Genomic DNA, 140,937 nt, shown 5'->3' with positions numbered 1-140,937 from the left:
GTGTGTTTCTTGAGCAACTTGGGGTTTAAATTGAAGGCCGTGGTGTCCAGGGCCCGGCGCGGTTGCTCACGGCTGTAATCTCAGCTACGCGGGAGGCGGCGATCCGGAAGATCGCGGCTGGAGGCAGCCGGGGCAACGAGACCACATCTCAACAAAACAAGCCCAGCATGATGTAGGTTCCGTCTACAGGGGAGGCTGTAGGTGAGGTCGTGATCTGAGCCTCCCAGGCAAAAATACGACACTACCCAAAAAATAATAAAGCAAAAACGGGCAGGGGCTGAGGGAGTGAATTTGTTCAAAGTCCACTGTACGAAACTATGGAATTATAATGAACCCCCCTTATGCTACTAATAAATGCTAGTAAAAAATTAATTTTTACGAATTCTTCAAAGGGCTGATGCAGTAACTCAAGTGGTAAAACACCTGCCTAGCAAGCACTAAGCCCTAAGTTCAAACCTCTGTACTGCCACAAAAAAAAAAAAAAAAAAAGCCGTGGGATCCAGACATCTGTCATCCAGAGCGTCCAGCACGCTTTGGACCCTCTAGTCCCTTTTCCCTCTATCTCTTCCACTCCCTTCCTTCCATCCTGTTCCTCAGATGTGTGCTTTGGCCACTTGTTGAAATGGAGAGCTGATGCTTTTGTGCCTCTCCAGTTGTGTTCCTTAAGTTATCTATCTCAAACTCCAATTCGTATTTCTTGGAAATTATTAGGTCTTTCCCACTTTTCAGACATTTTCAAGCTGAATCTAATACTCTGAATTAATATCAGTATTTGTCCAAACTGTCTTGAGCAACCTTAGTGCTGATGGCAACCTCTCAGTACACTGAACTCCATCCATGGAGCAAACTAGATGCCCTCAGGCACTGCTTTGGTTTCTTAGCTCTTCCCATAACCATGAAGGTCATGACCTATGAGCAGAGCCAAGCTTCCAGCTACTACACACATTCTTGCTCTCCTCGCCAGGATCCCTGCCTTATTAGTGCTAAATATTTCAGCTGTCACCTGTTATCAGTGTGCATATGGCTTCTCTGCTAGCTGCACTTTTTCCCTGAGTCTACTGAAGCGTCACTGCAAGGCCTGTGATACAGGCTTGGATACCCTGGAGTTCTGGCCCTCACCATGGGACATGCTTTTGTGACTCTCTGTAAAGAACAGTTCACCACTGCCCCACCACACCAGAATGGCTAAAGTTTATGGAGGATGCCAAGACTGAAACTCCTGTACACTGCTCATGGAACTGGTACAGCAATATCGGCAAAGTGTCCTGCGGTCCTTAGAAAGCCTGAGCATAGGAGGCCCCTCACCCAAGATAAATGAGCTTATGTCCACCAGAACAGGAACAAAAACATGTACAGCAGCCCCCAAATGGAAATAACCCAAATATCTATCCATGGGAGAAAGGATTTTAAAAAGAAATAGTGTCCTCCTCCCCTTTTTTTGAGACAGGGTCTCACTATGTAGCCCCAGCTGGCTTTGAACTTGTCATCCTCTTGCTACTAACTCCTGAGTGCTGGGATTACACATGTGCCCCACCATGACCACCAATGGTAGCATGTTTGCAAAGAAACACTACACACAGTGGTGGGAAAGAACACAGGTGCAACCCCAGCAGCATGGATGAAGTATACAAAGAAGCCAGACCCCAAAATGTGGGTACAGTCCATGTGTGTGACATTCAAAACCAGAAGAGGAAATCCGTCATGACACAGGCTGAGATTCAAAGGATATTCCACCCTCCCTGCCTCCAGGGGTTCTGAGTATCAAGGGACTGGCTCCCCGTCCTCACTCTGCCTCTTATCAGGAACAGATGTCAAATGAGTTAGCCTAACTTCTGAGCCTCAGATTTATCTGTAAAACAGTGATAACCATAGAGCCAATCCAGGGGAGACTGAATCCAGGAGGCATGCTACCACTGAGCTATATATACCTCCCAACCCAAGGAAGTTTGAGAAGACCAAAAAGGCATAGAAAGTGTTTGAAAGAGAGCCAGGATGACCTGAGCATCAGCATACTTCAGCAAGGTAGTAAGTTCTCCCTACTGTGTTTCCCTGCTTCAGGCTGGACTTGGGAGAGGGAAGCAGTTTCTGTCTACCAAGATTCTCTTCCAAGCTTTTGTTTCCAATGCCCCTAGGTAGGGGGAAAAGAGATGTAGAAAGAGCTGTGAGTACAAGAACCAAACCGAGCCAACAGAAGCTGCTTGATCTCAGAAAAATCAGTTGCAGGTGCTCCCCAGGACAGCTCCCCAGGTAGCCTATGCCTGAACAGGGGCAGGACTGTTGGTCCCAGTTCTGCAGTTTGTTCACCCACTGTGGGTTCCCAGCTAAGAGCTGGGACTTGCCACATGCACACTCTGACCCTGATATGAACTCAGGCCCACACCTGCTCTGAGGAACCACCATACGTGGATTTGCACAGGAGCCAGTGGTTACCCTGCAAGTGAGGCCTGATGCCTGAGCAGCAGAGCCTCCAGACCAGAGGGTACCCATCAATCTGGCTGGACAGGGTGAGCAAAGCAAAGCATCCAGCTGGTACCTGCCCATCTCCAACACCCAGTTCTATACACCAACAGCTGCTGACACTTGTTACTGCTTGGTGGCTCCTTCTAGCCACCTGGCCCACATCAGGGTTAGCCCTTAGCAGCTTCTCCCCACTGCAGCCCAGACAACTCCAGGATGCATCCTACACCGTCTCCCAGCATCCGCTGCGGGACCAGGCCCCAGCTGCCCACACTGCTGCCCCCTTGCTGATGCCTTTGTGTTGGGCTCTTCCCCATCTCACCTGTCTACTTCCTGGATCACCTTCCCAAAAAACTAGTTTTACAGACCCTCATCTCAAGGTCTGCCTCTAAGGGAACCAACCAAGCAGCCCCTTCCCCCTCCCTCTGACATTCTCTCCTGCACAGAAGCTCCTTCTGATTGCCATGAAGCCCTCCCTGTGCTGCTGGCATCTGTGCCCCAGCCCAGCAAGAACCCAGAGCTGGGCTGGTTCACCCAGAGGCCAGAGCAGTGGCCCTTGGAGACCTTGGGCAGAGGTGGGCTTGCACCAGTCACTGTTGCACATGGTGACACTGGTAGATTGTGGCAGCAGAGGCTAAGTGATGGCTAATGAACTCATTAGAAATAGCCTTCAGAGATGCAGGGAGAAGAGCAGTAAGGAGGGCAGCCAGCCTCATGTTGAGTTTCAGCATTCAGGAAGGGAAGGCATATTTCTCTCCAGACCCTTGTTTCAGATTAGATGTGTCCCAAGAATGTGAAGCTCCCCATGAGAAGGGCAAGGGCCTGCCTTGCACTGCAAATGAGGATTCAATCCCACAGGAAGGAGCTGGAGGTGACCCTCTGAGGGCAACTGAGGAGTCTGGATGGGAGCAGAGTGGGACGCCCCTGTGTGGACTCCATAGAGCTGGTTACCAACACACAAGGTCACCTCAGCCCCTAAGGCCCTGGAGGTGGACAAACGGGGAAAAAAGACCCATCCTCCAGGAAGGACGCTGTCCTCAGTGCTGTCCCCAGCAACCACCCAAGGCACCAGCATCCAGTATGCAAAGCAGGGGCCTGGACACAGGTTCCAGACCTTCTTGGAGCCTCCCCAAGGATGGCCATGTGCTGCACTTGCCGTTTGCTGTGTGCTTTGGAGAACGTGAGTGACCAAAGAATGAAAACTTGTGGCTTGGTTTTGAAGCTGACTCGTTACTCCAGGACACCTGGTCTACCTGGCCTTGTCTGCCCCAAAACATGCATACCAAATCCCCATCTCAGAAAGCACAGATATGATTGTCGAAGTAAGAATTTTTGGGTTTTGGCGGGGAGCAGTACTGGGGTTTGAGCTCAGGGACTTCACACTTGCTAGGAAGTGAGCCACTCTACCAGGCCTAAAGTAAGTAATTTTTAAGCCCTCTTTCTCTTGCTGGGGACATCTGGGTCTCTTGAGGTCACCCAGTGCCTCTGGCACCTCAGTTTGCATTTCTATCAAGTGCACTCTTGACTACAGTAGTGTTATGTAACAGAATGACACGGGTAGGTATCACTCTGGCTCAGCCCTTACCTCTTGGGGTTATTGGTGTCATCGTCACCCCTTTTCTTGCTGTCGCCAACAGTGATCCTGCAGCTCTCTCTTCTGATGGCCCTAGAACACACGCACCTCGTCTTCCTTCACTTCATCCCCCTGTACTCTGTGGGGATATGCTGTCATCACCTTCCTCACTGTCATCAGAGCAGTAAAAGGGCACAGCCACACAAGCTAGCTAGGCTCAAGAGTGTGCTACTTCCCAATGCCTCTGTCACCACTTTATCCCCACCCTACCCCATGGGCCTGAGGACCAGATTTTAGAGCTTTCAGTGAACTCTCCGAGAGAAGAGGCTGCCTACCCGCTGAGTCGGTGTCCCTCACACCCATAGCACCGAGGGAGCTTGCCTTCCGATGGAACTGCGGAACACTGGGAACAGAGGAGAAGCTCCATGGTGATAACGCCAGACACCCTGTTCAGGCAGCAGAGCCTGAGGAGTCCTGGGTCCACACTGGGGCTCAACAGTGACTTTCTCAGTGGCAGACTACAGAGTGACTATGTACCATAGGGCTCTAGGGGGATGCCCTCTGCCACCTGGGCATCCATGTGGGAACAACAGCATCCCTGAGTAGCAATCATTGAGTGTCCCGGTAGTTTCAGGGCTCAGCCACAGTCTAGTGGGACCTGAGATAGCACCCATGCCAATGGCCTGACGAGCCAAACCAGATCTGTCCCCAGTCTCTTCCTCTCATGCCCACTTCCTCACCCAGACTCTCACTTCCCAGTCAAAGCACCACGCCTCCAGATTACAGCAGCACCTCAGTGTTGTGGCCCACTTCTGCCATCCTCCCCAGCAGGCCATTTTCAACACAGCAGTCAGAGCCTCTTCTGAATCTGCTCAGAGCCCAGGATTTACCATGGGGCTCAGAACCAGGGTCCTCACATGGCCTGCAGGGCACTGGTTAATACGGGCACACAAATGTGTACACACATTCATACACCCACACAGTACATCACTGGCCAATTTCTAGCTGTGGCCTTGTTTCCTCCCACATTCCTCCTTACATGGTGCCTCATGCTGCCTTTGCACCTGCCATCCCCTCTGCCTGAATCACTCGTCCCCAGATGTCCCAGGCTGCCTCATACCCTAGGTCTTTACTTCTCACAGAGGTCGGCTGAGCCCTCTCTTCGATGTCCATGTAACAGGTGTCGCCAGAAGCACTTTGAACAAAGCAGGTGATGTGCCAAGTACCAGTATTTCATCTCACCCTCCACAGCAGCCTCTGGGGTTTACAGACAAGAACTGAGGCCTGCCTATCTTGGGCAGGTGAAACACATGGACTCTGCCAGTGCCCAGACTTGGCTCCATGGAACCCTTAAGAGGTGAGAAGTGTTGACTGGGCTGCTGAGGGTCTAGGGACAGGTTCCAGATTCTTTATGGAGCCACAGGACAGTCAGTTCCCAGCTCAGTCCAGCCACCTGCCTGTGTGGCTTGTCCCATGTCCAGCTGCCCTGTGTCCAGCTGCCCCGCCCTGTCCCTGCACTACTCACAGCTCTCCCCTCCTCCCTTCTCTGCTTTCCCACAGGAATATGTGAGGCTTTGCGCAGACACTGCTGCACGTGGACAGCAGGGGGTGAGCACAGGAAGCAGCTCAGCCGTTAGCCATTGGGGAGTGAGTTTCCATTGCCACCTGTCACAAGGCTGAAACAAAATGCCAAGTGCAGCACGAGATGCTGGTGAGGCTGTGAGACCATGGGGACTCTCATCCACTGCTGGTGGGAAAGCATAGTGGTGTGGCCACTCTGGGAACCTCATAGGTTCTTAGGTAAACATGCACTTTGCATGTGACCCAGCAGTGCAACTCCCAGCTATGTACTTGAAAGTAATGAAAAGCCATGGTTACATAAAAAATTATATAAACAGCTGGGTGCCTGTGGCTCCGCCTGTAATCCCAGCTACTTAAGAGGCACAGATCAGGAGGATCACAGTTCAAAGCCAGCCCGGGCAAATAGTTCTGCAAGACCCTATCTTGAAAAACCCTTCACAAAAATAGGGCTGGCAGAGTGGTTCAAGATGAAGGCCATGAGTTCAAACTCCAGTATCACAAAAAAATCATAAAAACCTTTATAGTGATTTTATTCACAAATGTCAAACTGGAAGCAACTGAATGCCCACTAACAGGAGGACAAACGGGTGTGTCCACACTGAAATATAAGTCAGCAACAGGAGTGCCACTGACTGGTGCCCACAGGGGTGGATGGAATGCAACACCCCCAGGAGACAAACAGCGGGGTGGGGAAAAGTTCTTTTGAAGTATAAAGCACATAGACATACTGCACATAAACAGTGTATGTCTAGAAAAAAACTTCATCGGGTGGGACAGGTGTGGTGGTGCACACCTGTAATCCCAGCACTGCAGAGGCAGAGGCAGGAGTTTGGGGCTTGCCTCAGCTACACAGCAAGACCCTGTCTCAAAAAAATAAAATATTCATGGGAGTGTTAGAAAGAAGTGCCTAAAAAGGCTCCTTGGAAGGATGATAAATGGGGGTGGGGAAGGCTAAGAAACATCCCCGGATAAAAGATGCCACACAGTGTGAGAACTCCCAACTGTGTGTGTCTGTGGACCAGCCACCCTAGAAAAAGCAAATCTGTGAGATAGAGATTAAGGAGGGGTCAACCATGAAGGTCAGCTCAAGAGGATTTTGAGGGATGTTGTGCTTGCTTACAACTGTAGGTGTTTGTCAACTCAAACTATGAAATGACCAACTCTTTAAAAGGCTCTCTGACTATGTGGCCTTGGGCAAGTTACTCATCCCTTCTGAGACTCTGTGCCCTCTCCTGGAAAGGGAGACCCTAGCCACACCTGCACTGCAGGTTGTTAGAGGATGAACGTCCAGCAGCTATCACAGGCCCTCCTCCGGCCACACTGGTCAAGGACAGAACTGCACGGATGCTTCCCAGGCCAGAAGGCCCTTCCAGGTAGCTGCCAGGCTTCATGGAGGCCATGCAGGTGGTGACAGCCTTAGTACAGGTTGAGACTTTCAGAGCCAGGTCAGGTGAAGCAGGAAAAAGGAGAAGAGGAAGAGGTGAAACGCATGCTCAGCAGACAGCAGCTTCCCAAGTCCTGGGGCACTGCCTCCTTTCTATCACCTGTAGACTTTCAAGTCACAACTAGGGGAAGACTTGAAAACCACCTTATGCTGGAGCTGGAAGTCGGTGCTAGGGCACTTTCCTGGCATGCCCAAGGCCCTGGGTTTAACCCCCACCACCGGAAAGAAAAGGGAGAGAGAGAAAAAAGAAAAATCCAAATGGCTTCTCTTTGTTCTTCTCATGTCACTGGCTAGGATCAGTGGCACTGTATGCAGTGACCCTGAGTCGCCACTAGAGGCCAAACTGCAGAGACTCCCCTAAAAAGGGAGACAAAGATGATTCTGGCCGCTTGGCCTCCTGCCCACACATCCAATGAGGTGCGATGGGGATATCCCCCACCCCCACCTGTCCAATGAGCACAGCACCCCACCTCCACAGCCATGGCCCCATATGGAAGAGGTCTGCAGTCTGAGCCTCAGCCCCAAGAGGGTTGGAAGCACGGCCCGGAAAGCAGCACCTCCTCACTGTCTTGTCTGCTGTCCCCATCAGGAGTGAAAGCTGATAGCAAAGAAGGCCAAGTTCAGACTCCCAGGCCACTGATGCTGAACAGACTGGGGAGCACATCAGGGACGGCCACTGCTGTCTGCTCAGCTGCAGCGAGAGCCACAACAGATAGCAGCCTGGTTACTTGATCACCTGCTGACTTCTTTAGTTTTAAAATATTTCAGAGTGGGGATGTAACCCAGCATACACAAGGTCCTGGCTTTCATCTGCAGCACCTAAATAAATAAATAAATTTCAGAGAACTGTACAGAAAATGCCACATTTCGCCTGCCATCAAATATACATTTCCCCATTCTGACACCATGGGGCCTCATAACAGAAGGCCTCGTGTTGCTGTGCCTCGTGGCTACAGCAGCCTCGTGGCTGGTGTAGGGCCCAGTGACCATCACACTGTTAGTACAACTCGTGCGGAGAAAAAGCAGAGCTAGGACTGTGGTCCAAGGCCAGCCCAAGCAAAAAGCTCAAGACCCTATCTGAAAAATGAAGCAAAATTGGATGGTGGTGTAGCTCAAGCGGTGGAGTGCTTGCATAGCCAGTGCAAGGCCCTGAGTTCAAACCCCAGTGCCACCAAAAAAAAACAAAAACCAAAACTTTTTAAATAAAGATGAACAGATGTATTTAAAGTTCTGCCTCTATCCCCCTCCCCTTATGTTTATATTCTCCTGCATGCTTTTACACTTTTACATGTAAAGTGATGAAAATTAAATGCTGTTTTGTTTTTACACTCAACATAAACGTCCTGCCATCTTTTACTTGGCATTTTGTGGCACACTGGTAACACAGGGACCTGCCTTCACTGTGTGTGGAGGGCCCACAGGCGTCAGCCCATGCACTTCTGGGCCTCAGATGCTGCAGCCTCCTCCCACAAAACACTGCAGCAGCCCCCAAACCCCTGCCTGGGCTCCCCAGGGTAGACAGGACACTCCCTGGAGCACCTGCATCTTCAGCCCCACAAGGTGGCACCAACTGTCCCCAAAATGTCCCTGTCCGTGCTCCTGCTTCCCTGCATCACAGCCAACCAGTTTCTGCCTACTGGGTGCAATTTGCCTGCATTTCCACAGAAAACTCCATGCTAACAGTTATTAGTCATTAGCAACAGAGACCCTGGGATGAGACCTGGATGGGAAGAGATATCTGGATTTGTTAAGATAAGGCAGTACTTCAGGGAACAAAGGAAAGCAGATCAACGAGGTCCACAGCTGTATGGGCCTATGAGCACACCCCTACTCTTAACTGTCCTGTTCTCAGAAAACGGCACTTGGGCTTACCCACCATGGCTCCCTGCCCTCGGGAACTAGGATGTAGGCCAACCATCACCTGGGCTGAGGAGTCACTTCAACACTCTACCTGCTCCAATAGGGGAAAACCAAAATCAAAACACTGCTGAATGAGGTGTGAGAAGCATCAACCCAGGCCACCCCCTCCCAGGGTCAACGACCAGTGCTCCCCAAGCTCCTGCCTCCATCTGAATTACACCCCAAAGAAAGAAGTCACAAGGCAAGGCTTCAGAAACTGATTTACTTAAAACTGAAAGGAGAAACACAACTGTGCATGCCCCAGGTAACAACGTCCCAGGTGAGAACACTAGGCACCAGGTGCCAGCAACTGCTTCCTAGGAGTCTGCCTAGCCTTTGGGCAAACCCAAGCTGCCCTCTGAATAAATGTTTTTTCTCCAAGCCAGCTATGTGATATTAAGTAACCAGCGAAAGCAAAAGGTTCTGACCCCTCACCTGCTCTGGTTGGTCTCCTGCAAACAGGATCCTGCAGTACCAACAATTCCCTGCCAGCGCCTGGAGCACCACTCCAGCCCATGGAAGACTGGCTATGTGAGCCACTGGGCTATAAGTGACACAGCACTCAATGATTTGGCACAATCTCGTTCCCAAAGCATCAGAATGAGATTGTCTGCTCCTTTTTTCTCTCATATGAACTTAAAACTACAATCCTGACCCCAAAGACAGAGGACAGGGTGTTAGCTCAGAGTTGAGGGTGGTCTGCGGAGTCTCCCTCCACCTGGGCATTACTGAGGACATTCTTCAAAGTTAGGCCAGGAGGAATACAGCAGAGAAAAATGGCCTCAAAAGCCCAGCTGCTGTGCTCAGTCACTGTGTTACAGACCAGGGTGCTTGGTGTCCTGTGTGTCTTGCTATCCTGAAGCAGGGCAACAGAAACCAGGACTCCATGAAATCACAACAGCTGACAGGGGTTCTTCTTCCCCACTGCTGCTTCTGAGCACTAAAAGTGACCGGCTGGCATTGTGCAGATCTCAAACAGGGCGCCCGTAGAGGATCAGAGGACAGAGCCAGCTGGCTAGGGAGAAGACCTGCTGCCCAGTCACTGGTGTGCAGTTCTCAGTACGGGAGGAAGTGTAGCAGACAGTATCACTATGACGCTCATGAAGCAGGCGAAGGAGTGACTGGCATGGTCATTGCTCAGCAACCCCTTGCCAGGTGGGGGCAGGGAGGACCCCAGAAGGATGGGCAGGGACACTGCCGAGCTGACAGCCCTGGACGGCAGCTCAGGACCTTAAGCATATGCCACAGGTGGCCAGCAAAAACCGTGAGCCAGGCATCAATGGGTGCCAAAGGGACCCTGATAAGGTCCAGAATGAGGAAAAAAGGAGCCTAAACTCCCACTGCAGGGCTCACAAAGCCACTCACTCCACAATGGACACTGGAGGTCTGAGCACAATAGGCTGACATATCCTCATGTGCTAACATCCCTGTGCAAACGTCCAGCCCCAACATGGAACACTTGCCAATGCCTGTGACTGAAATCCCAATCGCATCACTCTGTACAGAGCAGAGCAGGTTCAAATATGCAGGGACCCACGAAGTTCTTTTCTCTCCAAACTGCAGTCAACCGACTATTCCCAACCACAAAGAAGCAAACTGGTACACAAAGGCAGTCAGTCAGGTGCACAGCATCGTGGCCTAAACTGGGCTACTCAGGGACCAAGTGAACTACAGGAAGCCTGATGAGGGCTCCTGGGAGTCTCCAGGCACTGTAGTCTGTCTTCAGCAAGACCTCAGGCTGGGTCTCAGATGCAGGGGCTACTGCAGAATGGGGCACAGGGCCAGTGAAAACACAGGCACTTGGGGTCTTAACCTGGAGGGTCCCCAACAGGTCCTGTCCTCCCAAGTACAACACCACCTGTAGGTCTATCTAGAGTGCCACATGTAGGTATGACGACCTAGACACTGTGCTCTCACCTTCAAGGGGCTTCATAGGCAACTCATGTCACTACTACCAACACTTTAGCACTGCAAGAAAGGCACCCAAGTGCACCACGCAAATGAGAAAACCCAGCATCAGGACAGACTGTGGAGACATGTGCTCCCAACGGGGGATAGGCAGCTCTCCACAGCGTGTGTGCAGGGAGGGAGGGCAGGAGAGAGGGAGGGGCAGGTGCACAAAAAAATACCCTGCTTGGAACTGGCTGCTTGAGAACAGCAGGTGGCCTTGGTTCTAAGCTGGAGAGTATCTGGGACAGGCACACAAACCACTGGGACAGAGCTCTGTGTGTGCAGTGATATACCTAGTGACCGTATCCCTAATCCCATTTCACTGATAGGGACACAAGTCACAGTGAAGCGCCTAAGCAAGTCACTAGAGAAACTTGATATTCTGTGACTCCCGAGAGCTGCTTTCTGCACACGCCATCCCTGTCCATAGTGACTTCCGTCTCTTCCTCATCACCTCCCAGGGGCCCCTTCAGCCATGCCATGTCTGCTAGGCTAGTCCAGCAGGGCAGACATGAGATGTGGAACGGAACATCTCATCACGGCTGCAGCATGAGACCTCCCTGAAGGAGGGTCTTGTTTTCCCTGCAAGGCCACCGGCGCACCAAGGACACACACGAGTTCTCCACATAATTCTCTCTGCCCCACGGCCACTCGTCTACATCAGATTTATTCTGTTCATTCACTCTTTTGTTTTGTTTTGTTTTGTTTTGTTTTGTTTTCTCTGTTGACATGCTCACCTCTCTCCTTCAGGGCTACGGACAAATGTGCAGGAATATATTACACACTATACATAAAGTGTCCTGGGCTGGGCCAGGCCCCTGGTGAGAAGGTGCGTGTTCTGGTAAAAAGGCCGCATTTCCAAAGTGCATGCTGCTTCCATTCACGGTGGCAGGGCCATGCCCAAACCAGCCCGTGACACAGATGTGGCCATCAGGAGGTGAGGGACTGAATGTTCTTGAGCATCTCATCGAAGGCCTGTGGTGAAGGTGCATCTGCGTTCCGGAAGGCAGCCTGGACCCGGCTGTACAGGCTGAAAGACTTCAGCTCCAGCCAGAGGAAGCCAAAGCGGTCCTCATCAAACAGCACAAAGACACCAGGTGTGCGCTCAGGGCTGGTGAAGCCATGGCCAGCAATGAGGCCTGTGCCATAGAAACTAGAGAAACAAAAGGAAAGCGTAAGGGGGAGGGGCCCAGAGAGCACAAGCACCCACCATCCTGGTATCCAAAGCACCCTGCACATAGCAGCCACAGCCACAAATTGGCAGGCCAGCAGCACCCAGAGGGCCTGTCTCTGTAGGACAGTCTGGAGGCCCTGGCTGACCTCTACTGAAGACAAGTTTGGCAGGCACCCCAGATGCAAAGGGCCAGGACTCTGGGCCACTCAGGAAGCTTGGGGGGAAGAGCCTGGGATTCACTCAGTCCTGGGCCTTGCTGACTACTACATCCATCTACTCCCCCAACTGAGGCAGGAGTGCTAGGCAAGCACACCTGGGAAATCTGCTCCAAAGACATTCACAAAGCAGGCCCAGGGAAGCCAACCTTGATTTTTGGGACAGTGTGTTACCGTAGGAACCATTCAGATGTAACAGAAATGGAGCCTACAACCAACATTAACTAGAACTGGCAATGGCCCACATAGGCATCAGACTAGCATTACTACAGCTCTGTTCCTCCCAGTCCTCCCGGCAGATGAAGAGTTAGAGATCAGCACGGAACACCCCATGTATGCAGTGGTGCCAGGGCTTCCACCTGCACCCTGGCCACACGGAGGGTCCCCAGGTCAGCCCTGTGGAGTAGGGGCTGTGCCTCAGGGGCTGTGCCTCAGGGGCTCCTCAAGTCAAGGAGGAAATTCATGGCCCCTGGGCAAGTGAAACAATGTCCACTGTGCCTATAACTCAAGCCACAGGGATTTCCTGCTGTGTCAAGACACTAACCAGCCAGGAGGGGACACACACACGCCCCTCCTAGGCACAGGAGCCCAACATCCAGCACAGACTAAAGTGGAGAATTATGGGAGAGTTTAGCCTGGCAGGGACCTGGACCAGAACTGGCCATCCAGCCACAGCATGCACTGATGAGCTCTAAGCTGGCCGTGGGGAATGGGAGTTTAGAAACATGGCTGTTCAAAGCTTTACAGTGGCTGAAACAACACAGGGCTGCTATCTGCACCTCCCAGTGCAAACCACATCCGGCCGCACCGTCACTCTCATGCATGGAGATGCACCATGATGCCTTCCCACCAAACCCTCAGATGCCCAGGTCCTCTGGCAGCTCAGCAAGGGGTCCACACTCCACCCTACTGTGTTGGTTTTACTGAGAAATCCTGATAGACTATCATAGGCCTTGCACAGCAGCCACCCAAAAGCAGAAGGAACACAGCCAGAAAGGTGAAGAACTGACACCACGAGCCTGACAGACTATCAGCAAAGTCTTCCACCATGGTGCAGTGTTCTAGATCTGGACTGTCCAGTACAGTAGCCACCAGCCACAGGTGGCCATTCAGCAAGTGAAATGTGGCCCGTGAGACTGAGGAACTAGGTTTTTCATTTTGCTCAATTTTAGCAGGAGACTGTGCGGCATGAAGGGTGCACAGGGGTCACGTGTGCAGGGGCCCACAGGGGCGCACCCTTCCTCACCAGAGGTGGAGGCTGGCATGCACAGCAGTGGCACCAAGGGGCCAGCCACGAGCATAGGCAGTGAGCGGGGGAGGAGAGAGGTTACAGGCAAGCACTGCACTCATTAAGCAATGCTAGATGCCACCATGAGCCACCCAGGAGGACATGCAGGCAGGAGGGGTTGGGGGAGCCTCTGTGCTTCACTGCGTGTCAAAGCTGCAGGACACACTACCTCCTCTGTCTTACTTGGCCAACTAGAAGTAAATCACTTCAGAGGCCACTGGTGGAGTCACACGTGCACGTGAAGTATCTGGAGGAGGCCCCACATCCCAGTGGTCATCACCTCCGCCCTGGGGCAGCGATAGAAAGCCCAAGGAACAGCGCCAGAGGCTCAGATGCAGGGGACTGAGGCAAAGCCATGGGAGCTCCCCCAGGCCTCACCGGCCCTCCACCTCAGGGTCCTTACCACGTCCTGCAGGTGCGGGGGTAGTCCTCACTCCTCGAGCTCACGCCCACAGGCAACACGAAAGGCTGCCCCTGCCCAGACTGAGCTGGCTGCTCAACTGCGGCCACTCCACTCCCGGGCTCCCCGCTGTCCTCAGCAGCTGCCCCACTGGGCACCTGGGCAGATGGCTGTTCCTGGGGCAGGGCAGGGCCCTCACTGGCCTCCTGCTGCTCCTGCCGCACCTGTTCTCGGACTTCCAGGACAAGGCGCGACAGCTCATTGAAGTTGCGGAGGTTCTCCACATCTGGCAGCTGGATGCGGTGCCTCAGGTCGATCTCCACCGTCTGCTGCCCAGCGGGGATATTGGGGTCACCCTGCAGAGTGGGCGGACAGCAGTCAGTAGGGCTCAGAGACCACAGAAACACTTCCCAGCCTCCAGTCTAGATCCACTCTGGCTGGAGGAGCACACTCCTTAGGAAGGAAAAACTCGGATGCCCTTAATCAGCAGGACCCAGAGAGTGCGGCCATCTGTGACAGGGTCTCTGAAAACCAGGAACAGCAATGCCGTGAGTGACGGGAGAATGGTGACTGGACACCTGCCAACACACATATGCTCACCTGTGCTCAGAGAGACCCAGATAGGAACAAGCCCAGTTTATAGAGACATCCATGGACCTTCTAGGATCTGGCAGGGGTCAGCAGGCCCAAGGGGACACCTGTCCGCCTGGAACACCTCAGCCCTGAAGTTCCATGGGGGACAGGGACCCAAACCCCTACCCAGAGGAGCTCAGAGAGGGGAAGAGATGTGGCCCTGCTTGTCCCCGTTCCACAAAGAGCTTCCTCCAAAGCAGAGGGACCACCAGCCTAATAGGAGGATCAGGACATACTAGCGCAGTCGGTCACGCCCATCCCTGTAACTCAAATAATGACCTCGGCAAGGAGCATCAACAAGGCAGTATTCAGGTCAGGAGAGAGCTTTACTGTGAGGTTCCCAGTCCAGCCTGGCCCTGGAAGCTTCTTGCGAGCTGCATGCTAACTCAGAAGATTTCAACAAAGCTGCACCCTAGTGTCACCTGGACACCTTGGGTCCCCTTCCCAGCCCCTAACAAAATCAGGAACTGTGGGTTAGACCCTGGCACCACTATTCTTCAGCCTGCCCCACGCATTACTGGGTCAGACCAAGGCTGACCACTGGTGTAACAAAGCCACCTTGAACACACAAAATCCAAGACCTCATAAAAAATGTGGATTCTGGTTCATCAGGCCTGAAGGGGGCCCAAAAATGAGTGCTCCTGAGGGGCCAGGGCTGAGGGTCTTGGGTCCACTAGAGGCAGCCAGGGTACAGTGGGCCCTCATTTGCTCACACGGAGCCCACATGTGCTGGCCTCACCAGGTGGCCATGGCAGCTGGGCACTGCTCACCGTGATCTTGGTGCCCCTGGCACGCCAGCCATGGAAGCTGAGCATCACAATCTCCAGTCCATGGCTGCCATAGGTGCCCTTGAAGAGGCCGGGCTTGATGAGGTCATCGGGGTGACTGGGCGGGAGATAGATCCGACGGTAGGTCAAGCAGTTGCTGTGGGGGGAACAGCCAGAGGCTCAGCTTGGCCAGAGCAGGCATCCTCCAGACCTGGGGGTGGCACCGGGCTAAACCCTTCTTCCCACTCCCAGCCTGCAGGCACAGCACGCCTGGCCCCATTTGCAGAGTGTTTTCAGCAGGATAGAAAGGAAGCACCACTCCTGCTCCATTACCCTCAGGAAAGGAGCTCAAATCACTGTGAAGGGAACAGGCTCTGGGACCCCAGTAGAGGCCTGAAGACAGGCTGAGCCAGGCCTCTTAGGGCCCATCTAGCTCCAACACACACACTGGACACTGGTGTGCCTATGCTGGGGGTGACAGAGACAAATCAGGCAGACAGTAGTCACTGAGGTGGGAGCAGGGGATGGGGTTGCACTCACGACACCCAGAGTGAGAGGATACGCACCAAGACAGACTACACTCTGGGCAACCAAAGATCAAGGACTCACAGTATCCCCAGGAAAGGGGGACTATGCTCATAGCACCTGCAGAGGACTGTGCTCACAGTACCCAGCAATGGCCCACGCCCTGGAGGCCCTCACTCACTCGTACTGACTGGTGTAGATGAACTTCATCAGGATCAGCTCCTGCATATGCTCGTGGAAGATGTCCTCCAGCGTGCGGCCCCACTCCTCCCTCAGCCACGTCCGGAACTCCTTCCAAGAGAGCGCAGGGCGTGAGCAGCACCATCACCGTGAAGAGCTGGCTGACACAGTGACACACGTGTACAGGCAGATCCACTGTGTGTGCCACGGATCCCGGGCCAAAGGTGGGCAGGCTGGGGCAGGGGGCAGATTAAAAGCAGGAGCTGCCATGCACCAGGGGCCTCCTGCACCCAAGGTGGGTGTGCCGAAGAAAAGCAGCAGACTCTGGTCCTCAGGTGTCCCTTCAGGTGAGGCCACAGGCCCTGTCCAGGCTCCCAAGTAGCACCCTCAGGAGCCTCACTTCTGTGCCCACCAGTGGGACAGAGGGGTGTGTTCCTGATCCAGCTCCCCACTGCACAGTCTGCGCCTGCTCTCAGGATGCTGGGAAAACCTGGATGCAGTAAGACAGCTATCACTAACCCCATCACGTGAGTGACCAGGGCCATTTTCTGCAGCTGCCCATGAGGAGGTAGACTGAGGAAGGTTCTTTTTCCACAAGACTTCAAGGGTCTCGAGTGTCAGTTCACGTACACATGAGAAGGAACTTTTGTAAACACAGCAACCCCAAAGTGCCCTAATTCTGAATTCTGCAATCAAACATCCAATGGTGCTCAGGACACTCAGCGCCCAGAGTCTGATTCTACACAACTGACATAATTTATCTAAACCCTGAGGTGGACAGAGCCAGCTCCAAACACAGATGTAGATGGAGGGAAACAATCCCCACTCCACCCATGCACTCATGTGTCACTGTCCAGACTGAGGAAGGACAAGAGTTGCTGCAGAGACGAAAGGACAAGACACAGAGCAACTCCCTTTCATACACAAGCAGCACAGAGCAGTCTTCATGTGTTCTATTCCCTGCAGTACCACCAAAAAAACCCAAAAGGACACCAAATGGAACATGGAATGGACAAAGATGTCATCATCACCACACTGAGTGGATTTGAACGAAATACTCCAAGAGACCTGCGCAGAGCAGCAATCCCAACCGGTTAGTGGGCACAAGGTCTTCAAAGTACGTTATTACAAATCGTCTCGACGGCAAGCCACATGCGCACAGGACGCAGGGGCCTGGAACACAGAGGACGAGAGGAGCTTTCCGCCTGTCTAGGACCGCTCACTTAGCAAGCCCCTCCTATCTTCCCAGCAGCCCTCAACCCTGACAAGAGGGACAAGGGCCCCTGGCAGCCTGGCAGCACTCTCTCCCCATCTGCACTCCTCCCCCAGCCCCAGATCTCCAAAGGTCTCCTTCTGGGAGAGGGAGCCCCTGGGCAGGCAGGGGTGGGAAGAGGCCTCGCAGGGCTTCGGTGAAGAAAGAGCAGGCAGCGTTAACACCCAGGTCAGTCTCTAGTGGTCTGCATTTCTCACTAGGACCAGAGTCAAGGAAACCCACGAAGTCCTGAACACGAAGCACCGTTCCTGACCTTGCTCATCCTAGCCTCACTCACAGCGAGAGAGACATCAACAGTGTCAACCGCTGTCAAGATTCCCACTGCAGGCTCCGACATTTCTCTGGGTCCCACCAGGAGGTGCCTTCCACATTTACAATCAGGAGATTACTACTCAGGTTCAAAGCCAGCAAGCCCACAGAGAAGCTGTTCACAGGGGCCTTTTCTGATCCAGGATTGTGATCTACAGGCCTCAACACCTGATGAATGTCTGGGAAAATATGCTTACATTTTTCACTTAAATGTGGGCTACAATCATCACCTAATATAAATGCTATATTATGACTGTGTATAAAAATCAAACTGAAAATGACAGTGCTATAAATGATGATTGTCACCCTTCTTACTTGCCATGCACGCAGCAAATGGGCCTCATTTATCTTCAAAGGACTCAAGAAGGAATGCATAGCACTGTGTAATCTTAACTCTTCATGAAGTTCTCTGCTAAAGGAGAAGCCACCAAAAATGAGCTAAGAAATGCATACATAACAAAAAATATAGCTACAGTGAGCATCTTATACTTGACAAGTTCAACTTCCTAAACATGTTTTGAAATAAGCAAGGCACAGTGGCTCACACCTGTAATCCCAACAACTCAGGAGGCAGAGATCACAAGGATCCAGATGTGAGGCTAGCCTGGGCAAAAAGTTATCTACACCCCATCTCAATTAATAAGCTGGGCAAGGTAGTATACAGCTGTAATCCCAGCTGTGTGAGAGACATAAATAGAAGGACTGAGGTTCAGGCTGGTCTAGGCAAAAAAATAAGAGACCATATCTGAAAAATAAACCCAAAAGAGCTGGGAGTATGGCTCAAGTTGTAGAGCTCCTGCCTAGCAAGCAAGAGGATACCCTGAGTCCAAATCCCAGTACCACTCCCTAAAATTTTTTTTTTAAATCTCAAAAACTAAAACTCAAAGGCTACATAAAATTACTCAGACAACAGGAAGCCCCCCGCCACACACCCATTCTCCACTGCATTTCCTCAGTTCAGAAATCTCAGCTCCCAGAGAAGACGACGACAGGAGCCCCTGTGCTAACGAGCGCTGGCCAAGGCATGGGGGAAGCTGGTTAAGATCTGGCTACAGAGAGAGTGTGCTTGCCCACTTCGCCCTGAGGAGGCGGGGACAAAGCCGCATCCCCTCGCACACATCACACACGACGCGTGACCACAGCCTCACACGTCGCCTACTCTCTGCCCAGTGAGAATGAGGGGCCAGGCACAAGTGTCTCCACGTGCCCCTCCCCCTCCCTCCCAGAGGTCTGGGCTCACCTCCTGCCTCCCGCCTGACATCCTATGGTGGTCCGTCTGGTTGCACTTGGTGGAGAACTCGTCTTTCTTCACAATCTTCAGCGTTGCAATGGAAGGAGAGAGGATGAGGACAGGTCACCCCACCCGGCAGGGCAGCCACAACTGCCCTCCCGTCACAGATGCAGTCAAGTGGGCCGCCCAAAGGAGGACGCTCAGCACCCACCCCCAAGCTCACACCCTTCCAGACACCAGGTGGGCATGGCTTCTCCCAAGCAGGGCTCAGGGCAGAGAAGGAGCTGTGGCCAGTGCTGGGCAGCACAGCACACTCACAAAGCCAGCGTCAGAGAGCAAGCGCTTTATTCCAAGCTGATGCTCTTACAAACGGGAGGAAAAGAACAAAAGGCTGCACTGAATGCAGAAGTCTCAGGCACTCTGTCACACCAGGACACCACATGCACGGCAGGGCAGGCAGTCCCTTCCTCCTGTCCCTGCTGAGCTGTCCTGGCAGGGTCTGCAGTTCACACCTGGCCCCAGGACGGCACTGGGATGGGAAGGCCAGAGGAGTTCCTCTCCCACTTGCCTGCATGCCATGTCTAAGAGAGCCCAGCTCTCACCTACCTGGATGTGGCCATTGTGAGGCCCTTTGTGGCCGTACATGCACTCCACCGTGGCTGACTTCCTCTCCATCAGGTGGATTCTAAACAGAGGTTTGAACCTCATGGGGTCATCCACGTGAGGATCGTGGGGAGGCAGGTACATCCAGCCAATGATGAACAGACCATCCACCTGCAGGCGGAGAGGGAGCAGAAGCCACGCTGCTCACTCTTCAACTTCCTTCTGCTCAGATCTGGAGCAACAAACAACTGCATACCCAAAACTAGTGCCCCCCAGACATGGACATGATGCCTCATAGTCCAAAAGGGGAGGCCCCAAGCCACTGTATCCTGTCATCAGACAGCCCGAGAGCACACTGTGCTGCTTACAATGAATCTTTGCTCATCTGCAAAACAAAATCTAGCCCTCAAAGTGACCTGATGAGACGTTCTTACAAATCTCCTCTAACATCAGACACAGAGCAGGGCCAGGCCAGCCTGTGCCCTGCAGAAAAGGCACTGTTGCTCTGTCTCCAGCACGAAGCCCCACAGCCCCCACCTCCCACAGAACCCCTCTCGAGCCTGACTCACCACCACATTCAGCAGTCCTCCATACGGCCCGATATCTGGCTGCCACAGCCCCAAAATGTGTCTGTATCGGTGAAGCACTGCAGGAGAGAAGAGGTAAGTCTCACTTAGAAGGAACGGAAGCTGCTGCACACTGTGACCCTGCCACGGAGGCAACCGGACAGCCAGTGCTGGTAACCACGGCTATTACCTTTGCACAGATGATATTGAGTGAGTGAGTGAGCGAGCGAGCGACTGAGCTATCAGAAGAACAGGCTGGCTTACGTGGGCCCTGACTGCCAGGTGTGGAGCCTGGGGTCACTGCAGGTTGCAAGAGCGATAGGCAGTTTTTGAGTACTGACGGCAGTTGGAGGTCAATCATGCAGGGCCAAGAAAGGCCAGGGGCTGGGCAACAGCTGGAGGTCACCAATCTGGTGCCTAGTGTTTGGTGGTTGCAGGTGATCTTCCCCATCCAGCTCAGACCATCACTCAGGGTCTGTAACAACAGGACACTGGCCACCAACCTGCACCTTTAAACCGCTCCTGAGTCTGCTACGACACACAGTGACGCTGGTCTGCTTACGTGATGGCCACACCTTGATGGGTTTGTGTTTGTTGAACAAATACGAAGTAAGATCAGGACCAACAGCAAGTGCTGGACTCCAGAGAGATGCTCACACAGCCAGGCAGGAAACACACTCATGTCTGTACCTTACTCAGAAGTGATGGAAACTCAAGTCAATGAGGAGAGGGAGGAGGGCAGGATGGACAGATGGACAGCCGTGTGGTGGAGTGCAGCAGAGGGTCTACTGAAGAGCCCATATGGAATGGGCTTCACTGTAGAACTCTCAGCTTTTCTGTGTTTTCAAACTTCAGTAAGTATTGGAAAACATCAACAACACGATTTAGTGAGCACTTCTATCCTCCCCTCAGCTCCCCATCTAACTGCCAGCAGTATCTGCTTCTTTCCAAAAGCCAGCCCCAGGGAGCATGTTAGAACACTCAGCACTCTCAGTTCCAAAGTGGAGCGGGCTGCCTCTGTGCTGAAAAACAGCAGCTTAGAAATAAGAATGTAGCTTTCTGAGATGCCTGGCTAGCCACACAGATCTCCCTGGGTTCTCATGCTCCACTAGGGTATTAAGAGTCAGTCACAGGCAGCACAGGCATTCATCTATAACTCCAGCACTCAGGAGGCTGAGGGGGGAGGATCGGGAGTTTGAAGCCAGCCTGGCCTACACAATGAGACCCTGCCTCAAAGCCAAAACAAAAACCAAAACAAAGAAGAGTCAGTCTAGCCCTCTGTGTACCAGGGCCACCAATGGGAAGCTGGTTGGCTAGGCTAAGGTGACACCAGCACAGTGCACAGAGAGGAGATAAGGTAGCCCGAGCTGTGAACACACTGACCGCGAGGGAAGCACGTGCCCTACGTGTGACGCCTATGTCTCACGACACATGGGGAAGAATGATGTCACACCGGAAATGTGGCCTCACAGGCAAAGCTCTCACAAAAGCACCTACACTCATTAAAAAAAAGTGAGCCCGTGAACTTATCTGAAGGAAGCCGGCATCCAGCAAGTGCACACAAGGTTAGATGCACTAAGAAACCCTGACGACTTGCCTTGCCATTGTCAGAAACACTTTGCTAGTCTGTTTCAGAGGGCCTGGAGACAGTATGCGGTGTCTGAGTCTGGAGGAGTAGGTGACAGGGGCCCACCTCCCCAGACCACTTCTGAGGCTCACTCCACAGAGTAGCCACCAAGTCACCCCACAGGATAAGGATGGAGCAATCTTGTCAAGAGCATAAAAAGAGTAACCTTTTACCATCATTTATGTTGAAAAGTGGACAGAGTAAAGAAACTGCACTTCAGCACTGTTTCAGTAAATGCTATGACTCACACCCACTGGCACCTGCACGCAGTGACAGGGATTTTTTATAGATGGATCCATCTGGTGGCATATTAAATTACAAAATCCAGGGACAGGAAGCCTGCCTCCTTTACCTCCAACTCACATACTGAGCCATGAGTGCTGGAGCTGGAGGAAAAGTAGCCCATTTGTAAGAAATGAATTCTGTGGGCCCGAGGAGCAACTTTTCTCCAGCTGTGGGCCTACAGATGTTTTACGAAACCCTCAAACACAAAACCTGCCTCCAGGTGACTCATGTTCCATCCTGGGAGACACTCCAGAGCCCCAACGACTGGCCTCAGTCACCTAGGACAAGGTCTATGTGGTCCTGAAACAGCCAGAGACCCTGCCCCCCTCAACCCAAGAGCCAACAAAAACACTCTCCACCCTGGCCCCACTGTCTGCCCACAGCAAGATCACTGAGGAAAAGCAGGAAAGCCAGCACATTGGGCCCGGACCCCGCAGCGTGCAGAGTGCCCAGTGCTCTCCATCTGGATGATCACTGTCCCCATTGCAACTTCGTGCAACCACTCAGGCAGGTAGGTCTGTGCAGAATCGAGGCATTGAGTGGGGTGGCCCCATATGTCACTCTTGCCCTCAGGAAAGCAGAGCTGCAGTTAACTAGCCTCCTGCCCCTCAATGCAGCTGCCATAACTAGGACACAAGCAGAGATGTCACAGACAGTAAGAACCAGCAGGTGGCTCAGCCGCAAGTCTCCTAGGCACGGGCCCACAATGCCTGCACAGGGGCACCTTTCTGGTGTACACTTCCTGGTGACCTGTCACTCTCTCCATGCTAACATCCCAGTGTTAGCAGCTCTCACCGGATTCCGTTGTATGAGGCCACACCTCTCAGGATCAAAAAGGCTGTCCAGCTTCTCTGGACGGTGGGCAAGGCTACTTTCACATTCTACACAGCGTATTCTGGAGCACAGCCAGGAGGCCTAGAGCCCTGCACTATAACAGCTGACTTTTAGGTTCAATGCCTTGCAGTCACCATCAACATGCACAAGGAAAGGTGTCAGAGCTGCCACAAGGGCTGCTTCTCACCAACAGTCCAGGCAACAAGGCACACAATCAAGAGACAAAAAAGCAAAGGGACACCTCGAAGTGGCTGATCCGAGGTCACAAGACTCCACAGAGCTGGTGCTCAGCCCTCACGCACCAGCTTGCTTCTACCCGAGACAGTCCTGCATGCAGGCGGTGGCTCAGGCCCAAGAGCACAGGGTTCAGAGGATGTCACTGACTGGGAGCAAGAAGGACAAGGTCTCAGCTCAGGGAGCACTTCCAGTGGGCAATGAAAACGCAGGCAGCTGGAGAGCCCAAAAGCTCCACACACTATACAGGCTTGTAGACACGCCAAGACTCCACTGATACAGGAGAGTACCTGGACACCAAAAGTGTGGGTGCCACGGGCACCAGGCCTGGTGGTGGAAATGGTTTTCTTTCCCACTGCGTGAAGATTTTCACAGCATATACGGGCCATGAGCTAATGGGCCAGTCGTCTAAATGTGTGCAGAGAAACACAACCCATATTCACAACTGGAGATCCTCCTTGTATTTTCTGAATCATCCAAGGTGAATTTTCCAAGGTATTTTCCTAACTCCACTCAAACCTTGAGGAGCACTGGTTCTCTGATCCCACCAGCCTGCAGCAGCACTGCCACTGCAAGCAGTGGAGGCTGAAAAGCGCAGATGTTCTAGCCTGCTTCCTGGGAGCACAGACATCAGTGCAGGCCTCTTCCTGGGACATTACAGATCCCAACCCCAACTAGGGAAGAGCACCTGAAACAACTCGGGCTTCCTGGGCCAGGTGTGAGACTCCCCAGAGGTGGGCTGGAATTCCGTTCCAGGAGAATCGTGCAACAGAGAGAGGCAGAGGAAACCACCAAGAGCTGGACTATTTCCACCTAAGCCAGGCTGGTGTGGCAACACAGAGGGATTAATTGTTCTCACTGATTCTCGCCATGTCAACTGATCCCTCCCTTGGGGCTGGGGAGGACCTGCTGTTTGGCTGCCGAGCAGGGAGAGCTGGTGAGCCCAACGCAAAGTGTTCTGGAGAGGCTGTTTCCAACATGGTGTGGTACCGTACGTGAAGAACAGCACTCCCATGTTGAAAGTGTGCCCACCCCCTCGGCTCCTCTTCCCTTATCATCGACTGACCTCCCTCAGTGAGCTCACCTCTGAACATCTGTGCAAGCAAAGGGTCGTCAGTGGGTGCTCACACACCACCCGGGACCCGGGACCATGCTCAGCACATCCAGACATCTCTGCAGTGAGTGCAGAACTGTCCCCAAAGTGAGCAGGGACCCAGTTGTCAAACCACAGCTATCAGTCCAGAGCCAACAGGACATGAGGGAAAGCTGCTTCAGTAGGTGTTGTTAGAATGGACATCTTAAAAGCCAGCAGGGGGTCTGCTCCAAAGAGACCACACTGACACGCGTTACTGTGCACACTCCTGGCAACTTCAAAACAGCTTTCAGTGCAAGCGAGGTGGCGGCGGGGGGCTGGTTGGTTGGTTGGCTGTGTTTGGAGACAGGGATCTCCCAAGGCATCCCAGGCTGTCCTGGAACTCAGGATCCTCCTGCCTCAGCCTTCCAAGTGCTGGATCACAGGCATGTACCACCACGCCCAGCTGCAAGCAGGTATTTTTTAATCTCTTTTAACAACTGAAATTTAGAAAGTGGAGAGGGCATTAATTTCCTGCAACTCTGGCTCGGGAGGATGATCCAGAGCTCAATCAGATGCACTTGATTCCGAGGATCAGCTGCTGCTCGGGTGCCTGCCTTGGTGGGTACACGTGCACAGGGCATCTTTAATCCGTATCACTGTTCAAAAACGATTGGCTAGTAAAGCTTAGAAATTCAGCTTGTTTTTTTTTTTTTTTTCAGTTCTGGGGATAGAACCCAGAGCCATCTTTGCAATGCCAGACAAGTGTTGTGTTCTCAGTCCTTTTTTTTTTTTTTTTTTTCTTTTTTGCAGCACTGGGGTTTGAACTCAGGGCCTCATGCTTGCTAGGCAGGTGTTCTTATCACTTGAGCCACTCTGCCAGCCCTTTTTGTGTTGGTTATTTTTCGAGATAGGATCTCTTCAACTATTTGCCCAGGCTATCTTTGAACCGTGGTTCTCCTGATCTCTGTCTCCTAAGTAGCTAAGAATTCAGGCCTGAGCCACTGGCACTGGGCCCTGCATTTCATTTTCGATTGTTCAAGTTTAAAGCCCCTAACACTGTTCTCTTCCCTACGTGAATTTTTGCAGTAGCTTAAACAACAGATGCTGAAATGCACCCCCCACCCCGAGCCAGAGTGAGAGTGACCTGGATTAACGCTGTTGAAGACCCCAGATGCTTCTGCAGGAACTAACCCATGTGTACAGCTGTCCATGCCACCACTCAATGTGACCTGTCCTGGAAAGTCACAGAGCAACACCACAGCAAAGTGGGAGGGCAGTGGAAGCCAAGAGGCCAGCCTACTTCGGAGTCTCGCTGTCGGTCGGTGAGCCAGGGCCCTCCAAGCAGCTGTGCCAAGCTCACACGCAGAAGCAAAGCCAGTGGGAGTACGTACGGCAGGTGTAAACATCTCTGTACTCCATGTGCTCGTAATCGGGCAGAATTTTCATGAAGCGTCCCGACTTCACACGAGGATTTATACCTGAACGGACACAGCAGGGAAGGCTAAGGATGGCTCTGCTCTTCACAACCATGTGAGCAGTTTTCATCTGACGCAACACCCCCTTCCTCATCAAGACTCTATCCTCATGGACCCACCACCCAGCAGGCTGGGAGGCCAGCCGTGCCCAGAGGACACTCCATGCCATGCTCCGCCCTTCACCAGAGACCTCCCAGCAGCTCACAACAGCCTCAGGAGACCTCTCAGACTCACTCACTCACCTGACCCACCCACCGCAACCCAGTGGGGGTGGGCAGGAGCGGCTGATGGGAACCTGGGGTGACAAGTAGGGCCCAAAGCGGCTTTGCACTTCCTTTTGCTCTTGAGGTGTGTGCACTTGTTCCCAGCCTCTTCACTCACAGTCAGACCTGCCACTGCTCAGGCTGACCAGCTCAGCTACCTTGACTTCAGCCACCTGTCCCCAAAGCTCAGTAGTTTTCTCCCAGATAATTATGGCTTTCATAACATGTTCACAAAAACAGTTCCTACACTATTAAAATGGAAACCAAAATGTGCTTTGGCTTATGCAAAGTGAGCACTCCGGGTGCATCTGAGAGCATTTACAAGGAGTCAGGAACCAGCAGGGGAGGAACCCTCGCTCGTTCCACCCTGCGCACAGCCACTCAGTCTCTGAACCACCTGCACCCACAGCTTCTCCCAGGGGACAGTGGAACACAGCTAAGACAGGCTACCATGTGAGCCCTCCCCTGGGTGCCACAGGATAATGTGACACCTGGACAGGCACCCAACCTTTGTCCCTGCAGAAATGGGGCTGCTGGTGCCTACACCTCTTGAAAAGAAACCTGTCTCCTTGCTGCTCTGAAATGATGCAGGTCAGGTGGCCAAGACACATCTGCTGACACTTGTGGAAACCACAGAGCGGGAAATGGGAAGGCCACTGGCTTTGAGGGAGGGCAACTGGATAAAGAGTATGCTGGGGGGCTCTGAGCCCTTGGCAAAGGCCAAGGGGCCCTGGGAAGGTAAGACTTGAAGAAAGAAGACAGGGGCCGAGAACTCAACTTGCTTGCAGAAAGTGTGATGCCCAGTGTGAGGCAGCCTCTGAAAACTGCAGGAGTTGATAGAAGGCGCCATGCCTACTTCCCAATCTCTATGAGCTGTGTACACCCTTCAGGCTGCAGCCCAAAAACCTCAGGAGTTGTCTTGTACACAGCCACATTGCTCAGATCTCATGGTCTCTGGTAATGGATACAGGGGCCATAGGGCAGGAGTCACTTCTGTTCCACAACACAGGATAGCTACGGTTGACAGCAACTGTTCCTTTCCAACAGACAGAGGACAGAATTCTGAATGCTCCCAACACAAAGGAATAAATGTCTGAGGTGACAGATATGTCAATCCTGCTGATCTGATCAATACATTGGCGCAGACATGCAGCTCAGCTGCATTGTGCCCCTGTAAATATGCACGTTACAGATCACTTAGAAATTAAAGACATGGCTGGGGCTGTAGAATGCTTGCCTAGCAGGTGTGAGGCCCTGGATAAGATCCCCGGCACCACCAAAAAATAAATAAAATATATATTAAATAAATAAACAAAAATGCAGGCCCTGCTGCATCACAAAAAGAAACCTTCGGCCACAATGGACTGAAAAGTAAGGTCAGTGGCAAGTCCAGAACAGGAAGAATCAGAGTCCCAAACTTTAGAGTTATGGCTGCCAGTAACAACTGAAACTGGAGATGGTGTCAGAACATGGAACAGAGGCCCACATTACTTCTGTCATTTGTCACTGATGCTCACTGTCTGCTTCTGGCACAAAGTTAGTGATGGAGGAACAAGGAAATTAACTCACGCTTCGCATAGACGTCTCGACAAGACACGCCTGTGATCTCCAGCTTCCGCAGGTTCTCACAAACGCCATACTCTGCAAAAGAAACATTTGCTAGAACTTAAAACCAATAAACCACAAAGCAACAGAGACAGGTGGAAGACAGAGGGTGGCAGGAGAGGGGAGGTCAGGAGGGGCCTGGCCCTGGCTATCACCATCTGAATCTGCCCTTCCCTGTTGCGACTTTGTGTTTAGCTGCTGCCCAGCCACCAATGAAGCCACTGATTGCTCACCCCCAGGGCCACCCTCAGTGAGCAGCTGTCTTCAATACCTGTTCCATCCTGGCTTACGAGAAAAGCGTGACAGAAATTCAGCTGTCTCAAAATGGCACCATTCCCCATGAAAGCAAAGTCACTGGCATGTTAGGACTCACCATGCAATTATTTCTGTTCAACTCAGCCACAGGACCTGTCATCAAGAACCCCGTCGAGATGCTGGGAAGAGGAGTAGGACATTCCATGTCCCTTTTACATCAGACTGCCCTGGTCCTGAGCAGTAAATGAGCTCCTGATACATTCCCATCTCCTCCATTCTCACACCCTCACCCCACCAACAGAACCACCTGCTTCTTCCTCTCTAGTCCTTACTGACACTTACCACCTCACCACGTTCCACCAAAACCTCAGGCCTCTAGCTCAGGTCCTAGGGGCTTTGGGAACAGCACCATAACTGTACTAGTTCACGCAGCCACAGAACTGCCTGCTGGCCATTACCCTCACTGACAGCTGCGCCACACCAAGCCCAGCAGGGTACCACTATGCTCACTCCTGCCAGCATGCCCCAGGTCCCCTGACATCTCCATTTCAACACCGAGAAAACCGGTGCAAGAGGTGACACAGCCTGCATCAAAGGAACAAGAGCTTACAGTGGTCAGGGACCCAGACCTAGGCCAGATGGCAACACCTCCCCAGTGGTGTAAGGAGAGGGGTCCTGGCTCCACGATGACACCATCCTAGCTCGAACTTCCCATGTCACACAGTGTGCATGTCAGGTGGTATGTCATAGCACAACCTCCACGGTCAGGACTCTGGCCCCACGCAGGGAAGGAAAGCAGTCCTGTGGGCCAGGGACGCACTGCTCCTTCTCACATCACTCTAACAGCACTGAAGCTTGGCCTTTCCTCTCAATAAGACAGCGCTGTGAGCCCCAGTGCTGAGAAAGCAGGCAGGATCCCGCCAGCATTCCCGGGAAACTGAGTACCCAGGGCCAAGGCACTCTGGGCAAGAGCTCTTTGCTGGGGCCAACAGGGTTGACAGCAGCCACCTCACGCCAGACCCCAGGGCCCATGCAGAATTCCATGTTGCCGCTCAGTTGTGGCTGAGGGCCACACTAAGAGAGGATGCGGCAAGACCCCCAGCACCACTGGAGGGGATAGGTAAAATGACATTACGATACACCCAGCACAGACAAGCATGGCCACTGCAACTGTGGCCCTCGCTGAGGTCTTTCTTCTCAATCCCTCGGCTTAGGAACCTGCGGTGTGCACGCACTTTCGCACACCCCCACTGGACAGCCATGGTACACGTAAGCCACATGGGCTAGTGCTGTCACCCTCGGCAACACCAACCCAAACACCACCCAGGACATCAGCCATTTTCCCCATAGCTCCCTTAGTTCATGGTCCAGTCTACGTACATTTCCTTTCTTAATGAAAACAACTCCCAAAGAGGTGCGTATCACTGTATATATTTGTAATCCCAGCAATTTGGGAGGCAGCGATCTGGAGAACTAAAATTCAAGGCCAGCCTGAGTCCCAGCTACTGGGAAGTCTAGGTAGGAAGTTAGCAGTCCAAGGCAGGGCCTGGGCAAAAAAGTAAAATAAATCTGAGCCCCCATTTGAAACAACAGACAGACACGGTGCCTCACACTTGTAATCTCAGCTACTCAGGAGGCAGAGACAGGAGAATCGCAGTCCAAGGTCAGCCCCAGACAAAAGTACAACACTCTACCTGAAAAATAACTAAGGTAAAAAGAGCTGGGGCATGGCTCAAGGGGTAGAGCACCTGCCTAGCAAGAGCAAGGCACTGAGTTTAAGCCCCAGGACTGTCCAAAATAAACTAAGAAGCAAGCAAACTGTAACGCATAACGTGAGACCTGAAGCACCTCATGAGCCCCTAGGCTTCCACAGGAGCCCACTCTCCAGCTAACTGATGCAACATGAAAAGGAGCCTGTACATCTGTGCTTTGCCTCATTGCCTAGGGGCCTCCTGGGATGCGTGGGATGCCTGACACAGGCAAAGGAGTGGGAAGATTTGTTTTTGTGGGGGTGGAGGGAATGTCTGAAGTCTTGCTGTGCATCCCAGGCTGACCTCAATCTCCTGCCTCCACCTCCCAATGGCTGGGAATATAGGTGTCACCACACCCAGCTCTGGCAAGATTTCTTGAGTGAGATTGTTCTGAATGCTGGAAAAGTTCATAAAACTTTCTCTAAGGGTTTCACTGTTGTCCAGGAGAGCTCTCCACCTATCCAAGCTGAGAACAGCAGGAAAAAAGGAAGAAGCAGGTCTTAATGAAAATGTTTGTTTCGAGGAACTGGGGAACACAAGATGATGAGGGACAGTCACAGGGCGTTTCAATAAAACAACACCCCATGGATGGAGGAGGACAAAAGACCATCCATTCTGGAACTGTGAGATGGGCTACAAGCACCTAGAGTGGTAAGCTGTTTTCATTTTTTGTCTGAAAGGTAAAGGGCTAGGTTAGGCTAGATTATCTCTAACATTCAGCAGGTCTAGTTGGGGAAAAAAGAATATTCATCACTAAACATCTGCAAATGGAAACAGGACACAAGACCTTATGGTAGGAGGAGATCAGGAGACAGCAGGCAGGCTGGGGTCAGCTGGGGAGCCTGGGAGTTGGGAGCTGGCAGCCTCTGTGCAGCCCTATTAAAACCTGGTCTCAGCCATGTGGACACAGCACAGTCTGCACTTCCAGCTGATTGCTGGCGGCCAGTTATTTCTGCAAAGTCAGCTGGAGGAAGGGGCTGAGACAGAATGCAGCAATGTGGACCAGACCCAGCACCTTGGGACCAACCTTCAGGAAGAGGCTTATCACTCTGACACTGGAATGTTGTTTCCTGAGTTCAAGTCCTGTGCAGTCCATGACTGAAGATGATGGAGCAGGAGTTAAGAGTAAAGTAAGCCCAAAGCTTATTGAAAAGACAAAGCACCCTGGTGAGCGGAACGTGGTGAAAGAGTTAAGCAAAAGAAAGGCTTAAGTCTAGGAGATGATATAGGGCACTAACTAGCTTAGGTCCAACTATTCTACCTCAAAACTATACTTGTGATTGGTTGGCACCAAGACAGCTTCCCTGTCCGTCCCTCTCATTATGGACATTCCAGGAGGGTCTAGTCAGCTCGTCCTGGCCTTGGGCCCAGTGCCCACACTGTGCAGCTGCATCTTATACTTTGGTGGGAGGTTTCTTATTTCTCATGTTTAAAAACATGTCTGTTTTTAAAGTGCCTCTCTCATCCAAAATGGAGTCACCTCTGTCACTGCTCCCCTTACAACCCAATGCAAAACTCAAAGGGTCTCTTTACAGTGTGCAGCTCACTCTGCACAGACTGACTCCAAGAATCAGAACCATCACAAGCACAGACACTCAGTGTGACTCTGGACAAGCAGGGTGCACAGTGGGGAGCGCGAGGGTGGGGGAGTTCCTGTGAGCAGTTAAACCTGCACACCTTTGGCTCTGCTTCATCCCAAAGGTCTACAGGAACTTGTCAGTGTGAATTTGCTTGGTGGGAATACTCCAATGCCCAAACCACAATCCACCAGCTACTCGGGATGATCCAGAGGCTGGTGCATGTCCAAATGTACATCCACTGGACCCAGGGGTATACCATGCGAGCCTATAGCCCTCTATAACCAAGTGCCAGCTATCAGAGAGGATGTAGGAACTACAGCTAACTTCAGAGAGGAAATCCAACCACTGATATAATTCAGTTTAACTTTGCAAATTAGACATAAAAAAAATTCTTCCCAGTGTAGTGGCACATACCTATAACCCTAGCAGTCAGGAGTCTGAGACAGGAGGATCACAAGTCCAAGGTCAGCCTGGACCACATAGCAAGATCCTGTCTCAAAAAAAAAAAAAAAAAAAAAAAAAAAAAAGGTGGGGGAAGTAAATAAAAATTTCTTCTCACAGGCCAAGGATGTAGTTCAGTGGCACAGCACCTGCTCAGCCTGCATAAAGGCCCTGAATTTTATCCCCAACACCACCAAAAAAAAGTCATCAGGCAGATCACCCAGTAATCACAACCCATTAACAAGACTTCAGGCAAGATATGGACAGCGTCCACAGTGGCAGCCATTCCACGGAACTTGGCTCTCACCAAATAGCCTAGGACTGCAAGGTGTTCACACAGCACTTCCCAGCATGTCACCCTCTGGAAGTTGCATTACATGTCTACACTGCTGCCTCCCTGTCCCTGGCAAACAACGCTCAGACACAGCTGGAAATCACTACCAAGAGAAGGCTGCCACAAAGGTTTCACTTAAGTGTGACCTTCCATTGCTCTCAAACAGAATGAGGTTAAATTAATCAAGGTGAGAAAAGGGTCCCTATTCCATGACAGCTGTTTGTCATGAATGTAATCTCCTTGCCCTTGTGATGGAAAGGCCAAAGAACCAGGAGAGGGAGGCAAAGCAGAGGTAGAGGTCAGCCAGGCCAGGGGTGGTGAGGCCTGACTGTGAGAAGGAGGGGAGCCACAGAAGGCTCTGAGCAGGGGTGACAAGGGTGACAACCTGCTCAGTCACTGTTACCGTCTCAACTCCCCAAATCAATGGCCTCCGCTTCAAGCAAGTGTTTCCTAACACCCCCAAGAGTGCTGAAGTCAAAGTTAGGAAAACCACTTCACGCACATTATTTGCAAACCACAAGCAAGGCCCCAACTGGACTATGATGGAAAAAGTGCAACTCAAGTGCATGGGCGCACCTGCCCCAAACCTGAGGGTCCAGAGAAGCCCTGGGCACCCTCTGAAGTGCAGTGCAGTGTCTCAAGCCAACCACTCACACCTGCTGAGTCAGACTCTGCTCTGAAGGAGGAGAAACTGGAGAAGCTGTGCCAAGCCAGCACCGCCCACCATACCCAGTGTTGCCACAGTGACTGGCAAAGATCTGAGCAAAATATGGCTGTCTCCCAAGTCAGGCTCCAGGCAGAGGTGACCACAGGGAGGTCTTCCACATCCAGGAGAGGAAACTGCCTGGCCAGGGTGCCCGGTATTCCTGGCTTCCAGGGTCTTCCTTTAACAACCCATCACCCAGTATAAGCAGAGGAAGACAGCAGGCAGACCTGGCTGAGGGACCCCTACAGAGCACCTCAGCAGCTCTGCTAAAACTGTCAAGGTCATCATGGAGTCTAAGAAGCTGTCATGGCCCCTGGGCAGCCAAGATGATCGTCAGGGGTTCCTGGATGGGTACAGGGACAGAAAAGGACACGAGGGTGCTATGGCTCAGGTTGAAATTTAATCCCCATTATAAGATATTAAGGCAATTAGGGCTCTGCCCTTGTGAATGGATCAATCCATTTAGGATATTAATGGACCAAAGGCTATCTCCAGAGTGGGCCCGCTTGAAGAACCAGTTTGGCCAGGTCTGTTGCCAGGTGACACCCGGTGCCACATCAGGACATGGTCAGCAAGACCGCCACTGCCAGTTTCAGGCACCCAACCTTGGACCAGGACCATTAGTCAAAACAAACCTCTTTCTCTAACTTAGTATAACTTGATATTGTGTAATTCCAACAGGAAAGGACTAAACCAAGAGAAAAACAAAGGGAATCCAATTAAGACTGAACTGTAGCTAGCAATGTAACAAATGCACCCTGCTCCTGTCACGTGTTAGCAGGGGTAATGAGGGCATGGGAGCCCTTTGTAGTTTTTTTAAAATCTGAAGTTTTCTGAAAAAATACAGTTTATTTAGGAACAACAACAAAAAGGATCTAGATACAAGCAAGGGTGGGGACGCAGTCCCAGCACTGGGGCAGCAGACAGAGGCAGGAGGTGGGCTGGGACGCATCTTTGAGAGGGACAGGCACGAAGCCCTGCCCTCCAAAGCCTGTGGAGACGGCCTGCCACTGAGCACAGGGAGGGAGGCAGGTCAGCACCGCAGCTGCTGATGTGGTGGCTGGAACTCCAGGCCAATCTGTTTGGCTGTCATTATAAGATGTCAACCTGGAAAAAGGCTCCAGAACATCCACCACCGTAGAGGAGGGAGACACACTTTCAGACAGACGGAGTGCTCTTAGCAGACCTCTAAAACATCACGTGGAGAACTTAATAGAGGCAAAACACCTAAAAGCAGAGGTCCCAGCCAGGAGATGCCCATGACAGGAGGGGGAGCAGAGGGCTTTACCAACTGGACCCATTCATGACCTGAAAGGGCTGAAGCCTTCTCAATGAATCTTGCCAAGGAGGCAGCCTGGTCTCAGAAGCCCAGTGAGAAGACAGAGAAGGCCCAGGGGAAGGGGAGGGGAAGGGAAGGTGGGGCCAGAGGTGCAGACAGAGAATGCCAGTGCACCCCTTCTGTTAAAAGGGAAGAAATGAGTATGAACACACGTGACATCAGAGATTCCTAGCGACCCAAACCCATGCCTCACTGATCATCCAGCAAAAAACACCTGTTTTCTCTCCTGCCAAGATGAAGGTGGACTCCACTGGGAGGACTGTGCAAGTCATGAGGCAAAAAAAAAAAAAAAAGCTAAAAACTATCTGAAAAACAAGCTAAAACCCAAAAGGACTGGGGCGTGGCTCAAGAGGTAGAGAGCTTGTCCAGCAAGCAGGAGGCTCTGCGTTCACACTCCAGTACTGCCTCCCCGCCAAAACAAGTCAAGTGGGAAGTGAACTAGACAACTCAGTTAAGTGTGCACAAAAATCAACTCAGGAGACACACATACAAGGCCCTGGGTCCCATCCCCCGCAGCACAAGAAAAGCTTAGAAAGACAGCAGGGCAATGCTGCAGTGCTTGCTGGTGAAGGCATCCACATCGCTGGGATTTTCCTACCACTCCCAAACGTCATTCTGACCCTCTGAGAAATACTCCACACAGAACAATTCCCCATCCTTGCCTTGTTCTATAACCCTTCCCAAAAGTCAGCAAAGGAAATTGCCCTTAAAATAGCTCTCGGGCAGTGCTTGCCAGCAGTCATGTACCTTTCCTTCCAAAGGCTCAAGCAAGCATTCACTCTGTCCTTCTGGGTGGATAACAGCCAGGGGGCCTAAAACCTAAATTGCCAATTCTTGCTGCCTACCTCCCCAACCCCAGGGCTGGGGCTGGAAGTCAGGACCGAAGACCACAGGAAGCACTCTGCCACTGAGCTACAGCCTTTGGTTTTTTGAGACAGGGTCTCTCTATGAACTTGATATCCACCTGCCTCCACCTCTACAGCACTGGATCACAGCCACCCCCAAGGCCCACCCAATGCTGCTCTTTCAGCAATGGAGTCAGTGTTGCAGGGTGTCAATTCTAAAAGTTCCTTTTATTCCAATAAAATGGCTTATGAAATTCTTTTTGCGAAGTGTCTACTCCAAAGACCGCATGAAGTAATAAAAGCTGGGAGGGAGAAGGAGCTCACAGGTAGAACTGGAAGAAATTTACACGCCTGAGTGGTCACGCTGAGGAAAGCAGCATTGCAGCCTTCAGAAAACAAGAATCCCTGCAGAACCCAGCAATTCCACTCTAGGCTTACCCCGAGAAGAACTGAGGACAGGGCCTTAAGACGTGGTTACACAAGCATACCTACAACAGCCCAAAGGTGGGATCACCCCAAGTGTTCACGGATGGATGAACAAAATGTGGCACAAACAATCAACCTCAGAAAAGAAGGTAATTCTGACACATGCCACAGCATGAGTGAGCCTCGAAGACATTACGCTACGCTAAACAATCACAAAAGGACAAAATTACATGTGACTCCACTTATCTGAGGTCCCTAGAGTGAGTGGTCAAATTCACAAAGGCAGAAAGTGGAGTGGGCAGGGGCGAGGGGAAGGGACGGAGGAGCATGTGTTCAATGGGAACAGCATTTCAGGAGGTAGGAAAACAAAGTTCTGCACAGGGACAGAGGTCACAACACCATGACTGCACTTAAGGCCCCTGAACTTAGCACTCAAAAATGGGCAAAATGAGCCACAATGGGGGCTCACGCCTGTAATCCCAGCTACTCAGGAGGCTGAGATCAGGAGGATCACAGTTCAAGGCCAGCCGGGGCAAATGGCTCACAAGACCCTATCTCAAAAACACCCTTCACAAAAAAGGGCTGGTGGAGTGGCTCAAGATGTAGGTCCTGAGTTCAAGCCCCAGCATGGCCAAAAAAAGGATAAAATGGTAACTTTTATGTTTGTATATATTTGCCCCAATTAAAAAAAAAAAAACTTCCCCTTACACATTACAACCTCCCAACCCCTGATGAAAAAGATAAGCAACAAAAAAGGCAAATGGCCACGGGCGAGCGGTACAGCGCTTCCCTAGCATGCACAGGGCTCTGGGTCCCTAGCACCACAAAGTAAAAAAAAAATAAGGAAGAAAAGTATTCCAACCAGAAAATTTCCAAAAGCTGTTTTGAAAGAACTCAGGCAAGATGGACAAAACTGCACAGTAATTTGGCCTGAGCCAAGTAGTCACTGGCTCTGCCGCCTCACAGGACTCAACACAGGAGCCCAGCCTCTGGACACAAACTTCCTGTCCAGCCAGCCTGGTTCTGCAATCTGGTGGATCCATCCTGCAATCACTGGGGATTTAGCATCTCTGTCCCCAAAGCACCTGTACTTCCAGGACCCCCTAAGCAAGTGGGAGGGGCTGACACTGGGGACACTGGGAACATTAGTCTGCAGGTGGCATAAGCAATGAACCGGCAGGTGGCACTGCACCTGCAGGTGTACAGTGCACCCCAGGATCACGGAGGCAGACTCCCAGCCAAGTTGGTGACAGTGGGGGCACTCAGAGATCATCCTCCAGCCAGGGCACAGGCTTCAGATCCCAAGCCGTGTGCTCTGTGGCACCCCACTCTATCAGCCACCACTGTACCTACACGGAGCACTTGCTGTTTCTAAATAGCAAAGATCTGTGTAGCCAGCTTGCTGCAGGAGAGAAGGCCAAGACCCTCATGTGACATCAAACACCAGACAGCTAAACACACCCGCATAAGCAGTGTGGCGCATTCTCACCCAGCCCCTCTGCAAAGACAGTCTCCATGAGGACCCACCCCATCCTGCTCCCACAGCAGGCACCAGGCTGAGGAGACACACTCCTGCTGAGGCCCAGTCAGCCCAAAACTAGCCCCGGAGCAGGGCCTACTCTGCCAAGTCCTTTGCTGTGGCCTGACCCTGAATCCTCTTGCCCTGGATCTTCCAAGGCTCCTGACAAGCTCCTGTCCTGCCCCAGCCCAGGCCTAGAGAGTCCTCACTTGGCCTCCCTAAGTATGGGAGTCTGTCAAAGGCCACTGACTCATGAGGCCCAAACCCAGGCCATTTCCACAGACTGGGAGAAGCTATCACACACATGCTTTTGTAGGACACTCACTCCAATGTGTGTAAATACCCCTGTATTTACATGTCCTTCCTGCAGAAAGACACACCAAGGTTCTCAGTGCCCCACAGAAACCTTTCCTGTAAAGTCTGTGCTGGAAGAACAGCGGGGCCTGGACCTAGGACAGCCAGGCCACTCTTGGCAAGTCACCAGTGTGTCCACTGACTGTGATAAGGGGCACTGGCACTCAATGCCAGCTGGGTGCTGACTCACTTTCTAGCTCCTTTCTTAAAGTTAATACAAAAGAAGTCTTAAAGATGCCCTCCTGGCTGGGAGCTGGTGGCTCACACCTGTAAACCTAGCTACTTGGGAGGCAGTGATCCTAAGTCAGCCCAGACAAAGAGTTGCAAGACCCTGTCTCGACAAAACCCTTCACAAACAAGGGCTGGTGCAATGGCTCAAGGTGTTCAAACCCCAGTACTGGAAAAAAAAAAAAGTCACTGAGGCAAAGTCAGAAGAGTGGTTGGCATGAGCCCTCGGGGTTCTGGGAAGTGACGACTTATCCACAGCCAGCCAGGCCGCAGTCAAGGGAATGACCATCAGAACAGCCTTCACCCCTGGACTCTGCCCGCTGGGGCTGGTTCCTTCCTCTCCTCTGGGCAATATCCCCTACTGTGACTCTAGCCCAGGATCTGAACAGACCTGGCTTAACTCTTTCACCTGCCCAGAAAAAGAGAAACAGTTAATCCAATCTTAGCCTGAGTCACTCTGAATCCAAACTGGTGGGGCCCAGGTAGTGTGGAAATAACGGGCTCATTCTCGCTAATGGATGAGGGAGATTCTGAGCGTCTCACTGCGTCACAAACACCCAAAATAACCACTTCATCTTAATTTCTAGCATCTTCCCAGCCACAAATCATCCCATCATTTTAGAAAGACCTCTTAAATGCCATATGCCCGGTCCACACCCATAAAAGTTAACTGCAGCCCAAAATTCTCAGAAGCAATAAAACCCAGGCAGGAGTGCATTTCCCATTCCCAAGTAAACACACAAATCAGACTCACTCGTCCTCCTGAGACCCTACATGATGGAGCCACCTTACAGCACTGCCAGGAAACAGCAAGGGTGAGATCCTAGTCCTTTGCTCTCCTGGCTGGGGCCAGTGCTGTTTTTCACCTAAAACCATTTGACTTTGGCCTTGTTAGCTTCCACTATACCCAAAGATAGGGCTCAGAGAAATCAGACCAGGCCTACCTCACACACAGTTCTGCATCCACATGTACACAAGAGAACTGCTCCCCTCAGACACCAACAGTGCTGCATAGGGATCGCAACCTGGACAGAGGGAACTAAAACTGGAGGAAAGGGCAGCCTGGCCAACATAGCTAGAAGTTGTCTCAAAAGGAAAAAAAACAAAAAGGCTGCTAGAATGAAGGTGCTGAACTCTGAGAACCCAGCTGTGTGCTGTGCTCCTAACCTTGGGGTAAGTGTAACCACTTACACACAAATTTAAAATCTACAACTTTGGGCTGGTGCATAGCTCAAATGGTACAGCACCTAACAATCAATCACAAGGTCCTGAATTCAAACCATAGTACTACCAAAATAAAATAAAATAACACAATGTAAAATAAAGTCCCTAACTTTAGAGCTGCAAATTTTGCAATAAATGAAGCTCAAAAACAAAAGACTACAGACAAGGAAAGAAACATTTTGCAATATATTCAACAAATCTATTCAGATTAGGTGACTAAAACTCATAAATTGAAGGAAAACAGTAGGAGAAGGCAAGAGCTAAAGACATGCAGACAAGAGAAATCCACTGGCCCAGTGATACATTCTGGGGTTTTGTTTGTTTCTTTTCCTGTGGCAGAGACTGATCCAACAGCCCATGCATGCTAGGCGGGCACTATGCACTGAGCCACAGCCCAGCCTATAAAAACATTTTGCTCAACCAGTTGTTGGGCAAGTGAAATGAAATAACATGCCCAGATTACACAAGAAAACCTCAAGTTCTTGGGGCACAACAGTGGCAGTTCTGAAGTGATGCATGGTGGTCACTTCTACTCCTTTTCTGTGACCCCCGCTCCTGTCCCGAGACAGCTGCAGGTTGCCTGTCTGGCAATCTGCGACACAAGCTGGGCAGTCATCAAGTAGCTGTGGTCCCAGCTACCATTCTGTTAGATTTGCTGTAGCATACCTCTGACCACACAAAATAGGATAGATACCTTCCCTCTACTATTCTTAGAGTAGAGCTGGCTGAGGGCACGGCTCAAATGGTAGAGCCCCTGCCTCCTAGCAAGTGCAAGGCCCAGAGTTCAAACTCCAGTACCACCAGAAAAAAAAGGTGCTAAAAACAGATGGAAGAGAGCTGAGCTGGCCACCTTGCAGTTCCTGTGAGACAGCGCCCGCCCCCCCCCCCCCACTACAGGTTAGGGGCTGACGAAAAACTCCTCAAAGCAGAGTGATGTATTTCCCAGGACCTGGTGTTACACGTGTGCAAAGTGCAAAGCAAAGCTCACAGGGAAAGTATAACTACTTTCTTAGCCTTTTTGTGTGTGTGTGTGCGTGCGGGGGGGGGGGGGGCCTGTAGTTATTTTCTGGAACGTTCTACCATTTTTGGCCTGGGCCAGCCTGAACATTGATCCTCCCTCACAGCTGGGATAACAGGTGCACACCACTACACCCAACTTGTTTGTTGAGATGGGAGTCTCATTAACTTTCTTTTGTCAAGGCTCAAACTGAGATCCGCCCCCCGCCTTGCCTCCCAAGTAGCTGGGATTATAGATGTGAGCCACCTCACCCGACCTTTTTGCCACACTTTACTTGCCCGTATGTGACTAAAGGTCGATATTAAGTTCTTGCAAATTTGTAAGGCAAAAATAACCTAAAACAAAAACAAACAGGAAATCACAAAAGGCACAATAAAAATGGCCAAGCAGCTCCACTACCAAACAGCTAAAAGTTCAGGGGAGGATTTCACACACTTGCCTTCCTCAGCTCTCAATGCCACCCATGGTTCACTTCCCTCCAGTGCTTCCAGTCGGATCTGGAACAATGAAGCCACCTGCCCAGGATCTGACAGCAGGTAAATGGAGCCTGAGCCAGAACTCGAGGTAGCCTAAACCATTAGGTCACCTCAGGAAGTCAAGACAGCCAACCTTGTTGTTGGGGAAGCTGTGAGGAAATGGCCTTCTCATGCAGCCTACCTGGAGTGCAAATCCCAACATCGGACAATGGCAGCAAAGGTTTCATCAGCTACCCCACGACCCCTCTTTGGAAACGCGCCTTAAAAAGACATCTCAGAAGTGCTGAAGATCCGCGCAAAGCTCCCAAAGTTGTATAAAATGCACCAAGCAGTACTCAATAAGCAAAATGGAAGACTGCCAGGTAGGGAGGGATGGACCAGTCTGCGCTGCGCCAAGGCAGGACGCATCTGCCTAGGTGAACGCTCAGCAGACACCACTCAGGCCAGAGGATGTGCGGGACTGCATGTGTAAATGTATACCCGGAAATAGCGCTTTCCGGTTTTTAACCGTGCCGTATCTTTGCAAAACTCTGATGATTTTTACTTTCTTCCTTTTGCTCTTCTCCACCGTTTGAACTTTTTTTTTTAACCTACCCATTTACCAAACTATGAGATCTGACCGCACAACGGAGGTCCGCCAAGGCTGAAGCGCAGTCTTGAACTCATCAATGGTGCACGAAGTCACCTACAACAGCTACTCCCAGCCCTCACTTGTGCACCTAACCTCCCGGAGGGCGAGGCGGAACCCCAGTGTACAGACCTAGCGCCCTCGGGGACCCTCAGCTCCGCCCCCGAGTTCTGGGGTCCAGAAGGGGGCCGGCGCAGCTCAGTCCCTCCAACCTCTGGCGCGCGGTTCACAGGGACCCCAGCCCCAGCTCGCCATCGCTCACCTGCGTCCGCGGCCCGGGAGCACCCCCAACCTTCCCTGTGTCCCCAGCCTGAAATTTCAACGGGTCCTCCGTCATTTCCCAGGCTTGAGGCCGCCCCGAGGTCCAGGGGTTTCCCCCTCCCCCAGCCTCCGCGCTCACCCTCCCGGCAGCGCCGTCTCCAGATGGTGTCGGTGTGCAGGATGCGGCGGAATTTGGTGCAGACCTGTGCCAGACTGGGCAGGTCGGTGCCGGGCAGCGAGGCGAAGATCTCCACCAGCAGCTCGGGCGGCAGCTCCAGGAGCGAGCAGCGCGCGGGCGGCGGCGAGAGGCCCGCGCCAGGGCCGCCCCCGGGGCCGGCCGGCGCCGCCACGCCCGCCTCGATGCGCTCCTCCTCGGGGTCCGTGTCGGGCTCGCTGTCGGCCGCCGCAGTCTCCGCGGGGCCGCGGCGCTGCTGGCGACGCCGGCATCCGCGCGCCGGGCCCACGCCGCAGAGCCGAGCGCACACCGCCATGCCCACCAGGACAGACGGGCGGCGGGCACGCGCACGCACGCACGCACGCACACACTACGCTCTGCGCACGCGCGAAGCGCGCCACAGTCCCGCCCGGAACGCCCGACCACACCCCTGCTGTTGGGGCCACGCCCTCACGGCGAGGCCACGCCCCCAGTGGCCTAACCAGTTTTCCGGCAGACTGAACCGCTCGCCGGCCCGCCTCTGTAAATGACGAGACGCGGAGCCCCGCCTACTAAGGGCCCGCCCCCAGGTGGCACCGCCCAGGGGCGCGGGACACCGCCACCCCCACCCAGCCCCACCCCACCCCCGCCCCCGCGCTCCTCCCCGCGTGCGCTGTGAGCGGGGACCCCGCGCGCGCCCCTGGAGATCCGTGCGCAACACCGCTGGGGAAAAGAGAGTTGCTGCCGGGGGTGTTGGGAACAAAACGACGCGGATGCCCCGTGTGAGGGTCGAACTCACGACCTTCAGATTATGAGACTGACGCGCTACCTACTGCGCTAACGAGGCTCCCGGGCACACGCCCCGCGCTGCAGCATTTGCAGAGTCACCGCGGCCTGCGCCCGGTCCCGGGACGGCCCGGGAACACCTGCTGCGCTTCAGATGCACTGGGTCTCACCGGCTCGGGCCGGAACCGAGAACTGACCTGCAGTCATTGCCTATCGCAAAGGAAGCGTCCACCGTTGGAGCTTCTGGGGCTCCCGGGGGACTGGAGACGCCCGCCCGGCTCCGAGTTCGCGCTCTCACCTGTTCACCTGTCTACCTGTCTACCTGCTCACCGTGCTCCAGGCACCTGCCACCAAAGGCACCGGGTACGTAGAAACTTACAGCTGTCGCCATTCAGGAGGGTCCGCGGATTTCTCTGCGTGTCCTTCCACCTTTCGGTCTTTGCTAAATATATTCACCATGCGAACATATCATGCTATGCGAGTATAATATATTACTAATTATTGTAGTGTAATAATGTAATTTTGATTTTTTTGATACAGGGGGTCTCCTTATGTAGCCCAGGCTGGCCTTGAACACTCGATCCTCCTGCTTCCTTTTCCCGGAGGGCTGGGATCACAGGTGTGCACCAGCCCTGTTTTTTAAATTAAAATTAAGCCAGGCATGGTGACACACGCTGGTCATCCCAGCCCTCGGCAGGCTGAGGCAGAAGGATTGCAAGTTACAAGCCAGGTGGGGCCACATTGGGAGACCCTGTCTTAACAAATTAAACGTTATTTAACAAAATTAAGAGTGTAAGGGGTGTGGCTAAAGACACGCTCTGTGCGGGCTGCCTTTCATCATAGAGTGTAAGCCCATGGCAGCTAGGTGTGGGTAGGTGGTAGAGGTTGGCCTGCCAGGCTTGGGGTGCCAAGCTGTGTCCACTGGACACAGATTTCTGTACACCTGGCTGGTAATCAAAGCAGCAGTGCTGGCCCCATCAGCACCTTGGACCATGTCTCCACAAGCCTCTCTCTGCTGCCACCACCTCCAGATGTGAGGAGCAGGAGACAGGGAGACCACCTGGCCCTCAAAAGCCAATCTCAGTAAAGTCCACAGCACAGGTTTTCCTGTAGTCTAACCTTGAACATTTCCAGTCCACAGGACCGAAACAACACTCAATGCAGCTTTCTGCACTTGACACTGTTTTTCCAGCTCTCTGTGCGCACGTGTCAGACGCTCTTCACATAATAATAAACAAAATCAAAGCCGTGATGTTGCTTACTTATTTCAAAGGATTTAATGGCCCCGGGTGACTCCACCATCAACAAAGTTCCTTACAATCTGGGGGCATCTGGGGACCTGGCCTCACCCCTAGTCCCGCCCACCTCCCTGCTGGAGCCTGGCCACAGCAGGTACTGCTCAGTCCTGGGCCAGCTCAAGCCTTCTCCTGGAGGACCACCTGCCAGCCTGTGCCAGCCGACACCCTGCCTCAATGGCCTCAAAATGGCTCCTTCTGTGAAGCTTCCCCACATTGTCACCGGGGGGAACAATGGTCCCTTTATTACAGAGCAGTCAGTTTTCATGATATACAATTCTCCTCTTGGAGCTAGTGCATGCATGCATTCCCTGTCACGCCATGTGCCAACAAGCATCATGTAATCAAAGACTTACTAAATATTTCTTAGATGAGAGAAAAACTGGCTACAAGACTGAAGAATGAGGAACATTAAGGTGTACAGGAAGCTGGTGATGACCTACCAACCTCAGACATTCAAGCTAGGAAGTATGAGTGCACAGAAATGCACAGCTGATTTAATAAGCATTACTGACTGCCTGACTAGCCTTTGAGCTATTTTCCAGAGTATAATCTAGGTGTAATTCAGTTTATGAAACAACAAAACACACAAGCCGGCCATTTGTGGCTCACGCCTATCATCCTAGCTGCTCAGGAGGCAGAGATCAGGAGGACCGCATTTCAAAGCCAGCCCAAGCAAATAGTGAGACCCTATCTCAAAAAACACTTCACAAAAAAAAGGCTGGTGGAGTGGCTCAAGGTGTAGGCCCTGAGTTCAAACCCCAGTACTGCCAAAAAAAAAAAAAAATGACAAAACAGGAATTGTCACCAGTAAATGTACCCCCAGTACAATGATTTAACAAAAAAAAAAAAAAGAAACAGAAAACCTATCTACCCCCTCTAATGGCCCTACACCAGGTACTGGATCTTACAGTTTATTAAAACATATAAAATAATTTGTTAAGTTTTCATCTTTAGAAGAATGGTCATACTAGTCTATATTCATAATTTGAGGTATGGAACTCTGCAATTAGAAAGATACAGAGACACACAAACACACATATACAAAATGCATAATTCTGTAGACAAGTAGACACAGATGTTTATGCTCACGGGAAGACCAGGTTTACTTTGGGGGATCAGAGAGATTCTTCGAGGAAGTGTCATATGTGATTATAGGAAGAGCACAAGGGCCTGTTCAACACCACCACCACCACCACCAACAACAACAAAAATTGAAGGCAGCCAATAAAAAAAAAAACCCAAGGAAAGAATGTTCTACAAAGAAAAAAACAGCTGGTTGTTCCTGGCTAAGTCAGCAAGTCAGCCAAGAGCCTTTGCCAGGCGATGGCAGGCACCAAGGCAGAAAGGCAGACTGGCCAGGGGTCAGGGACTCGTGGGCACAAGATTGGGAAGCAGAAGGTGGAATATGAGCTGGAGCCAGGATGCAAACTCCTTGGAGACCAGGCTAGACACTCCCTGTTCCAGAATGGCACCAAGCGATGATGGCGCTGTTTTTGGGAAGCCAGCTCAGGCTCCCCGGGCAGCGAGCGATGCAGAATTGCATGCAGATGACCCTGAGGCGGAGCAGCTCAGGGTTGCAGGAGGCCTTAAGTCATCCTGGGCGCGGGAGGTGGGGACAAGGACGACTGGGGGTCCTTGTCTGCAGCTGGTGCCTGCAGACAGCTGTGCGCACCAGGCCCCTGGGGACACTTCCACAGGCCTTGTGCAGGAGCAGGAAGGAGGGGGCATTCGTTCCCAGAGGAGGAGGGGGACAGCACTTTGCAGCAGGGCCCTCCGGCAGTGACAGCTGATGACATCTAAGGAAGTTGAGTAGAATATCCCCGGCAGGGTGGATTTCCAACTGCTTGGTTCAGAAGTCGCTGCAACAGTATTTCTTGGCCACTCCTCAGAATCGAGGTGTGCTAAGGGACTTGTCCCCACGCAGGACATGGCCAGGAGATCGCCTTCGCAGCGTGCAGCCGGAGCCGCGCCACGACCGTTCGGCTCCCCAGCTCGGCACCTGCCGCAGCCACGCGGCCGCTGTCACCGCGCGGTGACACTGGTCACCTGCTCTAAGCACGCCAGCCTGGCTCCCGGAGCTGGCGACTGCCCTAAGCTGGCCTCTGAGGCCTCGCACGAGCCCTTCCGAGAACGCCAGGGCCGCTCTTGAGCAATCCTTGTTTGTTTACTTGTTCTAAAGAGCAGTGAAGGATGACGCCGCGACTAATTGCACACCTGGCCAATAGCCGCCCAGAAAACAAAGCCGGCGGACCGTCTCGTCCAATCAGGAAGAGGTGGGGGGCGGGACTAGCCGTCGCAGGCCGCAGGGCCCCACGAATCCTCGGGGCCACTCGTCCTCCATCTTGAGTGTGGCGGAGTGGCAGCTGCGGTCTGCACTGCGACCGGAAGTTGCTGCCTGGGTTCAGGTGCACAGATTCCTGGAGTCCTAGGCCAAGAGCTGAGTGTTCGAGGCCAGCCTGGCCTACTTGTCGCAAAAAGCCAAATAATAATAACATCATGAAATTCTCAAATTTTGAATTAATTAAAATGAAACGTGTTCTTGCTTTTCTATTCCATATGGGTTATTTATGGGAAAACTATTACGTATTTTTTAATGTTTTTATCCAATGAGTTACTTTTTTTTGGTCACAGTGAGAGTTGAACTCAGGAACTTGTGCTGGTAGGCGAGGGTTCTACCACTTCAGGCAGAAAAAAAAGTATTATTTATATGCTTAACGAAAAAATAAACCCCATGAGCTGGAGGTGTAGCTCAGAGGTAAAGTGCCTACCTAGCATGTTCTAGACCCTGGGTTTAATCTGCAGCACTGCAGGAAAAAAAAAAAAAAGCCACACAATGGCTTTATTGCTGTTAATCGGAAGTGATCCGGTTTGCTTTTTCCTGGGTATCAACTCAAGGCCTTGCACACGACACGCTAGGTAAGCGCGGTACCATGGAGCAGCCGCCCAGCCCTTGAGAGGAATACTAGTTTGCCATTCTGAATATCGTTCGCTGCATTAAATTTCTGTGAGCTGAGGGGTGGCCTGCGCCTGTATTCTGAGCACTACAGAGCACACCAAGTTCCAGGCCACCCTCGGCTACTTCGGGAGACCCTGCCTCAAAAATAAACAGAAACCTCCTGTTAAACTGGGCTCTTCAGTGTCCAAGGTTTGTTTTTGTTTGTTTTTGGTAGGACTGGGGTTTGAACTCAAGGCTCTTCAGTGTCTAAGACCTGCCTCACAGTTACTCAGGCACACTGCTGTCAGCAAATCTTTATGAAGCTGCTGTGGTATTAGACTGAAAAATGGCAGGGAAGGATAGGCAGAAGACAGCTCAACCTCAGCATAGGTTTTATTTGGGAGAAAAAAAAAAAACCTGTGCAGGGGTCTCCAGCAGATGCTAGAGCTCACCGCTGATTATGGACTGGGGGAGATAGAGGAGGCTGACGACAGGAGAAGTCCCACGAAGGGAGCTGAGTGGGAAATTCTTTTGTGGCTCAGGAAGAGAAGCGGGGTGAGGCTTTGTCATTCTTTGGAGCTGAGTAGAGAGTTTCCAGTAAGCTACCTGTGAAGTGGAGGGTGTCTGGTCCTAACCTGGCTGCCCTGTGTTCACTCCTATGGTGTTTACTTGTGGTGAATAAAAGTGAGCTGTGACTATGACCACACACTACTGCTGTGCCAGTCTTTTTTTTTTTTAGTGTAAGGATTTCACTTTTTTTTGGTTTGTTTTTTTTTTTGGTGGGACTGGGGTCTGAACTCAGAACTTTGCACTTGCAAAGCTCGTGCTCAAAAAAGCAGGCACCCTACCATTTGAGTCACACCTCCAGTCCATTTTGCTCTGTTTTGATTTGTTTTTTTTCCCCGGTACTGAGGTTTGAACTCAGGGCCTTCACCTTGAGCCACTCCACCAGCCCTTTTCTGTGATGGGTTTTTTCAAGCTAGGGTCTCACAAACTATTTGCCCCTAACTGGCTTCAAATGGTGATTCTCCTGATCTCTGCCTCCCGAGTAGCTAGGATTACAGGCGTGAGTCACTGGCACCCAGGTATGTCATTCTTGTGTGGAGTGACACCAACTGCTTTGGGGTTCTTTTGAGACCCATGTACCCTGTATGTGCATTTGGGCTGCAGAGACAAGTTGGGGTAGAATTAAAGTGTCTTTGCAAATGTGGACTTCAGTATGTCAAAATGACAAAGAGCAACCCTGACCTGTCAGTACTACAACACCCTGCCAATGAGTAACCCTGGGGTCATTTGGCAAAGCTTTGTGGGTACATCCTGACACAAGCCCTTCCTTCCCTTCCTCCCCCTCCTTATGCCAGGTATTGACGTTTTACCTCCCCTTACATTTGGAAGAGAAAGAAAATGCCATTTCTTACAAAGTAGCCCTTAAGCCAAGAAAGCACTCAGCAGGCTGATAGTTACCATCAGGGAAGAAACAGCAGCCCGCCTTGTTTTAAGACGTCAAAACTGGTGATTTTGTTTGGCAGAAGGTAGGCACATAGTCTCTGCTTACTGGAATCGTCACTCAATTTTTTTTTTAACTTTATTATTCATATGTGCATACAAGGCTTGGGTCATTTCTCCCCCCTGCCCCCACCCCCTCTCTTACCACCCAGTCCACCCCCTCCCTCTCCCCCCCACCCTCAATACCCAGCATGTCACTCAATTTTCACAGAATAAATACAAGCAGGAAAGCACAGACACATCACCGAAGAATGCTCCTAGAGCTCAGGTTGGTACCTGGAGCTGCTGAACTGTCCTTTGGAACTGTGAAAAACAGGATGTTAAAGTGTTCCTTCTTTATGGACTGTAAGCAGAGAGACAAGGGCTAGAGGAGCAACACGGGTAAAAACCTGGGTCACGAGTTCCTTGGCTCTCGGGTACAGTGTCTAAGATTAGAGCCACCAGCAGTGGGAAGAGAGTAAGAAGGGCCTTACTGCAAAGCAGAATCACACGCTCAGGGGGTGTGGCAGGCCGCTGCATAACAAAAGCACATGGGGGCTGGGGCCCTAGCCAAGAAAGTGGGGTGACTGCTTGCACAAAAGCAGGGCTCTCCCCTCCTCCAGTGGTTCGGCTACTGCTCAGAGGCTGCCTGCATGTTGGACTCGGTTCCGCCTTTGATGTGGGGGGTGGTCGCCACAGCTGACCCAGTGTGAGAGCTATCTGCGGCTTTAGAGTGGAGTCTGGGGTTTCCCTGTTCCTGCTCATGTCTACCTAGCTGCCTACACAGGACTAGTATCTCAACAGTGGCTGAATGAATAGCCACAGGTAAGGTCATGGGGTCAATGACAATGCTTGCGTTCTCTATTGGGGAAGAAACTGTTGCTGTACATCACACGGAGACACAAGTTTTAGTATTGTCAAAGGACAAAACCACAACGTGTGTGCGCGCATGTGTGCATGTGCACGGTACTAGGGTTGGAACCCAGGGCCAGGTGCTTGCTAGGCAAGCATTCTATCACTTGAGCCACATTTCCAGTCCCTTTTTGTTCTACTTATTTTCAGATAGGGTCTGAAGTTCAGGGTTGGCCTCAGACTGCACTCCTCCTATCTATCTATGCAATACCCATCTATTGGGTATTACAGACTTCTACCACTATGCCCAGCTTGTTGGCTGAAATGAACTCTTCCCATCCTAGGCTGGCCTCAAACTTCTATGCTCCCGAGTAGCTGAGATTACAGCGGTGCACCCGCAAGTCCAGTCCAGACCACTTTTTGAAAGGATGGAAGGTGCAGGGGACTTCATTTCAGGCTAACTCTAGCCTCTGGGGCAAACTTTTCTGTTTCTCCTGGTTTCTCAAAGATCAGATAAAAGAGCGTGGAGCTGGTGGCTGAGAGCAGGAGGATCGTAGTTCGAGGCCAGCCTGGGCAGAGTTCAGGACCTCCTCCCCTCCCCCCACCAGTCTCCAAAATAACCAGGGCAAAATGGACTGGGGTGTGACTCAAGCGGTAAAGCGGCTGCTTTGCAAAACCAATCCCATTTAAATAAATTAAATAAATAAAAAAAGTGGCGGCACAGGGCCAGACGTAATCTGATCTGGTCACACCCGGCCGGGGATCTCCAAATCTGAAGATTACTTAGCAAAAGGACGAGGTCAAAGCACACCCGCGAAGGAGCCTCGGGACAAGAACGGACAGTGGACGCCTGCCCACACCAGCGGGACTGCGGAACCCGGGGCCACAGCACCCGCCCGGGAGGGGACAGCAGGGGTCACCTGCTTCAGCCGCGTCTCAGGGCACGAGACGCACTCACTCGCGCATCCTCCGGGAGGTGGGGCTTAGCGGCACAAGGCGCATGCGCAGCGCGTTTTCTGCGTGCGCACACACGGCCCCGCCCCCCGCGCTGCGCACGGCCTGTGGGTTCCGCCACGCCCGTCATGGCGGCGGCCCCAGCCGGCCCTGGCCCCGCCCCCAGTGACGCGGCGTCCGTCACCTGACTCGGCTGCGGGCTGAGGAGAACACCAGGGAAGTCGCCGTCGCCACTGTCGGACCCGCAGCTACCGTCCCCGGGCCCTACACCATGCCGTCGGAGAAGACCTTCAAGCAGCGCCGCACGTTCGGTGGGCGTCGGCGCCGGGCCGGGGCGGCGGGGTGGCGGAGGCCGCGCTGTGGGGCTGGGGTCGGGGGGCCTAGGCGGAGGCGGGGGGGGCGTCGAGAGGGGGAACTGGGCCGGTGGCGACACCGGGACGACCCGAATCCCCGCCGGGACTGACCCGGCCAGAAGCCTGGTTCGGGGCCGCGCGCCGCCGCCTTCCGGGACTTGGGGCGCTGGCGTTCGGCCCCGGGTCGCGGTCGCGGTCCCCGTCCGGGCGGGGCCGAGATGCTTCGGGGTCCTCGGGTCCCCGGGTCCTGGCGTGTCCCTGGGCAAAGCGACGACATCACCCGTTGCTTCCTGGCCGTGTCCGCTGCGCAGGGCACTTGGGGTCCCCTAGCTTACCTGGGTCCTCCCCGCCCCGTAATGGTCACTTTGCAGGGGTGCCGGGGACCCGGCCTTGCAGCCGACCCCGGTGGCCCGGGCGCGACAGTTGTCACTAGGGGAGGGAAGCCAGGTCCCCTGGGACCCGAGCCAGCCCTTGTCCTCCCAGCCAGCGGGCTGGACGCTAAGGCGGACGGTTGCTGCGCCGATTTCCTCTGCTGCTCGCAGGCACCCTTAAAATCGGAGTGGACTTGGGGCTCGCCCCCCGCCACCCCCTTCCTTTGTAGCCGAAGAGCCAGGGTGGGGCCCGGGAGGTGACGCTCTTGGTCCGCCTAGTGGCGAGGCCAGCACGGTCCTTGTACTCCCCGCAGCGCCTTCACCTCCGGGGTGTGGAGGGGACCCAGGTGGAGGCAAAGGCGCTGCCCTTGCAGCAAACTTGAGAACTTGCAGCTTTGGATTGGGTCTTCTCAGATGTAATCCGCTCCATGCCCTCCCGCCACCCAGCTTATGTGACCACAGATCTGTTTCCCAGCCCAGCTCTTGAGGGTTGGACTGCCTGTGTGGAGCTGCAGCTGCTGTAGCAGCTAGTGTCAAACCCAGGTGGCACTGGGTGATGCCTGGATGTCACATCTGTGTCATCTAGACGGATACAGGAGATGGGATGGTCCTTACTTACCTTTCACTTTGCAGTGAATCCTAGGAAAGGTGTGTCAGATGGGGAAGTGCCCAAGGCCCTCCCAAAAGCAAGCTGCAAATGATGTTGGTAAACAGTGCGCACCTTAGTCTCCGCCCTCTGTTCATGTCCTCACCAGGGGCCTGAGAGGTGGGGCGGGGAGCAGGTTCTTCCAGGGGTCCCCCCTTCACTGTGCAACTTCACTGCTCCCTTGTCTCCTTTGTACCTCTGATCCCTACCGCTTTGGGCCTTGCTTTCAGGATAAATCAGACAGAAGATAACATTGTAGTACTGACATTGAAGTCTGCCATTTAGAGACTTTGTTTTTTAGAATAAAAATCTCTTCCCCTCTGCTTAAATGCTTAGATTTGCTGGGATAAGCATTTAAATGTGAAGTGGATTCCAGGACATGTAAAGAGCTGTTTATCTGTTGGAGTGACTCCACACACGCTGAAGTGATCCACACAGACTTCTTGGAAGTTGTCGCTGGGGAGGGCACTGCACGGTTGCCCGGTGGGATACATGGAGGGAGAGGTGGTGAAGGGAGGTCAGGGAGCCCTGCTGGGGACGGCTGAAGCGCCACATGAGGGTCACTGTGGACATAGTTGACTTTGCCCTTGTCCTCGCATTTGCTCAGTAGGAAGCGCTCCAGTGGAAGCCCTGGTGCTTGTATTCACAGCCGTCTGTGGCTAACATGTTGATGTTTAGTGATCTGTCTTTTTTTTTTTTTTCTTTTAATCATATGTGCATAAAATGTTTGGGTCATTTCTGCCCCCTCCCTTTCCCCCTAGCGATCTGTCTCAAGCCGATGTTATAATGTTGGTTGGGAAAATAGAAACAGCCCACATGACTACACCTGAGCACAGGGATTATTCAACAGCTTCCTATGCTAATTTTTTTTTTTTTAAGGTAGGACTGAGGTTTGAACTCAGGGTGTGGCATTTGGAGCCACACCTCCAGGCCATTTTGCTCTAGTTATTTTGGAAAGTGGTCATAGGAACTGTCTGCCCAGGCTGGCCTCAGTCCTCTTGATTTCAGCCTTCCAAATGGCTAGGATTGGGCTCAAGTGGTAAGGGCACCTGCCTGGCGAGTGCGCTTAAATTTGTATTCATTGAGGTTTTTTTTGGAGGGGGGGATTGTTTGTTTGTTTGAACTCAGGGCCTATACCTTGAGCCACTCCACCAGCCCCTTTTTGTGATGGATTTTTTTGAGATAGGGTCTCTCAAACTATTTGCCTAAGCCAGCTTCCAACTGCAATCCTCCTGACCTCTGCCTCCTGAGTAGCTGGGATTATAGGCCTGAGCCACCAGCGCCTAGAGAGGTGTTCTTTTGTGTTGTTTTGTTTTGTTTTACAGTGTCTCACTGTGAAGCCTAGGCTGGCCTTGAATTTGGTATCCTCCTGCCTCAGCCTCCTGAGTGCCAGGATTATATAGGTGTATACTGCCACACCCAGCCTTAAGCCATACCATCTTTTTTCTGGAGCCACCTGCCTGGGAAGTTAGTGACACTGATTATGTATTTGCGAGTACCCTGAGGGGGAATCCTGTCTAAATCCTGTTCCAAATGATGTGATTTTGTTGATTTTTCTCTGAAGGTTTTAAGTAATATCATCTCAACTCATGTTCATATAGTGATTTGTAAATGGCATGTCTCCAACTGTATTGTCAGTTACTGAGCTCATCTTTTTCCCAAATAGCGCAGAGAGCCAAGTTCAGTTGTTAGAATGTAAATTATTTTAAAAGGGAGACTAGGCTGGGGCTATTGCTCAGCTGTGAAGCCCTTTACCAAGTATTACATCCTCGGCTCCACAAAAATAAAAATTAAAAAAGGAGAATAGATAGTCTCAGAAAAGTGCTTAACAGACTTTGTGCTGTAAGTTTTGATTTCTTTTAGGCCCTGAGTAAAGCTATTTAAAACTCAAATAGAGCTGGGTGTGGTGAAGAACAACTGTAATCCCAGCATTCCAGAGGCTAAGGCAGGAGGATTGCAAGTTCAAGGCAGGCCATGCTGGGCTACACATTGAAACCTTGTCTTAAGAAAAATGGGGAAAAATGCAAATAGGGTATTCTTTTCTTTCTACATTCCTTCCCTTGAGCATTAAATTAAGTCCATTAAATCCCTGGAAGTGAGGAGAGGAAGTTACATGGAGTAGTCCTTGGTTTATGATGGATTCCTGTCCAAATTGGCATTATGGGTGGCAGGAGTCCTTGGGGGAGATTGGGAATCCCATGCAGTTAACCTGCTTAGGACATCTGGCCCCACAGCTGGGGTCCTAGCCCCTTGAGAGTGGGAATTCTGCAGTCTGGTGTCAGGTCACACCGCCTGATGGAGCTGTGCCTTTTGGTTTCCACATGCTCTACCTTTGGCCTTTTGTCAGTTGTGAATTGTAAGCCTTTGGGTTTTGTGGCCCGGGAAGGTGTCTTCCCTGCTGTGCTCCATGTGGTGAAGTGCAGCTGTGTTCACATGTGGGAGAGGCATGACAGCACTGCTGGGAAGCAGCTGGCTGACCCCAATGCTTGTGTCCTCCTTACCTTGCAGAGCAGAGAGTAGAAGATGTGCGTCTCATCCGGGAGCAGCACCCCACCAAGATCCCGGTAAGTGGCCACAGGTGCCAGCTCCCTCCTGTACCCAGTCCTCGGATACCCAGGCCCGCAAGGCTTTCCTCCCAGAATTCACATTGCTCAAGTTTTGTTATCTAATCATTCTTTCTCTTCCTAATCTGAACTTGCCGCCCTCATTACCCATTTCACAAGCCAGAAGGAATTATTTGCAGAGAAAGGGACAGGGCTGGAACTGTTGGTATGGTTTTTCTTTGTGGGACTAGGGGTGGACCCTGGGGCCTTGTGAGTGCTAGGTGCAGTCTACCCTGAGCTGCACGCCTGCACACTGTTCTGTTAGGCAGGACATGTCTTCCTACCTTTAACATGACTCCTGTGGAGGATGTCTCGTACGTGTGACTGCTTTGCAGGCTGTGGAAAAGGGACAGCACTGTTTTGTGTCTCCTGTGGGGCCTCAGACACTGAGTGTCTTCTTTTCTTTTTTCTTTCTTTTTTTTGGGGGGAGGGGTACTGGGGTTTGAACTCAGAGCCCCACACTTGCTAGACAGGCAGTCTACTAGTTGAGCCACTCTTCCAGCCCTAGTATCTTTTCTTTTTGGCTGTGCTGGGGTTTGAACTCAGAGCCTGCACCTTGAGCCACTCCACCAGCCATTTTTTGTGATGGGTTTTTTCCAGATAGGGTCTTGCAAACTATTTTCCTGGGATGCTTTGAACCGAGATCCTCTTGATCTCTGCCTCCTGAAGGAGTAGCTAGGATTACAAGTGTGAGCCACCAGCACCCAGTTCCCTGCGTGTCTTTTTGTTGATATCTCCTGTGTTGTCACCCCTGTGGTGGACCATAAATGAGTGGAGGGGTTGAGATCTGGAACAGACTGACCTGAAGGGACCTGCCTGCCTTTGCTCTCAGACGGGCTGAGTTCCAGACTAGGTTCATATTACTAAGTGGTCTTGGACAGGTTCCTAAAATTCTGGGAGGAGCTCCACCATCATGTTCTGTAAAGTAGGAAGAGGAGCCCACCCCACATGGTGGTTGCAGACTTTTGAGTCAGGGCTTATGGAAGCCGGTTAGTGTCTGGTGGCACCTTCCACTGTTTTGCAGGCCACTTAGAAGCTCTATTGCCAAGTATTGTACATGCTTTCATGTTTGCCTCTCTTACCATGTCACAGCAAATTGAGAGGGGATAGAAAGTGAGGATGGGGGGGCGGTGCTTAGCATTTTCACAGCTGCCTGACGCTGCAGCTCAGAACATGCTGTTCTGATTTCCCTGAGCCAGTTGGACATTGCACAGTCCTCACAAGGGTGAAGGTACAGCTGGAGTGAACTTTCTAGGCAGGGCCTCTGAACAGGATTTCCTGAGTTTTGAGCTTTTCTGTACTGTGGAGGACCCGCTGCCTCTGCTGGCTAGCACTTGCTCACAGTTGGAAACAGTGCCTGTCAGGATTTGTGCACAGCTTTCTTTTGAACAGTGTATGTGTTCTCACCAATGGCTGCCTCTTCTTTGTAGCTTCGTATTCTTCATGGAAACCCAACCTATTTGCCCTCCCACCTGCTCATGACACTGAGCAAGTGTGAAAGCTAGACTCACAGGTGCTGCACTGTTGAGGCTAGAGCAGCCAGAGAAGCCTGCAGAGTCTCCCAGGCAGTCCAGATGCCTGAAGGGAAAGGCCAACTGGGAAGTGAGCCACACAGGGGGCCTTTTGGACCCACCCCACATATTCCATGACTTCAGTGTCTTCTCTCTCAAATTAAGAGAGGAAATTAAGAAGTAGAAAGTAACTGGACATTCTTAGCCAATGGATGGCAACCTTCGTGGAGATTTCTAACCAATAGGCATGGCCTGCTAACAGCCCAGACTTCTGGCAGTGAGATCAGGAAGGTACCCAACGATGACCACCCAGCACTTCCCAGCTTGTGGGTGTTCCTTTCAGAGGGTTCTGAGGTCTTGAACTTGGCTTATTCTCTCATCTCTCTGAGCCCTCCTGGGCCAGGGTCTGAGAGTTGTGTGCTGCCTGTTAAACCCAGGCACTTGGTGGCTGTGTGCTGTTGTGTCCTTGTGGAGACCATGCTTCTGATAAAGCGCTCCATCCTACCAAGGACTGTGATGGCAGCTTGAGCTGGCCCTACCCAGAGCTGGAGGTCCTGGACAGGAGGGATGCAAATGAACATTTCCTTCCTGAAGAAGCCCAGGGCATGGGAAAGCCCCATCCCTCTCTGCAGGTCACTCCACAAATGATAAGGAGGCTCAAAGGCGCCACCTGTGTTTAGACTTCATCAAAATGAAAGGGCCAGCAAGTCTTTCTGCACCAAGTTTGTCTCTAGAACCAGCCAGTCATGGTACCTACTTGCCTTGTTAAATATTTGCTTAGGATTTTTTGCTTGTCAAGTAGAGAAAGAGCCTCTAGTATGGAAAAATACTGAGCTTGTTACCATAGTTACAAACTTAAAGCCCTAGCCGGGCGCCAGTGGCTCACACCTATAATCCCAGCTACTCAGGAGGCAGAGATCAGGATTGTGGTTCAAAGCCAACCCTGGGCAAATAGTTCATGAGACCCTATCTTGAAAAAACCCATCACAAAAGGGCTGGTGGAGTGACTCAAGGTGAAGGCCCTGCCTGAGATCAAACCCCAGTACTGCAAAAAAAAAAAAAAAAAAAAAAATTTACCAGCCAAGCATGGTGATTACCCTCCTGTAATCTCAGCACTGGGGAGGCTGAGACAAAAGGATCAAGAGTTCTAGGCTAGTCTGGGCTACATAGTGAGACCTTGTCTCAGTGTGGGTGCATGCGTACTCGAGCTCTCTCTCTCCCTCTCCCCCCGCCCCCCAGAGAACTTAGCCTTTTATTAAAAGACCTGCACCCGTGAACTTTCCAGGTGTCAGGAAATGGATGTTGGGTCTGATACAGCCATTGGAATCTCTGCACTCTGCTCCTGTGAGGCCTGGGGTCTTTCTCAGATTGGGTAGTAACTTCCATGCTTCCAAATTCAAAGGGAGTGAAAAGATGTGTAGCAAAAGTATCTGTTCCCACCTGTTTGCCTGGTGGCTGTTGTCTGTCCTGTGGTGCTGAGGTTTGAACTGAGGGCCTCGCACTTGCTGGGCAGGTGCTCTTACCACTTGACCCAGTCCACCAGCCCTTTTTGTAATGGTTTTTTTCAAGATAGGGGCTCACAAACTATTTGCTCAGGGTTGGTTTCGAACCTCAATCCTCCTGATCTCTGCTTCCTGAGTAGCTAGGATTACAGGTGTGAGCCACTGGTGCTTGGCTCTGTGCCACATTTTACCAGGCGCAGAGGCAAATCTAATGACTGTCCGCTGGTCCCAGGAGAGCCAAGAGGAGCCAGGAGTGCTGTGTGAATCCCATCTGGGTCTGTGCCAGCCACAGTCTTTAAGTCACTTTGGCTTCTCTAGGTGATAATAGAACGATACAAGGGTGAGAAGCAGCTGCCCGTCCTGGACAAGACCAAGTTCCTGGTGCCTGACCATGTCAACATGAGCGAGCTCATCAAGATCATCAGGTGCGTGGTTGTCTTCCTACTTCCTTGCTCCAGTGGCTTCTCTGTTCTCTGCCAGCCCAGTGAGCCTCCTGAGGTTTCTAGTTGCCATGGAGGTCCCTTCTAGCTGTTTTTTTACGGTTTCTTTAAAATATCACAACTTACTAAAGTTGTGTACACAAAATTAGTAAAAGAAAATGAAAACTCACATGGGCTTAGGTCTGAGACCAGTTTGTGCCTTGTATTTTGGACCCTTCCTTATGTGAGATTCTACTGGCTATTTAGACGTAACTAGTTTAAAACCGGCCTCAAGTGTAGTCAGTGATTGTAGCTAATACCGGTAATGTCACAGAAGACGCCACACACTTATGAGAAAATGCATTACGTTCCCCACTTTATCTTGCAGGAAGCAGCATTTACAAAGCCTTCCTGAAGTGTTTTGTGCATCGGGGTGGGGTAGATTCACGTGCTCCATGCTTGCTTATTGACATATTTCTTCACTTTGTTTTCTTCCTGTAGAAGGCGCTTGCAGCTCAACGCTAACCAAGCCTTCTTCCTCTTGGTGAATGGGCACAGCATGGTGAGTGTGTCCACACCCATCTCGGAGGTGTACGAGAGTGAGAAGGATGAAGATGGATTCCTGTACATGGTGTACGCTTCCCAGGAGACGTTCGGAGTAAAATTGTCCGTGTAAGACTAGAACGACAGGTCTGAAGTTTTTAAACCCTTACCAAGGAAAAAAAGGGATGTCGCCGAGGCTGGCCAGTTCATCTCCTCACAGGCCATCAGAACATCAGAACATAGGTGTTGGCCAAAGTTGCTTTTGTATTTCAGGCAGAAAAACTAAGCTCCACTTGAGCCCGCTCAGCTTCGGAGAACTATGTTATTTTATTTAACCTAGGCCATCTTGTTTCCAGATTTTAGAAATTTAAAAATAAAATACTTTGCATCCTAAGTTGCCAATAAAATAGGACTTCCAAGTTATTTTAATGCTGTTTTCTTCCCCAGTACTCACTTGTAATTCGGGCAGTGCTGAGGCATTTAGAGACACTCACTCTCTTCTCCAGGTTCACAGAACCTGTGCCTTCCCACATGGCTTCTGGTCAGCTGGAGAAGTCTCCCTAAGGGGGTCTCTGAGCCCAAGTTGTCAAGTAGAACTGCCCTCTCCCCCCCACCTCTGGCTTTGCGTAAAACAGGGTCAGGGGTGTGCAGGAGGCTGCTCCAGGCTCCCAATGCCTGAGAAGCAGGTGGACAGTTCGCTCAGGGCCTTCCAGGGGGCCCAGAGGAAAGCAGCACTGCTCAATGGGAAACTGGAACCCAGAGTAAGGTGTTTTGGTCCAGCTTCTTAAAAGGCTGTCAACGGAAATACATTTCTTCTGGCTTGGATTTTCTTGGTCTGGTCCTGTGTTGGTGAGGAAGCAAGCAGGTGTGTGGTATCATTTAGGACATGGTGGAAGTGACAAAGCAGAGCACTGACATTCAGGTGCGCTCCCCCTGCTGCTTGGCTTAAAGCCATAGATGATACTTTAACTGTGTGACTTAAGCATGTTATCAAAAGGTTCTCAGGTGTGCAAGGGTAGTTCAGACAGCCGTCAGGATTCTCCCATTTTCTGGAATGTCAGTGTGAAGAGAACAGCAAAAGGAGACATGCGGTCTTGACATTGATGTCCAGTTAAATATCTTCCATCCAGCTAGAACAAACCGCCAGTGCTTCCAGCATGCTCCACTGCAGACTATGTGCAGGTTAGGCAGCCTTGTGTTTGGGGGTCTAGGCAGGAACTCAGTAAGAGCCACCTCCAGTAATCGGGGGAAGCAACACGGCAGCCTCTGCCTCATCACTGGGATCCCCCATTACCTTTCCCCACTGTGCGCCTGTCCACATGGCTTAACTTTTAATGTGTGTATTTTACATTATGTAAGTTTTCAGTGTCTTGTTTAGATTGTATGCCTCAGTATAGCTCGGATTCTTGTATCTACAGTGTGACCAGTACGATTCCTATAATAACTGCTTTTTAAAACAAATACCATGCTAAGGGGCACCCTTTATTTATAGGATCTTTAACAAATACATCTTTAATGCACTGAGTGAATAAAGGCATAAGAAAACTGTCACAAAAGCTGTCTCATGGGGGTTGGCCCGGAGTCGGCCCTGCAGACTGGGGGGCAGGGAGGAGGGGAGGAGGGACGGTGGAGCAATACCGTTCTCTCCTAGATCAAGATCCTGCCCCAGGTCTTGCCTGCAACAAGCTAGTCTCCTGAGGTCTGGCAGTGAGCTAGGTCAGGAGTGGATGTGGATAGGCCTGGTGCTGTCAGAAAAGACACCCGACAGCCTTGTGCCACACTTTGGGCTGGGAGTTACGGCCACCATGTGGGCAGCTGCAGTTCTCAGACCAGACAAGGAGCAGCCAGGGCTAAATTGCACTGTTCGCTCCAGGCCACCCCATGCTGCATGTGGGTGCCTTCTCTGGAGAGCCTGCTGCCTGGTGCTGTGAAGGACCACCTCTGGGGGGAGGTGACCACTGGGAGCTGTCCTCATATACATTAAAAGGCTGGCCCCTCCCAGGGGCCTGGTGTCACTGGGCCACCTCTTCTCCTGGAAGTGCATGGACACAGCAGACCCCCCCCCGCCCCCAGTTCTGTGATCCTTACAGAACCTGGACCTGGAATGCCTTTAACCTAAGTGGAGTTTGTTTTTGTTTTTTTGTGGCCCTCAGGTTTAAACTCAGGGCCTCACGCTTGCTAGGCAGGCACTCTGGCACTTGAGCCACTCTTCCAGCCCTTTTTCTGTGGTGAGTATTTTCAAGATGGGGGGCTCTCTTGAACTATTTGCCTGATCTGCCTTCTGGGTACCTTGGATACAGGCAGGAGCCACCAGTGCCCACTTCTGAGTAGAGAGAGTTTTTATTACAATGTCCTTACTGACACTGTATTAAGAAGTAGGAACCTTGGTAGAAAGTGAATGGCTGGAAGGCCAGGTGTGTGCAGGAACCTGGGAGGCAGGCTGAAAGAGGAACCTCCAAGCCTGAAATCACAAACTGTTAGTTGAAAGGATGCAAACTTCATGTTCTATATGAGACCGTGACCTGATAAAATCAAACAGACTTTTTTAAAATTTTTATTTTCAGTACATTAAATTTACTCATAAAAACATTCTAAAAATGTACAATTTTTCCTTTTTAACAAAGTATAATAAAACATAAAAATCCCAAAAACAGAATACTTGACATTTACAATTCAAAATCAAATTAGCAGAATATTAAATATTTACAAAACTATATCTTTTAAAAATATTTATAAAGTTACATGCAATTTTGTAGAATTGACAAAAGAAGAATGGCTCAAAAATGGGGAGAATTTTCCTTCATTCCTAAAAAGAAAATATGCCCGATAGAAGCTGTGAAGGCTTTCAGTCTCAGTACCAACGCCTCAGCCATGTGCATATTAAGAACTGACCATGCCGAGGGCTCCCCATAGCCCATGAGAGGCCAGAGAGGGGACTGGGGCCACTGCCCCCTTGTTTGTCAGTGACCTGGACCTTTGGCCTCCACCAGCACAGTATATGGTTTTCTAGAATATTGCGAGTGTTGATTAAAGATGCCCACTTTCACTCAGACCTTGGGCCTGCTCAACAGTCCAGCCTCTTCCAGTGCCACCTGACCTGACCTTCGGGAGCTTGGAGAGGACAGCTGACCCTGCTCAGTTCCATGGGACCATCCTCGGGGACGAGGCTGGGCAGGGGGACAGTTTCCCTTACAACCTGTAAGGCTTCAGCAGGTAGAGCCGCCACTCACTAGGATGTAATCCTGGCAAGGCATCAGACCAAACATCAGGAAGCAGGAAGAGAGACCTGAAGGGACCGAGCGAGGGTGTGACCCAGTTCCCACTGGGTGCGAGTGTCACTGCGTGGGGGGGGTGGGGCGGAGTAGAAGCCTAAGCTGGCCAGTGCTCACAGGGAGCGTCACAGCGCAGGACGTTAGGCGAGGGTAATGAATGCCGCCTTGGCCACCTTGGCACTCAGCGTGTGGTACAGACTAGGCTGACTTAGAGTGAGGGACCTAGAACTAAACGGAATTGAGAGTACGGCGCCTACGGCCTACCAGTACAGACAAGCGCCCTCCCGTCACTTGGGGAGGTGAGGGAGATGCTGGTTTTTAACAGCCAATCGTAATGTGCATTCAAGAAAATAACGAGTCTTTATTGTCATTGTGAGTGCTAGCTCCCGTCTCCTCTTCAGCAGCAACTAGGAGCTTTATGTTAAACACTTTCCAATTTTCAGTATTACCGTGAAACAAAAATTAGAAAATAAGGTAGAAAATGAGTATTTTGCTTAAAAAACAAACAAAGGTAAAATAGTTGTTTTATCCCAACATTGTGTTCTACTTTGATCTGTACATTCCACCGTCCCCATTCCTGGAGATAAAAACACAGGGTTAGAAACTTGAACGCACGGCCGACTCCACGGAGCAAAGCCCTGGCCAGGGCCACCCCGCCTGGTTGCCACAGCACTGTGCACCTGCAGCAGTCTCAGGAAAATGGCCAGAACGGCCGGCCTGCTTGGTGGTGGTGACCACAGGAGTCGGCTGAAGTTCAAAGTGCTCTCCAGGCTTGCTGACTTTGGTTGCTTTTGAAGAGACCTTTTCATCAGAGATAATACTGCTGGCAAATATCCTCAAGTCCAAGTGTGGGATTCACTCAGAGACCGCGTGGACCGGTGGCATACCCACATTTAAGTCTCAGTTCCTGACAGCCTCATCAGAGATGTCACACGGCATAAGCACTTACTTCCCGGTGACTGGAACACAGCCGTAACAGTGTCAGGACATATTCACCTCAACTCTTGAATGGCATACTTCGAATGAAGTTTCTGTTTTAAACTTTCCTTGTGTTTATGGTTAACCTCTAATATTTATCAAAAGTTATAAGGGTAACAAAAGACACCTTCATTTCCCTATACTGACCACGAAAACAAAAACGTTAAGTATGATTTTTTTCTTTTGCTATGAGACAGTTTCCAACAATTTCACTGTGTTGAAATAGGATTTATTTAAAATATTTCTTTGTTTAAAAAAACCAAAAAATTTAAGTTTGGCTTTCAGCACATATCCGGGCCACTGTAAGGGCCTCGGAAATATTAAAATCGTAAACATCAGTGAACACTCCAGTCTTCCTTATTAGCATCGTGTGACCAATTCCAGTCTGGTGCTCTTTAAGGCAAGGTTGTGTCAGTTCTGTCATCTGACGTCTTGTAGTGTCTAAAACTAAGAGGTCAGCGTGACACCCTAACAGCTGTGCGTATATGCCGTCACTTCAGAGCTGCGAAACACTGGGCCGTCAAAGAGAAGAACACACGGGCCTGCCGAGCCTGCATTGCATAGAAATGAAACTACCCCAAAACTACCGAGCTCCCGAAGCCTCTCATAAAAAGTGACAACTGTCCGCTTGAGTTTCCGCACGTCAGGAAATTGCTCACAAAGTCTGAAGCCGTGTACACAACGCCTCCGGTTCTAGGGTATTCTTCTGATTTACACCAATTTTGCACAAGGCTGATTGTCTGTTTTAAGAATGGTCTCAATGTTGTGATTTTTTTCTTCATAAATATTCCAAAGGAAAATCCCTGGCAAGACCTTACCAAACAGTATTTGAACATTGAAGGCTTTAGTATTTTAGATAATGTTATTATTTGAGCAGAAAATTCCCTTTAACCTTGAAGACTGAAGTCCCTAAGTTTCTCACCAAAATGCTTTTGATCCAGTGGGTGAAATGCAGAGCGCCCCAGCCAAGGCTGATTTCCACCGAGGCCTGGCCCTGTCCGGGCCACATCTGCGGAGCGCCTCCTCCGAGCTGCCGCTTTCTCCTGACGCTCTCCAGGCACGTTTAAACGGAACTAGCGATCGATACACAGGCGCCACAAAACGCTGACAGGAGAGAGTTGCAATGTTTCGCTCATGAACTGCAGGGCTGTATTCTCGTTGAAATGTCGTCTCAAGTGTGGATCCGTCGGCAGTCAGCCCCGGCCAGGTCTGGGGTCCTTGGGGAGCCCGTGTGGGACACAACAACTTGCCAGCTTCCCTAAGGACGAGTCACATCAGTCACAGCCAACTCACGGAGCCGAGTCGGTCCGTGTCCTGCACGTGGGCAGAGCAGGCTCAAAGCCACCGGAGGGCAAGAGGAACGGTCAAGTCTTAGTGACTGGATTCCCTGGGACTTGGACCCTGGAAGTGAAGTTGTTGAGTGAACTATTCCTATTTATTAATGGAGTTTAAATTTATTTGCAGGAAAAAAATTAAAAACCTGGAACTGCTACAAGTGTCTGAAGGAGGGAAGGACACACAGTTGCAGCTGCTGGCGCCGCCTCTGGAGCCTCAGCTGCTCTCCGAGGAGCCCGACCCCCACTCTGCAGATGGACACCGGGTACCTTCTTCTGTAGTGCAAGCCTTAAAAGTCCCAGAGATGAGGGCCAAGTCACGTGAGGAATAACAAACAAAACACAGCACAGCTGGCATCTCCCTAGCCCGGGGCTGCAGAAATCTGCCTGGGACCTCCGACCATCGGTCTCCATTCAGATCGCACGTAGCTGCCTGGAATTATGTGTGAGCCTATAAGGACCAGCGAGGTGACGCTCTTCAGGAGGCGGAGGCCTCCACACTGCGACCTAGGTGTCAGCGGCCAGGCCACCAGCCGTGGAGAGGCCCCAAGCAGGTCCTGACAGCGCGCTCCAGTCTAGGATTTTGGCAATAAAATTGAGTTTGATGCACTTGTACGCTAGATTTTCTACCCAGTATAGGAAGTAAAGCACCTTTGGATTAAAACATTAAGCGCAACAGCAACCGGACTTCTCAGCTGTTTTAATTTTCCATGTCTCCATGGCTTAATAATGCTCTGTGCCAGAGAAAAATATCAGTCTGTGGAGTCCAGACTTTCTGCTGGAGGGGCATATTTCAACCTAAAAGTACCTAGAGAGAGGGAAAGAAAGAGGTCAAGTTTGAATCACCACAGAAATAACTCAAACCACTGACCGGCCCTGTCACTTCCAGAGTCGCCAGTCAGGACTCAGCTGCAATCTGGACCTCCCATCCTGACCGCCCTGTCCCACGACACTGGACGCTGTTCACAGGCTCACACAACCCGCCCAGGGCTGAAGTGGCTACAGAGGACACTGCTCATGCAGAGTCTTCATGCTCAGAGGTTCTTCCTCTGCACCTGTCACCTGAATGAGGGCAGATGAGGCTTGGCCAGTACCACGGGCCTTGGGAGATGCAGCCCAACTCTAGGAAGCTGTGGCCCTGAAGAAGCCCACAGCTTCCCAAACCCGTCTGGACTTCTTGAGTCACAGGCATCGGCTCTAACAGACGGCAGGTCTGTTTACACCCTTGAAAGAAGGTGGCCTCTCCGGGTGGCACCAGTTTCCCAAAACACAGACTAGACCTGGCATAGGCGCGGCAGGCGAGGAGGGACGAGGAAGGGCAGGGAACTCAGTACTGGTCAGCCACGGCGACTGACGGGTGGGCTCCGCAGGATCTGAAGTCACTGCCCCATCCTGAGCTGTCACATGGCTGCCAGGGGTGGCAGTAACCAATGTCACTGGCCACTGCAACACATGGCAAGTCTCAGAGCCCATGAAGCCCATCCACGGCCAGCTCGCCGCCTTCTAGAATGAGGAGTATCAAGTCATTTCTGAGAACCAGCAGTCACCCTTCTGGGGACTTCTTAGCTTACCATTAAGATTTTCAAAGAGCATTCAAAAAATTACTTTTGGCTTTAAAAAGAAGGAAGTTTACTACTAATTTCCTGAAACCAGGCACGTGTGGACCCAGTGCCGTGGGGGCAGGCAGTGAGCTGGGTTGGGCGGGTGTTTACCTTGCCGGTTGAAGTCCATGGATGGCTGCTTGCAGTCCTGAGCACGGTGACCAGTGGCCCCACAGTTGTAACAAGACAGATTCCCACTCTTTTTGTGGCTGGACCCGTTGCTACTGCTCACCACACCTTGGGTTTGGTACACCCCTGCTGTCCCAGCCATGAAATTCTGCATTGGTGGCACTGCAAATGTGGACTGCCCGCCCAGGACGGGGTCTGGAGTCACGCTGCCACCATAGGGGGCATGCACGACAGGGAAGGTGGAGCTGCCGCCATACTGCTGTGTGCTGACATAGCCGTTGCTGCACATGGGGCTAAAGGGAAGGAAGGGGAAGGTAAACATGGACGGCCCGGAGAAGGGGTGCTGGAAGTAGTTGGCGTAGCTGACAGTCAGGCCACTGGAGCCACAGCTGCCGCTGCACCCACAGGAAGCGCACACGATGCAGCCGGGCGGAGGCGGCGCGGGCTGTGGGGGCGCCGGGGGCTGCTGATGGTGGTGGTGGTGGTGGTGGCTTTGACTTGAGGCAGGAAGGTTTCCTGTGGAGCCACCGCCGCCACCACTGTAAAAACTGCTTTCGGGGACAGAGGAGAGTGCGGGGCTGCTACTGGGGGCCGGGCAGCTGGGCAGCGTGGCCATGCTTGCAAAGGATGTGGACGGATGGCTGCTGGGGGAGGCAGTGTTGCTGCTGGCGCAGAAGCTGCCCTGCAGGGGGCCCACGGGCACGCTGCTCACTGCGGAGAAGGCAACTTTGGTGTTGGTGTAGAGAGCCGCCCGGGGGCTGATCATCGCCGGAGCCACGCTGATCTGCGCGCTGCTGGGGCAGGTCTGCCCAGAGACCGCCGTGTCAGCAGGGACGGAGGATGACAGCAGCAGCTTGATGGGGGGCCGGGCCACGTGCAGAACAGTGCTCGGTGTCCCTGTGGCGGCCGAGCTGGTCTCCACTGCCAGAGTCGGCTGCTGTGCTGTCTTCAGCACCCTGTCCAGCGTGGTAGCATGCACAACTTTGGCCCGGGGACCAAAGGAGACTGTGGGCGACACAGAGCTGTTCTCCGTGAGTCCCGAGAGGACCTGCACAGGTGGGTGAGGTGCTGCCGAGGGCAGCGTGTCCAGCACAGCCCCACCGAAGCTCTTGTCCACTTTAGTGCTGCTCCTGGGGCCAGGCCCCTTGTTCCTTTCTTCCAGGGACAGAAGCGAGTGCACAGAAGATGAGAGGAGTTTCACATCCGTGCCACCTCTGTCCGGCTTGTGCACGGAGCTGAGCATCCGAACGGGTGCCAGGTGGGAGGCTGTGGGCATCAGTTGGGGGGGCAGGGGGTGGTGACCCACTGGGCTGGAGCCGGCCTCATTCTGCACAGGCAGAACCTGGGCCGTGGGTCTGGCGGAGCTCGAAGAGAAGTGACTCAGTAGCACCACAGGTTTCTCCTTGTCGGAGCCCTCTGTGTGCACATCCACACCTGTAGGCAGAAAAAAAGAGCGTCAGCACCGCGCATGCCGTGCCAGGCCCGGCAGGGGAGCAGCACCGCGGGCCCAGTGCCTTACGTCTGTCGTTCTCCTCCGCGCTGTCGGAGCTCTCCTCGCGCGCCTGTGCACCCATGGGGCTGGAGGAGGAGCTGGAGTACTCTGAGGAGCTGCCTTCCCGGGGCATCTGGCGAGGGGGCGGCTCCACCTCCACCCGCAGCTCTGCGGAGAGGGAGACACAGGTCAGCATCTGGGTGGCTTCTGGCCAGAGCTGACAGGAAGGCATCAGCAGTGCCCATGAGATCTCAGCCACCATTGCTGGTGCTCCCCTCTTGGGTACCCTGAGGAGCCAGGGATCCCTTCCACCACCAGCCTGGGCTACAAGTCTTTGCAACCATGCCAACTGCCCACGGCCCAGGGAAGCAGAGACAGCGCCTGACCCAGGCAACCACTGCACAGTGACTAGGCTCGGATGCCCCAAGAGCAGGGCATCTCCAGTTGTGAACAGCACTGTGAAGGTGCCATCACACACATCTTTCTGGTTAAACAGCCCTCACTGGCATTTGTTTCTTCTTGCTTTGCCATCACTCTGCTGTTTCTATTTGGTAAGAAACACCTATTCTGTGAGACAACACACAGCCATCAAAAGTGAGGGAGAGGGAGGATGAAGAGAAGCGCAGCTGAAAACCCAAGTCACTGACACCTCAAGGCCTGGAGCAGGAAGGCCAGGAGCCAAGGGACCTGGCACACTGGCCAGGAGTGGAGCTCTCTCAGAGCCCTTTTTCTCCGAGTCTATCTGTCCTGACTACTCCCCTGGGCTAAACTGTAAAAGTCACAGCCAAGAACAATAAGCACAAAGATTCAAACATGGAAAAGGACAAGTGCAACTGGTGGTCCCGCTCTCATACAGAGATGGCCCATGGTGCCCAGGCCATGTGTGCAAGTGGCAGCCCGTACGCACCGGCCGCATGGCTGCCGCGCCCAGGCTGAACAGGCCCCACGTGGCTGGTGGGGGGGACTCGGGCCACTCCACTGCTGGTGACCAAGGAAGGGGCTGAGTTCAGGCACCGTCTCTCTGACTTCTCCCTGTGAAATAAAGCATGGGAACAAATAAGCATTAACTTGTTTAAATCCATCTCCCAGCTGGTCTCAAATTTATGATCTGCCTACCTCGGTCTCCTGAGTGCTAGAATTACAGGCGTGTGCCACCACACCCCGCATGAATTCATATTTTGCCAACAGTTTCAAACTTACTTTTCCAGCTCCAGCTGAGTCTTGAGTTTCTTCTTTGCTCCCATGGTAAGGGACTCAAACTTATTCAGATCTTCTTCAGTAAGGCTCAAAAACTTGCAAGGGAGAAACAGGTTACAACATTACAAGCAGTGCTCCGGAGACAAAGGCCTTCCAGTTGAATATAACATACCTTTTCTAGCTCTGGATAGCTCAACAGAACAAACCTGCTAGTCAAGAAAGACCAGGGAACATAGCACGCTTTCCTTTCCTCGCTAATGACTTGTCAACAGTTCCACTACTCTGCGCTCACTCCAGCCAGCGTGCTGTGGCCTGTCTCCTCGGGGGCAGGTGCCGTGTGGTCAGTCACCGGCAAGCAAGGACGTGCTATGTGGGCAAGCGACTAGAAAGTCATGGTCTCCACTGCTACAGAGAGGCAACTGACAGCTATGTCCCTGTCCCCCTGCTCTGCAGCAAGCCATCAAGGCAGTTCTTTCCCCACAAAATCACCTTCGCTTTAGCAGGGACAGCAGCTTGGTCAGAAGCAACAGTCCAGGAAAGCAGACATCATCCACCCGGAGTGGGCAACTAAACTGCCGACCCAGGCGAGCACCTACACCCTGTGCCCACGGGTTCTCAGACTGCCCTGTGACTCGGACACAGAGCTCAGCCACCCATCAGAAAACTGAAACTGGCTGTGACCGAGACCAGTAAACCTCCATGAAGACATAGACCGTAAGCAGAGGGTGTCATAAACACACTAAGATTTGCTCTTTGTTAGTTTGTAAAGCCTTGATTTCTAGGTTCGATGGTGGTTTTGGACATGAAGTTTTTATGTAGATAACAGCCACCAAGCAGTCTTGTCTAGAGGGGGAGTTCAGGGTTCAAGATTTAGTTTAATCAGTGACATCTAGACTTTTAGTGACATCAGAATTTTAACACCTGTTCCTCTGGGTTTGGCCCTTCCCTGCAGCCAGGTCATTAGGTGAACTGGTCACACTGAAGCACGAGCTACGCAGGAGGACATCTGGACAGGAGCGCATCACACACTCTGCTCACCAGGGTACATTGGAGAGTACTGGATCCTCCTTTTGTGTGTACCCCAGTGACTGTCAAGACCTGACACCACCTAGAAAAGCTGCCTGATTGCTCACGACAAATCCCGCTTCTGTTAAGCTACAGGCTGCCCTCAAGGTCAAATTCAGAGTCCTTGTGAACACCAGGCTGTGTGAGCTCCACCTGAGCTCTGACATATCACACGTCTTAAAAGCCAAAGCCCCACCTGACCCCTCTAGGAACGAGGCCAGCAGACAGGCTGCTGGAGACACCAAGGCACATTCCATCGTACCTTCTCCATGGTGAGCTGTTTAAAGACAGGGTAATACTTGTGCAAACGCAGCTTCCGAAGCCAGTCCAAGATCCCATTTTGCTCCTGGGGCTGAGGGGCCTGCAGACTGGGGGCCATCAGGATGGCCGGCGAAGCATCCCCCTGGGTCCGGTAGGCCAGTGGTGAGCCTGCACCCCCGGCATGGGAGCAGTGAGGCAAGGCGGCCACACTGGCCGAGTGCTGGAGGTGGTGCTGGGTGCTGCTCTGGGAGGATGGGATACCAGCCACTCCACACACGGGTCTGCAGGGCACAGAAACAGCTTTCCAAGACTGCCGGCTCAGCCAAGGACCCAGCACAGGTGTTCTGCAGGCTAGGCATGCTCCCAGACAGCTGGCCTCCAGCCCCTCCACTACCCGCCCCCAGCTGAGTTCCTATAGGGTGCAGCTGTGTGCCCTCAATAACACCAGACATATGGCTGAGCTGCCTAGCTTGTCACTTCTTAATGACAAGACAATGCTGCTCAAGCCTGTGTGAAAACTGATGATTCAGCACTTTGAGGAAATCCAAAATTTGGGGAGCAAATTAATTGGATTATCTCTCCCCAATTCCTGTCTTCACCTGATCCAAGAACGACTTCACTCTAAAAGTAGCTGTTCACACACAACTGAGCAAATGCTGTGAACAAGCTTCTGTGACCCGTGCTGGCTGCAGAGGGACGCCTCACCTTCCAGACACACCCATCATGGCGCCTACTTTAGGAAGGGAGGGGTTGCCAGGATCTGTGAATCAGAAAGGAAATATCGTAAGAATTTCTAGGCAGTAACAATTTTTTTTTTCTTTTGGTGGGACTGGAGTTTGAGCTCTGGGCCTTTGCACTTGCAGAGCAGGCACTCTATTACTTGAGCCACACCTCCAGTCCATTTTGCTCTGGTTACTTTGGAGATGGGGTCTCAAGAACTATTTGCTGGGGCTGGCCTCAAACGTTGATCCTCCTGACCTCAGCCTCCCAAGTTCTAGGATTATAGGCGTGAGTCATGGCACCCAGCTAACAATTTTTTAAAATTTCATCATTTCGAAAACTTACTTGGACTCTGAAGCTGCGGGGTGGGAGATGAAGTGCTGAAGAACTTCTTGACATGGTCGTGTTTTAGTATGTGAGAAGGCAACGAAGCCAGGTATCTAAAATTAAGCAAGGTGGTTTTTATGAGCATTCAAATGACACTACATAGACTAAGTGGAGAGAATTTCTAAGCTTTGTTGAGGAAATACAGGAATTAGAGAAAAAGCAAATCAGTGTCATGGCCCAGTGGCCTTCCTGTTTCAACTTGACTTGTGTGGTCGGCACCCACCTGCCTCTCTTCTGTCACACCTAGAGCCTCGGCGCAGGGGGTCTTTGGCCCCAAGCCCAGGCAACAGCACTGTGGCTCCTTTAGCCTTACAGACCAGCGTACACAGTGTGTGTGCACCGTCTGTGCTGGACACACCACAAGGGCCGAGAGTCCATCAGGCCCTGTGTTTATCCCAAAGGACTTCAACTGCCAGCTCTCCAGCACCACACAGACCAGCATCACCTCACAAGAGCATCGAAGGCACAGGGCAGGCGGTGCAAGCTTCACTCCCTTCACTCAGCCCCTCAGCTCTCCCAAGGTGATTCGGATCCCTCCAATGCCTACGACTTAGGAAAGTTCTAGGGCTTGAAGCCCTAGGAGACCAGGCCTGGGAGAACCAGGTCTGCTGAGCAGCCTCACCTCAGGCCTGCTTCCAGATCCACGTGGTTTCGCTCCACATAGAAGGAGTCTGGGCCAGCCAAGCAAGGGATGAGCTTGTCCACATTGTCTTCGGGGCACAGCTGAGATAACTGAAAGAGAAGGCGAGGATGGGTCTGTCAGACCCTGGACACCAGCAGGGCTCCTCGCCCAGCAAAGGCTCAGGCAGGCACCAGATGGTGACAGTGGCGGTGGACAGCTGATACCTCACCAGATGTTTTGAGGTTCTAGCTACACTCAAAATGCAAAAGGCACAGAAGAAGAGCCACCACCTGAAGATGAAGCTTGGGAAGCGGCTCTGCCCTGACTCCCTCCAGCCCAGCAGAGGCTGAGCAGCAAGGCTAGCTCCTGAACAGAATTCACACCCTCCGAGAATGGCCAGGCCCCATGGCAGAGCATGAGGAAGAGGCAGCCACCGTATCAGCGGGCAGACAGCAGGTTCTCAGGCTCAGGAAGGCACTTCCATCCCTGAGCTCTCTTCCAGGGAGGCAGAGAGCCCCTCAGGGGCACAGGTGGTCCTGAGGCATAGGCATGAACTCTGATGCACTTCCCCAGGCTCCTCTGTCAATCCAAGGCAAAAGCCCCGTAGCCATGGGGGAAGGGGGACAGGAACTGCTGCTAGCCTAGTGGCTAAGCAAAGATGCCCAGTTTCCAGGCAAGAGCAATACCTCCCTGCCTCAGCCACCAGGCACTAGGAAGAGTCAGTGCTCTGGCAGAAGGGTGAAAGCTAACACCCTCTGGCCATGAGGGAGGGGCACAAGCCCTTGTGTGCCAGGACCCTGCCCCAGCACACAGCTATGATCAGCTGCTTCAGAGAAGGGACCCAAGTACCAAAAAAGCCCCAGCCTCAGCACCTAGGCACAAAGGCCCTGCATCTAGAACCCCTCACCCACTTCAAGTCCAGTGCCAGGTAATAAGGCAATAGTGGCCTACACTAGGGGTCAAGAGTACCACAGGCTTTCCAGGACACCAGGAGCTAGGTGTGAACAGGGCCACAGAGGGCACTCCAGCAACCTCAGGCAGCTTGGTGCAGGCAGCAGCAGCCCACTGCTAGGGTTGCCTGAGGATAACCATGGCAACGATGCATCCCTGAGCTGGCCATGTCTACCGAGACTGACTGGAGGACCCCACTGATGGCCTAGCAGGAGACAAATGTTTCTACTGCAGGCAGAAATGCTGCTCCTCAGGCTCTGTTGTATTCCAACATGATGTCTAACATTCAACCAAAATCCACAAAACACACACAAAATAGAGGGGCAGACTATCCTCAGGGTAAAATCATCACATCCAAATTCAGAAGAATCCAGATGGTCGAGCTATCAGACAGGGACTTCAACCAGGCACTGTGGCTGGGTGTAGTGCAGCATGCCTGGAATTCCAGCACATGGAGGGCTTAGGTGAGAGGATCATGAGTTTGAGGCCAGCTTGGGCTACACAGTAAGACCGGTCTCAAAAACACAAAGCAAAACAAATCCAAAATAAAATCAATAAATAATAAAATGAAACCGCCACAGTCAGCATTGCACAGGACCCAGCAGGAAGGTGGGCAGTGGGAAGGAGGGCAACCTCTGCCAGCCATAGAGACGGCACCGCAGTGGGGAATGGGGAAGCTGGAGGCAGCACAGCCACAGCAGAGGGATGGGGACGTCAGCACACGTCACGCAGGGCAACATGAGCAGAAGAGTGAGGTGGTCAGAGGGAACACCGGGAGCCCTGGGGCTGAAGACAGACCCGAGGAGAAATGCAGGACTATCCAGAACTGATGGGGACAGTGAACCAAAGACGCAAAGAAGTCAGTGAGTCTGAGCCGAGGAAGGTAAATGCTATCCGTCTGATGTAAACACCCAGACCAGACTGCGGGGGTCAAGGTTCTACAGGCCTAAATGAGTCCAGAGAAATTCTGGTCACACCACGAGGAGCTGGGCACAGCCCTGGTGATCCCCAGGCATGGAAGGCCACCCCCATCCAGGCTGGGAAGCCAGTCTCCTACACTGGGGTGCCTTATTTTTTTATTTTTTGAGTCAGGGCCTTGCTTTGCAGCCCAGGCTGGCCTCAAACCTGCAAGCCAAGTGCTGGGATTGCACCAGCATGCCCAGCTGTGCCTTGATTTTACAATGAAATGCAAGACCACTTTGGAGACGCCTTCAGTGGACGGCCTCTTACCAAAGGTGAGGGTTTAGATGCATGCCTTTGGCTGAGGCAGAGATCACTGCTGCGACCTGGACCAGTGCGCTTTACACATGTCTGAATCCATGTATGCACACGGAGGCAAAGAGGTGCTTCTTTAGTGAGACATTTGAACACAAACGTTACTCGTTGAACCAATTAAACGCGAAAGGAGGGTCCAGTATGTAAATACACGTCAGCAGGAAGAGTGGCCCTGCCAGTCCAGCCCCTGAGGGGAGCCTCGCCCGTGGCTACCGCCAAGATGCTGTGCGTGGAGGCTTCCCACCTCCTGTCTCAGTGCTGATGGAGGCCCAGGCCCAGCTCACTGCCCAATGCGTCTGGGAAGCAGAGCCCAGTGTCTCTGCAGCCGGCAGAGTTGGCTGCAGGACTGGGCAGTATGAGCAGCCGCTGGGGACCGTGAGGAGAGCCTCCATCACCTTACCTTTGAAATAAATTCAGTCACTTCTGAGGAAGGTTTGGTTACTGATGTTATTGAAGAATCAGACCACAAGACCTTAAAAAACAAATAAACAAACAAACCTTAAAAACAGACACCACATACTTAGGTCACAGCACATGCCGGGCTATTGCTGGCACTGGCTTAGTAGCACCTGGAGAGTGACATACCCTCCGCGCCCCCGATGTGCTAGGGAGAGCAGGAGTCACTCAGGTCCATTTGAGCACCACCCATCTTATGCAGTAGGTCAAATGCCACCAAGTCACTTGTGCATGGGGTCTGGCTCACTTCTGAGTCCTAGAAAACTGCCCACATCCCGACACACACACACACACACACACACACACACTTCCTCAAGGCACCTGCCCTTTGGGGCTGTCTGTGACGCTGGACACAGAAGCTCCCAGAGAGGCCTTCACAGAGGCGAGTGTCTGTGCGCTGAAGGTAGTAGGTACACGGGCAAGCGCTTCTGGGCTCGGCTCTGAGGCCATTGCAGGATGGTAGGGAAGGGGACCAGGTCAGGCTGTAGAGTTCAGGGAGATGAGTCGGGGCCAGTGAGCAGTGGTGAGCATGAGTCTTCAGCCTGTGGCACTGTGGCCATGGTCTCCTGACTTGGTAAAGTTCCTGAGTGCTGGCTCTGCTCTTCCAGCTTCTCCTAAGAACACAGTGCTTGCCCAGAAGATGCTGGTGCAGCCTGAGCGTCACAGGGGCCACTTCTGCACATCACAGAGACCTTCTGCATGGAGAGCAGCCTACACCAACTTGGAAGAACAAGGACGGGCCTCGTAACAGGACAGGGAGGTGGCCGATTGGGAGAAACATGAGGTACAAACTTTGTCTAAAATCCCAAAGCCGTTGGAGGGCCTCAAGGCAGGAAATAAAATGACCAAATGCCCCCGAAGAGTAGCCTGAGATGTCAGAACCCACAGAGCCCCTGCTCACGTGAGATTCACAAGCCTATTTCAGCAGCTGTCACACTGCTGGACAGTCACCAGTGGTCTGTCTCATCACTCTCTCGCCAAGGTCCAGTGTGTAGAAGGAAGGGCCTGCTGGCCTGCTTCTTCCATGACCTCAGGGCAGGGTGACTGCGCTCTACACAACCTGCCGCAAGGGGCAGAGCTCCCCGCAGCCCACCCACCCGAGTGATGGCGCCTGGCAGCTTTGCTGTCTGAAGGAAGCTGGGCTGTGAGCTAGACCCAATGTGTGCCCAGTGGTACCTCCAAGTGAAGGTGGAAGCTTAGCCCCAGAGCACTGCTGACTGCTGGCATTCTTCAGTCAGTTTTGTCTGGAAACCTCCTCCCAGCTCCCACACCTGTTTCCAGCTGAGTCTCTTCCACATCCACCCTCACGTGTCAAAGCACAGACATGGACTCCAACAACTAAAAGTGCTATGATGGCTGTCCTCAGGTCCTGCAGCAGACAGAGCAGGAGGCCTGGGAACTACAAGCCCAACACGTAGGGACATGGCAGCCTTACTCTTGCAGGCTGTGCTGTCACTTTCACACTGCCCAGCCTGGGCCGACTGCCCTGGCCCTCACCATCAGTCACCCCGCAGCGCTGGCGGGGGACGGTTGCAGGAGGGCGTGGACAGCCTCCATGTGATCTGGAAATTCGTGTCCACCCAGTACAAGGTGGCATCAACTGCAGCGACCATTACTTCCACCCAGGGCACTAGCAAGTGTCTCTTGTCACTTCCTCACAGAGCTGCTCAATCAATCGGGAGTGCTGCCAACACCTTAACTGCACAGCCTACACACACACTCAGGACACCCAACTCTTCGGGATCTTCACTTGCACTTGGCTCTCACCTGCATCTTTGTACCCAGCACCTCCCTTCAGAGCCCGAGTGGCACGGGCCTCACGTGCACCAGCCAGCAGCGGGCCAACAGCCCTAGGGAGTAGGCAGCCCAGGACCTGTGGCTATCACCAACCCCAGAGGAAACCAAAGCTACCTAAAGGAACAAAAGCAGCCTGGAGGAGGCACAGCCTGTCTTGTTAAAAGGACTAAGCACTGCATTTATACCCCAGTGAGCCAAGGGAAGCACTTCAGCCGGGAACCCAGTGCCAGGAGAGCAACAGCCAGGAATTAATCCTCTGCCCTGAGACAATCTTCCACCCACCTGCAGGCAGTCATCCAACCATGGGACCCACGTGGAGGACCACCTTGCAGATGGCAGGCATTCCAAACAAGAGAACAGAAACCTCAGACAAAACCCAACCAACAGCTAAAGGTCAAAGGTCTTGAAATCAGTTTGCACATGGGGCCTGAGTCTGCCATGGGGAAGGAAGAAGTGAGTCCTGGATCCGAGAGCACAGCCAGCACCAGGAGCCCCACGATTCGCTTCTCAACAGCAATCCCTCCAGGAAGACGGTGACGAACCCCGTGTCATTCCTAAGGAAAGCCATGTCCAGTCCAAGCTGGAGCTTTTCATCACACATCAGGGTGGACAGGTGCCTTTCGGAGACCCTGAAACTCAGGGTAACTCTTTGGGTGTGGTGGCACACGTCTAAGATCCTAGCACTTGGGAGGCAGAGGCAGGAGGAGCCTGAGCTACCAAAATGAAGCCAACCAAACCAAAACCCCACAGGAGGGAAGAGAAACAGTGGCAAGCGAGGCAGGACTTGGAGGTGACGGGTCAGTGAGGGAGGCCAGGGACGGGCAGGGTAGGACACTAGGTTCCTGTCACTCAGAGCCTTCGGTAAGAAAGCACATGGGCTAAGAGCACAGCACACTCCTCTGCAGGCCCCTCGGGCACGCGGAGTGCACCTCAAAACAAACGTCCTGTCACTTCAGGCCTTGCCTTGCAGGACGAGCAGCTCTTAACACGAACATGCCTGATAATAACAACGCTTAGCTAGAAGAGCGGCTGCTAAAATTCATCCTTTGCAAGGAGAATAAAACGTTAAGAAGGAAATGGCTGCTTATTTTTTTAAACAGGATCTTGCTACAGAGCCCATGCTGGCCTGGAACTCGTGATCCTCCCCCTTCCACTTCCCAGGTGTGCATCACCATACCTGGCTAGCTAGTAATACTTTCAGATAAAAAAGTAAACTTTCGGCTGGGTACAGTGGCTCCTACCTACAACCCGAGTTATTGAGGAGGCAGAGATCAGGGGGATTGCCAGTGGAGGCCAGCCTGGGCCAAACAAACAAAAAAGTTAGCAAGACCCCATCTCAACTAGGAAGCTGGGCATGGTTGTGCATGCCTATCATCCCAGCTACACAGGCATAAAATAGGAGGATCTCAGTCCAGGCCATTGGTTCAGGCCACCCAGTTAAAAACATGAGACCTTCCCTGAAAAACAACTAAGACAAAAATAGGTTGGGGATGTGACTCAAGTGGTAGAGCTCCTGCCTAAGATCAAGGCTCTGAATTCAAATCCTCATACCATACACAGACACACACACACATCTTTTAAAGCTAAGATGCAGTCATATAACAAATGTAAGGTTTGGGCAGTGTTAAGAAGGAGTTCAAGAGTGGTTTTTCATCACTAGTGTTGCTATGTGTTTCTTCTTAAGTCAGTACAGGTATACCAGTCACTGTAGGTGTTTCAGAAACGGGGACTTTCTGTGTGATTCCCTGTTGTTCACCACATGTAGTGAGTATAAGGTCTTTTCAAAGTCTTAAGTCAGGTTGGAAAAGCTGGTAAAATGCAGACATTCCCTGTACAAAGTCATCAGCTGGTTTTACGTTCAAAATGTTTGGTTTTTTTTTGCAGTACTGGGGCTTGACCTCAGGGCCTTCACCTTGAGCCACCTCACCAGTCCTGTTTTGCGAAGGGCTTTTTCAAGATAGGGTCTCACAAACTATCTGCCTAGGGCTGGCTTCAGACAGCAACCCTCCTAATCTCTGCCCCGAGTAGCTAGGATTGCAGGCGTGAGCCACCAGCGCCTGGCGCCATTTGCTTCCTGCATACTGCTCTGCCTCCTTAGTAACTAAGTGGCAATTAGCACTGCAGAAAACAAGCCCCACTCCATGAAAAGAACAGGAACTCAGTCCTGAGTTCAAGCCAACAGCCTTGCAATCATCCAGATCCAGTCACCTGCCATCTTCCCAGGGGGCTCCTTTCCTCTCAATCTTGGAAAACAATGACGTAAGCAAAGCTGCAGAGAAGCAAGGTGGTCAGTATACGGGGCTACTCCCTCGAGGGACAGCATGGCCCACTTCACTTGGCCACCTCCCTCAGCGGTCCAGTCCAGTTTGCAGAGTAAGGCTACTACCTTATTGAAAGGCCATCCACTTAGTTTCATGAGTGAGAATCTGGACGACAGGACAACTTTGATTCCTCGATTTTATTGTGGTTTTTTGGTGGGACTGAGGTTTGAACTCTGGGCCTTGCACGGGTGCTCTACTATGTGAACCACAACCTCAGCTGATGTCCCCCAGCCACCAACTGGTGATCAAAGCCAGGGCCTCATGCAGACTAGGCAAGCCCTCTGCTGATAGGTAGTTCATTCCTTTTTTTTTTTTTTTTTTTTTTTTTGGTGGGACTGAGGTTTGAACTCAGGGCTTCCCGCTTATAAAGCAGGCACTCTACTACTTGAGCCACACTCCTAGTCCATTTTGCTCTGGTTATTTTGGAGATGGAGATGCAAACTATTTGCCCAGGTTGGTCTAGAACTTCAATCCTCCAGCTTTCAGCCTCCCAAGTAGTTAGGATGACAGGCGTGAGCCACCAGCACCCAGCTAATTCTTTTTTTTTTGGACTTAACCACTCCACCAGCCCTGTTCTGTGATGAGGTTTTTTTGAGATAGGGTCCTGATCTCTGCCTCCTGAGTAGCTAGGATTACAGGCGTGATGTACAATTTTTCAAAGAGTAATGAAACCAGGCATGGTGGCTCATGCCTGTCACCCAAGCACTTGGGAAGCTGAGGCAGTGATGTGCAGGCCAGCCTGCAGGAGATCCTATCTCAAACCCAAAAAACATTTAGAGCTACAGTGACAGTGAACCATACACATAGCGCACCTGTGAAACCATCCTGGCCAAGACAGTGAGGCCTCTATGCCCTTTGCAGATCCCAGTCTTTCCCTGGGGAGCCTCTGACCTGCCTATATCCTGAGCTATAGTCTGGTTTTCTAGGTTTTTCTGCCAACTGACCTGTCAATAGCTCATGTGGCACCCAGACTTGGCAGAGGAGTCTATTTGCCTGGCTCACTGGAGCATGATCCACAGGTGCAGGAAGCTCAGTGTTGGCTCACCCATGCTCCCAGGGAGGGACAGTGTCCCAAACAAAGCTGTGATGATCACTGAGCACAGGCTGACGGCCCACACTGTCAGCACACCTTCACCTTCTGAAGATGCTCCGAAACCCTTCCCAGAGTGCCTGAGCAATTACCTCTCCCTCCCCCAAGCAGGGCCTCCAATTACTCCACACCCTGTCCAGGCTGCTGTGGCCAGTCTCTCATACCAGCCCTTCCCTGTGGTATGGTCCGCCCAGGTTTTAGTCACACTCCCCTAACAAATGGCACTCTCCACATCTTTCTGCACACACCCACCTGCCATCTGTGCATCGGCCTTCATCCACAGTCCAGGTCTTTTGCCTGTTTTTGTTGCGTTTTCTCATTACTGGGTTTTCAGAGCTCGCTCGCTCGTTCTCTCGCTCTGTGTGTGCGTGTGCGTGTGCGTGTGCGTGTGTGTGTATATTTGGTGTAACTGGGGTTTAAACTCTCTATTTTAGACGTATTTTTTCCTGTCCTGGGCCACCTCTGTGTGCTCTTCCTAGCACCTGTCGGAGAGTGAGCCCTAGAGCTGGATGGAGTCTCGCTCACCAGCTTCTCCCAGGCCTGGCTTCTGCCTGAAACCAGGAGACCTCCCGAGCCTGCCCAGAGCTCTCCTGTGCTCTCCTCTGAAGACCAGCCTGTCCCTGCCGAAAGTCTTCTTGACACAGGTCTCTGCGGGTGCAATGGGACCGGGTGGGGTGGGGCTCCTCCCTCCGCTCACACTTTCTTTCCTATGACTTGCCAACTTCTGAAACGCAAACACTACGCTAGGATGTGGTTGTTTTTTTTTTTTTTTTTTTTTTGGGGGAGGGGGGTCAGTCAGATGCCTGCTGTGAACCATGGTCTCTGACAGCTGGTGGCTCTGATGACCTGGAGAACACCAGCAGGTGCTCCACCTTTCCATGGTACCCGAATCACACCACCATTAGTGTCTTGCAAGCAGATTTTATAAGAGCAGAGGGTACAACCTGCCCCCCAGGACCAAAACAGGTGTGTGGAGGCTTGTGCAGATGTACAGTATGTTTGTCAACAATAAGACTTTTTATGGAGTGGCAAGCACTGGGGTTTGAACTCAGGGCCTTACACTTGCAAACCAAATACTCTACTACACCCAAGCCCCTTCTGCTTTCAGATAGGGCTCTTTACCCCGAACTGGCCTCAGACCATGATCCTCCTACCTCTTCCTCCTTTGTAGCTGGGATTACAGACATGAACCATTACACCTGGCTTGTTCTTTGACATGGGATCTCACTACCTTTTTGCCCAGGTTAGCCTTAAGCCATGATTCTCTCATCTCTCCTTTCAAGGTAGTTGGGATTACAGTTGTTAGCCACTGTGCCCAGCCTACACCGAATTTTAAAGTGTTGATGAAATGCCCTTCTGGGGGGGGTCTCAAATTCCCATCCAGCAAAATGTGGTTTGGGCTGTAGCTTCCTCAGGGAGCATGGAGTTAGCACCACTAAAAGACAGGCTAGACTTGAAAAAGTGACCAGCCTAAGAAACACTTCCCACAGTCACATCAGCAAAAGGAAGGCTCCAGATAACTGAGGTCCCAAAATGCTTCATTTAATCATCCTGGGCCAGCCACGGAACACTGTGAGTTCCTGGCTTGGGTACCAACCTCTACTCCAGTGCAGCCACACCAGGTCTCCTGGTGAGGCCTGGGGCCGAGCGGTGGCCCCTCCTCTGCCTGGTCAGAAGCCTCTTGTGGGGAGAGGCTGACAGGGCCACTTTGTGTGCTTGGCCAAAGCTCACCCCTCCCTGGACAAGCCCAGGCACTCTTGGTGGACAATGTCACCACAGAATTCTGCTGCACAGAGGACTTGTGAGTCCCAGGTCCTCTGCAACCAGACTGAGCAGAAGCGAGGCAGTTCCCTCAAGATGGCTCCATGCACAACTTGGATCAAGTAGATGTGAACACAAAATGAGACAGAGGTATGGTGCAGCCACGTGACCCCAGGGTTCCAGGCAGGCAGAGCCACCACGGAGCATCCAGGCCTCCTGCAGCCTGCCAGCCCACACAGCCTCAACACCTGGGACTTGAGGATCCTCCACTCTGAGGCTCTAGTGCTACCACCTCAAACCCAGGGCCCTCCCAACCCTGAGGTCTGTGGCACATGGGTTCCCACAACTTGGCACACACTCCTGAGAGGGCTCCCCAGCCTAAAGGGTCAGCATTCACGACCAGTGTGTGCTCAGTAATGCAGATGCAGAACCTAACCTGCCAAGCAGGGTGGGTGACGAGCTGGGGACATGTCACCAGAGTCCGTTTCCCAGTGTCCTCTGCAACTAAGTGGTCACAAAGTTAAACATAAGTGCCCAGCAGCTGCTTTCAGGACATTCCCTTAAAAGAAAGGCACAAAGTAACCTTCCTCCTCCTCTTCATCTTGCATCCTGCTACCAGGAACACCAGCTGCCATCTTGGACAATGAAGTAAGGGTGGCATTGTGTGGGAGGGAGCCGGGACCTGAGTTCTGCTGGAGGACAAGGGTGGCCTCCCTGAACGTTCTGACATGGAGACAGATGAGCTTCTGCTTGGAGTAACCCCATGATGGGGGGGCCTAGCTTTTCCAGACTTTTCATTTCACCCAACTTTGGTGACCCAGATCCAGCACCATGCAAGTGGGTGTAGAGCTCGCTCTCCACAGACCAAGGAACTGGCCACGCCGCAGGCCAGGGGCACAGCTCATGCCAGCACTCGCTCCCCCAGTCCAATGGCCAAACAGCTTCGCCCCAAATCCTCTCCAGAGCCCTAAGGTGTGTCCAGCAACGTCCTCCCTTTGCTGAGAGCGCGGGACTCAGACACTCAGCTACTGTCTTCATCACACGTGAGACAGAACTGAGCCTCTACAGAGCCCCAATGTCCCCTACCACCAGCCTTGGGGATACCTCCCTGGCCAGTGTCAGTGGCCAACTTGCTTGGTGCTGGCAGTACTTTGCACAAAGGCACAGCTTTCGCTTGGGGTAATAACAGTGTCTGTTAGTGGACAAGTCTCCTTCCCATGTCCCCGAGACGAGAGGAAATCTCAGCACCTTACCTCAAAGGCACACTCAGCGCTCCTGTCGTGTTTTGCGTGCGACAATCCCTTCAGGTCTATCTTTTCAACGCTTGCTGCAAGAGCAAACAGAAAGCAGAATTACAGCAGCAAAGCGCGACCAGGACTCGCACACACACACTGGCTCTCTGTAGCCACCTCAGCCCGAGTGCCTGCAGGGCCACTGCACCTCCAGGGCCACTCATGGGAGACAAGCGTGAGCCTCCCAACTGTGACTCTGAACATGTCCCCGGCACAGTCCTCAGAGGGCCTCTCCGTGTGTCTGCCTGGTTGCACACTCAGCCCCTGTGGCCAGAGTGGATGGAGGCTTTGACTGGCTGTTCTAGGTGGCACCGTGGCAGTTCCAAGTCCCTGGACAGAGTGTGCTAGTAGGCACTGCTGTTTCCACGGCAGTCACAACCATACTGTCCTCCTCCCTGGCTCCAAACAGGTTTCTCCTCAAAAATGTAGTGATGTCCATCAAAAAGATTATTCACCACGACCAAGTCGGCTTCATCCCAGGAATGCAGGGGTGGTTCAAGATATGAAAATCAATAAATGTAATAAACCACATTAACAGAAGCAAAGACAAAAACCACTTGATCATCTCAATAGATGCCGAAAAAGCCTTTGAGAAGATCCAACACCATTTCATGATAAAAGCTCTAAGAAAACTAGGAATAGAAGGAAAGTACCTCAACATCATAAAAGCTATATATGACAAACCTACAGCCAGCATTATACTTAACGGATTAAAACTGAAACCATTCCCTCTAAAATCAGGAACCAGACAAGGATGCCCACTGTCTTCACTCCTATTCAACATAGTACTGGAATTCCTAGCCAGAGCAATTAGGCAAGAAGAAGGAATAAAAGGAAGATAAATAGGTAAAGAAACTGTCAAAATATCCCTATTTGCAGACGACATAATCCTATACCTTAAAGACCCAAAAAACTCTACTCAGAAGCTCTTAGACATCATCAATAGCTACAGCAAGGTAGCAGGATATGAAATCAACATAGAAAAATCATTAGCATTTCTATACACTAACAATGAGCAAACGGAAAAAGAATGTATGAAAACAATTCCACTTACAACAGCCTCAAAAAAAATCAAATACCTAGATGCAAACCTAACAAAAGCTGTGAAAGATCTCTACAAGGAAAACTATAAACTTCTGAAGAAAGAGATTGAGGAAGACTATAGAAAGTGGAGAGATCTCCCATGCCCATGGATTGGTAGAATCAACATAGTAAAAATGTCTATACTCCCAAAAGTAATCTACATGTTTAATGCAATTCCCATCAAAATTCCAATGACATTCATTAAAGAGATTGAAAAATCTACCGTGAAATTTATATGGAAACACAAGAGGCCACAAATAGCCAAGGCAATACTCAGTCAAAAGAACAATGCTGGAGGTACCACAATACCTGACTTCAAACTATATTACAAAGCAATAACAATAAAAACAACATGATACTGGCACAAAAACAGACATGAAGACCAGTGGAACAGAATAGAGGACCCAGATATGAAGCCACACAACTATAACCAACTTGTCTTTGAAAAAGGCGCTAAAAATATACGATGGAGAAATAGCCTTTTCAACAAAAACTGCTGGGAAAACTAGTTAGCAGTCTGCAAAAAACTGAAACTAGATCCATGTATATCACCCTATACCAACATTAACTCAAAATGGATCAAGGATCTTAATATGAGACCACAAACTCTAAAGTTGATACAGGAAAGAGTAGGAAATACTCTGGAGTCAGTAGGTACAGGTAAGAACTTTCTCAATGAAACCCCAGCAGCACAGCAACTAAGAGACAGCATAGATAAATGGGACTTCGTAAAACTAAAAAGCTTCTGCTCATCAAAAGAAATGGTCTCTAAACTGAAGAGAACACCCACAGAGTGGGAGAAAATATTTGCCAGCTACACATCAGACAAAGGACTGATAACCAGAATATATAGGGAACTTAAAAAACTAAATTCTCCCAAAATTAATGAACCAATAAAGAAATGGGCAAGTGAACTAAACAGAACTTTCTCAAAAGAAGAAATTCAAATGGCCAAAAAAACACATGAAAAAATGCTCACCATCTCTAGCAATAAAGGAAATGCAAATTAAAACCACACTAAGATTCCACCTCACCCCTGTTAGAACAGCCATTATCAGCAACACCACCAACAGGTGTTGGCGAGGATGCGGGGAAAAAGGAACCCTCTTACACTGTTGGTGGGAATGTAAACTAGTACAACCGCTCCGGAAAAAAATTTGGAGGCTTCTTAAAAAGCTACACATAGATCTACCATATGACCCAGCAATACCACTCTTGGGGATATACCCAAAAGAATGTGACACAGGTTACTCCAGAGGCACCTGCACACCCATGTTTATTGCGGCACTATTCATAATAGCCAAGTTATGGAAACAGCCAAGATGCCCCACCACTGACGAATGGATTAAGAAAATGTGGTATCTATACACAATGGAATTTTATGCAGCCATAAAGAAGAACGAAATGTTATCATTCGCTGGTAAATGGATGGAATTGGAGAACATCATTCTGAGTGAGGTTAGCCTGGCTCAAAAGACCAAAAATCGTATGTTCTCCCTCATATGTGGACATTAGATCAAGGGCAAACACAACAATGGGATTGGACTATGAGCACATGATAGAAGCGAGAGCACACAAGGGAGGGGTGAGGATAGGTAAGACACCTAAAAAATTAGCTAGCATTTGTTGCCCTTAACGCAGAGAAACTAAAGCAGATACCATAAAAGCAACTGAGGCCAATAGGAGAAGGGGACCAGGAACTAGAGAAAAGGTTAGATCAAGAAGAATTAACCTAGAAGGTAACACCCACGCACAGGAAATCAATGTGAGTCAATGCCCTGTATAGCTATCCTTATCTCAACCAGCAAAAACCCTTGTTCCTTCCTATTATTGCTTATACTCTCTCTTCAACAAAATTAGAAATAAGGGCAAAATAGTTTCTGCTGGGTATTGAGGGGGTGGGGGGGAGACGGAGGGGGTGGAGTGGGTGGTAAGGGAGGGGGTGGGGCGGGGGGAGAAATGACCCAAGCATTGTATTCACATATGAATAATAAAAAAATAAAAATAAAAACCTGCGAAAACTAAAAAAAAAAAAAAAATGTAGTGATGTCATTGAGTCTCATGCACTGTTTCTAAGGGGCCCCAAACGTGCTGTCATCCCCACTGCCACTGGCCCACCATGTGGCACCCTCCTTCAGATGCAAGTAGAAGTGACCCACACAGCACCACAGCTGCTCTTTCCAGCCTGCAGCTTCCAACAGATGGAGAACCATTTGATCCACCACTCTGTACAACTAGGGAAGACCTCGGTGGAGGAGGAAGGCAGTCAGGGGACAGTGCACACTTCCTCTGTCACCATTCACCACTCCAGAGGCCACCTAGCAGTGTCTTGTGGGGACACCATAACCATCTACTGGGAAACATGCAGCTGGTCAGTGATGATATGACCCTTCGTGGAGGTGCACTCTCTCCTGCTCGTCCATGCCAATGCTTTCCAGAATCTTCTCCAAAGAACACCAGTTCCGTGAGACATTCAGACACCCCAGAAGTTAAATGGACAAAAGGGTTTGGGGAAAAAAATCTCAGAACCCCCCTTAAGGTACTGACAAGTCCTGCAGTCAAGAAGATTTTATTTTTTCAACAATGATTTCCAGAGCGCTGCCCCCATCATGAATGAACACTGGCATCTTGCTTTGGGATGTCTCTAGGCCTGTGCTCCCCAATGCTATAGCCACTAACCATGTGACTGCCTTCACTATTTTAAATGAAGTAAAACTAAACATTCAATTCCTCACAGGCACTTGCTGGGGGCAGCCACACTGGACAGTGCAGAATGAATGCATCTGGCATCGAGGGGTCCTGCCAGACAGTGTTGTGTGGCACCAGAGCTGGCCCACACAGGCCTCCGCCACCAGCTTTCTTGGCAGGTGGTTGCGACATTCATTCCCATGCACCAAGGGCCACTTTCTGCTCATCAAAGTAGAGCTGAACTCACGGTGGTGGACATGGTGTCTATGGCTGTGTGTTCAAGACTAGTCTGCACCCCTGCCTGAGCCATCTCCAGCCTCCACAGAGGTGCACGCAGGTCCTGTGGGATCCAGCCGCCAGCTCAGACTGGGGCAGCACAGCACCACAGACACCTGGGGGAGAAAAGCTCCCCACCCCACTCACTCACTGGCCAGGCCACTGAGGGATAGTACATGTCAGGGGAGACACTGGAACCCACTTGCCTAGGGTCTAAGCTTAGAACAGCCCTCATGGAGAGGCACTGCTCTAAAAATTACAAGTGCTTACTTCCTCTCACCACCTCAGACAGCATGCCTCTGTGTGTGGCCCCAACACCACCCACAGCTCCTGGCCAGAAAGAGCGCCCCGCCCCAAGGGATGAACGAAAAGACGGCACCAAGTGTGGGCTGTCTGTGCAGGGACAAGCAGCTGGCACAAAGGGATGCCAGGCCAGACAGGCATCCTCTCTCTTCTGAACTGAGGACAGCACAGCTTACCCCCACCACCTGTCCAGCTTCTACTCACTCCAACTTCTCACTCTTCCCTTCCAAGAGGCAGGACAGGAATTTCCCTCAACCCTTACATGTGGCCTTCAACAAAGCACCTGCTCTGACTCAGTCCCCCATTTAAAACCTAGCATGCTAATGCACCCGGCCGGGCAGTTCAGAGGTGAGTGCCTGCCCAGCAGGAGCGAGGCCCCGGTTCCACCCCCGCACCACAGAAATGAAACACAACTAACACAGCTGCATGGTGGAGGAGGGAAAGCTGGAGGCAACATGGTGACATCCAGCCCAAGCTTCCTGTCAGAGCAGCGTCCTGCTCCACAGCGCCACACAAAGACACAGCTCCTGGCATCGTCCAGTGTTTCATGGCCTCTGTAGTCTTGGTGAGTTTCCACCTGCCATTGTCTAGATGTGTCTGCCACCTTTGGGTAGAGGTGAGCCAGTGCCATTCTCACTCGGTGGGTCCCCACAGCAGGTTTTAAAGCCCATGCCAGCAATGAAGGTGTTCTTCCCGTAACTGAGAAGCAGGAAAGGAGCAATCTGGCAGCATTTTTAGTTTTTAGAGTACATCTGAACGTTTGATGACATCGGTAGTTAAGACCTGAACCAGAGGAAGATGGGATGCCTCGGGACACTTGACTTTGAATATTCATTCAACGGATACATGACACACTATCACACCTCCAGTGAATGTCGCCTCTATACCTGACTCTTCCCATGTTATGGGGCAGGAGTGGCTCTGATGAACCCAAAGTGAAAAGACACAAAGGGAAGGGCCCCATCTGCCTGCGCAGTGGGACTAAGCCCATCTTCTGCACTGCTCTCTCTAAAATTCGCGGATTCGCGAGGGGAGGGAAGAGCCCTGCCTCACTTCCACGAAGCAGCAAATGCATTCTTGTTTTGAGAAAGGGGCTTGCTATGTAGTTCAGGCTGGCCTTGAACTCTGGAAGGTTCGCTTTGCCCTCCCAGTGCTGGGACAAGGCCTGGCTCAGCAGTTTGTACTCTGTGGTGAATATGCACTTCTGAACCTGTAGAGGGCTCAACAACCTAGCAGCTGAGTGTCCCCTGTACTGCCTCCAGGCCAGCTGAGTCATGACATCCCCAGTAAGCATTCTCTGAAGTGACTCAGGCCTGGAACCTCTTTATAAAATCCCAATAGATTTTGGGGGAAGGCTACCTTCCTGTTCCCATCTCTTTTTCTGAGATGGGGTCTTCCTGTGCTACATGAGCTGGCCTCAACTTCTGGACTCAAGCCATCCTCCTGCCTTGAACTCCCGAGGAGTTGGAACGGCCTCTCTAGAGCTGTGTGGTGCCCCATGCCTAGCCTCACCTTACCCCTTTGGTGTCCTGCCTCAGTGGCTGAGTGGGGTCACCCCAATAAAGCAAAAAGGAGGGCAAGCACCCAATCCAAAATTAAACCCACACATGATCCCAACAAACTGGGAGAGGGGTGGTGGTGAAGAAGCCCGCAGCAGTCTGTGCAGTAGGAACAATGTACTGTGTGCACGCCCACCCAGCTCTCCAAGGCCCCAAGAGGTTCTTCAAAGTGAACCAACAGTCCCCATACAGCTTCACCTACTCACAGGACTTGATGGTCACTCCCTGGAGTGCACGTGACAGCAAGGTCACACAGGACAGTTAAGGCAGCCAGTGTTTCTGGCAGAAGACACTTTAGACAACTGGATCGGACCTTTTACAGAACAGGACTTGCAACAGGTTTGGGGAGGATCACCCCGGTGACACCCCACACCAGGCTCTTGGTTTCTAAGTGACAGTGAGAAGCAACTGAGGCCACACGTGGTCCTGTCACCTCCATGCATGTGCCAAAACATGGGACCCTCTTCCCTCACGGGCCTGGGGAGCTGTGATCCCAGGACGGAGCTGTGAGACCATGACATCGGCTTTCTCCTCTTCTACCAACACAGGCTCAGCTGCAGACGGGGCTAATGCACGCCTCAGTTTTCTGGCTCTAAGACAAAGGGGAGCTCCAGAAGTGGTGCAGCGAGAGCCTGAGGGAAGCCTACAGGACATAGCCCCACAGGGGGTCTGCCTGCTCCTGGGCTCAGGTGGGCCACCAGACCATGGAACATGGCACGGCTCAGAAAACCAGGCTAAAGCAGGAGACATGGCCTACGTTGAGGATGGCCAGGAGACAGACAGAACCCAACCAAGAAGACCACCTCCTGCAGGTCTCTCTCTGTCTCTGTGTCTCTCCCTTTTTCTTTACTGAGGGATTGAAACCAAAGCCTCCAAAGTGTTCCACCACTCAAGCCACACCCCTAACTAACCCTTTTGATTTTATTTTGTTTTTGAGATAGAGTCTGGCTAACTTTGCCTGGACTGGGCTCCAACTTAGATGCTCTTGTCTCTGCCTTCCAAGCAGCTGGTATTAGAGGTATGCGCTACCATGCATGGCCTCTGTAGGTCTTACAGAAGATTCAGTATCTCTCACCACTGTTCCAGCAATCCACAGAACCACCACCAAGATGGTCGGAGCTAACAGGCGAGGCCGTTAAGCAACTCCTATAAAAGAGCACCAGCATGTGGAACACTGGAAACCTCTCTCACAGCAGAAAGCCTGAAGAAATCAAGATGCAAAGAAACAGAGGAAGTCAGGTGTGGCGGTGCACATGCTGTGATCCCAGCATTTGGGAGGCTGAGGCAGGAGGAGCTACATAGCAAGACCCTGCCTCAAAAGGAGAGCGAGAATGAGAATCAGGAGAAACAGGAATTGGAAAAAACTGCTTTGACTGAGATGGGACATGCTGCTTGAAAAGCCTTCAAATGTGGTGAAAGACATAAACCTACACATGCCAGAAGCTGAACGGAGAGATCACACCCATACCCCACAATCAAGTGCCAAAAACTGAGGACGAATCTTCACAAAAACCCGACAGACACCACTGACGTTATAGAAAAAAGCTATCAAGCAACTGGGGACCTCTCATCAGGGCCCATGAAGGAGGAGGAAAAGGACTGCCAACCACAACCCCCCACCCAGTGAGGATGATATGAAGATGCCTCAGACCAGGGGAAGCCAGAGTGCAGTCTGCTTAACCCACAGTCCTTAAATGGAAGGCGAGCAACCAGAAGGTAATGTGGGCCCTGGGGGTGAAGGCAAAGTGAGAGATGCCAGCCACCTGCCCGGGAGTTGTTCACAACAGGCAAAACCCCTAAGGAGGTTTGCAGACTATGACAGAAGCAGAAAGGGAAGCGCAGGGCCCACATGCTGGGAGGCGAGGCATAGGGGGAGACTCTGGTAAACGAAGGTACAGGCAGCCCTTCCTCTCCCTCTATAGCCATCAAGAGCAACAGAGCAAGGCAGACTGCCACCATGGGGACCCAACCCTGGTGGGCTGAGGGGTACACCTGGAGGACCTCCAGCCTGGGACATCAAGACCCAGGTGGGATGAAGAGAACATCCCTGTGGGGAGGAGCTGGGAGGTGGGTGACAAGTCACATGCAGGAATCTCATGCTGGAGAGGGGAGTTTCCAATGCAGGAAAGCGCCCAGAGTGAGCCTTAGGTGAGAGCCTGAAGTCAGCTATGTAGCAGAAATGAGTGTCCATGTAAGTGTGTGTGGAGGTCCCAGGGTGGGCCTGCCACGGTCCCACTGCACTGGCACGAGGACTGAGTCCTGAGCACACTGGTCTACAGAACGCAAAGGCAGTGCTTGAGGAGAGAGAGGCATACTCAAAACAACACAGCAGGTTTCAATGGTGCCCACCGGCCAGACCTGGGGCAAGGGGAGCAGAGGAGATGATGACAGAATGCACTGAAACCCACTGAGTACAGAGGGAAGCCATGATTCCACACAACGAAAACTAAGTGCAAAGTCTGACAAGAAATGGGCCATTTATATTTGCACAGGAGAACTCTGCAGATGTCATGAACGTGACCAGCATCAGTACCAAGACAGATGGGAAGATGCACAGCCAGCGAGATGCACCACGCAGGCAGCTGTGGAAGTAGCCCAGAGGGAAGGCCGTCCCCAGCCAGCGGCCGAGTCTTCACAAGCATCGAGGCACAGCAGACAAGGCAGGACTGAGGGCTACTCCTGACAGAGGTGGGAGGCACAGCGACCACAGGCACCCACACACTCAAGAGCCCACATGTGGTCATGGGACACAGGTGAAGCACCACTGAGCAGAAAGTGAGAGCCTGGAGCACCTGTGTGGGTCTTTGACAGTGCTGCCATGCAGTGTAGAAGGACATAGTCACCACAGAAAACACAGGACCAGGACTGAGATGTGGGCACCCAGCGCATCACTGCATCAAACATGCTAGAAACTTACACTTACCATCATGGCAGCTTTTCTCTGATAAATTCCATCAGTGTGTACCATCAAAATGGTCCCTCCCTATTCTTTTGGGGTGATGCCGAGAGGATGAACTAATTTTTCCTGGCTAACTACGACTACTAGATCCCCACCCTGTAGCTGTTTTTACCCTGAAAGGCATCCAGCACTTGCTTTCGTGGCTTTCAAAGGCATCATGTAGTCAGATGCTCCTATCAAGTTTCCTTCAGCTAAGACAAGTGGGCTCAGCACGGGCCCAGGAAGCATACACTCGGGAGACCAGAGCAGGGTCAGCAGTCAGATGGCTTCCGGTTCTATGGGCCATACTGCCTGTTTTGTTACCGGATCTCAAAATGAGCCAAATAACGATTGTTACAGGGAAAAAGTGTTCAAGTTTTGTCTTTCTTTTGTTTGTTTTTGTGGTACTGGAGTTTGAACTCAAGACCTACACCTCGAGCCACTCCACCAGCCCTTTTTTGTAAAGGTTTTTTTAAAAGATAGGGTATTGCAGACTATGTGCCCAGGCTGGCTTTGAACCTCGATCCTCCTGATCTGTCTCCTGAGTAGCTAGGATTACAGGTGTGAGCCACTAGCACCTGGCAAGTTTTGTTGTTTACCAATGCTGCTTGGGAACCAACCCACTGGCAATACTTTGGAGTGGCTTACTGAAAACATCAATAGTCCACATGAGGTCACAAACTGTAGCTGGGAGCCTATGGACAGTCTATCTGTGCCCATTGTGCCTTGTGCACTCTTTTTTTTTTGCAGCACTGGGGTTTGAACTCAGGGTTTCATGCTTGCTAGGCAGGTCCTTTACCACTTGAGTCACTACCCACTTACCCACCCCCCCCCACCCCCAACCCCCGCCACATTGTGCAGTCTTAAGAGTTAAGACACTTTTTACCTTTTTTTGAGACAGGGTCTATGTAGGCCAAGCGGCCTCAAACTCAAAATCCAACTGTCTCAGCCTCCCAAGTGCTAGGATTACAGGTATGCACCACCATGTTGAGGTTTTTACTTTCTTAGAGGGTCACCATGTGACCCACAAAGAAAAAAGCACATATTATTTTGCTCTTCCCAGAAAGACTGTGCCTACTCCCAGATCAGTAGAAACACTGAGGGCCTCACCCTTTTTTTTTTTTGGCAGCACTGGGGTTTGAACTCAGGGCCTTATGCTACCGAGGTAGGCACTCTACCACATGAGCCACTCCACCAGCCCTTTTTGGTGCCAGGTATTTTTTGAGATAGGGTCTCACAACCTATTTGCTCTGGCTGGCTTTGAACTTTTATCTTCCTGATCTCTGCCTCCTGAGTGGCTAGGATTACAGGTGTGAACCACAGGCGCCTGGCTGGGCCTCCCCTTTTGAATTTGTGAAATGCTGACAAGTGTCTTTGTTTTCCTTGGTTTACACCAGAGACTGGCAAATTTACACTCTACATGGGAAAGATAATTTAGCAACACAAATTACTGTGTGAGAATTTTCACATTCAAAATATATACAATGTTGTGTAAGACTAGGGAAGAACTAATTCTGCCAAGAGAGGAGGAAGACATTACAAGACGGATGCACACACAGCCTGAAGGACTAGGGGGAAAGCAGCCCCTTCCCTCCACCCACATGCGCGCAGGGCCAGGGAAACAAAGATGAGACTGTGTGAGATGGCACGGCGCTCAGGTTTTACTCCCTAGGTTTGTTTAAAAACTGGGGGCAAAATTTATACAGAGCAAATGCAAAGTGACCCATACGGCCACTTGCACTTGAATGGAGATGGGAAGCCTCGAGCTTCACGGGGCCGCTACTGCAACACATCTTCTTTCAGTTGAGCCGAATCAATGGTCTTCCTTCTTTCCTAAATCTGAGTTCCATCCTGTCCTATACACACACCACGCTGCTCCTCGGTTCTCCTATTCACAGACTGTGGGCTGTGTCCACTTGGGATCAGTATGACTGGAGTGGCATTAAGTCCCCTCAGTCATGCCTGACTGACACCCCCTCAATGCTGGGGATGGAACCAAGGGATGTAAACCTCAGTTTACCTTTGTGAAGAGCTGTGAGACCACTGAAGTGCTTGTACACTTAGCCCCCCACCAGCTACCTAGGAAGCTCCACTTCTGATCCGCACTAACTTTGCTGTTCTATTAGTCACTTTAGTGGAAATGACACAGTACAATGGCTTTCCTGTGTAGCTCCCCAATGACTAGTGACAATTCTTGTCTTTCACAATCACATTTCTCTGTGATTCACAAGTACCTGCCTGTCTTGTGTGCGCATGGCTGTGTGCGTGTCCTTGCTGGGTGCATACATGTATGCATATGTGGAAAACATACCTGCGCTGCTCTGCACACCCCGAGTGCTTTGCACTTTCCTACTCCACCTTCACACATGGAGGTCAGCTCCTCACCTGTGCTCACCAAGCACTCGAGTGCCGCACAGCTCCTCCCCATACTTTCCCATCTCAGCTCCAAAGCGGGTCGCTCATGTTTTGTGTTTTGCACCCCTCTGTATGTGGAGTATCTCTTTTGTGTGGAGTGTACTGAGGTTTGAACTCAGGGCCTCATACTTGCCGGGCAGGCACATCAGCCACTTTGCCAGCCCCTGCATGTGGAGTATCTTAATCCTTGAGTAACTTCTGAAGAAAGGGAGAATGAAAGACACCTACAACCCCTTGGCATCTATGCAAGTGACCACATTCCCTTCAAACATAACTGATAATTTGGCCAGGCACAGAGTTCTGGAATCCAAGCACCTTACCCTGAGGACTGGAAAGGCTACCACAGCCCCCACCTGACCAGGAACACACCCACCTGCTGCTTCCCTTCACTTGCCTTCTGTGCACCAGTGCTGCCCAAGAGCCTCCTTGGCGGGCCTTCTGCGAAATGCCCTGGGCTTTAGTGGTCCAGAGGCCTGCAACCTATTGATGCAATGGGGTCATGGCCATCCTGGTGGGGACACCTGAGTCTCAGGACCTGATTCTTCCTGCTTCCTTTTCCATGACACCTGACTTTTGTCTCTGGACTGCAACTCCGCTTTGGTTTCCCAGAGAACCAAACAGGTTTTGCCTGTGTGTGCTGACTGAGACACCAACCTTGTTCCCAGCCACTGGTCACTCCTGGCCCCTGCTGGTCTGAATGCTGCCATGCACAGCCCTCCACTCTTCCCTGTGCTGACACCTGTGCAATCACCTGATTCAGGGAGGAGCACACTTTTCTCTTCTGGACAGGGATTTGACCATGGGACTTGCAGTGGCCCACAGAAGGGGACAGAAGGGAAAGTTTGCAGGTCAGAGCCTGGCCTCAAGAGGGACGATGCCCTTTAGCCCTCTGCCTCATGCCGTAAGAAGAGCATTCCCTGACCAGGTGCTGAACAGCCCCAGCTGGCTGATGCCAGCCACACCCACCCACACCCTGGCAGGAGGATGTCCATGTTGTTTGCTGCTGCCCCTGCAGTGTCTGCTCCTCAGTGATAGTGAGCCAGCACCTCCAGGCATATTCCATCTGGCGCTGGGCTCAATGTCTTTACAGGCAACTTAAATCCTTTCTCTGGATACACTCCACAGAAATAACTGGACACATTCAAAACTGAAGGCTAGCAGGATAGAGGAAGGAACACCAGGAGTGGACACAGGCCAGGAGCACCATTACTTTCTGTACTCCTGGGTCACTTGTCACACCAGCTGAAGGGCCCACCAGGTAGATAATAGAGAGTTTGCAGCAGATTCCATCCATTGGATGGGGAACCCCACCAGGAGAATTTGAGCAAAACCTGATCCTTGGGCCCAGGTGGACAAAAAACAGCCAATGGCCTGCACTCAGAGGTCCAAGCTGAGCAGTCCAGAGCCCTTTCCTGGAACTCACACTGGTTAGACAGAGTCAGGCCTCATCCCTGGCGCCCTCCTGTTGTTCTAGAGGTCACTGCTACTGCCTGCTGCTTCGAATCGCCGGTGGCCTGGTGGGAAGGTAGCTTGACGCAGTCCTGTGGCAGCTGCAGGTGCTAAGGAAACGCCACACTGCCACCATGGAAGAACTGGCAACTCAGCCCATCAAGAGACAACGCATGTCCTTCCAGGTATGAGTGAATGCAAATGTAGTCTGGAACTGGCCAGTAAATGTCTCCAATGCCAGGTCACATGAAGCTGTCTGCACATGACCTTGGGCGTGGTTACCCAAGCCCTCTAAGCCTCATGTCCTCACTTGGCCAAAAGGAATGCTGGTTTCTTCTTCACAGCAATCACAGACCGACATGTGAACCACAGAAGGACCCAACACATAATGCCTTGGGCCCTGCCTGGTGGCCAACTCAGAGAGCCCAGAGGCAGGAGGACCCACCATGCTGAGCTGAGACACTAGTGTGGGAGCCAGAGGAAAATGGGCCTTCCAGGTGTCCTGACCAACCCCTCCCCCTCCCCGCCCCGCCCCATGGTGGCAGAGGAGCTGCCTTTTGCTTCCCGTTTGTGGCACCTCAGGGCTCAGAGGTGGGCAGATCCAGTCTGCTGTGGGGTTAGGGACTCTGGCACCCAGCAGAGTCTCAGCTGGTTCCCAACAGGAACGTCCATGCAGAGCTGAGGAGGCTGTACACAAGTCTAAGTGAACCAGCTCAGAGAGAGCACTGGCAGACGAGGGACAGAAAGGGGCTTTTGGGGCTGTGAACATTTAGGAATGACAGAGAGGAAGTCTGAGAGGAAGCAGAGGCAAGAGGGCATGGCACTATCAGGAAGCCCAGGGAACAGGCATGTCAACACTTCTGCCCGTGGAAGTTGCACATCATGAAAACATGGAGGGACCAGGGGATGCGGGGCTTGGGGTGCAGACCACCAAGGTCAAGTAAAAGATCCAGCAAATCTGCCACCCCAGGCCACATTCTGTGAGAGCAGTATCAGAGGCACGGGCAGTGAGGTCAGGGTAGAGGTGAGAGAGAACCGGGGTCTGGGTGTACAAGTGACAAGGGATACAAGTGAAAGCAAGGAGACAGAGACTTCCAATGACATTCATCAAAGAGATTGAAAAATCTACTGTTAAATTTATATGGAAACACAAGAGGCCACGAATAGCCAAGGCAATACTCAGTCAAAAGAACAATGCAGGAGGTATCACAATACCTGACTTCAAACTATATTACAAAGCAATAATAATAAAAACAGCATGGTACTGGCACAAAAACAGACATGAAGACCAGTGGAACAGAATAGAGGATCCAGATATGAAGCCACACAACTATAAGCAACTTATCTTTGACAAAGGAGCTAAAAATATACGATGGAGAAATAGCAGCCTCTTCAACAAAAACTGCTGGGAAAACTGGTTAGCAGTCTGCAAAAAACTGAAACTAGATCCATGTATATCACCCTATACCAAGATTAACTCCAAATGGATCAAGGATCTTAATATCAGACCCCAAACTCTTAAGTTGATACAAGAAAGAGTAGGAAATACTCTGGAGTTAGTAGGTATAGGTAAGAACTTTCTCAATGAAACCCCAGCAGCACAGCAACTAAGAGATAGCATAGATAAATGGGACCTCATAAAACTAAAAAGCTTCTGTTCATCAAAAGAAATGGTCTCTAAACTGAAGAGAACACCCACAGAGTGGGAGAAAATATTTGCCAATTATACATCAGACAAAGGACTGATAACCAGAATATACAGGGAACTTAAAAAACTAAATTCTCCCAAAACTAATGAACCAATAAAGAAATGGGCATGTGAACTAAACAGAACTTTCTCAAAAGAAGAAATTCAAATGGCCAGAAAACACATGAAAAAATGCTCACCATCTCTAGCAATAAAGGAAATGCAAATTAAAACCACACTAAGATTCCACCTCACCCCTGTTAGAATAGCCATCATCAGCAACACCACCACCAACAGGTGTTGGCGAGGATGCGGGGAAAAAGGAACCCTCTTACACTGTTGGTGGGAATGTAGACTAGTACAACCACTCTGGAAAAAAATTTGGAGGCTACTTAAAAAGCTGGACATCGATCTACCATTTGATCCAGCAATACCACTCTTGGGGATATACCCAAAAGACTGTTACTCCAGAGGCACCTGCACACCCATGTTTATTGCGGCACTATTCACAATAGCCAAGTTATGGAAACAGCCAAGATGCCCCACCACTGACGAATGGATTAAGAAAATGTGGTATCTATACACAATGGAATTTTATGCAGCCATGAAGAAGAACGAAATGTTATCATTCGCTGGTAAATGGATGGAATTGGAGAACATCATTCTGAGTGAGGTTAGCCTGGCTCAAAAGACCAAAAATCGTATGTTCTCCCTCATATGTGGACATTAGATCAAGGGCAAACACAACAAGGGGATTGGACTATGAGCACATGATAAAAGCCAGAGCACACAAGGGAGGGGTGAGGATAGGTAAGACACCTAAAAAATTAGCTAGCATTTGTTGCCCTTAATGCAGAGAAACTAAAGCAGATACCTTAAAGCAACTGAGGCCAATAGGAAAAGGGGACCAGGAACTAGAGAAAAGGTTAGATTAAAAAGAATTAACCTAGAAGGTAACACCCACGCACAGGAAATCAATGTGAGTCAATGCCCTGTATAGCTATCCTTATCTCAACCAGCAAAACCCCTTGTTCCTTCCTATTATTGCTTATACTCTCTCTACAACAAAATTAGAGATAAGGGCAAAATAGTTTCTGCTGGGTATTGAGGGGGTGGGGGGGAGCGGGAGGGGGTGGAGTGGGTGGTAAGGGAGGGGGTGGGGGCAGGGGGGAGAAATAAACCAAGCCTTGTATGCACATATGAATAATAAAAGAAAAATGAAAAAAAAAAAAAAAAAAAAAAAAAAAGGAGACAGAGACTACAACAGGAGAGCCAGTGGTCGTGTCTTCCTTGGTGCCGGAAGAACAGCCAGCCTGTGGACTGGGACAGGGGGACAGCTACCTGTGGAAACCTCTCCCACCTGGACCCTGGACCTGGAAAGCAGCCATGGGTGCAGGAAGGAGAGTGGCCAGGTGTGTACGAGGGCCCCATAGGGTTACTCAAAACTACCCAGTGCAGCTGTGTGCCCAGTTGTGACAGTAGCTCATGGGGGATGACAAAGATAATCTCTGGACAGAAGTTATACACAGAACACACCCATCTAAAGGCACTGGAGAGAATACAGGCAGGTGGGACCTGGGGGACAATAGGATACCCTGCAAGCTTCTGGGTTGAGGCTTTTCACCGAAGGGCAGCCTCACAGTCCACCTGCCTGAGGACAAGGGGGCAACGCCCTGAAAGCCACAGATACTACAAAGTGAGGGGAGAGAGTTGCAGATGCGTCACCTGGCTGACCCCAGAATTACAAAAGAGAGGGAGGCTTGACCTCGGTCAGCCAATATTCTCTGTCCTAAGGAAAGAAGTACTCTTCAGAAGACTACTGGAAACCAACCTCTGCAGTCGATAATATATGACAATGGAACCTAAAATCGGACACTAACAAAAACAGGGAAACATGAGGAATAGTCAAGAGAATGAGCCAGTGGCCAATGGGCACCACACCACAGATGACTTGAACATGGAGTCAGTGTAACTATGTTCCTGATGATAAGAAGAAAACATGCTCCAATACGTGAATGGACAGGATCTCAGCAGAGAAAAAGAAATTACAAAAAGAAGCAGAGAGAAATTCTAAAACTGAAAAACATAACATCTGACATAAAATCGTCCACAGACAGGCTCAACAGCAGGCAGGAAATGGTGAATGAGGATGTGAGTTTGAAGATGGATCTGAAGGAAAGAAAGGACTGAAAAAGTGAACAGAGCTTTGGAGATGTGTGAAGCGCTGACAGCATATCCTACCAGAAACCTGGAGTGCCAGGCAGAGAGGAGAGAGAGTGAGGAAGAAAGATTTTAGTCATGGCTGAAAATCTCAATTTGATGAATGACAAGAAGTGAGATAAATACAAAAAAAAAAAAAAAAAAGTCACATCTAGGGACATTATATTCAAACTACTCCTAACCAAAGACAAAGTAGAAACTGTGAAAACAGCCAGAGAAAAAAGACACATGGCACAAGCATGGGAGGACTGCAAATCAGAAAGAGTAATCAGGAGACAGGGTAGTGCCATCATTGAAGAACAAAACCCCTCAACCCAGAATTCTACGATCAGCAAGAATGAAGTCATATGAAACAAGGTCATCTTCAGCGAGGCACACGACTTACATCCTAGCTACTCGGAAAATGGAGACTGGTAGGATTGAGGATCAAGCCCAGCCAGGGCAAAAAGTTAGTGAGAATCCATCTCAACTAATGCTGGAGGTGGTGCTGCACACTGTCACGTCAATTATGCAGGAAGCACAAATGCAAGGACCACCACGGAGGCCAGCCAGGAAATAAGTGTGAGACCTCATTCAAAAAACAGCTAACACAAGAAAGGCCAGAGTCAAGGCTCAAGTGCACAAGTGTTTGCCTCATGAGCATGAGGCCCTGAGTTTATACCCCACACTGCCAAAAAAAAAGCCATTTTCAGATAAATGAAAATAGAAGAGTCCACAGCTGCAGAGCTTTCTGAAATGAACCACGAAACAAAGTTGTCCAGGCTGCCAGGGGTGAAACTAGCTAAAACCCCAGCCCTCAGGGAGAAAGAAGAGCAGGGGAGACAGCAAATGTCTTCCTTTTTCTTTCTTAAAATATATGGTTTGTGGGGGGTCTGGGGTGTACAACATATGCAGATGGGTCACAAGTGACAACTCCAGCATAAGGCAGGAGGGGGCACCACACCAACACTGTCCTGGTGGGCCCTGCTCATCGTATAGGCCAATTTCCCAAGTGTAAATGCTGCCACCACAGCCAATTCGACACTGCCAATGTGACATCAGGCAGCTAAAACAACTGAACAGCTGGCTCTCAGGAGCTAGTTGGAACTGCCTTGAGCGCACCATTGAACAGACAGTCAGCAAAGCTCTTCTGCTTTGTGTGAGGTAGTTTGATACCAACTCAGAGCAGAGCCTAAAAGGTTCAAGGGTCAACTGTAATGCTCCTTCAACCAGGCTATACAGAGAATCCACTCTGCTGTGTGGTGACCATCACTCTCCAGCTCTACTCACACTTTAGGAACACTGGGGAAAAGTCTCTCAAACACTCTGTGTCCTGTGTTTCCAATGAGAAGCCCTGACTGAGGAAGGCTGTGACACCCAGTTTAAAAGTGTGAGGCCCTGGGTTTGATCCCACTACACAAAGTACAACAAGAGTAGTCCTATTACCTAGGGAGGGACTCCCGGCAAGATCCTTTCAACTCCTCGTTTCATGTCATCAACGGTAACTGTTTACTAAAGAGCTGGAGAGAAACCTCAGTCCCACTGCACGGCAAGGAACATGGTCTCTCAGGAGCAACATGTCATGTAAAGATGAGTGTGACTTGACAGGACTCCAAAGGTTGGACAGGGGTAAGCTACCTCCCAGGCTGTTGGACCCCCAGTTGCCCCTAGCACAAGGTGCGTGGTGCAGGGGGAAGGACATGGACAAGCCAGAGCTCTCTGTGACAGTGTCAGAACTAGGAGCACTTGTGAAGTGCACACACTAGAGGGCAGAGAGAGGTAACGGGAAACTGCAATGGGTGGGCGGGAGCACCTTGACCCCTGACGTCCACAGCCCCAATAACACAAATGCACCTACGCACAATAAAGCCCAGCAGTGGGGGCCAGCCAGAAGTGGGACATCATGACACAGGACCTTCAGGACACCCCTCCCCCCTCTACTCTGCAAGACCCCGTGGAATTTTTATCTACCATCTAGTTTGACTCAACGAGCCACTTTCACTCTCCTGAAGTCTCTAATGCCACCAGAGTTGCTTAACTTAAAATAACCTGACCTTATGGCCATTGGATGGCCACAGACATCAGGCATGCAGACCGTGTGGGGCCCTCATGGCTCCATCAGTCACTGTCCACACTTCCGCTACACTAAGTGGAAATGCGCTTGCTCAGCTGCGCTGGCCATTCTGGTTCTGAGCGTCCCGTGAGGCTGGCACCCAAGTCAGTGCATCACTGTGCCCCATGGGTGGGAAGAGTTCCAGGCGCCTGCTCCGGGGGACCACAGACCACAGCACTCTGCATGGGCTGCTCTAGAATCCAGGCCTTGTTCTAGGCGGGGGGGCAGAGAGAGTGTGTGATAACTTTCCTTTTCCCCTTAACAAAACATGGATGTTGGAGATGTCTGCTGCCACCTAAGCTCTGTATTCCTTGCAGAAGGAGAACAATGATACCCTTTGCTAGCTCAGCACTGACTGCCAGCAGAGCATGTGACGAGATGCCATCCCCCAGCCCATTGCTCCTCCCCGTGCCCTAGGACCTCCACCAAAGCCCAAGGTAACCCACCTTTGCCGTGCTTCCCCAAAGGCCTCTTGGGTAATGACTCCTCCGTGGAATGTGCTGATGTGTGCAGAGCGTTCTCCAGACTGTTACTGACACTGTGGACCGGGGTCTCGGTTCTGGGAGCGATCTGAGGGGACAAAATACAATCGCCTTACTTTCTTCTCTTTCACTGTAGTTATTTCAAAGTGAAGAATACCACCTGTCTTCCACTGCCCTCCGAAATCTACAAACAGTCCAGGTAACTTCAGCCAGCAAGAGCTTTTGCCTGGGCCCACGGTCATCCACTGGACTGCACACAACGCTCTTATCCACAACGGCAAGAAGTAAGTGCTTTCACTTGAGGCAAAACCTCATTTTGTATTTCTTCCTGTAAGTGCCTCCTATAAAACCAGTATCTGGCAGGACATAACCTGGCAAGTCCTGAGTCAATGACCAAATGCTCTAACAGCAACAATGAGGAGGGCATGACGGCACCCTCCTGGACAGTGTGAACAGCACCTCCTAGGAACACATCTTGACCCCACTTCTAAGGACTCCTCGTACAAAGCTACACAGGGAAAAACTTGGCAGTGGGAGGCACTCACTGCAGTGCCTGGCACTGAAAACCTGGAAATCTTTGCCATCTAAACTGCAGGGCACCTACAGATGGGCTAGCTAGTCGTCAAGGAATCCTCAGGGAAGGTGCTCCAGCAAGAACGAGGCGGAAGACACACTGTCAGACACAGGCCTGCCCAGCCCTACGCAGCCCCCCAGCCCTTGCGTAAGGGCTAAATATGAGCATAAAGAAGCCTGCTGGCTCCCAGTTGTGGCCCATGGAGAGGGAGACTTTGCTGCGCAGGTGGAGGGGAGCATTGTAGAAAGCTCAATTTCCAGCATTGGAAATTTCAGACAAATAGATGAGCAGTGCCTTGGGGCATGGATGTCATCCACCTCAGACTTGCTTTGTTATGACTTCCCTCGGTCCCCCACATGGGGGTCGCTGCTGTCCAAGGCGCCAGCCCGGCGCTCAGGCAGCTTGAACGCAGAGGCAGAAAGAAGGGTGCCACCACTGCCACCCTTGGGGCCTAGACTCCTATGTGCTGAAGAGCAGTGGGCACAGAGTCCACAGGGCACCCATAAGTACTTGCTCTGCTGCACTTGTCTGAGCCACCAGGGCAGGAGGTCCTTAAGGGATGGCAGGCAGGAAGGCTCAGTCTGCGAGTGTGTACTGAGAAAGGCAGCAAAACAGGCCACTTAATCTGGAAGCTTACAAAACTGCAGAAAATGAACCTAGCTGCCCAGCACTCCTCCAGGGGGTCGACTCTGGTTAACATTAGCAAGGCCTTATCAACAAAGTTAAATTTGTAAGCCCAGCATGGAGGAGCATGCCTATAATCCTAGCACTCAGGAGGCCGGGGCAGGACAATCATAAATTCAAGCCCAGCGTGGGCTATACTGCAAGACCCTGTCTCAAAAAAAAAAAAGAAAAAAAAAGTTAAAATCTCAAATTACTAATCTTTGGGCTGAGGTATAGTTCAAGTGGTAAAGTGCCTGCCTAGCATGTATGAGATCCTGAGTTCAAACCCCCGTACCATACACACACAATTAGATTTTACTAGTATTTGTAACTGAACTGAATTGAGTTATGTGCCTTTAAATTAGCAGTTTCTTTCCCAATCAAATGGCTGGAGAAGTCCCAAGATAAACTCCTTTCCCATTAAATCAAATAACAGAATAGGCACAAGCCTATTCTCAAAAAGACCATCAGTTCTAAATAGTGAACATGAGCCATGCATGATGGCGCATGCCTGTAATCCCAGTACTCAGAGGCCAAGACAGGGGGCTGAATGAGTTCAAGGACAGCCCAGGCCATGTAGGGAGACTCTGTCTCAAAACAAAACTCCAAGAGCTGGGGGTGTAGGTCAGTAAGGAGTGGTTAACCACCTAGTGCACACATGACCCTGGGTTAAATCCCCATCACAAGGAGGGAAGGGAAGAGAAGGGCGGGGAGGGGAAACATGCACAGGACTGGGACACAGCTGGGAATGGAATCCACAATGCACAAATGGACACCACAGCCAGTGTGACTGGCCGGCTCACAAACCTCAGCCTCTCCTGCCCACTCTGAAGTGGAATGTACATCGTTCATCCCCAAGAAGACGGGCAGGGAGCTGTCTTGACCAACAAAGGCAGCCTGCGTGGCTGGCCAGGGGTGAAGCCCCACTCGCCCTGTACCACCCCACACAGCCATGAGTGAAAACCTGGCTCCTGATCCCAGGCCTATGGGGATGAAGGCAGGGAGGGGACACCCACCAGTGTCAGGCACACCCGGCCTGTGAGGAGCTCTGGAAAGGGGCGTTTCTTGTTTTCTGCATGATGCTAATTTGCGGCCGGGCTGAGACCCAAAGCTGACCTGAGTGCAGGCTTCCAAAGGCACTGAGCCAATTCCCAGAGACCACAGGAAGAGCTTCCTGTGCGTGGACAGGAAGAACAGCAGGCTGCGGTCCCCAGGCTACAGCTCCAAGCCACCCAATCAAAACACACGCATGGCATGGGCACAAGACAGGAAAGGCAAGGCTCTGAATTATGGCCCAGACACAAAGCAGTTGTCTTCCTGTCTCTTCCCTGAAGCAAAGCGACTCTGGACCTCTAAATGTTCACTTTTTCCAGCCGGCCTTTATCTTTACTTTGTTTACATTGAATGCTGCCTCCCTGGCGCTTCCCAGAAATGCTGTTTTGGGTTATTTTTGGTTAGGTTAATTTGCCCACGTGACTTGCGAAGCTCGACTCAGATGCTCTCTGACTCACGCTCGCCGCAGAGCTCCCGCCATTGGCTGGTTGTGTGCAAGGAGACAGGCTGATCAGTTCCAAATGTCGCCTTCTGCTACCACATGCCAGAGAACGCTCCCACTCAAGACTGAGACCACTCCGCTGGCCCGGCTTTCCCCACCGGTTCATGTCCTTCTGCAAAAGCTTGTTGCTATGTTTCCATGCTCTGCTCACTGCTAACTACCCTCACCTTCACAGACAGCCTCTCTGTCACCACTAAGGCCAGTGCCTGGCCCACAACCTACCCCACCCCTTACTCTTGCCCACGGGAACGAACCATCATCCCGTCTGCCAGGGCCTTGGCACTACCTGCTCCCTGCCTGTAAGCTCCTTCCCTACCCTCCCATCTATACACAACTGTCACTATCTCCTTGAGGATGCCTCAGCACTCAACAAGGTGAGGATATTTTTCTTTTTCGGTTTGTCTTACTTATGGCAGGTTCCCCTGCCTTAGAACAGTGCCTGCCATAGAGTCGGCCCTAATGGATCTGTGACATATGTAATTATACCACCACACTTCAACACCACCAGCACAGATGAATAAACATAAACATGCAGCCAATCCCAGTTCACCAAGCCTAGGGGCCTCCATGACTAAGCAACTCTGCTCAGGTGCCAGGGAGCCATGGGACAGGAGGCTGAGGCCTCCTCTTCCTCCTGTGGCACCCGGGAGAGCTCGCCTCAGCTTCTGCCTGCTGGAGTGAAGTCCAGCACCTAGACCCCTGCAGCTCACACTGGCTCATGGAGTCTACCTGTGGCTATTAGAGGTTCCATGTTCTCATCCAGGTCTGCCAGGCTGGGACTGTGCATTTCCAGCCAGTTCCCAGGGCTGCCAATACTGCCAGAGCATTTCAGATAAAGCAGTCAGACCTCAAGGCCCCTCATGGAAGACATGAGGGGCGTGGCTCTGCATGGACATGCAGACCAGAGGGCCACAATGGCCAGGTTGGGAATGGTGACACTACTTACTGCCCCACAGTGAGACATCTACACCTTTTAAAAGCTTTTCTTCCATGCTTTAAAAACCTGGTTTTTAAAGCTTTGTGTTTAAAAACATTAATACTCATGGACCAGAACCACACTTTCTAACAACTGAGCTTTTAGCTACTGACTCCATTTCAAGTGAGACACGCTAACACAGTCAGACTAAAGGGAAGCCGACCCGAGCCTGAGCTTCCCCAAGTCTTGTGCTGTCCTCCAATGGGCACTTGAGCCCCTCGGAGAGCAGCACTGCCGCTAGAGCAGGGTCTTCCCCTGGATGGTGCCAACCACCTCCCTCACAGTCTGGTGACACCAACTGATCCCTTCACCTGCAAGCAAAGCCAGTTCCCCAGAGGAAGCTGGCGGGAAGGTTGTTTACACCCACAGCAGGCGAATCCAGGGTCATCGCACTAGTGGTGCTGATGGGATGTGGGAAACGGCCTCACAGCCTGATGTGTGCTGTCTGTGGTCCTCTGGTGACGCCATCTCAGGGACTGTCAGACTGCTGAGGATCTGTCTGTTCAGATGGCAGGAAATGCCGGATAAAGCAAAGCTGTGGTCAGGCCCCAACCCCACAACTAAGAGCCCCTGCTTGGGGACAGGGAAGCTTGCTGGGTCACGTCCTCTCAACCCCATGGGTTTATCTCTGGGCTGGCTTGCCTGTAGACAGCCCCCCTAGGACCTGACAGCAGACAAGTGCTTAAGGAAGGTTAGCAGTACAACCCACCTCCAGTGACAACAGGCTGCATGCCCTTCCCGGCCCTCCCCAGAAAGGTCCCTCTTAACTGTGCCCCACCTCCCCACTTGGACAAGCCTGTTGGCTGGAGCCCACGCAGCACTGCTGCACAAGAGCAGGCAGAAACAAGCACTTTGCCATCCATGGAGTTCAGGTGCTCTCCACAGGAACAGCATGGGGGTCTGGTGCCCAAAACAGCACCTTACTACCACTACTACATCAGTTCAAACACACTGCCCTGCTTCTACACCTGTCACACATTAGCCCAAAGTTTCCCAAGTGGGAGCACTTTTGTCCCTGACCTGGTCCCAGCTGGAGACACTGACTGGCCGGGGACTCTACTGGCACCCATGTGCAGGGTAGGGATACTGTGAGCACAGAGGCTGAGGACCCCTGCTTGAGCGGCTGCCCATCCAGGACAGGATCAGGACTATAAGGGTCAGGTGACTCTGCTTTTCTCACTACAGTGCAGGACGGAGGCCATGGGAAGCTCACTTTATCCCATCACCATCCAGCCCAGCTCCTCTCCAGAGAGCGTGCAGCCATCTCTGCAGGAACTGCACACGGTGTGAACAGAGCCCCGCTGAGCCCTGAGACAGACACCAGCCTCACCTTCCCTAAGCCCAGCAATGCCCAGAAGGGCAGAGGGCCAGCACTTGCCATCTCAGTGATGCAAGGAGGCTTAGGCAAATCCTAGTAAGACAACAGCTACCATCTTGAGCCGCAGGTCTGGCTGTGCAGAAGGTCATGTGTAGTAGATAAGGAACTGAGGACACGCAGGCCATGCAGACCACAGCTCTCCATGGAGAGGACCGCCTCAGACTCACCTGAGGAAGAGTGACAATGCTGCCATGGCCTGTGATGTCCTCAGTGCCACACTGTCCCCCGACTGTCTAGTAGTCACTTTTCAAATGACACACAGACAGATTGTTCAGACAGCACTGTCTGCAACTGAAACACAGAGACGAGTGCCATGAACGGTACTGGCTCAGCATGCTGGACTGGGCAGGACAAAGCAGAAGGGAAGCTGAGTGTGAAGACTGAAAATACTGCAGCGACAAGCCCAGAAGGCCAGATGCAAATCAAGGGCCTCACATGCAAGACACTGGAAGGTGGAGGCCGTGGAGACCGGGTCCTGTCATGAAGACCAGCATGACAGCACCCCTGGCTGAGTTCTTGTGTGCCCACCGAGCATCTGTATGCGTACGTCCATGTGACCCTTACAATAACTGTTCACACACAGTTGGGATTATCCCCGCGTCAAAGGTAAGACAATCTGAACGTTACCTCCTGGTGCTTTCTCCAAGACCGTGCAGCCAGTAAGGAAAACAGTTGAGTGGCTGCTCGGTGCAGACTCAATCACTGGGCACAGTCCACCACTAAGCCACAGCCAGGTTGTAGCACAGCCCCTTGCTGGCTGGGTGACACTGGTCAAGAACTTCCTTTCACTCAGCCTCAGCCTCCTCCACTGTGAAATGGAAATAATGGCATCCACCCTGAAGTGCTTTGTGAAAACTAAGATGCATTTGTGCTGCTTACCAACCTAGAAAAACAGTAAATGTTCACTAACACATCACTGCCATCATCCTTATCACTGTGGCACGCACAGGGTGACTGGAAGGCAATTCAGCAGACCAAAGTCCTATCAAAGACACACTTGGGGAGGACACAGAGGGACACAAGGCCGAGGTCTGTCACACTCTGCAGTGCTTCTGCAAGCTGGATCTCCTGGCAGGCAGGCAGCAGGCTCTGCCCTGTGGTGTCTCCCCTAGGACTGGGCAGAGCTCCCAACACCTGTCCATTCCAGCTCCTATGCTGGAATCCAGGGGCTTGCTTCTTCTTCAAACAGACCCTTCTAAAAGATGGATCCACCATGACAAGCAAAACCGCCTATTTTAAAACTAGCATATGACATCTTAGAAAAGTGTTTCATTATCTGAACTACAGTTAAACAAAACTCCTCTTAGGAATTACTGGCAGTGGCCTAAGCTTCAGCTAGCAAACATACAAAGCGTAAGCCAGCTGGCTGCCCGGACAGCCATGAGGCAGCCTGTGCCTTTTGACCTGCTAGTCCTACCTGCAGTGTCCATTCAGGGTGTAGTCACAGGGCTGTGTGCAAGGATGCACCTTCCCTTTATCAGCGCGCAAACAACGTAACATCCAGCAGAGCCTAACAGCATCTACACACGTGATTACTATGCAGTTTTTTCAAAATACTCTCAGAAAACAAAGGCATGAGGAATACTCACAGATAGTGAAAAGGGAAGAATGCATGTCAATGCACAACAGATACTGAGAAGACAAAAGAAAACACATCGTGTTTTTTGGTGCTGGGGATCAAACCCAAGGCCCGCCCAGCACTCTACTCTACCTGAGCCATGCCTCCAGCCCCACATCAGGATAGTAATAGTGCTATCCAGAGGCAGCTGTGTGTGTGTGAGACTGGGGTTTGAACTCAGGGCTTGCACTTGCTGGGCAGGTGCTCTACTGCTTGAGCCACCTCCAGTCCTTTTAGCTCTGGTTATTTTGGAGATAGGCTCTCCTGATTTTTGCCCTGACTGGCGCCACCATACCCAGCCGCCTCCTTTGGGCGGGGTCTGTAGCTTTTTGCAAGGTTGGCCAAGAACTGCCCTCCTGCCTTAAGCAGCTGGGGGCCACAGGCCGAGCCACCAACGCCAGCTCTGCTGACATCTAGCTTGTATTTTTCTGTTTTCCAATCTTTCTACAAAGAAAAATCACTGCTTTTAGAATTAGAAAAAAGCTACATTAAGTCTGGATATAAAGTCCTCCCACGAGAGACAACGTGAGTGTTCTTCCCTTCACTGCTGCCACCATCCACCCACGACCCCCACCACCCAAGGAGCCACAGAAGGTAGTGGAGAGCTGGCCTGCAATGAGACCTCAGAGGCCACGTTCCTGGGGGAGAGGACAACTTCAGTGCAAGTTAAGAGGTGGGCAGACAAGACCAGCAGTCTGGAAACCTAATGGCAGGAGGCACCGGCCGCAAAACCCCCACAGGAAGGGCCACCAGGGGCACAGAGGCCAGAGGCAAGAGTTGCTGGCAGGGCTGGGCACCCTCAGGTATACTCATGGACTCTGAACGCTTGCCATCCAAACAACGTTCAGCCAATGAACAGCCACGGACTCCAATTTCCTTTCCAAGCAGCCCCGCCTGTGCAGGAAGGAGTAACATCTGCTAAACACTTCTAAGTGAATGTAAAAACATAAAATAAAAAAGTGATGTGTAAGCACTTCACTAAAATGTCATCATGTATCTCTAAGCCTGAACAAGAAGAGAGATAGCTGAACAGTGAAAGCTATTTGCTGACTTAGACCAAGTAAAAGCCAGTGCTAACCAAACACATCTTCCACGTAAAGCATCCCTCTTCCTACTTCACATCCCTCTTCCTACTTCTTACCCAGAGCTTCAAGCATTAAAACAAGAAAAGAAACAAAGAGCTGAGAAGAGCTGATGGAAACCAGCAGGACGTGCTGGGTGCTTCTGCAGGGCACTAAATGGGTTCCTCCTACACCCGGTGGTCTATGCCCTCATCCCAGGACTGTGGCCTCAGCCCCAGGACACTCTCTGTAGACCACAACTCACAGCCCACATGGGCCAGCTACGCACACAGCCAAAAGCCTGGCGTCTGCTAGGGATGGGATGGAAGGCCATGAGCCTGAGGTAGTGCCATCCTTCTTGCTACCTTAGCCTGTGAGTGGTGCTCAAAGGGTGTCTGTCTTCCCAGATGTACATCGGAAAGACTGGAGAGAGACAGAGAGACAGAGAGACAGAGAGACAGAGAGAGAGAGAGAGAGAGAGAGCGAGCGAGCAAGCGAGAGCGAGCAGGCAGCAGAAGACACGAAGCCCTGGCCCCCCTCTCCCTGTCCTTCCTGCTATGGTATATGGCAGGGAGTGAAGGCAACCTTCCCCACCCGCCAGGGCTAACCATTGCTCGCTTTCAGCTCCTGCCCTCTTCTATGCAACAAATAGGCAAACGTTTGCACAGACAAGTCCAGGTGCTAGTAGAAATGGAGAGAACATTCAAGTGAGTTGGAGGAGCATAGGTGCAGTGATCCAACCAGGCCATACCAGCTGTGCAACCAAAGGAGCCACCAGACCTCTCCATGGCCACACCATCTGTATCAACCAGGACAAAAGCAGCTAGTCCACAGAGTGGCTTAGCAACAGGGCCTGTCACACAGCACAGGTTCAGTCAAGTGCCATGTGACCCAACAGTGACACCAGCAGGGACAGAAATAAACCGAAAGGGCTCTGCACAGTGGCCAGGCCTCTTATTGGGGCTTTAGCCTCAGGGCTTTCCCTCCAAGGGGGTGGAAGGCCACAGCTAAGCTACAGGCGGGGAAGAAGGAAGGAAGCACCATGGTTGCTAGAGCAAGGATCAGTGAGGTGTGACAGGGACAGCACAGGGACACAGAGGCACATCCTAAGGGCCCAGCAGGTGGCAACTAAGAATCTGTCCTGGCAAGCCCAAAGGCCACAATGTCTACTGTAAAGCAGCACATCGCGCCACAGCCCTTCCCCCACCAACAAAACGAGAACAGCCTGCAGTGCTAAGAGGGCTGGCATTTGAGTTACAAGCTGCAGGAACCCCCCTGCACTGCACTTGCAAAGGAAGGTCCAGCCTGGCCTCACACCGAGGACAGCTGGTGTGACAGCGCTTCGGGGTTTGTCTTGAACACTTACGTTAAGGACTGTCACGTGCAGTGTTGTTACAGTGAGTGTCTGGGCCAGAAGTGTACTTCCTTCCCTTCCCTTCCTCCCTTCCTCCTTTCCTTTCGACAAGTGGAGTCTGACTATGAAGTCCAGGCTGGCTCTGAACTCAAGTGATTCTGTCTCAGCCTTCTGTGCACCACAGACACGGCATGTGCCACTGTACTTAGCTTAGAGAGACACTTCAGTGAGGAGGTTTTCTGTGAGACACTGGGTTAATCACAGCAAATAACTGTGGAGTCCCAATAGAAGAAAGACTACGCTGCCTGAGATGTTCTGGGGACAGAACACCGGGCAGTCAGCTTGGGAAGGGCAACCAGCTACAGAGTGCCAGCCAAAAGCAGCTAAACAGGATCGAAGGATCGAGCCTGGGCCTGGTATATGGAGGAACCACCAATCTCCCAGCCAATCTCACGGACACCTCAAGTGCACAGGCAAAGCTGCTCACAGTCAGAGGCCAGAGCTCTCAAGGTGGCCATGCAGGGAAAGACTGGACCAGAGAGGGCTCGAGAAGACTAATAGGAACAGCCATGAGGGTCAGAAAATTCATGAGTCACCTCCCACAGTCAATGTGAACAGGTCCTCATCCAACAGTCAAACAGGTGCCTCAACTGCAGGTAAGTTCAGCTTACACCTGTCCCCACCCCCACAAGTTTACTTGCGCGCTGATCCTCCCCACCCCCACCCGAGCACCCATGAGGGCCAATGTGGCTTATATAACCAACTCATTTACACTCTCCAAATGGACCCTTTGACTTCAAGGCAGCTTCTCTGCCATTCCCCATCCTTTGCAAGGGCAAATGCTCCAGCAGGCATTCTTCTTCAGGGAGAAGTAACCCTCCTACGGTTACAAACCCAAGGCACGTATTTACCAGAACACATAGATTACAAAAGCAGCTGGACCTCCATAATGGGCAGCAATAGGACCAACCACCTGCAGGTACAAAAACAACAAACTCAACGTAACCACGTGTGAGCAGAAACTGGAGGGTCTCGGCTTGGACAGGATGAGTGCTGGTAGGCTTCCTGTTGGTAGCAGTGTCCAATGATCAGCAGAGGGTGCACAAGGAGCTTGGCAGGCTTACAGGGCTGAAAGCTGGAAAGCAGCATCAGTTGGAACTCTAGTGAGGCCCCCCTCACTCCAGGAAGGGACACCCAATCTGCTGTGGATTGTGCCACATGTCTGCAAGAGCCTGAGATCTGAAGATCCAAGCAGGACTGAAGCCCTGGAGGGAGTGAAGCTGCCTGTGGCCGGAAGGAGTGTAATCAATCAGTGCTGCCAGCTCACCGCCTGTTCCATCAAGCACAGCAGCACAGCGTGGGATTCTCCAACAGAGGCAAAACAGAGCTCCCACTGTGTGCCACTCATGGAATTCAGACACAGGAGAAACAACGCAGGCCCCTTACCAAGAGCCAGAGGGCACTGCTGGAGTCAAGCACACGGTGAGTCATCTGTTGGAATTAGCAGGCGAGGATTACTAAGCAGCCACAACAATGCTCAGAGCACACGGGAAGATACACTCGTGCTGCTCTGTGCGGTGTGGACAGAGGGGACCGGGAAATATCCATCAAGTGGAAACCTCAGAACCAGAAAACACTATTCTGAACTGGACATGCCACTGGATGGGCTTGGCAGCAGTCTGGAGAAAACAGAAGACTTGCTAGATTTGAAGATGGACCCGTAGAAAGTGTCCAATCAGCGAGAATGGGGTGGGGGGAAAGGAGGAGGAAGAGGAAGGAGGGGAGGGGAGAGGGAGTTTTTTTTTTTTAATTCAGGCCCTCACACTTGCTAGGCAGGCATGCTACCACTTGAGCCACTCCACCAACCCTTTTTTGTTGAGTATTTTTGAGAAATGGTCTCTCCAACTTTTTGTCCTGGGCTGGCTTTGAACTGGAATCCTCCTGATCTCTGGCTCCCGAGTAGCTGGGATTACAGGCTGAGTCACCAGCACCCAGCAGAGAGAGATTTGAAAAGTAAAAAATGAACAAAACTTTGGGGATCTGTGGGATAATATCAAGTGGTGTAACATGCCTGTAACTGCACTGAAACAAAAAAATATATATATGGCTGGGAATCCCCCCCAAATTTAGCAGAAGGCATAAATTGATAGTTCCAAAAAGTTCAGAGAGCATTAAACAAGACTAATTCAAGGAAACACCACCCAGGCAGCTGGGTGTGGTGGTGCATGGCTGTAATCCCAGCACTCAGGGAGGCAGAGGCAGGAGGATCAGGAGTTCAAGGCCAGCATAAGCTACACAGCGAGACCCTGTCTCAAAAAGCCACCTGAGATAATGACACAGTGATGAAGGGGAAGAATAAAATCTCTTAACAATGGAGGACAGACACAGTCTGTCCACTGTCCACCCTGAATCCTGCCTCCAGTAACAATACCCACTCCCTCAACCACACAATATGGGAAAAAGTAAAAGCGCTTCCTGGTGAAGTAAAGGAAGACTTTCCTGTCCCCACCTCACCTGAAGAGTTCTAGAATGTGACAGCAGACTGGGACCTCCCTACGAAACAAAAAGCATCCTAAGGGGAAATACGTGGGTAAACCTATAAGTGAACCTTCCTGTTCGTTTAAACCTACTCCTATGAAGCAGACGATGACCCCAAGCTATGGGCCTTGGGAACTGTGTGGGTGGCACAGCGCCAGCCCCAGCAAGGACTGAGCAGGCTGCAGGACAGGTGGGCCAGCAGCAAGCTCCCCAAGCAGAGCAGAGCAGAGCAGAGCAGAGCAGAGCGGGCTGAGGAGCAGCATGCACCCGCCGGCCATGCTTGACCAGAGAGGCCATGTGGCGAAGGGGCTCAGAGATAAAACAGATTCTGCCACGCTACTAAATAAAGATTTTACACACACAAAACTAATCAATGGCAGAAAAGAAAGAAAGAAAGAAAAAAAAAAAACAGAAAACGGCCTGGGTTGGGGTGGAGTGAAGGTGGGAAGTGAGTGGAAGGTAGCATGGGGCGGGGACGGGACAGGGACACTTTTATCTTTCAATCAAACAACAGCAAAATACTGTTGGGCTGCACATGTGTGGCAGTGGGAGAGAACTGTCATTGAGGGTGGCAAGGGGACACTGCACCCCAAATCGAAGGCAGCCTGGACAGGTGGGCGGGCTATGAAGGGCACCTGCCACCCTTCACAGCCACTGCCTCAGCTCCCTCTTCCTTCTCACTTCACCTTCCTAGGTGTCCTCTCACTTTTCCCACTGATGCAAAATAAACAAACAGCAGGATTCTGGCCACATTCTGGTATGCCTTCGCAAACTGTTTCTGCTCACTCGTTGCCACAGGGGCCCAGAGGGACGACTCAACAAATACCCATGAGGCACTTGGCCAGCAACCACATGGCACACATGGGCCTTATCACAGCATCTCTCTGACATTTTATTAGTAATTCTGAAGGAGGGAAAACCATCAATGAGCTTAAATGCCCCCGTACCAACGGTGTACACACTCCTGACCTCGTACCTTTCTTTTAAAAAAACCCCACACTCTCGTACTCTAAGCACATGCACTTTATATGGTGCCATACCTGGAAGACATCTGCACACATCCTGCAGCCTGAGTCTCCATCCCCCGGGGAGAGTGCAGCTACATCCCAGGGACATGGCACCACACAAAGCCACCACACTCAGCACTTCCAAAGTCCCCTCAACTTTGTCTACCAAGTTTATTAGAGCTATTGCTAGCATTCTTCCCAGCTTTGAATTTTATTAAAGTACCCAAAGAGATTGGAGAGGGGCTGTTTCTCTGTTCCATTCACAATGTCGTCTTCTTAACCAGCTGCGTCACCTCTCAAGCGAAGACTGCTGCGCTTCCAGACGTCTATATGAACATATCGTCACTAGGAGACCTGAGGACATCATCGCTTTCTTCCAGTAAGTCTGTGGATGCTTTCAAGAGAGCATCCCACAAGATCAGGAAGTGGTTCCACAACGCTCCCCTCTTACTAAACCCTACTCGGGATGTGAGGGTGCTGGGTGACGGGCGGTCAGCAGCACGCTCAAGCATGCAGCTCACCACGTGGAGGGCAGTACTAAAGGAGCACAATGCACACTTCTTCCAGGGCTCGTGCAACCCACACTCCTCAATGCACTAGTTTGTCACCAAGTGTGCTGATGACGCCAATAGCACACAGCCACACTTCACATCAGGGCCCCAACAAAAGCTTGTGAGGGTCAGCTTTTGAGAGCTGCATGTCTATAGTTAAAAAGCAATTTATGGAGAATTCAGTTGTAGGATGAAACCAAGTAACACACAAGAGAGACAGATCTGCACAAAGGCGGCAGACCGAGTGAACAAGTGTATGCTGGGACACCAGCAGACAGCAGCAGAGGGTCATCAGCAGCCAAGGGTGGGGGTGGGGGGTGGGGAGGGGCTGGACTCTCGTAACCAGAAAAGGCAGGCACAGCCTAAGTGCCAGCAAATGAGTCTCATGGCAGAAATGTAAGGAGACCCATGATCCTACAGGATGTAAGGTCTGGGATGAGGACAGAACAGAAGGACTGGCATGTGCGAACCAACAAGTGGGTGCTGGGGGAGCAATAAGTATCCAGCCTGAGAGTGGCCTCTGCAGAGGCTCAGCACAAGGGGCCGTGGCACACAGCAGACACTGGAAACACAGATGGTGGTAGAGATGGCAGGCCTCTCTGAGAACTCGGCAGGGAAGGCCAAGGGCCACCTTCCCAAGACCATCCTGCACACCATGGAGCCACTGCAAGAGCAGGAGGGGGGAGGGGCCCAGAGACTAAACGAAACCCAGGGCAGGGCCAGACACTGGGCGTGTCATGTTGTTTCCAAAGAGTTAAGGCACCAAAGCTTCTCGACGCTTTTAACACTGTTTCGTGTGGACTTTAAACAATGCCATCAGCTGAATGCTTTTGGGAAGTGCAGTTACACCAGGCTGCAGCCATGCCTGGTTGCCTGGTCCTGAAGACAGTTCTCATCCCCAGCAAATCACACCAAATCTAAGTCTGCCCACAAAGTAGCAGCTATATGGGAGGAGGAGAGGAGAGGGAGCACTGCCTGGTGCCATGGAGACAGCTCCATGACTAGTCAGGACTTGGTAACCAGCTAGCTGAGGGGGTGACAGAGGTAGTATGGAAGACCTGGGTCTCAGGGGTTGGGGGAAGGGACGAGTAGGACAGGAGAGAAACTTGCTTTTTTTTTTTTTGGCAGCACTGGGGTTTGAACTCAGGGCCTCACACCACTTGAGCCACTCCACCAGCAGCCTGAAACTTGCCTCTGCTGGTACTGTGCCAGCAGGTCTGCTTGGATATATAGTTCACTAACTCATCAGTAAGATCAGCAAAATCACAACTGAAAAATGTAACAAATCATAGCGCAAAAAGAGAGAAGCACAGGAGCATTGTCATCACGAACAAAGGAGAGCCAAGGACAAACAGGAGACCAGTGGTGCCAGTGAGCGCAACAGGCCCCACCCAGACCCCACAGCCCGAGGGACCCACTGTGCGGCAGACCCCGCAAGGAAGGAGAGGCCAGAAGCGCACAGTCTGAGAGGTCTCCACTGACCTGGTCAGGAAGAGCTGCCCAGACAGAGACATCAAGGAAGCCAGGCACCATACCTGACCCCAGCACTCAGGAGGCCGAGGCAGGAGGACTGTGAGTTCCTGGCCAGCCTGGGCTACCAGCAAGACCCTGACTCAAAATAAGTAAGTAAATGGATTAAAACTTTTAAGGTCTGGTGGAGTGGCTCAAGTGGTAGAGCACGTGCCTAAAAAGTGTGAGGCCTGGAGTTCAAACCCTAGAGCCACCAAAACAACTTTTAAATGAAGACATCAAGAGAAGAGAACAGAGGGTCCAGAGGCAATCCCAACACACATGGGCAAGAGGCGTGTGATATATATGCCAGCACCTCAGACCTCGGCGGGAAGAGACAGGGGCTCAGCAGTCGGCTCTGGGACAAGCGCACTTCACCTTGAAAGCCTTGTGCAGTGCACAATGTACATAGCCTGCAGTGAATGCCCATCGGGCCAGAAAACCAGAAGTCATGCCAAAAGAGACTGAAGAACACAGCATAAAAAACTGAAACTGCAGAGCAAAGTGAAGACAAGTTAAAATTTCCCTGAACCTTAAGGAGCTTTTTCTCAGCAGGACTGGGGATCGAACCCAGGGCCTCAAAGCTCAGACACCCTACCCTACCACTAGGGTCACGTCCTGGTGACGATCTAATCTTGGTCTCCCCTACCTCCCAAGTAGCTGGGGTTACAGGTGTACCACCAAGCTTAACTTGGTTTTATTTTGTTTTTGGTAGCACTGGGGTTTGAACTCAGGACCTCACACTTGCTAGGCAGGCACTCTCCTACTTGAGCCACTCTACCAGCCCTTTTTTGTGTTGGTTATTTTTTTAAATATAGTCTCACAAACTATGCCCGGGCTGGTTTCAAATTTGGGATCTCTGCATTCAAGTAGCTAGGATTACAGGTACAAGCCGTCCCTTCCTCTCGCACATGCGCACGCGCACTCTCTCATGACACTGAGGTTTCTCCTTTTTTTTTTTTTCCCAGTACTGGGGTTTGAACTCAGGGCCTCACACTTGCTAGGCAGACACTCTACCACTTGAGCCACTCTGCTAGTCCTGGGTCCAGCTTTTTACTGCGATGGGTTCTTGCTGACTTTTTTTGCCCCAGCTGGCCTGGAAACCACAATCCTCATCTCCACCTCCCACATAGTTGGTATTACAGGCATGAACTACCATCCCCAGCAGAAACTTAAGGAGCTTCTATAACAGAAAGACCAACCAACAAGCTGGGCACCAGTGGCTCATGCCTGTAACTCTAGCTACTGGGAAGGCTAAGAGCAGAATGATCATGGTTTGAGGCCAGCCAGAGCAAACAGTTCAAAAGAATTCATCTCCAAAATAAGCAGAGCAAAAGTGGAGTGGATGTGTGGCTAAACAAGAGGACGAGCACCTGCTCTGCGAGCACAAAGTCCTGAGTTCAAACCCCAGTCCCACCCCCACCCCCCAAAAAAAGACCAACCTAGCAAGGAGAGGGCTCTCCAACAATCAATGAAGGGTTACTTGAGAAAACACTCAATGTCACTCATGAGAGGCCTTCAAGATGCCAGCCGGCCATGGGCCCTTTGAAGGGCAGGCCTCAGCAATTCATAGAGTAGCTACAGAAGCACAGACTGTCTGACCCCCTCCACCTCTGGACCCTACTCTACAGATACTCCAGGTGCTGAGCGGATGGAAAGGTCCCTGCTGCCACCTGTGATGTATAAATGACAATTCCCTGTTTAGACAGTGAGATGGGAACCAAGAGTCATCTAGAAATTCAGCACACACTCCAACAGGGCGCCCATCCACACTACAGAACAAGGAAGCAGCTCTCGACAGGCTGCCACAGACCCTTAGCAAGTCATGCAGACCATCCCAAAGGGAACATGTACTCATGAATAATACAGATTCTCTAGAAAGGTCTATAAGGAACCATGCTATCTGCAAAGAGGGGACTGGATGGCTAGAGAGCCTTGTTTGGTGGGTTTGTTGTTTTTTTGCTTCTTTTTTGGTGGGTTTGTTGGTTTTTTGCTTCTTTTTTGAGACAGGCTCTCACTATGTAGCCCGGGCTGGCCTCAAACTCACACCCTCCTTCCCGAGCCTCCCAAGTGTGGGACTGAAGGCATGCACCACCATACCAGGCAAGAACCTTGTTTTGTTTTGTTTTTGAAGTACTGGGGCTTGAACTCAGGGCCTTCACCTTGAGCCACTCCACCAGCCATATTTTTGTGGGGGGATTTTTCAAGATTGTGTCTCACTAACTATTTGCCGGGGCTGGCTTCAAACCACGATCCTCCTGATCTCTGCCTCCTGAGTAGCTGGGATTACAGGCAAGAGCCACTGATGCCCAGCTAAGAACCTTGTTTTTGAAGTGCAAAATAAAAGCCACCCACAGCCAGATGAAGAAACAGTGACACATGACCCTTAGGACATCCAGTGCCCTTCCCCGACACCTACCTGCAGGGCATGGGTGCATACCACCCAGAATCCTTTTGTGCCTTTACAACTTCTTGCCTCTGATGATGCTGACCACTTAAGACTTCTTAAGACACTATGAAATTCCCTTTAACAAAAAATTGTTTCAGTTGAAGAGGACAGATGTCATAGGGATGTGACGGGAGGCTAGGAATGACTCAGGTGACAGCCAGAGTAGTGGACAGGCTAGAAACTGTGCCAGGGGTCACCAGGAAGCATAAAAGAAAGACTCCGTTGGGACAAACGTGGAGCAAGCACTCACACCGTGTGAAAGCAAGCAGCTAGAAGAAGCAAGCGAGCCTCGGAGGTTCCATAAGCCAGGAGGACGTGTCATGAAGGGACAGTGGCCAGGAGAGGTGGACAGTGTTAAGGTTCTGCTTTGTTTAAAAAGCCAATTAGAGACGCATGGACAGGGCTATGGGCCAAAGATCAGTGAGGGAGGTGGAGAGAGACAGGAGATGGCAAGGTTGGGACACCTGATCTCACAATGTCCCACAGAACACAAATGGGACAACAGAGCTAGCTTCATAGGAAATGGGTAGTGGTCAGTTCAAGGGTGAGGGGCTTCCAGGAACCTGCAATGTCCCCACAGGTCCCAACCCAGGGTGGCAGGCCACTGGACACTGGTGGTGGGCTTCCCGTGCTGTTAGTGTTGAGTGGAGATGAGGTCTCCCTGTCCTGTCCTCCTGCCCAGACTGAAACAGAGACTACTAAGAGTCACCTGGCTGACTCTTGATTATCTCTTAATTTTTCCTGCAATGTTTGTACCACATGCTGAGTGAGCCACTCATGGAGACTGGTGAGAAAACCACCTCACTAAAACTAATTTTAAGTGTGACAGTCAAGACTAAAGTCGGAGGTGAGAGCCCCGCCCGTGACAAGCCCTGCTTCAGCAACAGTTCCCACTGACCAGCTAGAGGGTTCTGGCTGGAGTCCACAGAGGGGAGGAGTCTTTTCTGAAATCTAATCCCATTAAGGGGAGGGGGTGCTAAAGTAGAAATTATTTTTTCCAAACATAACAAGTCTTTCCTGTGTTCTATCCAGTCTCTAAGGAGCCTTGTCATCAATTCAACAAGCACAGCCAGAGGGTACGCTTCCTTCCAGAAAATTCCCTGAGGCTGTAAGACTCATATTCAAATCTGTTGGACAACTATAAATTCCAAAGATGCTCTCAACCCAAAGGAAGGCAGATTCGGTACCCAGGATGAGGGTGAGATGGGCAAACACGGGCCTTGGTCCCCACAGCAGCAACTCGTGATTCGCATCACGCATCAGACCCTAAATCACCAACGCACGAAAGAGGAGCATGGATGTCTGCTGGGTCAAGGGAGACAAACTCCAGCAGGTTGATGTGAAAACCAACAGCTTTAACTTAATGTGAGGGCAAAGGCCAGCTGCTAAAAGCGCTACACGGTTTCCACCATTGTGAGCTACTGGTGTAACTGTGACTAGGTTTTTACTGTCACTGGAGAAGCCACCAAGAAGGCAATGAGACTGTTTTCAAGGACATCCAAATGCCTACATCATGCACTCCACCGTGAAAACATGGCAGTCCTTTAATCTTATGGGGGGAAAAAAAAAATCCACCCACACATTAGGGCTTCCCTGCCTGTGGAGTATATTCAAGCAGCAGATACAAAGGTGGCTAGACTTGTGCACAGACCCAAGGTCAGGCCCTGTGCAGTCCCAACTGCCCAGAAAACGCTCAAGCTGGAGACAGTGCCCTCCAGTCCCAGGGACTCCTGAGGCATGGGTGATAACGAAGCTGTAGCAGAAGAAGCCTGCTTTCGCAGCATGCGAGCTGGCGTTCAGCTGCATGGGCAGGGTGAGGGTTAAAGGAGAAGCCAAGCGAAGTCACTTCCTCACGTGATAGCCAAAGGACACACTGCCCAACACTTCACCTTTGAGCCGCACTGATTTTCAACAGCTTACGAAGAGCAGAGAAGGGCACTCGCCTGGGGCAAGAGGTGATTAGCCATTTACTCACAGTATTTGTGCAAGGCCAAATTTTCTACAGCACTCACCCCAGGGCACATGGTACAAACCACAGCGGACAGTCCAGAACTGGACCATGAGACGCAGCCACAGAGAAGACTGCCGCCCCACCTCACCCTGCACAGAGCCCTTTAAAACAGCATTTCAGCACTTCTTAAAATTCTCCATTTCCATCGTATCAGGAGGCTACAGGAACAGAGGGTGGTGAACACCAAGCCCTGCTTCACCAACCTTCCACTACCCCATGACCAACACCTGCCCAGGGCTCATGTCTCCTGCAGTGTGCTCTGCCACCATGACCAGAGCGCACAGAGGCTTGGTGCAGGGCTATACTGCATGGCCTAGAAATCCACCAGGCAGGAGCCTGCTGCAAAAACAAGGATCCCTCGGGACTGCCACACTAGCAGTTAATCGTGAAGAAAATGCTAAACTAGACATAAGGACCAATCCCAAGTCCCCTCCCTGATGCGATAAGCGTGTGGTCCACCCTTCAATGGACGAGCAAAGGCAAGAGCCTTGGGAGCGCACTAACAAGTTAAAGAAGTCAGTCACCAAAGGACCATGCTGTGTGACCCTGTGTATAGGAAATGACCTGAAAGGTCAAAGGCAGTTGTCAGAGGCTGGGGGAGGGGGTACTGGGAGTGACTGCTCACAGGTGGCTGGGCTTTTTTTTGGGTGGTGCAGATGATCAGAAGTTAACTAATGGTAATGGCTGCACAGCTCTGACTGCCAGCATCACTGACTAGGATGCCTTCTGGGGAATACCACCTCCTACACCACAACACACCGTCTTTTTTTTTTTTTTTTTTTTTCCCCCTTGAGACAGGGTCTCCCTGTGTAGCCCAGGCTGGCCTTGAATTGGCGATCCTCGCCTCAGCCTCTCAAGTGCTGTGATTACAGTACTGGGGATTGAAGTCAGGGTCCCCAGCTCGTGGGCCAGGCGCTCCACCATGCCTGCAGCCCAACTCCCTGGAGCATTCCCACCTAAGGGACAGTGAGAAGACTGTACTTTCAGGAATGATCTGTGTAGTTTATCAAGGACAGTAAACCGGAAGCAATTAGTCGACACCCCCATACTGTCCCCCATCAATTCACTATTACAAATATGCGCCTTTCTGAATGTAAACTATCTAATGCCCTCCACATTTTTAAACTTCTAAAAATCCTCAGATCACAGTGACCATCTGGAGGAATAGCTGCACACGAATACTGCAGAAAATACAGTTCAAAGATTCTAAAAGCAAACCACAGCTTCATCTCGGAAAGAAAAACACCAGGTCCAGAAGCTCAGAGAGTTCAAGTCAAACGCAGCAGCTTATAGCAGGGACTCTGAAGGACAGCCCCAGACCCAGCAACAAAGGGTAGACCAATGTCAGGCCTTCACTTCAGAGCTGCGAAGGGCCAGGAACTCCAGCAACTGTGACTGAAATCAATTCAGCAGTCCCATGGAGGATTCAAGAAAAAGTAGAAAGGGCAGCCCTTTTGAAACTGACACACGAGGCTGGTCACTCAGTACATGAGCCTCATAAGTAGGTGTCAAGTAGATTCTCCAGCTTCCCAAAGATGGACCAAAACCAGCGCAGGTGGCCATTCAAATATCAGTGTAGATAACACAAACACAAGCATCAAGACACAAACATTCGATCTGTATGACGCACAGCTCTATAAGCACATCGTAAAAGCCAGTGTGACCAGAGGAGGAGGAGGAGGCATTCAGGAACACGTGCTCAGGCTTTGCACATTCACCTACGGAGTCCCCCAACAGGCCAGGGTAACTGGATGGGGTCATGTCCAACAGGCCAAGGTCACACAGCTGGTCAACTCAGTGACCAGAGCCTGGGAGACTTCATGTCATCACAGGGATTACTGCTGGACGGGAGGCTTTCTTAGAGGAGACCCTGGGGTAGGGAGGCTGGGGATGTAGCTCAGTGGTAGAGCACAGGTCCATTCCCCCGCTCCAGTATTTGCTCTACACTGAAATCGCTGCCTTACTGAAACATACCCATCACCACCTTCTGCAGAAAGCCACACATCTGGACCACTGTGAGTGTCCCTTACAGAGCAAGTACGGCTGCAGTGGCAGGGACGTGATCCCCACACAGCATTCAGGACACAACCAATAAACAGCACACCTGAGCTGACCACCGCGACTGAGAGTCCACGTCCACGGACATGATAATTTGCCAGCATCTCAGAGTTGACAGAGCTCACTACCAGCAACTCCGGTTTTAGGGCCTGCGCCGTTTTGTAGCTGGGACGTTCTCTGCCCAGCACGACAGAGCATCTAGAGTGGGAAATGAGCTCACAAATGCAAATGTCTGAGATAAATGCCACCAAAAAGATAAGAAAACAAAACAAAAAACCCAACCTGTGTACCACAACCACTTCTTAGAGGCCGACACTAAAAAGAAAAAGCCACAACCCAGGGTTCAAAGAGACCTTAAAAAAAAAACACTAACCAAACAGAACAGTCTTCTCCGCCACTCCATAAAGGTGAAGTCGAATGCAAGCCCGAACCTCAAAGAGCTCAAAGACACTGCACAGAGGCGTGGCAGATCCTCCTGCAGCCTCCTACTTTCCCAAGAAACCCAGTGCACAGCACACTCAGGCAGAGAAACCTTCTCCCTTGCAGCTAAACCTTGGGACATGTGAGTCCAATTGCTTTGTGATTGCATAGTTTTGAAACACGTGGCAAAGTTCACATTTCTGAGTGGATGAGCACGACAGCCATCCTGCTCGTTGTGGAGACAGGACTGACTGTAAGCTATCCTAACACTCCTTAAGACCCCATCCCCACTCGGTGGGCCTGGGTTCATCTGGGGACGGTACCAAGAGTAACTTGTGCAGGCAGCTGAGGCTCGGAAGCCTGACTCTTAACACACACACACACACACACCCCCACCAGAATGCACACAAACACTCGCGTACGCAACAGGCGTACACACCTCCGCGCGCACTCTACTCCTAGCCGGTACGGGTGCGCGCGCCCGCGGGCCCGCAGACACCTGTGCAGGGAGGGCCGGCGGCAGGGGCAGCCTCGGTCCGGGCCCCAGAGCCCTCCGAGCTCCATCTCTGTCGGCCGGGCCGCAGGCCCGACGCCTTCCCTTTCTAGTAATAAACACCAGATTTGGCGAAACCACGGCGACACAACGTGTAACTGCTGTCACCCAAGGGCCCGATTGGGAGGACAAAGGCCTTATCGCCTTTGCAGTGGAGGATGTGATCAGGACACACAGGAGCTCTGACCGCGGACCCCTCTGCCCCGCCCGGCCCAGGCAGCCGGCCCCTCGGGGTGCAGGTGGGGTGTGGGGTGGGGGACACACACACGACTGGGACGCAGGCCCCAGGGCGCGGGATGGCGCTGGGGGGGGGAGGCGGGGGGGGGAGACACCTCGCGCGGGGGCGCGCTCACCTTGTGGCAGGCCGGGCAGGTGGGCAGCGCGCCGCCGGGCCCGGGCGCGCTCTTGCCCCCGGGACCCCCGCCGCTGCCGCCGCCGCCGCCGCCGCCGCTCAGGCTGCTCTGGATCTGCGTGAGCTCCTGGCGCAACACCTGCTTCTGGTGGAAGCTGAAGGCCGGGTGGTTGGAGGCCATGGTGAAGAGCAGCAGGAACTCATCGCCCGTGCGGCCCTCGTTGAGCTGCAGCCCGTAGTTGTGGATGATGGAGTCGATGTGCGTGAGCGTGCGGTAGAGCACGCCCGCCGCCTCGCGCTGCTCCGAGCCCAGCAGCGCCAGCGACACCAGCAGCTTGCTGCGCACCACCTCGTCCGTCAGGTTGGTGAGGCTGCCCAGGTCGGCCGGGTTGTTGGCCTTGATCTCCGAGTCGCGCAGCGAGTGGTAGTCCTTGCGCGCCAGGTCCTCGAGGCACGAGCCGAGGAAGCGCAGCTCGAGCGGGATGCACAGGTCCAGCAGGCCGCACAGGAACTCCACGCGCTGCGGCGACGGCAGCTCCGAGAACCAGCGGTACACGCCGTCCCTCTGCAGCGGGCAGCGCTTCTCCACCATGCTGCCGCCCGCGCCGCGCCCCGACCCGGGCCCGGGGGCCGCGCGGGGGCGGCCGGGGGGCGCGGGGGGCCGCGGCCGGGGCGCGCCCGGGCCCGGGCCGGGGCCGAGGCCCGGCGAGGCCGGGCGGGAGCCGCGGGGCGGGCGGGGGCGGGGGCGCGGGCGCGGGCGCGGGCCGGGAGAGCCCCCCGCCAGGGGCCGGCGGACGGGCGCGCGAGGGCCGGGGGGACCCGGGGCGGCCGGGGCCGGGGCGGCCGGGGGCGGCGGCGAGCGGCCTCGGGCCCCCCGCTCACGGGGAGGCTCCCTGCCCGCGCCCGTCCCCAGCGGCGGCCGGTGCGCGGCGGCGGCGGCGGCTGCTCCTCGTCGTCGTCGTCGTCGTCGTCGCCCGGGAGGCGGCCGCCCCCATCTCCCCCCGCGCCGCAGGGTCTGTCACTGCGGGCCGCCCCCCGACGGAGCCGCCCCGGCCATGCCGCCGCCCGCGCCTGCGCCCAGGCCGGCCGTTACCCCGGGCCGCGCGGCGTCGCCGCTACGGAGCGGCTGGGCGCAGCGCCCGAACGGGGCCTCTCGGGCGCGGCGGAGGGATCCGGCCGGACGCGCCGCCGCTCGAGCTGCCCGCGCGGACGAATCGGGCCGAGCGCGGCCGCCGGGCGGTCCAGAGCCGAAGGAGAGCGCGCTCGCGCGCACGGGCGGCCGCGGCCAGCACAAGTGGGCGGGGTGGCCGCCTCTCGCGACAGCCCGGGCCGGCCGGGCCCGCCCCCCGCGCTGATTGGCCTGACCGTCCGTTCTCGGCGCAGGATTGTTCCGACCCTGCCATCCGATTCGCCCGCGCCTCGGCCCCGCCTCCACGGGGGATGTCGATCACGCCGGGGCCGCCCCCTCCCGCCCCCTGGCGGCCGGCGCGACCCGATTGGTCGGAGGAGGTCGGCGAGGCGGAAAACCCGGGGCGGATTTCTGGGCGCTTTTGTTCCCGCAGGTTTGAGCAGAGCCTTGGTTTTTTTTTTTTTTCGGGGGAAGGACCGGCCTTCGGCCTTCCTGCTTCACTCCAGAGCGTTATCCGAGAGAGGTGATGCCCGTCTTGGAAAAGCTATTGTGGCGAGGCTCGAGAGATAGGGGTTCCAACCCCGGATATGACCCTGCTGAGCTGTGTGACCTTGGGCAAGTCACTTGGCCTCTCTGAACCCTGGGCGCCTCTCCTAAAAAATGAGGGTATCAGTAACCACCTTGGGGGGCTTGTGAGAAGATGGTGAGCTCACAGAGGGCCGGGACCTGCATTTTTGAGGCGGCTGGCCTGGCTTGGTAAGGGGGTGGGTGATGGGAGGAGCAAGCCTTCCCCCAAAACCTGGGCCAGACGACTGTGTCAGACCGCCCTCTGTCAGCCGCACCTCCTCGCTCTTGGAACCGAGAAAATGCAAACACACGGGCCAGGGTTCAGGGAGAACCTGGCGGAAGCACAGGAGGCCCGCCACCGCCCCTGGTATTTGCACTGGCACCGGACGGCAGGCTGGGGGAGGGGGGACTGGGGCGCCCAGCCACCTCTCAAGGCTACCGCTGCAGGACCTGCCGCTCTCAAGTAGGGAAACCGAGGCACAGGTCAAGATGGCCCTTCTACCACCACCACCACCACCTGTTTCTCTGGAAGGCAGCCTCTGATGTCCTGAGGGCCTAGGCCTGGCTGTCCGTCCGTTCGTGCCCCCAGGTGTGCAGGACCTAAGACCTGGGCGCCCGAGCCAAGCCCCGCCCTCCCTACAGAACCTACAGCCCAGCTCTGGGCAGTGCACTCTGGGCAGTGCACCCTGGGGATTCGTTGAGTGAATGAGTGAACAGACTCCTCTGGGGTGTGGTCCAAGGTGCTGAAACTGCCCAGAAGAACCTTCTCTATTCCTGGGCCCGGAGTCTTGAACAGGCATCGCTACCCCCTCTCCCCACTCGTCTGGGTGCATTTCTGGGGAATCGGGAGAGGCAGGAATCAGGGTGACAGTCAGTGTAGCCCGCTGGGTCCCGTTCCCCCACACACACCTGACTTCCCACGTGTTCTGTCAGTAACTGAATTCATCCTTGTTGGCTTGGATCTCACTCTTCCCGGTGCTTCCCCAATGTGAGCTCTTAGGAACCAAAGCAGGTTGACAGGACGGCCAGCGCCTCTGCTTCCTGTTGCTAAAGGAACTTCCCCAGAATCCCCAGACACCAGGACTCCAGCCTCAGCTCTGGCCCACTGTGACCCGGGCCACTCACTCAACCCCTGTGAGCCTCAGTTTCCTCATCTGTAAAAGGAGCCAGAAACCCGGCCCGCCGGGTGGTAGCGCTGGTCAGAGCTGACCACCGGAAGCCCTTTCTTGCTGGGACAGCCGAGGCCCGAGCCGCACAAGTTGTTGGGTCAAGATCCCCCCAAGGTGGCTCCTGGCCACCTTCTTTCTACTTTGTGCTGTGCGGTTCGCTGGATTGAATAGTGCTCCACAAAATCCGTGTCCAACTGGAGCCCGAATATGGCCTTATTTGGAAATAGGGTGTTTGCAGATATAATTAAGGAGATAAGAATTAAGGTCATACTAGATGAGGACAGACCCTCCTGTCCACCTTCGGAGGGAGCACAGCCTGCCCACCCTGTGGTTTTGGACTCATGGCCTCCAGAGTGGTTGTTCCCTAGGGTAACCACAGGAAACCAATGCAGTGTCATTTCCCCCGAGCTTCAGTGTGGCTCTACTTAATCCAGTTCACACCGGTGGTCTGGCCCCTACCCTACAGGACTACATACACCTCAGCCCGGGTTTGGGGAGCCTCAAAGATAAGTGAGGCCCAGCCCCACAACCCCAACTTCAAGGGACTGACGCCAAGCCTCCCGCACTCTGAGACTGTCCCTGTCGCTGCTCCTTCCTCCAGTGCAGGCTGTGGATGTCTGAGCTGAGTCTGCACGCTCCCTGCCACCCAGGGCCCTTCCCTGACGGAGCCTGGCCTCTTGTGACTGCATTCAGACCCCTGGCCGCCCTTCCTCCCGCCAAGGCGCCTGGGCCCTGCCAGAATTGTGGAGGGCTTGGGGATCCCCGGGGGTGGCTGGGATGGGCAAGGGTCCCAGGAGTCCGCTAGGTCCGAAGGGCGGCCATGCCTCCAAGTGATGGGCGGATCAGACAGGGAGACCATCCGTCTGACGTTGAGTGGGGAGCTCCAGTGGTCATGCCGAGCTGGCTTCCTCAGGGCATGAGACTGGGGAAGGGAGGAGCTGCCCCTTCCAAACGGCTGAATGGGGCACGAATTATTTTTGAGAGGGAGGAACTTGGAGTTCCCATGAACGAGTGTAGGATGCAGGCGTGATGCTCCCTGCGTTTGTTTCTTGTGCCTGACTGGGTGACTCTGCCTCACGTGGCTGCAGTAGGTGGGGGCCAGGTAGGACCGTCCCCAGCGCACTGCCTTCCCTCCGGGCCAGCGGAGGAGGAATTGTGGAGGCCCAGCAGGGACTAAGCCCAGGCAGGAAGGCAAGCTTGAGATGGGGACTCAGAGTAGGATGAGGTTCTAGGGCTGGAAAGCGCACAGAAGCTTGGAGAAGTCACTGTTGCTGTCCCCTGGGATGCTGCTCCGGCCTGTGGCTCTGCATGGGCCTCCTCTTTCCCTTGGCCCAAGCCCTGCTTCCCTGGGGTTGAGAAGGTTCTGGAACCCAACTCCTAGAACAAGGGGCCTTCAGGCGAGCAGGCCTCTAAGGTTCTGGTGCTGGGCCGTGGCTCCTGAGCGCCTCCTGTGATTGCCACCACCCTGAGTGACCAGTCCTGATGGCCTTCATCACCAGCGGTCCAGGCATGGGCCAGGCCGGGTGATTCCTTCTCCTTGGAACTGGAGCCTGACCTAAGTCAGGCGCCCACAGACCGTGCCTCTCGGGGGAGGAATCACAGCGAGGAAGAAGTTTATTTGCTGTTTCTGCAAACCAGAGACTCCAAAGGTGTCTGTGCATGCCAGCTTCTGCCGGCCATGGCTGCTTGTGACTGGCGGCTAAAGTGGACGATTATCCCTAAGTGATGCCTCGCCCTGGCAGAGCACGGTGACTCACCGGGGTGTCTGTGCTGGGCTGGATGCTGACAGTCCCCAGTGGACATTACCGGGTCCTTATTTAAAATGGACTGTCCTAACCGACCTCTGGTGAAGAGCCAGGCTCCCTGTGGTCCCACCTTAGAATATGAATTTTTTGCCAGGAACCCGGCAGTCCTGACTCATGTTCCTTGGCACCTAGGGGGCGTCTCCAGATTAACGGCCACCACAAAAATGACCAGATTTTAAGTACGGACCACCACGTGTCTAGCACTCGGCAAAGACTCTCCCTGTTTTACAGATGGGGAAACTGAGGCTTGGTAGTCACTGAGCAGAGGTTACACGGCCCATGGGGCCTCAGTTCTTACCATGGCATTCCACAGTCTTATTTCTGTTATATGTTTTTTCATTCCTTGCCTTCCTCTATCCCTCCCTCCCTCTCTCTCTCTCTCTCTCTCTCTCTCTCTCTCTCTCTCTCTCTCTCTCGGTACCATGGATTGAACTCAAGGCCTCATCCTCATATGAGCTAAGTGATCACTCTACCCTTTTCTTTGTATTTCGTTTTTGAGACAGGGTCTCCCTAACTTTGCCCTGGCTGGCCTTGAGCTTGCTCTCCTCTGCCTCTGCCTCCAGAGTAGCTGGTATTACAGTCACGAAACACCACGCCCAGCGTCACACGTCTCCGTTTCTTATATCACAGTCATGATGTCCTCTGAAAGCCAATAATCAGTTTGCTGTTGCTGGAGGTTTTGTGTGTTCTGCTTGTGTCATTGAAATGTTTGAACACATCCCAAAGTCAAGGGCATCGTGAGGTCATTTCTTGAATACCCATTGACTGACCTCAATAGAGATAACATTTTTTTTAAAGACAGGGTCTCTGCTGGGCATTGATGCTCACGCCTGTAATCCTAGCCACTCGGGAATCAGAGATCAGGAGGATCAAGGTTCAAGTCCAGCCTAAGCAAAATACTTTTTGAGACCCTATATCAAAAATACCCATCACAAAACAGGGCTGGTGGAGTGGCTCAAGTGGTAGAGCATCTACCTAGCAAGCATGAGGTCCTGAGTTCAAACCCCAGTACCTCAAAACAACAACAACAAAAAAGACAGGGTGTCACTATGTTGCCTGGATTGGTCCCAAACTCCTAGGCGCAGGTGCTTCCTCCTGCCTCAGCCTCCCCACAGGCACCTGCCACTGCGCCCAGTGAGGTGACTTTCTGCTGTTTCTATTCCAAGTGTGGCTTCTGCTCCATCCCTGGCCTCAACATATTTTCTTTCTGGAGGTTTTTCAAGCAAACAAGTTGGAGACTTCAAAAACTACGTAAATGACTGTGTTGTTTATCTGTTGATGAGGCAATGTACTCATAAAGAAAATAACATGAAAGTCAAAAATCTCCCTTCTTACTCAAAGTACATAAATATACTCACATATGCTTTTATAAATCCTACTTTTACAATGCAGAAGTAAGACTGTACTATACATTTTTTGTTGCTCGTTAGTTTTGAGACAGGGTCTTAGAGCCACGTACCCCAGGCTGGCCTCAAAGTTGCCATCCTGCTGCTTCAGCCTCCCAAGTGCTGGGATTACAGGCACGACTGACACGCCTGGCCAGCTCTATTTTTTTTTTTTCCACTTCACATATCCCAAATGTCTTCCCGTGCCAGTGAGGATTCTAACCCGTGGTTTTCCAGGGCAGTGCAGAGTCTCATCGTTTGGGTGTACCACGACCAATCAGATGAATCCCCCGTGTTGTTTTCATGTGAGAGAGTTTCAAAACACAGCCCTGCCTGGCCTGGACTTTGCACCACCCTGAAACCTGACCCGCCCCCTCTGCTCCTGCTGGCTTCAGAGAAGTTCTAGACCAGTGTGGAGAAGATGGAGGCATTGGACAGCATCCCAGTGCTATCCGAGCAAGACTTCCTCCCGCCCTCACTGCTTGATTTGAAGCCTAGAGGCAGGAGCCGCCCAACGCAAGCTGGGGCACACGCTCCGAGGCAGGTAACGAATTCTCCCAGCAACTTGGGAGGTGAAGATCGGGAGGCTCTCAGTCCAAAGGCCAGCCCTGGCAAAGAGTTAGCTAGACCCTATCTGAACAAAAAAAGCCAGGCATGGTGGCCTGCACCTGTCATCCTCGCTACGCAGGAGGCATAAGTAGGAGGAGGCTGAGATAGTGAGCACTGGGGTTTGAGGCCAGTTCAGGCAAATAGTTTGCAAGACCCCATCTCTAAAATAACCGAAGCAAAATGGACTGAAAGTGTGGTTCAAGTGGTAGAACACCTACTTTGCAAGTGGGAAGCCCTAAGTTCAAACTCCAGTCCCACCAAAAAATAATAAATAAATAAATAATGAATGTTGTTTTTTCAGCAAGCCTCTCAGAATTCAGCCAGCCTGTCACTTCTCCAAAGAAGTGGCCTCAAAAGGCAATACTGTTTTTGCAACAAAACTGTGATTGCTTGGAAATGCATCTGTGAGGACTGGCTCAAGTGGTACAGCGCCTGCCTAGCAAGCAAGCAAGAGGCCCAGAGTTCAAACCCCAGTACCACCAAAAAAGAGGAAGGAAGAAGAGGAGAGGAGAGGGCAGGGGAGGGGAGCGGAGGGGAAATGCATCTGTGAGTCCATTTTGCTTTGCCCCATCTCTAGAGAGACTCTAGAATCTGTTGAAATCAGTTTGGTCGCAGTGTAGGCCCAAAGTCTTCAATCTTCTAGGCAGATGGATATGTGGAAATGACCTGCCTCTCCCGCACCGCCCCCCCACATATAAATTGCCAACAACAGAATTGACTCTATCAAGTTTGAGCAGAAACAGATTTATTAAATCATCACAGGATCTCAGAAACTCTGGCAGGGTCAGAGCACAGGCTGGAATGTCATTTTTATATCTCCGTGTAAGCTGCCTGTTTTGCTCATTTTTCTATCAGGGTTTGGACACCGTTTCTCTTGATTTGTCGAAGGTCTCTGCATATTCTAGATAGGAGCCCTTTACCTGTGATTTATATTGACAGTGCTTTCTCACTCGTCAGGTGCCCTTTGGCTCTGTGGGTGGTGTTTGTACCGTGAAAGAGACTCTTGTTTTATGATGTTAGATTTATTGATCTAAATCATGGCCCCTGGATTTTGAGCCATGGTTAGATAAGCTTTGCAACACCCAGGCTGTAAAGGAATGGGCACAGATTTTCTTCTATTACTTTTGGGGCTGCTTTTCTACATTTACACCTCTGGTCCATTTGGAGTTTGCATTCATGATGCATTTGCTTTTGAAATCTATCTTAATGAAATGTACTAATTAAGCCAGGGGTTTCCAATTAAACCGCCTCAGAGCCAGGCAGAGTGAGCCTGGGAAGCCGGACAGCTCAGCACAGCAGTTATACCAAGAGACTTGTAGCCAGAGATGAAAAATCAGAGATTTGAACTCAGGGCTTCATGCTTGCAAAGTAGGCACTCTACTGCTTGAGCCACACCTCTAGTCCATTTTGCTCTGGTTATTTTGGAGATGGGGTTTCATGAACTATTTGCCTGGGCTGGTCTTAAACCTCAATCCTCCTGATTTCAGCCTCCCAAGTAGCTAGGATTGTAGGAGTGAGCCACAGCACCCAGCCCAAAACTCTTTTTGAAGTTGCTGTGCACAACAATCACTAACTAGATGCTTAAAATCCCAGAAGTCCGTTCCCTGAAGTCTGGAGGCCAAAAGTCTGAAATCCAGGTGCAACCCGGCTGACTCCTCTCAAGGCTTGAGGGAGGCTCTGCCCCAGGTCCCCTCCAGCTCCTGGTCCCTTGGCTTGTGGATGAATCACCATTCCAGTGTCCATCTCTGTCTGCCCAAATTCCCCTCACCCTCAGCTTGCAGCCCACCCATCCCCACGTCTTTCTCTGTGAAATGGAAGCAATACCTTTCCACATCCAACAAGTGCTCGAGAAATGGTGACTCCCACATTCTCGAAGGTCTTTCGAGGGTTCTGACAGGCAGGATTCACACAGGCCCAGGAGTGTAAGCCACACGAGCGCGCTCATCTATCAGCACGACTGCTCGTATGGACACACATCCCCACCCAGAGAACAGGCTGAGAACTGCCACGAGGAGGCGGCCGTAGTGCTTCCTGTAGGCTGAGTCCTTCAGTGAGGGGCGACGGTGCCATTTATCATCATCGCTTTGCAGATGAAAAGACTGGGCACAACTGGGCAAGGTGGCATAAGCCTGTGATCCCAGCTATGCAGGAGGTGGAGATAGGACCTCGGGCTAAAGCTCAAAGCAAACAGGGCTGGGGGTGTGACTCAAGTGGTAGAATGTCAAGGGCAAGGCCCTGAGTTCAAACTCCAGTACCACCAAAAACAGAAACAAAAACCTGGGTACAGACAGGCTAAGTCACTTGCAAAGGACAGACAGAACTGGGGCTTGAGGCTGGCAGTGTTCCTTATGCCTCTGGCCCAGCCCAGACTGGCTAAGGGTTTTGGCACCGGGAGCAGGAAGAGCAGCAAGGCTGGGGCACAGAGCATTTTCATGCCTCATTTAACCCTTGTGCCACACTTTGAGATCAATAGGTCATTGTCCTCACCTGCAGAGAGAACGTCAGGTCACGGGGAAGGCACGTGGGGACTGGCGGAGGTTCCAAAATACCACTGCACTGTCCCCCAAGAATGACTGAAGGTGGCGACTGGGCAGGTGGCAGGTGTGCCAGCGAGGAGAGCCATGGTGTCACGAGGCTCCCCAAATCCTGCAGATGAGTCTGCCGTTCGGGACCAAACACTCCTTGACCCTGCTGGCCACTGGTGCTCGACTCCATCTCACTGCTCACGGCAACCTTGCGAGTGGGACACCTTCCTGTGACGAATTCTAACCCCCCCCCCGCCGCCGTGTCCTCTCCACTGTGTGACCCCAGTTACATCAGGAGGTGCTGACCAAGGAGGTCTTTGCCCGTGTTTGGGCTCCAGCATCTCTGGAGCGCACCTGTGCACGAGGCTGTGTGGAGTACAGGGCTGGTTTGGCTCAGAGATGGTTCTGGAGCTATGATTTTTCTTACTGCTCGGTCCATAGGTCATCCGTGTGACCCTTGTCACACCTCTGAGACTTGGTGCTCCAACTCATTTTCCTTCACACAGGGCTGGCTTGCCATTGCAGACACGTCTGTGAGTCGCAGAGCCATTGCTGGCTGTCGGGTGGATGGGGGTGGTGCTGGGGCTCCTCCCTGTGTCCTGGCAAAGCTCAGCCCTGCCGGCCCACAAACAGCCGGGGCTGAATTAAAGTCTGAGTGCCTTGGGAACCAGGGTCAGTCTGAGACTCTTGTTCTCTTTGGACGGAGGCTAGTGGTTCTGACTTCCTACATAAATCTGCACACTTCTCCCAAACAAAGTTCATTTCTTCTGGTGACATCATGGTGCTCAGCTAGGTTCTGCACCTGGTGGCATGTCTCCCTGCCAGTTGTGACTTGCCGTGTGCACCCGGGGTTTTACCCAAAGGCTTGTAAAGTGGGATTTTCCCAAAATCTTATTAATACTTCCATACCTCATGGCAATAATCCCAGGACGGGAAAGACTGCAGCCAAAGGGAAGTTAGCAGTCACTGGATTAACTCCTTAAATAGTAAACGAAGAAAGCAAATTCAAAAAGGTGAGTTGGGCCACCCAACTGGTCTACTTGTTAACCTGTATTGGGAGCTGGCTGTTGGCACAAAAAAATTATTGATTTCATTTGCAACATGTTCAGATTTTTTTTTTAAGACAGTCTCACTATGTAGCCCCAAGCTGGCTTTCAACTTATAATCTCCTGCCTCAGCCTCCCAGGTACCGGGATTGCAGGTGCACACCACCACGCCTGACTCATCTTCAATTTTTGATCAATTATACGTTTGGCAAATCTTTTCGGTGCCATGGTTGTAATCACATATTGAATAGCTTGCTGTCCCTTGCTGTACTCACTGTCCCTCCCTCCTCTGTCACTAGGGATGCCACTATCCATGTAACCGGCTCAGAGAAGCCCTCACAGGGCAGGGCTGGTGTGCCCACTCACAGTGACCAGCACCTGAGAGACAGAATACATCTGTTGCCAGATGTAGTGGCTCAAGCCTATAATCAGGAGGCAGAGATTGGGAGGACGGAGGTTCAAGGGCCAGCCCAGGAAAAAAAAGTTCAAGAGACCCCATCTCTCTGGGGATGCCCATGCCTGTCATCCCAGCTACATGGGAAGCTTAAAATGGGGAACTGTGGTTCAGTCCAGTCCAGGCATAAAGTGAGATCCTCTTTCCAAAATAACCAAAGCAAAAAGGGCTATGGGAGTGGCTCAAGTGGTAGAGCACCTGCCTAGCAAGCGGGAAGCCCTGAGTTCAAATCCCAGTACTGCAAAAACAAGACAAAGAATATATCTGTTCATGAGTGATTGATGAGACTCGGTTGATACGCAGGGTGCTACTCTCTCATCGGTTCTGATGGTCCACTCGGCATCCACACTGGACTGTCCTGTTTATTGTGTCTGGATTTTAGTGAAAAATGTGCTTGACTGCTGAGGTCCTCTATCTGCAGAGGTCTTCAGCGGACATAACCCTCCCAGGCTGTCACAGGATTCAGGTAGGTGCTCTTACTGCTTGAGCCACTCCACCAGCCCAGTCCAGACTCTAAGAAGCTGTGGAAGGGATGCCTGAGTGGCAGGGCTGGGGATTGAATCTAGGATCTCATGCACACTGGCACGGAGCTTCACCCCACCCAAGCCGGCACTATTAATCCACCCCTCCCATCCCCGCAGAGGCCTGACGGTGCTCACGTGCAATAATTAACACCCGAGTGGCCTTAGGTCGCTCGCAGGCTCCACTCCTGGGCTTCATTCCCATTGCCCATCTCCTAGGCCACTAAACCTTGCTGTCCGCTGAAATAAAGCAAAGGAGTGTAGAACAGAGCAGAAGGCTGAGCCGGTCTGAGAGCGGCTTCCTCTCCCAGGAGCCAGGTCTGAAGAAACTACTGCTGTTCCCGCAGTGCAGATTTCCCTGGCCCGGCCCTGGAGATGAGTGAACGGGTGAACCGAGGTACGGACGTGGTTAGGCTGATGACAGCACAGCTGCCATTCCTGCGGTGGGTGGCTGTACGGGGTGCCCAGTCCAGGACTACTTGGGCCAGGACCGAGCTTCTCAATGTCTGCATGGACACCACGCACCACAAGGAAAAGGCAGGCCTGGAGGACAATTGTACGAGCAGTGCAGCCCGTGGAAGAAGAACTCCTGGTGCTCCACCAACAGCAGCCAGGAAGCCCATAAAGACATCTCCTGCCTATACAGTTTCAACTGGGACCACTGTGGAAAGATGGAGCCTGCCTGCAAATGGCACTTCATCCAGGACACCTGCCCCTGCAAGTGCTCCCCCAACTTGGGGCCCTGGATTCAGCAGGTGAATCGGAGCTGGCGCAAAGAGCGGACCCTTGACGTGCTCTTGAGCGCATCGCGCCCCTCCCACACTGCTGGGAGGATGGCCGCACCTCCTCCACCTGCAAGAGCACCTGGCACAGGGGCTGGAACTGGCGTTCAGGTATAACCAGTGTCCCGTGGGAGCTGCCTGCCATCCCTGCTGTGTGTGAGGAAACGTGGAGTCACTCCTACAAGGCCAGCAACTACAGCCGTGGGAGCAGCCACTGAATCCAGATGTGGTTTGACCCAGCCTCAGGGCATCCCTACGAGGAGGTGGTGAGGTTCTATGCTGAAGCCATGAGTGGAGCCCGGCTCCATGGTGCCTGGTTTCTCCCGCCCAGCCTGTCCCAGCTGCTGTGGCTGCTCACTCACCTGAGTTCCTTCCTCTCTGGTACCTGCACATCCCTGCCCTGCTTAGCCTCACACCTCCCAGCCATTCAGTTCCTGCTCCATGGTGGGGCCTCTGGCAGTTGGTTTAAATAAACTAAACACACTACAAAAAAAAAATGTCCTTGACTGTAGTTGACAGCAGCATAAGCACAGAGAGGTTTGTTTTCTCCCATGACAAGAAATTCAGAGACAGTTGGTCGCTGCTGCACCAGCAGTGATGCCCAGGTACATCAGGGGCACTGCTGGTGAGACGCTTGGCCTTGACTCATGGTAGCAGTATGGCTGCCACACCCCAAGTGTCACACTGTGCATTCAATGCAGGGAAAGGGAGGAAGGGGATAGTACCAGCAGTTTCTCCTTATAGTGAGTGCTTTTTCTTTTTTTCCCGAGAAATCCACAAATAGACTTCTACTCAAATCTCGTTTGCCTAGAGCATCAGTAATATCGCATACCATAAGGCGTGCAGGTAGAGGATGTAAGGATGGGTACTGAAAGCTGCTGAAAAGCGGGGGGGTGGGAGGTAAAGGGGTGAGGGAGAGCAATGGAAGGGGTTGAATGGCAAAAAGTAAAGCACACCACCATGGGGTCACTTGAGACACCCCTTTGAACATCAACTTAAATATTAATAAGGAAAACCAGGCCTGTGAAATAGGCACAGTGTGTGTGTGTGTCGGGGGTGGTGGTGCAGGAAAGGGGGAAGAAGGTGGATGGACTTCGTATACCTCTATGAAACAGAACTAAGAAACCTCTCGCAATTGCTTTAAGTGGGGCGGGGAGGGGGCTGACGGGGAGACGATGGGGCAAGGTAACCAATGTACAATATAAGTCTAATCAGAATTGTCACTACGATTTCCCCCTCCCCCATATAATGAATATATCCTAATAAAAACTTTTTTTAAAAGTCTCATTTGCCAGCCTTGTATCAATAGCCACCAATAGCTACAAGGCCCTGCAGCTGTGTGACCGGGCTTGCTGTCTGTGCCTCTGCCGTCACCCTGACACAGACCTGCCCCTCTCCCCCACTGGTCCCAAGAGGAGTATGGGAGCCACGTGGAGTATAAGCCATCTCACTGAGCTCGGCTGGACAGGACATCGGACAGCCCTGGAAGGACGAGTCCAGAGCCACAGCCTCGCCTAGCTTCAGCAACCTGCAGACACGTGAGAGTCAGCGGTTTTGTTTTGCAGTGATTTCTAACCCTGTGTTCTGTGGCCTGGCTGGCTGCTGGAGCAGACAGAACCCAGTGCTTTCCATGGGTCATAGCAGAGCAGGCACACAAAGAGACCCCAGGCCTTTGTGGTGCCTCCTTTAAGGAGTTTACACCTCCATCGGGGGCAGAGCTGATGCACACTGATGGAGTGCAGTCACCCCACACCACAGCAAGACCTTCCATCCACCGCTGTCACGCATCAGGACTGAAGGACACTTTGGGCCGTGTGTACCAGGTAGTCCAGCCCAAAGGCTCTGACATTGCTGAGGTGTCCTTGGCTCGATCACACCCCTTGTTCATCACAAGTAACCACAAACCACAGGAACAGCGTCATCATGAGTGTCCCGGGCCAGTCAGGATGTGGCTTTTGGGGCTGGAGCCAGTGTCTCCCAAAGCCATGGCTGTGAGGGTGTGGGTGCCAGTGCAAAGCCACGGTTCTGTCTGAAAGTGAGGACACTGTGGCTCGGAGAGCTTACGTAACATTCACGAGCTCACAGCTGGCGAGCGGTAGTGCAGGCTTCCAGCCCAGATCTGTCCAACCCCAAATCTCTCCTTCCTCTGGACCTCCCTGCTGCATCGCCCAAGTTGGACAGGACTGGTGTCCTTTGGCTGTCACAGTCAAGGTGGCCACTGTGCTCCACGGTGGTGGCCTGGGATCACACAGTGCTCCGAACCAAACCTTGCAGAATCATGCCTTGCTGAGGACAGAGACGCTCAGGCCTGGAGATCACGCAGCCCATTCCAGCCTTACCATCTGGGAGCTGAGCCTGCACTTTAGGAAGGTTCTGGTTCCTCGGCCCATCCATGCAACGTTTTTCTGAATGTGCAGGGCAGTCTGGGCCACCCGCTAGCGTCCCGGGCAAGTGTGACAGTGGACAGGGGAGCAGGGGAGCAGGGGAGCAGGGGAGCAGTCTGTCCCTGGCTTCCTGCCATCTAACCCAGGGCTGGCTAGGACCAGGACACCCAAAGTTTAGGTGTCAATGATGGCTGCATCCTCACCACTCACCGCCACTCGTGCGGTCATTGTCACAAGCGGGCCCCCTCGGTCTGAGAAGGATGAGCTGGGACTCAGTAACCTGTCTAGTTTATTAACGGCTGGCGACCATGAGCAAGAGACAGCAAGACAGGCCCAGGGCTTTGCAAAGCTGGTTTCTGTCTCCTGTCTGTGTGGCTGTGGGAGCCTTGCCTACAGCAGCCTCAAGGACTGTGAAGGTTGAGTGGGTGACACTGTTGGCTCTCAGGAGCAGTGGACAGTCGTGTCATTTGCCATTACCTGCGGGCTTGGGTGGGTAAGACTAGGGTGAAGACAAGGCTCCTGGTGAATTGTTGGGTTTCACAAGCTGCTGTGCCAGTGTCTTGTGGCCTGAGCTGGACTGAATGTGGTGATGTGGACCTCCTGGCTCTGTCTCAGTCTTCTCTGAGCTCTTGTTTCCTACCAGGACGGGCTTCCATCCCGCTTTGTCCCCGAACCAGGGATGAAAATGAGTTTTTAGTTTTCTTTTTCTTTTTCTTTTCTTTTTTTTTTTTTTTTTGAGATAGGGTCTTGCTATGTAGCCAGGAACTCCTGAGCCTCCTAACTTGGCCTCCCGGGAGCTAAGGTTACAGGCGTGTGTCATGGTGGCAAGTTCAGATTATTTGTCAAGAGTAAGACAGGGATCTGACCATAGGAATGCTGGCTCAGGTTGACAGTCATGTCAGGAATGCCACCCTGGGCCTGAGGGCAGAAAGGACTCAACACAGGCTCTGGCCAAGCAGGTGTGGGAGGATGGGAAATGTCACCACACGGGGCCATGCTGCAACGGTTGCTGCTCAGTGGTCACCTGTGGGAAGAGCAGGAGTTTCGCCACCAAGTCCTGGTAGCCAGTTCTGTAGCTGTTAGAATATGGTGACCTTTAGCTGGCCACACCAGCTTAGTAAGGTAGATTTAACAATTATAGTCTGTTCCCTATCTAGGCCTGAGTCAGTTAGACACACGCTTTAAAAAGATTCCCAGAAAGGAAGTGGATGGAGAAGTCACCAGTTAGCATGCACAGGTGAAGACAGGGGACATGGCAGAGCCATCTGCCCTTGTCCTGGCTCAGAGTCTTCATCAGACACCTCCTGAGGTGACAATGAAGACGCTCACGGACTCAGATCCCAAAGATGGTCGTAAAACCAGCCCCAGCCGTCTGCAGGTCTGTCTGTAATACACACTTGAGAATCCACCGATGTAACCCTAACCCTCACTCAAAATGCATTATCTCACCTTCAGATATTAGTCAGTACTAGTAGAAATCAGCACAATTAGTGAGACACTCAACCCAGGCACAAGTGGCTCATGCCTATAATCCCAGCTACTCAGGAGGCAGAGATCAGGAGGATTGTGGTTCAAAGCCAGCCCAGACAAATAGTTTGAGAGACCCTATATCTAAAAAGCCCATCACAAAAAAGAGCCAGTGGAGTGGCTCAAGGTGTAGGCCCTGAGTTCAAACCCCAGTACTGCTAAAAAAATTAATAAATAAAATAAAACAAAAAGCTCAGATCTAGGCTGGGAATGGTGTTTCATACCTATAATCCCAGCTACTCAAGAGGCAGAGGTAGGAGAATCTTGGTCCAAGGTCATCCCAGGCAAAGTTAGCTCGAGACCCTTTCTGAAAAAAACAAGCTAAAAGCCAAAGCATGGTTCAAGTGGAAGAGCACTTGTGGGCTGAGTTCAATCCTCAGTACATAAAAACAAAAAATCTAGCCCAAAAAGTGATCACAGACGCTCCTAGACATACAATAGCATGAAACCAGCAAAACCATCCTCAGTGGGAAATTCATAAAGGTGAAAATGCTCTTAACATTCACAGTCAGCTACACGTGAATTCTCTGCGTGGTGGTCCCCTCGTGGTCTTCAGGCTGACCTGGGACGGCCACGGACCAGCATCTCCAGAGAGCATCCTAGGATGGCACGGCACTAGCCCAGGAAAAGATCAAAGTCAAAACTCAAAGCAGCGTTACAGAATATGTGTCTCTGTGCACCACCGTGGGGTTAAAAATTGAAAGTTGGGGACCCTCTGTGTGCAGTGCATGTCTTAGGAAAGGGAGGGCCATGTACGAAGGCTCCTCGTGGGCAGGAAGGGGCTGTGTAAGGCGAAGGTGTTGGGGGAGTTTTATTATTTTTTACCGATGTGTTAGAACCGGAGAGGGGACTTCCTCTTTTTCGTGGGTTCCCCCACACACACTTGGCAGAGATGAGGCATTCCTGGGAAGTCAGAGGTGGCTGGAGGTGACCTCAGGTTGGGGCATGGTGGCTCTTCCTGGCCACTCCATGAGTTCTGCTCCTGAGCAGAGCACAGGGAAGGCAGAACTCTGGTCATTGTCCCATCGGGGTGGATTTGGGGAAAGTAAAGCCAGTCTACCTGCCATCCACCTAGATAGCAGGGAGGGAGGGAGGTGGACGTGTCTGAGCAGTTGATGGTGATGCCTGCTTATGTGCTCCAAGAATATGATCTCTGAATTTATCCCCAGGTTCCCAGCTAAAGGCCTGTGAGCATTTCTTTTTAAAGCAGAGTCTGTGACTTTCACCAGATTCCAAAGGACTCTGAGACCCAGGAGAGTTTGCCAAGTCAAAGTGTAATCCTGAGCTCAGGCTGGGTTCAAGCCTGGAGACTCAGCTCCTCATGTCTGTCAGCCTCAGCTGTCCTCACCTGGGCGATGTGACCGTCCTGCCAACCCGGGTTGCTGTGGATGCTCACAGCCAGGCCTTGTCAGCAGCCAGCATCCCAGGAGCCTCCGACTCCTCCCAGGGCTGTGCCACGCTCCCTGAGTTCCTGGCCACCCGTTTCCCAGCAGCTCTGGTTTATTTGGAATGCGTCTTGGGGTCTCCTAGAGAGAGGCTCAGCTGAGTTCCAGGAACTGAGCGCTCCCTGCCCCTGGAGGGCTTCCAGCTGTCCCTTGGCTGCCTGGTGTAGAAGAAACGACGGGGAACGTTCGTGTCTGAGGATGCTAAGGAGTTCTCAGCACAATGAAATTCAGTCTCCATCCAAGGTGCCACACACCCAGCACGCACGAGGACGTGCGGCGCCTCAGAGAGGGCATGAGCTCGGGCTGCGTGGTGCTCCTCCTGGGCTCAGCCTGTGTGGCCGATGTGTCACAAAGCACACCTGAAGTCCTCCACGCCAGCTCTGGGCCCCTAGACAGGGCTGTGAGGTACCCTCAGTGGGGCCAACACGGCAGCCTTTCCCTTGGGTGCCTTTCTGCACCTTAGAGTCAAATTCTTCCATGGTCTTAAGGAAACAGTTCCTTGGGTG

General features: G+C 52.1%; 4 protein-coding genes, 1 long non-coding RNA gene, 1 other non-coding gene and 1 pseudogene across 14 annotated transcripts in view; 3 read left to right on the top strand and 4 right to left on the bottom strand.

Annotated features, from left to right (window-relative positions):
- Window positions 1-5,293, bottom strand: part of C15H16orf95 (chromosome 15 C16orf95 homolog) — a 15,983-nt gene extending 10,690 nt beyond the window's left edge. The window contains exons 1-3 of one of the 4 annotated variants that reach the window (XM_074055513.1): window positions 5,151-5,293; window positions 4,366-4,433; window positions 4,043-4,123 (exon numbers count right to left, since the gene is read on the bottom strand). In XM_074055513.1, coding sequence (XP_073911614.1) covers window positions 4,043-4,123; window positions 4,366-4,433; window positions 5,151-5,203 — 202 coding nt within the window. In that variant the 5' untranslated portion in view covers window positions 5,204-5,293. Of the gene's footprint in view, window positions 1-4,042; window positions 4,170-4,365; window positions 4,434-5,150 lie in introns of all 4 variants that reach the window. The other 3 variants (XM_074055515.1, XM_074055516.1, XM_074055514.1) reach the window with 3 other exon arrangements.
- A 6,241-nt stretch (window positions 5,294-11,534) lies between these two features.
- Window positions 11,535-41,358, bottom strand: Fbxo31 (F-box protein 31). Of its 5 annotated transcripts, XM_020179526.2 has the most exons (10): window positions 40,991-41,358; window positions 27,431-27,502; window positions 25,515-25,601; window positions 20,072-20,148; window positions 19,506-19,673; window positions 18,909-18,983; window positions 16,088-16,197; window positions 15,385-15,538; window positions 13,985-14,337; window positions 11,535-12,057 (listed from the first exon to the last, which is right to left on the bottom strand). In XM_020179526.2, exons 1-10 carry the CDS (start codon window positions 41,340-41,342, stop codon window positions 11,835-11,837), a joined length of 1,671 nt encoding a protein of 556 aa, XP_020035115.1. In that variant the 5' UTR covers window positions 41,343-41,358; the 3' UTR covers window positions 11,535-11,834. The 5 variants fall into 5 exon arrangements, with proteins under 5 accessions (XP_020035115.1, XP_020035116.1, XP_073911612.1 ...); XM_020179527.2 differs by lacking the exon at window positions 25,515-25,601; XM_074055511.1 differs by lacking the exon at window positions 40,991-41,358 and having other exon boundaries at window positions 25,424-25,601.
- Window positions 41,359-41,667: 309 nt separating this feature from the next.
- On the top strand, window positions 41,668-43,850 carry LOC141417334 (uncharacterized). The gene is made up of 2 exons (XR_012441858.1): window positions 41,668-42,154; window positions 42,926-43,850. It is a non-coding gene; the product is annotated as an uncharacterized lncRNA (long non-coding RNA).
- Trnam-cau (transfer RNA methionine (anticodon CAU)) lies at window positions 41,780-41,852 on the bottom strand. The gene has a single exon. It is a non-coding gene; the product is annotated as a tRNA-Met (tRNA).
- A 5,619-nt stretch (window positions 43,851-49,469) lies between the features above and the next one.
- Window positions 49,470-57,686, top strand: Map1lc3b (microtubule associated protein 1 light chain 3 beta). The gene is made up of 4 exons (XM_020179528.2): window positions 49,470-49,626; window positions 53,194-53,249; window positions 56,620-56,726; window positions 57,222-57,686. The coding sequence occupies exons 1-4, from the start codon at window positions 49,587-49,589 to the stop codon at window positions 57,394-57,396; spliced, it is 378 nt and encodes a 125-aa protein (XP_020035117.1). The 5' UTR covers window positions 49,470-49,586; the 3' UTR covers window positions 57,397-57,686.
- A 3,356-nt stretch (window positions 57,687-61,042) lies between these two features.
- Zcchc14 (zinc finger CCHC-type containing 14) lies at window positions 61,043-123,714 on the bottom strand. Of its 2 annotated transcripts, none has more exons than XM_020179530.2 (13): window positions 123,085-123,714; window positions 100,421-100,544; window positions 81,226-81,299; window positions 72,948-73,019; window positions 70,322-70,431; window positions 69,658-69,752; window positions 69,298-69,352; window positions 68,594-68,873; window positions 67,270-67,361; window positions 66,977-67,101; window positions 66,097-66,237; window positions 64,560-66,011; window positions 61,043-63,655 (listed from the first exon to the last, which is right to left on the bottom strand). In XM_020179530.2, the coding sequence occupies exons 1-13, from the start codon at window positions 123,673-123,675 to the stop codon at window positions 63,600-63,602; spliced, it is 3,267 nt and encodes a 1,088-aa protein (XP_020035119.1). In that variant the 5' UTR covers window positions 123,676-123,714; the 3' UTR covers window positions 61,043-63,599. The 2 variants fall into 2 exon arrangements, with proteins under 2 accessions (XP_020035119.1, XP_073911610.1); XM_074055509.1 differs by lacking the exon at window positions 123,085-123,714 and adding an exon at window positions 122,132-122,979.
- A 5,835-nt stretch (window positions 123,715-129,549) lies between these two features.
- On the top strand, window positions 129,550-136,220 carry LOC141417332 (folate receptor alpha-like; annotated as a pseudogene).
- Window positions 136,221-140,937: the final 4,717 nt, after the last annotated feature.

This window comes from Castor canadensis, chromosome 15 (genome assembly GCF_047511655.1).
Source record: "Castor canadensis chromosome 15, mCasCan1.hap1v2, whole genome shotgun sequence".
NCBI lineage: Eukaryota > Metazoa > Chordata > Mammalia > Rodentia > Castoridae > Castor > Castor canadensis.
Note: the sequence above shows the minus strand (reverse complement) of the source record. Positions and strands in the feature narration are given on the sequence as shown.

Excerpts from the sequence above, each read along its gene's own strand:
- Fbxo31 (XM_020179526.2), bottom strand. The coding sequence starts at position 41,342 with ATGGCGGTGTGCGCTCGGCTCTGCGGCGTGGGCCCGGCGCGCGGATGC. Across the intron at positions 15,539-16,087 it reads ATCTACACCAGTCAGTACGA|CAACTGCTTGACCTACCGTC; the intron begins GTGAGTGAGGGC and ends TTCCCCCCACAG. Across the intron at positions 14,338-15,384 it reads CCAGGGGCACCAAGATCACG|GGTGACCCCAATATCCCCGC; the intron begins GTGAGCAGTGCC and ends CCCACTCTGCAG.
- Map1lc3b (XM_020179528.2), top strand. The coding sequence starts at position 49,587 with ATGCCGTCGGAGAAGACCTTCAAGCAGCGCCGCACGTTCG. Across the intron at positions 49,627-53,193 it reads CAAGCAGCGCCGCACGTTCG|AGCAGAGAGTAGAAGATGTG; the intron begins GTGGGCGTCGGC and ends CTTACCTTGCAG. Across the intron at positions 56,727-57,221 it reads GAGCTCATCAAGATCATCAG|AAGGCGCTTGCAGCTCAACG; the intron begins GTGCGTGGTTGT and ends TTCTTCCTGTAG.
- Zcchc14 (XM_020179530.2), bottom strand. The coding sequence starts at position 123,675 with ATGGTGGAGAAGCGCTGCCCGCTGCAGAGGGACGGCGTGTACCGCTGG. Across the intron at positions 66,238-66,976 it reads GCGCGGCAGCCATGCGGCCG|AGCTGCGGGTGGAGGTGGAG; the intron begins GTGCGTACGGGC and ends CCCTCTCCGCAG. Across the intron at positions 63,656-64,559 it reads CATGGACTTCAACCGGCAAG|GTACTTTTAGGTTGAAATAT; the intron begins GTAAACACCCGC and ends CCCTCTCTCTAG.